Source organism: Tachyglossus aculeatus, chromosome 22, assembly GCF_015852505.1.
Source record: "Tachyglossus aculeatus isolate mTacAcu1 chromosome 22, mTacAcu1.pri, whole genome shotgun sequence".
Lineage (NCBI taxonomy): Eukaryota > Metazoa > Chordata > Mammalia > Monotremata > Tachyglossidae > Tachyglossus > Tachyglossus aculeatus.
In genome coordinates, this window is record NC_052087.1 from 44,013,336 (window position 1) to 44,157,514 (window position 144,179).

General features: G+C 46.3%; 1 protein-coding gene and 1 non-coding gene across 2 annotated transcripts; both read left to right on the forward strand.

The window, feature by feature from the left end:
• The first annotated feature begins 673 nt into the window (after positions 1-673).
• On the forward strand, positions 674-114,675 carry INSC (INSC spindle orientation adaptor protein). The gene is given in 14 exon segments (XM_038764801.1): positions 674-710; positions 713-777; positions 8,067-8,161; positions 46,070-46,418; positions 47,545-47,597; positions 49,310-49,433; positions 53,439-53,552; positions 57,882-58,007; positions 83,004-83,175; positions 84,941-85,119; positions 98,622-98,688; positions 107,279-107,434; positions 110,440-110,516; positions 114,204-114,675. Coding segments are annotated over 14 exon segments (1,743 nt in total). The 3' UTR covers positions 114,333-114,675.
• On the forward strand, positions 98,853-98,990 carry LOC119944196. Its single transcript, XR_005455696.1, has one exon. It is a non-coding gene; the product is annotated as a small nucleolar RNA SNORA7 (small nucleolar RNA).
• Positions 114,676-144,179: the final 29,504 nt, after the last annotated feature.

Below are 144,179 nucleotides of genomic sequence, written 5' to 3' on the forward strand. Positions count from 1 at the left end.
CCTTCTCCAGCCTATTGGTTGAGTCATTAATCTCAAACCGGGGATACTTAGAGTTCTAACGCACAGTGCTCATTATATTCTTGAGTCTCATCTAGAGGGCAAGCCACTTTGCTGCCCTGTGTCTGTTGCATCATCTGTAAAACTGACATTAACTATCTCTTCTCCTATCTTCTTATAGTGTAAGCTCTAAGAAGGACAAGGGCCATGTCTAACTCTAACAACTTATATCTACTGCCGCACTCGGCACATAGTAAGTGCTTAACAAATACCACAGTTGTTATTATTAGGTTATTTACAATGAAAATAATTCTCTGGGGCCAGTTTTGTGGACAGGTAAGGGCCCAGCTGATGTGCCTGGACCCCAGCTGCTATGCCTCAGGCAGGTGGAGATTATCAGTGTTTGTTTCCTGTTTGGCGATCAGATTTCATTCAGCCTCAAAGTCTCCTGCTCTAGGTCTCAGTAAACTCCCCCCAGGGTTAATGGGATTGAAAGTGCCAAACCTCACCCGTTGAGCTCTGAACTAGGAATCAACTCAGTCGTTGGAAACTCCAGGCCCATCTAGGCCAAGAACTCACAGCCGTGATGAATGAGTCTTGGGGTTATCTAGGGAAACTTGTAAAGTGAGTGCGTGGAAATGGCCGGAAAGACCTTCCAGTTCCAGGGTTTCGGGGAATGGAAATGATTAAAACTTAATGCAAGTCAGGAACATCTTCAAAATGGATGAGCTTGGGGGAATATTTCCAAAATGGAAAATTGAAGACTGGGAGTCTTGCAAGGTGAGAAAGGGAAGTGTGTGTGTGTGTTTGTGAATGTGTGAAGTGGGGGCTAGGAGGGAGGAAGAAGGGGGAACTGTATTCAAATGCATTAAGCCTAGGACCCTTCTGGCCAGAGGGTATTCTTGGCCAGTAGAGTTTTTGGTCTGTTTATTGTTATATTATACTCTCCAAGAGCTTGGTACAGTGCTTTGCACACAGTAAGCACTCAATAAATGCAAATGAATGAACGAATCCCAGAAACTGCTGCTTTAGTAGATTGTTGAGGACTCAATTAGTCAATTATATTTATTCAACACTATGTGCTGAGAACTGAATTAAACACTTGGAGAGTACAATAGAATTGGTAGATTTGATTCTTGTCCTCATGAGGCTTACAGTTTAGTGGGGGAGACAGAGATAAACTTCAGGTAGGGGAAGCAGTAGAGCTTAAGGATATGTGCAAAAGTACTAGTGTTGTGGGGGAGAGGGGAACAGGGGGGTGAGTACTCAAGTGATGAGTGGCACTGGGATGAGGAGATGAGAAGTTAGGGGAGGCCCCTTGGAGGAGGTGCAATTTCTGGAAGGCTTTGAAGATGGGAAAAGCAATGACCTGCTGAATACAAAAGAGAAGGAGTTTGAGGTAGGAGGGAGGGTATGAACAAGAGTTTTAAACAGTGGGAAGAAAATGAGGCAGAAGCAACATGGCCTAGTGGAAAGAGCATGGACCTGGGAGTCAGAAGGATTTGGGTTCTAATCCCAGCTCAACTAGTTGTCTACTGTGAGGCCTTGGGAAAGTCACTTCACTTTTCTGTACCTCAGTTATCTCATCTGTAAAATGGGGATTAAGACTGTGAGCCCCATGAGGGACATTGACTGTGTCCATCCTGATTAAGTTGTATCTACCCCAGTGCTTAGTTCAGTCCCTGGCACATATTAAGCAGTTAAGACATATTATAAAAAAAGAAAGAATAGGTTGGCTTGGGGAGGGTGAAAACTGGGGTATAATAGGAGAGGAGTAATAATAATTAATGATAACTGTGGGTTTTGCTAAATGTTTACTATGTGCCAAACACTGCACTAGGTACTGGGATTGGGATAGATACATAACCATCAGTGGTTTATAGTCTAAGTAGGAGGGAGAACAGAAATTGTAAATGAGGGAACTGAGGCTCAGTGAGGTCAAATGACTTGCCCAAGGTCACCCAGTAGGCAAGTGGAGGAGCTGGGCTTCGAACCCAGGTCCTCTGACTCCCAGACCTGTACTAGGCAATGCTACTTCTCTAATATGTAGCAGGGGAAGAGCGAGAACTGATTGAGTACCTTAAAGGCGATGGTGCAGAGTGTCTGCTTGTTGTGGAAAAAAATGGGCAGCACTTCAGGGGTTTGAGGAGTGGGGAAAGACTGGTGGTTTGGTGGCAGTGATGTGCTGGAGTGGCAGTTGAGGGGGTATAACGTGCCTGTTGTGACATAATAATAATGATGGCATTTGTTAAGCACTTACTATGTGCCAAGCACTGTTCTAAGCACTGGATTGGGGGCGGGGGGGGGGGGGGGGGGGGTGTAACAAGGTAATCAGGTTGTCCCAGTCTTAATCCTCATTTTCCAGATGAGGGAATTGAAGCACAGAGAAGTTGTAACTTGCCCAAAGTCACAGCTGACAAGTGGCAGAGCTGGGATTAGAACCCATGACCTCTGAATCCCAAGCCCATGCTCTTTCCACTGAGCCATGCTGCTTATCGGAATAAAACAGACACTTTCCCTGCCTGACATGACTGGGCTTGTCCAGTATCTCTCTCTTCAGGCTTGAAGTCAGGAGGTGATTGGGTAATAATAATGGTATTTGTTAAGCGCTTACTATGTGCCAGGATTGGATTCATTCATTCAATCGTATTTATTGAGTGCTTACTGTGTGCAGAGCACTGTTCTAAGCACTTGGGAAGTACAAGTTGGGAACATTTAGAGATGGTCCCTACCCAACAGTGTGCTCACAGTCTAGAAGGGGGAGACAGAGAACAAAACAAAACATATAACAAAATAAAATAAATAGAATAAACATGTACAAATACAATAAGTAAATAGAGTAATAAATACATTCAAACATATATACAGGTCCTGTTGGGAGGGGAAGGAGGTAAGGCAGGGGGGATGGGGAGGAGGGGAGAGGAAGGAGGGGGCTCAGTCTGGGAAGGCCTCCTGGAGGAGGTGAACTCTCAGTAGGGCCCTTGAAGGGAGGAAGAGAGCTAGCTTGGCAGATGTGCGGAGGGAGGGCATTCCAGGCCAGGGGGATGACGTGGGCCGGGGGTCAATGGCAGGACAGGGGAGAACGAGGTGAGGAGATTAGTGGCAGAGGAGTGGAGGGTGCAGGCTGGGCTGTAGAAGGAGAGAAGGGAGGTGAGGTGTGTGTGTGTGTGGGGGGGGACGAGGTGATGGAGAGCCTTGAAGCCGAGGGTGAGGAGTTTTTGATTGGATGTGTGTGATATCTGGGTTACGATTCAGCTGACTCGCATTCCTTCCCTCTGCCCCCCATCTAGCTGCTGCTTAGTGGGAACCTGGCCCCTTTCCCCTCCACATGGGCCTGGGAGTCAGAAGGTCCTGGGTTTTAATCCCGGCTCCACCACTTATCTGCAGTGTGACCTTGGGCAAGTGACTTTACTTCTCTATGCCTCAGTTACCTCACATATAAAATGAAGATTGAGACCGTGAGCTCCACATGGTACAGGGCCAATATCCAACCCAATTTGCTTGTTTCCACCCAGTGCTTAGTACAGTGCCTGGCACATAGTAAGCACTTACTAAATGCAGTTAATTTAGGGGGTCAAGCAATCAGTCATCTTTAATGAGTGCTTATTGCATGCAGAGCACTGTACTAAGGACTTGGGGGAGCACAATATAACAAAGCTGGTACACACATTTTCTGCTCTCAGTGAGCTTAGGGTCAGGTTCCCTATTGTGTTTTGCACTTACTAAAGAAGAAAACAGGAGAAGAGGAATTCTGGAGTGTGGGTTTTTTTTATGGTATTAAGTACTTACTATGTGCCAAGCACTGTTCTAAGCCCTGGAGTAGATACAAGTAAATCGGGTTGGACACAGCTCCTGTCCCACATGTGGTTCACAGTCTTAAACCCCATTGTCCAGATGAGAGAACTGAGGTACAGAGAAGCAAAGTGACTTGCCCAAGGTCACTCAGCAGACAAGTAGTGGAGCTAGTGGTGAATTACCAACACCTGCCCCCCACTCCCCGCAAAATAAAAAACTTTGTTTTCCTCCTCTCTTTCTTTGAACCAGAAAGAACAGATCTATAATGGTATATCTAGAGCAGTGTGCTTTGGTTGGATTTGAGCGTGGGACTGGGCCTGAAATGAGTCTGTGTTTTTCAGCTTATTTTTTCAAAAAGAATATTGGAATCCCAAGTCTGTCCTCTAACTCTGTAAGATGTCTCCCTTCATTCCCCCAGGCTCTGAGCTCTGCTCCTCGCGACACCAGGACCACTGACTAATAATTAAACTGATCATTTGTTTTGCCTCATGACCTTTAAATTTATCATTGCTCTTTTAATCAGATCAAGGTAATTTATGGTCATTTTACTTCCCACATAATGCCTCTGAGGGTAGTGGCTATCAGTTTTATCGGAAGTTGACTGTAAAGAATGAGAACATTCAAAGTCAGGAGAAGTTAGAGCAGGAATGAATGATTCCTGAAAACCTCTGACCTCTTCCCATACTTTCTCAATCAATCATATTTAGGCAGTGCAAACTGTATGCCACACACTGTACTAAGTGCTTAGGAGAGTACAATAAAACAAAACTGGCAGATACTTTCCCTGCCTGCAGGGAGCTTACAGTCTAGAGGGGGAGACAGATACTAAATTATGGATATGAATGTAAATGCTGTGGGGCTGAGGGTGGGGTGGATACCAACTGCTTAAAGTGTACAGATCCAAGTGCATAGATGATGCTGAAGGGAGAGGGAGTATTTATTGGACATTTACTGAGTGCAGAACACTGTACTAAATGCTTGGGCAGGGTACAACAATAAACAGACATATTCCCTGCCCACCATGAGCAGGGGAAGGCCTCTTGGCTTTTGTCCATTAATGAGAGTTGGGGAAGGAATATCCTCTGAAATTAAAGACCCAGAAAGCAGGTAATCTGAGACAAACTCATTAGTATCCCATGTTCAGAAGGAGGAGAGGCATAAGATCCTAAAATCCTAGAGGAGGAGACACAAGTTAATCTACTCCACCTATACCACCTCCTGCTTCCAGGCAACACTATCCCTAAAACAGTCCATGATGCTGTGGAATTACTTTCAAAACAGCCAGCCAACCTTTGCTTTCCCCTTCTGGATTTCTCTTGTTTACATCTTGTTTTAATACAAAGAGGCCCGGACCAAGCAAGGCCGATTTTCACTTAATCACCAGATTCAGGATCGGTTAAGCCACAAATGCTTTTCCCCATTCCCTTTGTGACTCCATGTCCATCTATTCATCCCTGAATTTTACAGTTCTTTCCAGCAAAAAAAAAAAAAGTTTTATGAGAGGGCCAGTAGCATCCTAGATTGTTGGTTCAAGTCCCTGATCATAATCCTTTTATTTACTCAGACAAGGGAATCCATTAACCCAGGGGCTCAGAGGCCTGGGAGGAATTGACCCTCCTTTACCTAGTGTTGGTGAAGATGAATTCTCCCTTGCAGCCCTATCCCTTTGCTTCCCTCTACGTGCCCCACCACTCCCAACAGCTGAGCTGTGTTTGCTGAGCAGTTTGAGACTGTACTCCTGTTTCCGCCAGGTCAGTCAGTCATTTGTGGTAGCTTCTTTTTCTTCTAGACTGTGAGCCCACTGTTGGGTAGGGACCATCTCTATATATTGCCAACTTGTACTTCCCAAGCACTTAGTATAGTGCTCTGCACACAGTAAGCGCTCAATAAATACGATTGAATGAATCAATTTGTATTTACTGAGTGCTGTGTGCAGAGCACTGTACTAAGCATTTGGGAGAGTGCAATATAGCAGACATTCCCTGCCCATAACAAGCTTTCAGTCTAGAAAAGGTGACAGACATTAATATAAATGAAGAAATGACAGATATGTACCTAAGTGCTGCAGGAGTGGGGGGGATGAATAAAGGTAGTAAATTGAAGCAATGCTAAGATGATTATCTTGTATCTATTGCAGTGCTTGACACATAGTAAACACTTAATAAATACCACAGCTAACAATTACCTCACAGTCTAATGGGGAAGGACAAATGGGTATTTAATCCCCATTTTACCACTGAGGAATCTGAAGCTCAAATAAGTTAAGTGACTTGCCCAGGGCCAGCCAGCAGGCAAGGAGCAGAGCTGGGATTAAAACCCAGGTCTTGTGACTTTGGCTCATTACTGTTCAGCCTTGCTTTGGTTTGGAGATTCTTTCATAACATGAGCAATTTGAGTTTCCTGCTTGAGCTGCTCCTCCAGTGGTTCATTTTAAAAAGTTTATTGTTGAGCTTTTACACTTTGTCATTTGTCTCAGCATGTTGCTATCCATTTTTCCAAGGTGAGGGGTAAAGAATGCCAACTTCCATACCGAGTGGCTTAAGATACGGAGCCCCACTCTCCCCTTAAGGGTTTTGTTTATATAATCAAGTCCTCTGATTCCCAGGCCCTTGCTCTTTCCACTAGAAATAACCCCAACCTGGCACAAAAGTGGACTGCCTAGGGAAGCAGAGTGGAGTAGTGGAAAGAGCACAGAGCCAGGAATCGGGAGACATGGGTTTTAATCCTGTCTTCATCATTTGCCTGCTGTATGGCCTCAGCCTAATCATTTAACTTCTCTGGGTCTCAGTTTCCTCATTGGTGAAATGGGGATGAAATACCTGTTCTCCCTCCTTGTTAGACTGTGGGACAGGGATGGTGTCTGATCCCATTATCTTGTATTTTCCTCAGTGCTGGGCTTATAGAAAACATTTCATAAATTCCAACATTATTAGTAGTAGTAATTCCACATGGTTCTGGAGGAAGGGTGGTGTCTAAATTCAGAACGGGTCCCTAACGTGGCTGATTACCAAGTGCAACCTCAGGGGCTGTGTGGTTGTGAGGAGTTTGGGGTGCCTCTGACTCTGGTTAGAACGTGGGGTCTAGGGAAGGGTTCAGGAGCTCAGAAACTGGGGTTCTAAGTCATCACGGAATCAGCATGAATTGGTCGGGTATTAGTGTTGGGAAAACAGGGGTGTGGGACTGAAGACTGAACCTAAAAGCATGCACCCACTCATTATATTGAATGAAACAATGCCCATCTATTCAATGCAGAAATCCTGGATGACTCAGGGTAGCTCAGGTTTGTAGTTGAGTCTCCTGATCCCAACAATGTTCAGGCAGTTCATCTGCAGGGGTTGACATGAAGGATGCTTCAGCATCAATCAATTAATCCTTTTTAATTGAGCACTTATTGCGTGTCGAGCACTATATTAAGTGCTTGGGAGCATACAGTAGAACAGAGTTGGTAGACACCTTCTCTATCCACAGTGAGTTTACCATCCAGAGAGGGAGGCAGACTTTAATATAAATTATGGATATACACATAAGTGCTGTGGGACTGATGGAGAGGCAAATAAAGGGGTGAGTAAATAATAATGATGGCTGTTATTAAGTGCTTACTATGTGCAAAGCACTGCTCTAAGTGCTGGGGATGTTACAAGGTGATCAGGTTGTCCCTGTGGGGTTCACGGTCTTCATCCCCATTTTACAGATGAGGGAACTGAGGCCTGGAGAAGTGAAGTGGCTTGCCCAAAGTCAACCAGCTGACAAGTGGCAGAGATGGGATTCGAACCCATGACATCTGACTCCAAAGCTCAGGCTCTTGCCACTGAGCCACGTTGCTTCTCTAATAAATAGAGAAGCAGCGTGGCCTAGTGGAAAGAGCACAGGCCTGGGGTTCAGAGGACCTGGATTCTGTGTGACCTTGGGCAAGTTACTTCAATCCTCTATGGCTGAGTTCTTTTGTTCTCCCTCCTATTTAAACTGTGAGCCCCATGTGGGATAGGGCCTGGGTCCAACCTAATTAACTTGTATCTACCCCATCACTTAGAACAACGTTTGACACATAGTAAGGGCTTTACAAATACCATTAAAAAAATAGGGAGGGGGGGAATTGGACCAGATGATCCAGGAATCCTTTTCCAGCCCCATGCCAGCTCCGTTCCTGATGGCTGGGATCAACACAGAGAATGGCTTTAGGAGGTGACTCTGCTGTCCCCTTGATCCCATGGTTCTTTGGTTCTACCTAGCTCTCCCTCAAATTCCCACTAACCATCACTTTTCTTTCCTTTCAGGAGCCAGCCTATGGGCAGGCCACATTCCAGACTGGCATAGTGATGACTTTCCAAGGAAGCAGCCACATGGATTCTCTCTCCCTACCTGTCCAGGGGTATGTTTTGCATCATCCCTCACGAGGCTGGTTACCCCTCTTCTTAGGGGGTCCAACCAGTGTAATTTATTTCTATTAATGTATGTCTCCCTCTATAGCCTTTAAGCTTGTTGTGGGCTGAGAATCTGTTATTTTGTACTATTGTGCTCTCCCAAGCGCTTAGCACAATGATCTACACTTAGTAAGCACTCAATAAATGCTGAAATGTAGTTGGGGCCCTGTTGGCCCCAAGCTCCAGCCAGTCAGAAAGGGTGGGCAGAACCCCTAGGCCACCCAGGTCCAAAATATAATCATGATGACTTTTACTAAGCACTTCCTATGGATCACACAATGTGCTAAGTGCTAGGGTAGATTCAAGATGATCGTATTGGATGCAGTTCCTTCATTCATTCAATTGTATTTATTGAGCACTTACTGTTTGCAGAGCACTGTACTAAGTGCTTGGGAAGTACAAATCAGCAACATATAGAGACGGTCCCTACCCAACAACGGACTCACAGTCTAGAATGGGGAGACAGACAACAAGACAAAACACGTAGACAACTGTCAAAATTGTCAGAACAAATATAATTAAAGCAGGGACTCCCAATGCATGGAATACAAGTTAAATCAATCAATGGCATTTGTAAATTTTTTATGGTATTTTTAATGGTATATTTACGGCTTTTTATGGTATTTATATGGTATGGTATTTTATGGTATTTATTCTCACTATATGCCAGGCACTGTACTAAGCGCTAGGGTAGATACAAGCTAATCAGGTTTGACACAGTCCCTGTCCCATAGGGGGCTCACAGACTTAACCAACATTTTGCAGATAAGGTGACTGAGGTACAGAGAAATAATGTGACGACCACAGTCACACAACAGGTAAATGGCAGAGCCGGGGCAGTGACCTAGGGCAAGTCACTGAACTTGCCTGAGCCTCAGTTCCCTCATCTGTAAAATGGGAATTAATACTATGAGTTTCATGTGGGACATGGACTGTGTCCAAATTGATTTGCTTATATCTACCCCAGTGCTTAGAATGGTGCCTGGCACAAGGTAAGAGCTTAACAAATGCTATTTGAAAAAAAAAATGGGTGGGCTGGTGGTGCAGCTTGGATGGGAGAATGTTGGGGTGTTAAGTCCCTCCCTGAAAAGCCATGGGGCCACACTGAGTCGGTATTGAATGAGGGGTGACTGTTGTGTCTATTAAAAAAAGAAGCAGTGTGGTCTAGTGGAAAGAACATGGGTGTCGGAGAATCTGAGTTCCAATCCGTGTTCCTCCATTTGTCTGCTGTGTGACCTCAGGCAGGTCAATTCACTTCTGACCCTCAGTTCCCTCAGATGCAAAGTAAGGATTCTATATCTGTTCTCCCTCCTCACTGTGGGCAGGGAATGTGTCTGTTATATTGTACCCTCCCAAGTGCTTAGTACAGTGCTCTGTGCATAGTAAGTACTCAATAAATACAGTGATTGATTGCTTCGATTGTGAGCCCTTTGTGGGACCTCAGTGCTTAGTACAGTACTTGGCACATAATAAGCTCTAACAAATGCCACAATTATTATTAATAATGATGGCATTTGTTAAGCACTTACTATGTGCCAAGCACTGTTCTAAGCTCTGGGGGTGGGTGGGCGGGGTTTACAAGGTAATCAGGTTGTCCAGCCTGGGGCTCTCAGTCTTCATCCCCACTTTTCAGATGAGGTAACTGAGGCCCGGAGAAGTGAAGTGATTTGCCCAAAGTCACACAGCAGACAAGTGGCGGAGCCGGGATTAGAATCCATAACCTCTGACTCCCAAGCCTGGGCTCTTTCCACTGAGCCACGCTGCTCCTCTAATTATCATTCAATCAGGTAATGATAATTGTGGTATCTGTTAAGCATTTACTATGTGCTAAGCTCTGTTCTAAGCACTGGGGACAATACAAGGTAGTCAGTTCGGACACAGTCTTTGTCCCACATGGGGCTCACAGTCTTAATCCCATTTTACAGATAAGGGAATTGAGGCCCAGAGAAATGAAATAACTTGCCCAAGGTCACACAGCAGACAAGTGGCAGAGCCGGGACTGGAAACCAGGTCTTCTGCCTCCCAGGCCCATGCTCTAGCCACTGGGCACACGGCTTTTCAGTGTGAGTGGGGTCCAGCCTGGGCCTGAAGGGGTGTAGGCACCGGCTCCACTCCACTGGCCCTCTGTGGAGAAACCATAATTCACCAGGACGGCTTCTTGGTGCCTGCCTCCGGGAGCCGTGCGGTTTTCTGACCAAGTGTCGTCAGAGCCACTGCCCCTAATTGCCATGTGGAAGGCAGAGTGCCTTACCCAGATTATATGGGGTCTGCTCAAAAACCCACATATGCCCCATGGGGAAAGCAGCACTCAGTCTCAGAAATCCTTGCAGCTGAGTGATGCGAGCCGGAAGTTAGAGCGTGACTTTGGTTTTCTGCGTCCTTCCCAGATTGCCTGGGTGGACGACCCGCGGTCCACGCTGAAGAGTGGACGTCCTTGCTTGCCATTCTTTCCCAGATCCGAATTTGACAGGGGATGGCGCCTAGTCACTCTGTTTCTTTTCCCTTGTCCCCAGCTTCTCGCCAAGCTGGCACTTCAGAGGATTGTGTGTTGAGCTGGGAAGGGACTGGCCGGATTGGTTTTGCGAGGTCACAAGGTCACGGGTGCCATCCCTCCAAATGTCCCGTGGCTGTGGTCAAAGATAGCATTCTGGGCCACATAGACCATTGACCTGATCTGATCAGTCAGTCGTATTTATTGAGCACTTACTGTGTGCAGAGCACTATACTAAGTGTTTGGGAGAGCACAGTATAACAGACACATTCCCTGCCCACAACGAGCTTACAATCTAGAGGGAAGAAGTCTATAGTCTGCAGTCCAGGGGTCTGCTCAAAGTACCTGTCTGAGCAGGAGAGGAGATCCCTCCCAGGGTTACAGTCTACATGTACTGAGCACTTACTCTGAGTACAGCACTACCTTAAGAGCTTTGGTAGTATAATAGAGGTAGTAGTAATAATTATGGTGTTTGTTAATCGCTTACTATGTGCCAAGCACTGTAGCCATGATCACTGTCCTCAAAGAGCTTGAAATCTAGTGGGAGAGATGAACACTAAAATTACAGATAAGGAGAAGCGACAGAGTTTCAAGACAGGTACATAGGTCTTATGAGGAACTGGGTGATGGGGAAGACTCAAGTGAATAGATGATGCAGTAGGGGAGGAAATGGGATAGGGTGATGAGAGATTAGTCAGGGAAACCTTCCTCAAAGAGATATGATTTTAGTAAGACTTTGAGGATGAGGAGAGCAGTGGTCTGCTGGGTGTGAAGTGGGAGGGAGTCCCATGCTGGACGGAGGACATGAGTGTTGGGTCAACAGTGAGAGGACCAAGAACAAGGCACAGCGAGTAGGTTGGCATTCGAGGGGCAAAGCGGCAGGCTGGATTGGAGTGGAAGAGGAGTGAGGATAAACATGAGACTAGAAGTTCGTAGTTATGACAAATCTCTGCTTCTAGATGAAGACAGTGCAAAGGGAATCAAGAGAAGAAACAAGAGAAGCAGTGTGGCCTAATGGACAGGGCACAGATCTTCGCCTCAGAAGAACCTGGGTCCTAATCCTGGCTCTGCCAGTCGTCTGTGCCCTTGGGCAAATCACTTAACTTCTTTATGCCTCAGTTCCCTTATCTGTAAAATGGGGATTAAGACTGAGTACCTCAAATGGGATATGGACTGTGTCCAACCTGATTAGTTTGTATCTACCCCAGTACTTAGTACAATGCCTGGCACATAGGAAGTGCTTAATACAAAAAAAATTAAAAAATGTTATTTAGTGAACACTTAGTGGGTGCAGAGAACTGTACTAAAGGCTTGGGAGAGCAACATACAATGGAATTAGTAGGCATGATCCCTTCCCACAAGGAGTTTACAATCCAGATGGAGAGAGAGACATTGAAATAGATTACAGAGAGGGGAAGGGGAAGGGTACTTGGATAAGTACATACATGTGGAGCTCAGAATGGGGTGAATATCAAGTTTGCCATTACAAAGAGAAAGAGGAAGGACAAGAGTCTTGGTGTGTTTTTACTTTTTATGGTCTCTGTTAAATGATTGCTATATGCCAGGCACTGGGGTAGATACAATCAGGTTGGACACAGTCCCTGTCCCCCATAGGGCTCACAGTTTTAATCCCCATTTTACAGATGAGGGGACTGAGGCACAGAGAAGTGAAGCACCTTGCCCAAGGTAACACCGAAGATAAATGTTTAAACCTAAAGGGGAATTTTCTATTCAGACCCTGGGACAGACAACTCTGATTTGACTGAAATATCTAAGTATGGCTCCCAGATGCCTTTGTATGTGGAGGCAGAAATGGGAATGAATTCAAAGTCTTGAAATCAGTCAAGGGTACTGTTGCAAATAGACACTTTCAGGGCAAAATGTTATTGTGCTGACTTACAATAGTGGGAGTTATTGATTATCTGCAGTCCTGGCCCTGAGCTTGTCAATTATTTCTTTGGACCGAGGCAGGGCTGGGGCCAGGATGGTGGAGGGGCAGCAGCAGCAGAAGCAGGTCTCCTCTGTGCTGGAGCAGTGATTTGTGTGCTGACGTGACCAAAGAGCAGGGAGATATGGCAGAGAAGGGAGGGAGGGCAAAGGAGGCACCGTTAATTAATATTATAATAAAGTAAGCTGCACTAATCAAAGGGGAGAGACACACTCTGAGGCAAAAATAAATGGTTTCATTTGCTGCCGTTGGGGTGCCTGGTTAGTGTGAAGATCTCTTCTTGGGGAGTCATATTTGACAATGAGTTTGAGTAAGTAGCGCTTTCTAGTGTACTTATGGGAACAGAGATTTTTGGATGAGTAGCTTTTAATATATTCTCTCTATTTTTTATGGTATTTGTTAAGCATTCACTAGGTTGCCAATAGTGTTGAAGTACTGGGGTAGGTACAAGTTAATTAGGTTGGACACAGTCCCTGTCCTACATGGGGCTCACTAAGTGGCTCTGTGGAAAGAGCACGGGCTTGGGAGTCAGAGGTCATGGGCTCTAATCCCGGCTACGCAGCTTGTCAGCTGTGTGACTTTGGGCAACTCACTTAACTTCTCTGTGCCTCAGTTACCTCATCTGTAAAATGGGGATTAAGACTGTGAGCTCCATGTGGGACAACCTTATCACCTTGTATGCCCCCCGGTGCTTAGAACAGTGCTTTGCACATAGTAAGCGCTTAACAAATGCCATTATTATTATTATTATTATTATTATTATTATTATTAAGTAGGAGGGAGAATAGATATTTAATCTTCATTTTACAGTTGAGGAAACTGAGGCACAGAGAAGTTAAAGAATTTGCCCAAGATCACACGGCCAGCAATTGGCAGAGTGGGGTTTAGAACCCGGGTGCTCTGATTCCCAGGCCTGTACTTTTCCACTCAGTCATGCTACAGCTTTCGTTCAATTGTATTTACTGAGTGCTTACTGTATGCAGGGCACTGTACAAAGTGCTTGGGAGAGTACTAGCTAAAAATGAACACATTCCCTGCCCATAGTGAGATTACAGTCTAGGGACAAGCTTACAGTCTAAAACATCTCTAAAGCCATTTTTCACCCAGCAAGGTGTACAGCTGTGGCAGTTTTGGGGATTACTCTCAAAGGTCATTTTATACCCAGGAAGTTGTAGAGATGTGGCAGTTCTGAGGATCATATATTGCTCCTTTGAGGTGTGTTTCTCATTAAAAAAAGGTAAATGAAGGCTGCCATTCTCGGATTGAGCACGAATTGCGTGACCTAGTTTCTATTCAACAAACCTTCGGGGGCCACTTGGAGACATTTTAACCTCCCCAGGGGCCCAGAGCTAATGGATTGGGCTGGTTCTCCATGCGATGTCTGACATCATTACGTCACATTATGCATGCTGACTTTGTAGCTGTCTCCCCGGTGTCTCCCCGGGTTTAACTGATGAGGGCTTGGCAAGGAGCCTCCCCGATCTGTCGGCTGGCCTGCGCTCCCCCTGGTTCCCAGCCAGGCTGGATCGCTCATCACTCATGTATGCTTCATGGGTGGCTCCTTTCACAATTGCTAATCCACCATCAATTAACCCGGGCTATTAGCTAATGGGGTTATCGGCCTGTTAGAGCCAGGGCAGGGTCTTTCGCTGGACCACAGAAGATATGGCTTCTCTCAGGTCAGCCCCCTTGCTGCCAAGAGTTTTAGGGGCAGGGAAAGGAGAGGAGAGGATGGGTGAAGGGGTGATTTTTCCCCACCCCTGGTTTACTCCGTGCAAGTCTGAGGGCTCTCTGTGCTGCCTTAATGAAGTCAGTTATATTTACTGAGCACTCACTGCGTGCAGAGCACTGTATTAAGCACTTGGGAGAGTACAATATAACAATAGACACATTCCCTGCCCACAATGAGCTTACAGTGTAGAGAATTGTTATAGAGGTTGTTGTCCTTATTAAAAGCACATCTCCAAGAGGTCTTCCCCGACTAAGCCCTCATTTCCTCTCAATAATAATAATAATGACAATAACAATAATAACTGTGGTATTTGTTAACCACTAACTATGTGCCAGTCACCGTTTAAGGGCTGGGGTGGAACAAGCAAATCTGGATGGACACAATCTATGTCCCTCAAGGGACTCACAGCTTTCATCCATTGTACAGATTAGGTAACTAAGGCACAGAGAAGTGAAATCATTTGCCCAAGGTCACGCAGCAGGCACAGTGCGATGGGCTTGGGAGAGTACAAATCAACAAGTTGGTAGACAACACTACCTCCCCTCAATGAGCTCACAATCTATAGAGGAAGACAAACAATATAAATAAATTATGAATACGTACATAAGTGCTATGGGACTGACGGAGGGGTGAATAAAGAGAGCAAATCTGGGCAACGCAGAAGGGATTGGGAAAAGAGGAAATGAGGGCTTAAGCCAGCGAAGGCCTCCTGGAGGCGAAGAGCCTTCAACAAGGCTTTGTACAAAGCTGTAATTTATTTCAGTTAATGTCTGTACCCCCCTTTAGACTGTAAGCTCATTGTAGACAGGAAACATCTACAAACTCTGTTCTATTGTACTCTCCCAAACACTCAGTTCAGTGCCTTGCACACAGTAAGTGCTTAATAAAAATGATTGATTGAAGTTGCCCTGGCAAGCCTCTTGTATGTTGTCCTTATTAAAAGCACATCTCCGAGAGGCCTTCCCCAATTAAGCCCTCATTTCCTCTTGATAATAATAATAACAATAGCTACTGTGGTATATGTTAATCACTTACTATGTGCCAGACACTTTATTAAGGACTGTGGTGTATACAAGCAAATCAGGTTGAACACAGCCCATGTCCCACAAGGGGCTCACAGTTTTCATCCCCATTTTACACATTAGGTAACTGAGGGCAGCAAGCCAGAGCTACAGCGAGGGGATGTGAGCTCTGTCAGGCCATGCTTGGCATAGGTTGGAGCAGCGGCGGAGGCTTACATAATATTAGTAATAATAATGATGATGGTATTTGTTAAGCACTTTACTATGTGTGAAGCACTGTTCTAAGCACTTGGGGGGGATACAAGGTGATCAGATTGTCCCACAAGGGGCTCACAGTCTTAATCCCCATTTTACAGATGAGGGAACCGAGGCACAGGGATAAGTGGCTTTTTTTAATGGATTTATTAAGAGCTTACTATGTGCAAAGCACTGTTCTAAGTGCTGGGGAGGTTACAAGCGCTTGGAACAGTGCTTTGCACATAGTAAGTGTTTAACAAATGCAATTGTTATTATTATTATTATTACAAGGTGATCAGGTTGTCCTACGGGGTGCTCACAGTCTTCACCCCCATTTTACAGATGAGGTAACTGAGGCCCAGAGAAGTTAAGTGACTTGCCCAAAGTCACACAGCTGACAATTGGCGGAGCTGGGATTCGAACCCATGACCTCTGACTCCAAAGCCTGTGCTCTTTCCACTGAGCCACACTGCTTCTCCTTGCCCAAGGTCTCTTTCCACTGAGCCATGCTACATAGCTAGGCATACACTAGCTATGACGTGGTTGGGGGTTCCCTGGGCTGCAGGGGTTCCTTGAGCCCCTGCACTAACCTGACTTTGGAGTCAGGGCGGGCCACCAGCAAGCTTTATGAATAGCAAACAACCACCCGACTACCTACTCCACCTTTCACAGTCATGCATGGAAGAGGAATGGGAGACAAGCCAACCGGACACAGTTCAGCTCTGACCCTCCAGAGACTCACCTTGACATTCCCTCCCACCCGCAAAAGATGCTCCTCCTTGCTGTAGACCCTGGGAGGACAGGAAGTAGAAATTTGGAAGGCAAGAGGATTCTTCCGAAAGACCCGCTCCCATTCCCTTGCCAATTTCCCTTGATTTATGACTCTACCGCTGGGGTCTGTTCTGGTGAGAACTGTTCATGAGCAGGAAAAATATCCTGTCTGGAGCACTGACTTTTTTGGTCCCTGGGGTCATTTTTAGAGTAAATCTAAAAATGGTGTTCAGTAGAGAAGGGAGGTTGTTAGATCGGCTCAACAACTGCATTGTCTTCTGATGACAAGAAATCAGTTCAGTTACAGGTCGATTAGATAGACTAATGATTTCCCAGGTTGGGACCTTTCATTCTTGTTGTGTCTGTCGCCAATGGATCGTGTCTCTGAAGACTCAGGGAATTGCAGGTGGGATGCTGCGCTGGCTGTGGGTTCGCCTTTCCAAATCCCGGGGCCAATGTCCTCCTAGGGCCCCACGGTCTGTTTCTGGCAGCAATGCATTCTGGGATTCGTGAATGTCTCCTCTGCCATCAAGGATTTGGGTGCCAGGTAGCCACTCTCTTCACTCCCGGCCCCGAGCCCTGGATGTCAATATTACACCTGCTCTAGAGAAACTCCCATTAACCAACTGGACTCCCATAGGATGGCTTCTTGTTGGGGTGTCAGCTATGTTTCTGGGAGGCCAATCACAAAACCAAAGAGCGTAATCCAGACAGAAACCATTGCTAAATGGGACAGCCAAGTGGCCAACCTATGAGGGCTCATCCAAGCCAAGCTGAGCCCATAAGAATGGCAAGTTCAAAGGCCAAGATTAATTGTTATGAGGTAATAATCATAATAATAATGATAGCATTTATTAAGTGCTTATTGTGTGCAAAGCACTGTTCTAAGTGCTAGGGAGGTTACAAGGTGATCAGGTTGTCCCATGGGGGGCTCACAGTCTTCATCCCCATTTTACAGAAGAGGTAACTGAGGCCCAGAGAAGTGAAGTGACTTGCCCAAAGTCACACAGCTGACAAGTGGTGGAGCCGGGACTTGAACCCATGACCTCTGACTCCAAAGCCTGGGCTCTTTCCACTGAGCCACGCTGCAAGATCCTGGACTTCCTGCTTCTAGCCTAACTCCCTAGAGCTGTCTACACCCAAGAGCCCTTTGGCTGCATGATTAGGTTCCTGGAGGGCAGGGATCATGTTTACTAATTGTGTAGTAGACAAGGGCTTAGCGCATTGCTCTGCATGTAGTAGGAGCTCAATAAATGCTACTGATTGGGCATGAGGCAGGAGATGGCACCTCGTTAACTTTTGGGCCATTTCAGCTCTGGGGTTGGATAAGAAACAGCAGGAACTCTCTGGATTCTGGGGCTGTGTCCAGGCCATCACCCTGCTGTCAGATGATGCATCACTGTGGGTGGGATTGGGACCACATATGGGTGTTTTCATGGTTGTTTTGATCAGTGATTCTGGGGCTTACGTGGCTGTTGACATGGATGCACATGAGCCGCTCAGTCTGGTGACTGCCTCTGTGCTCATCTAGACACAGTGAGGCTTCAATGTAGCTGCTCTGGGGTCCTGCCATCACCATGGGCTCAGTTCCTCTTCTGTGTTGGGCAATCAGTCATTGGTATTTAGTGAGCATCTTCTCTGTGTGTAGAGCATTATCCTAAGTGCAGCAGCATGGCCTAGTAGATAGAGCATAGGCCTGGGATCTGGGTTCTAATCCTAGTTTCACCACTTGTCCGCTGCACGACCCTGAGCAAATCATTTAACTCCTCTGTGCCTTAGTTACCTCATCTATAAAATGGGGATGAACACTGTGAGCCCAGTGTAGGCCGAGGACTGTGTCCCACCCTATTTGCTTGTATCCACTCCAGCATTTAGTACAGTGCCTGGCACATATTAAGCACTCAACAAATACCACAATTATTATTATTATTATTGCATCCATTCCAATGCTTGGTACATACTGAGCACTTAACAAATATCATTATTATTATTGTTATTACAACAGGCCTGGTAGGCATAATAATTGTGGCATTTGTTATGCACTTAATATGTGCCAGGCACAGTACTAAGCCAGATAATAGGGTCAGACACAGTCCCTGTCCCACACAGAGCTCACAGTTTTTATCTCCATTTTACAGACAAGGTAACTGAGTCACAAAACAGTGAAGTGACTTGCCCAAGGTCACACAAAGGGCAAGTGGCGGATCTGGGATTAGAACCCAGGTCCTCTGACTCTTATTCCGCGCTCTTTCCACTAGGCCTCGCTCCCACATGGGACTCAAAGTCGAAGTAGGAGGGAGAACAGGTATCAAATTCCCATGAGGTTGTTGTGGGCAGGCAATATCTGCTTGTTATTATATTGTACTCTCCTAAGTGCTTAGTACAGTGCTTTGCACACAGTAAATGTTTAATAAATACAATCGAATGAATGAATAATAATAATGATAGTATTTGTGAAGCGCTTACTGTGTGCCAAGTACTGTTCTAAGCACTGGGGCAGAATCAAGGTTGTCTCTTGTGGGGCTCACAGTCTTAATCCCCATTTTCCAGATGACATAACTGAGGCACAGTGAAGTGAGCTGCCCAAGGTCACACAGCAGAGCAGGGATTAGAACCCATGACTTCTGACTCCCAAAACCGGGCTCTTTCCACTAAGCCATGCTGCTTCTCGACTCTTACAACCACTCATTGATATCTGACACCAAGTAGAACTGTGTGTCCTGACTTCACCCACAACATGGATTCTGGCTTCAGCCTCTCCTCTCTAAAGATTGTAAGCTTCTTGTGGGCAGGGAAAGCAGCATGGCCTACTGGAAAGAGCATGGGCCTGGGAGTCAAAAGACCTGGGTTTCAACCTCAGCTCCGCCACTTATCTGTTTTGTGACTCTGGGCAAATTGCTTAATTTCTCTGTGCCTCATGTTCCCCATCTTCAAAATGAGGGAGCTAATGGTGATTAGCTTATTTCTATCCCAGTGCTTAGTAGAGTTCCTGGCACATGGAAAGCACTTAAATACCACAAGAAAAAAAACATGGTCCATGGAAGACCAGAGCAGAAGCCAAGCTTTTCACTGTACCTTATTTTCATCTCTCTCACTGCTACCGTCACCAATCTATCCTTTCCCTGAGCTCCTTCCTGTTTCACAGCCGTCAGACTACCAATTCCCCATTCTTCAAATACCTTCTGATGAAAAGAGAGCAGGTTACCCATCAGGTAATTCCCCCTTCTGAAATCACACCACCTCCAGGAAACCTTCCCCAATCAATTGTTCATCTCCCCAACTTTCATGCCCTCCAGTTTCCATTTCAGCCCTTCTACCTCATCTAAGCATTTAAGGACTCACCCCCTTCACTTCATACATATCTTATGCAGTCTTCTCCCTATCTGCAACTTAAGCGTTCATCTCCCCCACTAGACTGTAAGCTTGCTGAGGGCAGGGTTCGTGTCTCTCTTTGTCTACTGTACATTCACAAGTGCTAGCACAGTGCTCTGCAGAAAAGTAGGTGCTCAGTACATACCATGGGGGGACCGAGCTCCGCTCACATGGTGGAAAACATCTGGTGTTGGAGATGGTGGGAATTAGTTTGCCCTGCCCCCCAAGGGTACCATTGGGGGTACCATTTTTTGGGGAGTGGGGGATCCAGTTCTTATCACCCTCTGCCTGGCAAGGAGTCCCCTTTCTACCATTGGCACAAATGGAATGGGGCCCCCACCAAGGGAACAGCATGTGGGAAGCCTGTCTGCATCTCCGTGCCCACGGGGAATTCATGAGCCTGGAAATGGGGTCAAACTAGCCCTGCCTCAGAGCACACAAACAAAGGCAGCAGCAAGAAACCCATCTGTGAGGAGGCTGCTTTCTCTTCCTCACATGTCTCTCATTACCGGTGCCCTAGGCACCCCCCACCCCCAACCCACCCAACCCCACTTCTGCCACCACTGAGTCCCATACCAAGGGTTGGGGGACCGGGCAATTAAACCAGGAAGTGGGGTGAAGCCAGAGGCCACCTATTGGCCCCACCGCCCCAGGAGACTTGGCTGGGATCCCAGCCCCTAGTTGAAGGTTGTTGAGTTGTTACTGCCCAAGGAGAGCAACTCCCTGTCACGACCTCTCTCACTCCCTGTCTCTTGAAAGGAAGTGAGAGAGACCGTGACTGGCGGCTCTTCAGATGAAAAGAGAGCAGGTTACCCATCAGGTAATTCCCCCTTTTGATGGCCAAAATGGGCCACACCTACTATAGCAAGTTCTGGTCAAAGGCCCTTCTTCGGCTGGTCTGAAGAGACTGTAAACTCGTAGGCAGTGAATGTGTTGCACACTCCCAAGAATTTAGTACAGTGCTCTGCACAGAGTAAGTGCTCAATAAATATGACTGACCAGAGTCTGAACCCAGTAATATTAATAATAATTGTGGTATTTAATAATAATAATGGCATTTATTAAGTGCTTACTACGTGCAAATCACTGTTCTAAGCACTGGGGAGGTTACAGGTGATCGGGTTCTCCACAGTGGGGCTCACAGTCTTAATCCCCATTTTACAGATGAGGTAACTGAAGCACAGAGAAGTTGTGACTTGCCCAAAGTCACACAGCTGGCAATTGGCGGAGCTGGGATTTGAACCCATGATCTCTGACTCCAAAGCCTGTGCTCTTTCCACTATTTCTTAAGTGCTTCCTTTGTGCCAAGCACTGTGCTGAACTCTGAGGTAGATATGAGATGATCAGGTTGGACACAGTCCCTGTCCCACATGGGGCTCCCAGCTAAAGTAGGAGAGAGAACAGGAATCCCTGTATTACAGATGAGGAAACTGTGGCCCAGGAGTCAGAGAACCCTGGTCCTCCAACTCCCAGAACCATGCCTGTTAGGTATTCCAGTGATGTCACCTTGTCTGTCTCCACCCCAACCACCCTGGACTGACTGGGGCTGCAGTCTATAAAGACTGAGGATATGGGGTGGCAGAAACAAAGATGCCTACATGGGAGATGGGCAGACACCAGCTGTTTGCAAAACTCGGCTAGTTAACCCTCACAGAAGTTTGGCAGTTGGGGACTCCCTTGGACAGACCCAGCGGCAGGGCCCTGGCCCTTGGAGGAGTCGGGCGTTGACTTGGCCAGCCTTCCCTGCCTCAGAGTCATGTGGAAAAGAAATTGCACAGAGTTGTTTGTGGCTAATGTAATTGGCAGGAAAGCAAGAATAATCTCAAAGACAGCTCCCTAGAGCACTCTATTGTCATTTGACTCTGAAACCAGGTCCCACCTGGCATGATGGCTGTCAAAAGGGCCTTTGTCTGGTGGAACAGCAGTTTTGGAGTGAAAGGGAGATGAGATTAAAGCGGGGAGAACCCCAGAGGGTATGCTGTTACCTAATTATGGAGGGGTTCTTTATTCTCTCCTGGCTGTACTGTGTTTGGTGACTCTGGAATTGAACAATGTGCAGAGCACGGTAGTAAGAGCTTGGGAAAGTACATAGCAGCATGGACAGAGCACAGGCCTGGGAGTTGGAAGGCCATGGGTTGTAATGCTGACTCTGCCACTTTTCTGCTGTGTGATCTTGTGCAAGTCACTTCTTCTCTGTGCCTCAGTTACCTGATCTGTAAAATGGGGATTGAGACCATGAGCCCCATGTGGGACAGGGACTGTGTCTAACCCGGTTTGCCCCACCCCAGCGCTGGGTACAGTGCCAGCATATAGTAAGTGCTTAACAAATACCATCATTACTTAGTTGTGCTTAACAAATACCATCATCATTATCCTCATCATTACAGTACAACAGTTAGCAGACACAGTACCTGCTTTAGTGAACTTACAATTTAGTGGGGCAGACAGACATAAATATGAAGAAATAAGAAGTTTATAAAATATAATTTATGTACACAGTGCTGTGGGGTTGGGGTGAATATCAAATGTCTAAATAATAATAATAATGATAATAATGGCATTTATTAGGCACTTACTATGTGCTAAGCACTGTTCTAAGCACTGAATAGTAATGGCATTTATTAAGCCCTTACTATGTGCAAAACACTGTTCTAAGCTCTGGGGAGGTTACAAGGTGATCAGGCTGTCCCACGGGGGGCTCACATCTTCATCCTCATTTTACAGATGAGGGAACTGAGGCCCAGACAAGTGAAGTGACCTGCCCAAAGTCACCCAGCTGACAAGTGGCAGAGGCAGGATTTGAACCCACGACCTCTGACTCCAAAGCCCGGGCTCTTTCCACTTTCCACTGAGCCATGCTACTTCTCTATACTAATAATGATGGCATTTGTTAAGCGCTTACTATGTGCCAAGCACTGTTCTAAGCTCTGGGAGGATACAAGTTGATCAGGTTGTCCCATGTGCCCCTTCTTTCCTCTCCCCTCGTCCCCCTCTCCATCCCCCCGTCTTACCTCCTTCCCTTCCCCACAGCACCTGTATATATGTATATATGGTTGTACATATTTATTACTCTATTTATTTATTTATTTATTTATTTTACTTGTACATTTCTATCCTACTTATTTAATTTTGTTGGTATGTTTGGTTCTGTTCTCTGTCTCCCCCTTTTAGACTGTGAGCCCACTGTTGGGTAGGGACTGTCTCTATGTGATGCCAATTTGTACTTCCCAAGCGCTTAGTACAGTGCTCTGCACATAGTAAGCGCTCAATAAATACGATTGATTGATTGATTGATTGATTGATGTGGGGCTCACAGTCTTAATCCGCATTTTACAGATGAGAGAAGTAAGGCTCAGAGAAGTTAAGTGACTTGCCCAAGGTCACACAGCAGACATGTGGCGGAGCCAGGATTAGAACCCATGCCCTCTGAGTCCCAAGCCTGTGCTCTTTCCACTGAGCCACGCTGCTTCTTGTGAACTTCTTCTAAAGTTCACAGAGCCAAATGCAAAGACCATGTAGAAGGGAAAGTGAGTGGGGAGGGAAGAGGGCTTAATCGGAGAAGGCCTCTTGGAGGAGATGTGACCTTAATGACGCTTTGATGGTGGAGAGAGTGATGGCCTGGCTTATATGGAGGGGGAGGGAATTCCATGCTCAGGGGAGGATGTGGAAAAGGGGTCATTGGAGAGATAGACGGAATCGAGTGACAGTCAGTAAGCTGGCGCAAGGAGAACAGAGTGTCTGGGCCGAGTCCTAGTAGGAGATGGGTGAGGTAGGATGGGATGAGCTGATTCATTCAGTTGTATTTATTGAGCACTTACCGTGTGCAGAGCACTGCCCTAGGTGCTTGGGAGAGTACAATACAATAAAAACATTCCCTCCCTACAAAGTGAGCTAATCCTCATTTATTCAATCATATTTGTTGAGTGTATACTGTGTGCAGAGCACTGTACTAAGCACTTGGGACAGTACAATAAAACAATAAACAGACACATACCCTGCCCACGTCATGCTTACATCTGGAGGGGAGTCAGAGGACCTGGGCTCTAAATCTAGCTCCTCCACTGGTCTGCATGACCTTGGTCAAATCATTTCACCTCTTCAGGCCCAAGTCCTATCATCCGGCAAAATGGGGATTCAAACCTGGTCTGCCTCCTACTTAGACTGTGAACTCCAAATGGGGCCTAACTTTCTTGTGTCTACCCCAAGGCTCAGCACCGTTTGGCTGATGATGTTTGTGGTTGATGTTGAGCCCTTGGGAGTCTGAGAAGGGTGGGGATGATGCTTTGGAAACTTCCTACTGTGCTCTCAAAGGCAATGGTGCTTCCCACGGCAGCTAGCAGGCTCATAGCCCTGCTGCCATCCAAACTCTATCTTCCCCTTTTGACTCACTGAAGCAGCCCGCTGCTTTGCCGCAGTCATCGTGTTGCGGCTTGATTGACTTGGGGCGGGGGGGTGGGGTGGGGGAGGGTGTGTGTGTGTGTGTGTGTGTGTGTGTGTGTAGGACAATGTAATCTGAAGCTTTGACCATGTGGAGAAGAGCAGGTAGTATGGGAAGCACCTTTCAGAAGGAGAATATTTGGGCAACTTGGGAGGATTACAAATCCTGGGCACATCTGTAATTTTTTATATCCATAATTTATTTAGATCAATGTCTGTCTCCTCGCTGTGGACCATACACTCACTGGACAGGGAATATGTCTACCAACTTTAATAAAGTGTACTCTCCTGAGAGCTTAGTGCAGTGTTCTACACACGGCAAGTGCTCAAATATGATTGATTAGCGCCTATTTTGCAGGTGGAGGACAAATAAAATATAGACAGGATGTGACCCCTGCTCACAAGGAACTTGAACTCTAACTGGAGGGGTGGTGGGCAGGGGGATGGATGGACCAGGAAAGATGACAATGAAAATGGAAAATCTTCTCCCATCACTGCTCTCCTCCTTTGGGCTTTCTTCAAGCCGTCGGAGATGGCATTGCCACGCCTCTAAAAAGTGGGGAAGTACTGGGGGGAATTCATTGCCAGACTCTAAGGAGATGGGAGTCTGAGCACACTTGAGTAAGTGTGTTCTATTGTCCTGAAGTTCAGCGATGGACTGCACTCTAGAGACAAGCCTCGCTGTTGGGCTCAGGGATGAAAGAGTCTTGGAGAGCAGTGACAGGTTATCCTTTGGACAACAAGGGAGGGAGTGTGGCCCAGTGGAAAGAGCTTTGCTGGGCAGCAGATTCGGAGGCTGGATTTGCATGTGTCTCTGGGCAAGTCACTTAACCTCTCTTGACCTCTGTTTCTCTATTCGTAAGTGGGGAAAATAGCCCCAGTCCTGGCTTCCTCAGAGAGCTAGTAAGAAGTGATAGACATGAAAGAGTTTTGGAAATAAAGTTGTCGGGGAAACAATGCTATAAATATGAATGTGGTGGTTATTGCCCCAAACAGTAGATAATCTTAAAAAAAATTAAAATATTTCCTTAGAAGGTTTACCGCCCAATATTCTGGGTTTGTGTGTAGGGTTAGATCTGTGAAGTGTTTCCCGGGTGATTGGCGTCATGCATTCCCACAGCTAATTTGCTCTTTGGGAAAGAGCATTTCAGAGAACCCTGGAGTGGAAAATAATCACAGGGGCCACTTGGACACTAATTATGTGTGTGTTTTTTTGGGTTGCATAAGGGCGGTCTTCATAGAGAAATAGACTGGCAGTCTCTATGATGTCAGAGAGGTTAATTCATTGAGCTGGGTGATGTATTGTAGGCAAACAATGCTGTCCACTGCATCCTTGCTTGGGTTCTTTGGGGGCGGGGGGAGCCCCCAGTTTCTATTCATGGGTGGTAACACAGGGATGATTGTAGTCAGATAAATAATTTACAAGGGATAATTGACTTCTTTTCGTGTTGTGCCGCTGAATAAAAGTTTTCTATAAAGCAGCATTGTTCCATTAATATGCAAAAAAATGTGGTGCCCGCATACCTGACAGTCATGGTGAGTCACTGGGGACTCTGCCATGAGGATGCAGGGTGGTCTGAGGGTGACCTCTGACCCTTTAAAATGCAGAGGGTTAAATGGTGGCCACATGCATCCTTCCAATGGACGAGTGGCAGTAATGTCCATTGTGATCTCAGATACCTTCTTGGCTCCAATAGAAAACTGAAGGTGGGGGGACTCCACCCTGTAGAAGGAGCACCCCTGGGAGGCAGAAGACCGCTGAGTACTGTGCTCTGCTCACGGTAAGTGCTCAATAAATACCACTAATGGATTGATAGGGGAATACCGGCCCAAAGGAAGATCCCTGTAGGCTGTAATCTCTCTCTAGACTGTAAACTCTTTGTGGGCAGGGGATTTGTCTGTTTATTGTTATATTGTACTCTCCCAAGCACTTAGTACAGTGCTCTGCCCACAGTAAGTGCTCAATAAATACTATTGTCTGACTGACTAAGGAGCTATCAGGGAGCCAAGTTGAAATGATCTAGAAGGAATTGGATCCCCTCTTTCCCAGTTGGTGTGAGAGCCCCATCAGCTGCCTCTCCTCAATCTTTCCACCTCCTGGGGTCGGCAACCTGTGCCTGAGGGAGCCTGCCTGCCCTACCAGTCAAGACCTTCTGACTTCCAGGCCCGTGCTGTATCCACTAGGCCATGGATGAAGTTGGTGTGAATGAGGTATGCATGGGAAAAGTTGCGGGGAGGGCAAGGAAATGCTTTGGACCAATTTGAGGGGTTGCATCTCAATTCGACAGTTCACCCCGTTGCTATTGGACCCTCATTTCTTCTTCTCATTCTCCTCCCTTCTGCATCACCCTTTCACTTAGATTTGCACTCATCACCCCACCCCCCTCCCTCAACCCCACAGCTCTTATGTATATATCCATAATTTATTTATATTAATGTCTGTCTCTCCCTCCAGACTACAAGCTCATTGTGGGCAGAGAATTTGTCTACCAACTCTGTTATATTGTACTTTCCCAAGTGCTTATTACAGTTCTCTGCACATAGTAAGCACTCAATAAATATGATTGTTAGAACACAATTTTTTGCCCTGATTGACTTGAGTCTCCTGTCTAGGCTATCAGCTCATCCTCCAGACTGTAAGATCGTTGTGGGCAGGTAACGTGCTTGCCAAATCTGTTGTATTGTACTCTCCCAAGCGTTTAGTACAGTGCTCTGCACACAGTAAGCACTCAATAAAAATGGCTGATTAAACACGGCTTTTTGCCGTGTGTGACTTGTTACCCTTCTAGGTTGTAAGCTCGGCCTCTAGACTGTAAACTCATTGTGTGTAGGGAACATGACTGCTAACTCTGTTGTATTGTACTCTCTCCAGCGCTTAGTACAGTTCTCTACATTCATTAAGGACTCAATATATATAATTGATTGATTCACTGATTCTTTCAGCCAGAGAAAGAGGATTTTTGTCCCTCTGGCTGAACCAGGCTCCACTGAATTTGCTCTTTCCGCAGAGACTCAGCTGTGTTTCTGCAAAACTTGTGGTTTTCACCTTTTGGTATAGAGCTGATCTGCAAAAGAAAGGGGAAACTGGGTACAGTCATTAACTTCTAGGCTATCTCTGGATGCAGACCACCACCTCACTAGTAGCAGGTCAATTAATTGAACCGACGGGTCTTTTTTAAGAGTGGTGAAATTGCAGCGATCGTTTTCAGCTTCGGGTTGAGGGTCACTGGGAAATAGGATGCTCAGAAACCTTGCTTCTTGAGATTCTATCATGCAGCACCTCTCCTGGCTAGCTGGGTTGGATTAGGCATGCATTTCACTGCGTGTTCGTTTCATTGACCTCCACCTCCTCTCTACTCTCCGCCCCACTGTGGCTATCTGAAAGTCCTGATGGCAGATAGGATCAGACATTGTTAAGTCAGTCATAGTTGCTGAAAACAAAGCTCTTCAAACTTGTCATTATAGAATGAACCTGGGGCAGTTTTAAACCACTGGACGGTTATCTTTATGGGCTCGCTGCATTTTGGAATAATGCACGGCAATGGCTGTTTTTCATGTTGCTGTTTGTGGAGCCTGGTTTTATTGGAGTAAATGGCTCCCTGCTCTGGCAGGTTCGATGACGGCTAATGACAGCATTCCTGCTGGAGGCTGGTTATGTATGCTCCGTTGCTTGCCTGTAAATTTGGAGGTGAGCCCCACAGTGACTTCTTCTCAGCCTGTGTCCACCGGTCATGTCAAATAGAGGGCTGGGGCCCAGCCTGATACCCCCATCTTTGAAGTCTGTTCTGGTTTGGCTCTTCCTTTCTCCTTGTTCTAGCCAAGGTAATTCCTGTTCCTGGGTCCTGAAAGCTGCTTTTGTTCATTCATTCATTCAGTCATATTTGCTGAGTGCTTACTGTGTGCCGAGCACTGTACTAAGCTCTTGGGAGAGTACAATACAACAACCCACAACTCCCTCATCTCTGCCCTTAGCCTTTCTGGTTGTTCCCTCACCTCTGAAGCCTTATTCCCAGCTTCTGAGCCTTATTGAACGCACATCTCTGCCAAGGGGCCTTCCCTGACTAACCCCTCCTTTCCTCTTCTCCCCTCCCTTCTGTGTCTCCCTGATTTGCAAAATTTTTTCATTTCTTGCCCCAGCCCCTCAGCACATATCCATAACTATATTTTTTTTTGTAAATGTTTGTCTCTCCCTCTAGACTGTAAGCTCATTGTGGGCAGGGAATGTGTCTGTTGTAGTGTTACACTGTACTCTCCCAAGAGCTTTAGTACAGTGCTCTGCACATAGTAAGTGCTCAATAAATATGATTAACTGCTGCTTGAGAAGTAGGGGTGGTCTAGTGGAAAGAGCATAGGCCTGGGAGCCAGGGGACCCATGACTTGCTTGTTATATGACTTTGTTCAAGTCACTTTCCTTCTCTAAACCCCAGGCTCCTCATCTGTTAAAATGGCAATTAAGTACCACTCTCCCTCCCCTTTCAACCAGGAGCTCAGTGTAGGACGGGGATGTCTTATCTTAATGTATTGTATCGACCTCCAGTGCTTAGCACAGTGCTTGGCATTTAGCAAGTGCTTAACAAATGCCAAAATTATATTAAAATTAAAATACATAAGAGTTGTTATAATGCAATTGGTTTCCGCTGATGAGACTGTGAGCTTGTTATGGGCAGGGACTTTGTCTGTTGTATTGTACTCTCCTAAGTACTTAGTACAGTGCTTTCCACACAGTAAGTGCTCAATAAATATGATTTAATGAATGAATGGGGTGTGGTGAATTAATCATGGAGGACTTCCTGGAGGAGTTGGGTTTTGAGAGGACAAAGCGTTCTTTATCCCGCCCATGTACTGACCACACAAAGGGCTCCAAATCAGCATGAGGAAACCCACTCCTCTGGGAGTCCAAGCCCAAATCCACTCTCTTTCTGGGTTTTTTTTTGGAAATTCCTGTGGTCAAGTCTGGCCAGGAGATCAGACTCAGTGTCCGGAGCCCTCCCTACCTACCCACTCCTGAGGTCTGACAGCTGCCGGCTGGAAGTTCTACTTGCTGGGCAACCTTAGTCTCTTGAACTTTACTGAAACACATTTCTAGTTGGTTCTGCAAGCGATTGGAGGATGGCTGATCATCACCCTCCCAGGAATAACCCTTGCTTTAACTTTGGGGGTAATAATGATGATTTATTGCTCTATTTATTTTAGTTGTATATATTTACTAATCTATTTATTTTGTTAATGATGTGCATTTAGCTTTGATTCTATTTGTTCTGATGACTTGACACCTGTCCACATGTTTTGTTTTGTTGTCTGTCTCCCCCTTCAAGACTGTGAGCCTGTTGTTGGGTAGGGACCATCTCTATATGTTGCCAACTTGTACTTCCCAAGCACTTAGTACAGTGCTCTGCACACAGTAAGTGCTCAATAAATACAACTGACTGACTGAATGAATGATATTACGCGTTTACTATGTGGCAAGCACTGTTCTAAGCACTGGGTGTGTGGAGGCATGCTGGGAGTCAGGACCTGTGTGACCTTCTATGAGTCACTTAACCTCTCTGTTCCTTGATTTACCTCATCTGTAAATTGAAGATAGACTATCTCTTTCCCTTCCCTTGTGGTCTTTGAGACCCCTGTGGTACAGGTACTGTATTTGATCTCCTTATAGCATATCTACCACAGCTCTCAGCACAGTGCTTGCCACATGGTAAGGCCTGAATAAATGCCATTATTATTTAGCTTTATGTAGAGTAGAAATAAAATACTGACAGTGTTTCTCCTCAGGTTTTTGGGGGGGATTATTGTCATATTGATAAAGTGGAGATATTTGGGGAAAATTGAATTTATTTTGAGTCAGAAATGAGACCAAGACATCCCCTTCTCTGGATGGGAGTTTTTGACTTGCTGATAGCAGAAAAAATCCTTAGGCATTTCATTCCAACCTCAGCACCTTTTACCTGTGTATATTTTAATGGTATATTTATTTGTGTTCTTAGTGTTTTTTTCAGGTAGTTCATCCTGATACATTTGTAACCCTTCTTATTAAATCCTTCTGCTTCTTCCTGCTACTGCTATTTGTAAATAATCTTCGCCTCCCTTCTCCAGTTAGATTGTAAGCTCCTTGAGGACAGGGAATGTACATCTTCTGTTGAACTCTCCTACATGTACAGGGCCTCTGACTCAATAACACTTAATAAATACAATTTCTGAATGTCCAGGAGCTCTGTCCTGAAGCAGACATTGAGTCATTCAATCAGTGTTACTAATCGAGCACTTACTGTGTACAGCGCACTGTACTAAGAACTTGGGAGGGTACAGTCCAATGGAGTTGGTAGGCCTGATCCCTGCCCACAATGAGCTTACAGTCTACAGAGAACCTTGCAGTCTACTCCTTTTGACTCCACTTTGGCCTAGTGGATAGAGCATGGACCTGGGAGTCAGAAGGTCATGAGTTGTAATTACGACTCTGTCACATGTCTGCCCTGTGACCTTGTAATTCTGACTCTGTCACATGTCTGCCCTGTGACCTTGGGCTCTGCACACAGTAAGCACTCAATAAATGCGATTGAATGAAAGTCACTTTGCTTCTCTGGGCCTCAGTTCCCTCATCTGTAAAATGGGGATTAAGACTGTGAGCCCCATGAGGTATAGGAACTGTGTCTAACCTGATTACCTTGCATCTACCCCAGTGCTTCAAACAGTGCCTGGCACATACTATGTGCTTAACAAATACTATTATTATTATTATTATTATTATTGTTATTATTATTATCCAGAATATTCAGGTAACTGTTGGAATTTTGACTTCCAGTCCTTTCAGATACCAGGTGCTATATTGGATTCGTGCCAAATTTGATTGACAGTTCCAGGAGGAAAGGTCTGGTACTTTTTATAAAACCATGATAGTTTGCGAACAATCCGGTTTCATGAGAAGTTCCTGCTCTTCATCTGTAGTTCCCTCTCTCCTCCCCCTCCATCCCACCCTTCTCTTCTCCAAGCTAAATGTAAACCTTCTGCCTCCCTCTACCCCTAGGCTGTGCTGTCCACGTGTCTAAGTACAATTCCCCTGTCTGGTGTACTTGGTAATTAACATGATTCATTGCATGTTGGAGACATCCTTCTCATTACATTGGCTTGAGCCTCTGACACAAAAATGATCCAATAAATTGCCAACGTGGAGCGGATTTAAAGCTACTAGGGCTGCTTGGCTGATACCCAGAGAACTCAGAACATTCTGGGTGATTTAAGTCCCTCTGGTTCCGATGAAATATTTGGGCAGCCTTACTGGATTTTTTTAAAACACGTTATCAAAAAGATGGACTTTTTTTTTAAGAAAAGCAATTTCCTTTAAAACTTCATTTTCCCAATTACTTTTCACTTGAGCGGTTTTGGTTTTAATGCCCAATTTGCACCAATTGCTGAATGGCGATTTTAATTGGCCTTGAAAATGGAATGTGCAGAAGTAACTACTTGGGACCTGATGCAGTGCTGCAGAGGAGAAATAGCCCTAAAATACTAATAATACTTGTGGTGTGTATTGGGTGCTTTCATTCATTCAGTCGTATTTATTGAGCTCTTACTGTGTGCAGAACACTATACTAAGCGCTTGGGAAGTACAAATTGGCAACATATAGAGACAGTCTCTACCCAACATTGGGCTCATACAATGTGCCCCTCACTGTACTAAGCACTGAGGTAGATACAAGATTAGCAGTTTAGACATAGTCCCTATCCTACCTGGGGTTCGCAGTCTGGTTCTCTCTTTTGGGGCTCATTGACTTTCCAAGTGCTTAGTACAGTGCTCTGCACACAGTAATCACTTAATAAATATGATTGAATGAATGAATAGTATGTTACACATGTTGCTGTTGATTAAAAAAAGAACTTTCAGAAGGCAATCAATCAGTTGTATTTATTGATCACTTACTGCATGTAGAGTGCTGTACTAAGCGTTAGGAGCAATCTCGTAGAGAGAAGAGAAGCCTCATGGGCTCTGAGTTGGTCTGGCAGCCCAAACTACTGGTTTCTTAAAGATGAGACCAGTAAACTGGGCCACGCATGCTAGCTTATGTGACTCAAGCAATCAATGCTATTTATTGAGCACTTATTGTGTGCAGAGCACTGAACTAAGTGTTTGGGAGAGTAGAACACAATACAGTTGGTAGACACAGTTCCCTGCCCACAAGGAACTTACAGTCTAGAAGGGAGACAGACATAAATATGATGGGTATGCATGTAAGTGCTGAGGGGGAGGTGAATGCTAAGTGGTCAAAGGGTACAGATCCAAGTGCACAGACTCAGAAAGCAGGGTAGCCTAGTAGATAGAGCATAGGCCTGGGAGTCAGAGGACCTGGGAACTAATCCCAGTTCTGTCACTTGTCTGCTGTGTGACTTTGGGCAAGTCACTTAACTTCTCTGTGCCTCATTTACCTCATCAAAAAACATAAATTAAGATGGGGAGCCCTATGTGGGACAAGGTCTGTGTCCAAACTGATTATCTTGTATCTACTCCAGCAATTAGCACAGGGCCTGACACATAGTAAGTGCTTAAGAACAGTGCTTGGCACATTGTTAGCACTTAACAAATACCGTCTTCATCGTTAACAAGTAGCATTAAAAAACAAATGAACAAAAAGACTCCTGAAAGTACGAAACAGAGCTTCACCTAAGTCCTGGATGGTGCCCGCTCCTTCTATTGGCTAGAAACACCTGGGCCTCAGGCTGGGCTAGCAAGCACCAATCCCTATTCATTGATTTTGATTATTGATTTTGATTATTCTGTCATAAATTATTTTGTGTCTGTATCTCCCACCAGAGTGGAAGCCCCTTGAGGACAGGGAATGTGTCATTTGCTGATTCTGCTCTTGCCAGGCACTGACTACAGTACAGTGACTTGTATTCAGTAAAGGCTTAGAAAATACTATTTCCATCTGTCAGGCCCTGACTGCATTGTTTTCAAAGGACTTTTGAACCTTAAATATTAAAGTCCAGCTAAGAATACAGTTCAGTAAACATTCAAAACAGTGAGCCTGCTGTGGGACTTCTCCAGGAGTGGGCTGGTGAATGCAAAGTCTGGTAAAAGCACAGGCCTGAGAGTCAGAAGGATGTGGGTTCTAATTCCAGCTTCGCCACTTGTCTGATGTGAGCTCTTGGCAAGTCACATCATTTCTCTGTCCCTCAGTTACCTTACCTGGAAAATGGGGATTAAGACTGTGAGCCTCATGTGGGACAAGGACTGTGTTCAACCTGATCACCTTATATCTACTGCAGTGCTTAGAACAGTGCATGGCACATAGTAAGTGCATAACAAATACCATAAAAAACAATAATACTAATAATATTAATGATCGTATTTGTTAAGCACTTACTATATGCCAGGTGCTGTTCTAACCGCTGGGATAGATACAAGGTAATTAGGTCATCCCACATTGGGCTCACAGTCTTAATCTTAAGCATGGATAGAGCATGGGCCTGGGAGTCAGAAGGTCATGAGTTCTAATCCCAGCTCCACCAGTTATTGGTTGTGTGACCTTGAGTAAGGCACTTAACTTCCCTGTGCCTCAGTTACCTTATCTGTAAAATGGGGATTAAAACTGTGAACCCCATGTGGGACAACCTGATTACTCTGTATCTACTCCAGTGTTTAGAACAATACTTGGCACATAGTAAGTGCTTAACAAATACCATCATTATGATTAAACCCTTAATGAATACAATAATTATGATAATTTTAAACTCTACTTCCTCCTACCTGTAATTTATTTTAGTTTCTGTCTCTCCTAGAGGGCAGTGATCAGGTCTACTTTGTCTCTTGTACTCTCCCAAGCGCTTTGCTTATTGATGGGCCCAGAGTAAGTGTTCTGTAAAGACAATTAATGGGTTGGCTAGAGCTCCAATTCTGGGCAGGTTCATTAAAGCCACCGGGGGGCCCCCAAGGGTGGGGGGAGTAGCCCTGTCAATTAAGAGTCAGCCTTCCTTAGACTTCTTCTGGAAGTCAATGAGCAAATCTAATAAAGGACAGAGTGGCTACAGGAAGTAATGAGGATAATGAAGATGGAGTTAGGCCTGCCATACAATTACACGGTATTCAAAGAAGAATACAATCAAGACCTAAGTAGATGCAGTCCCTGGACTCTGAAATTAAAATCAGCAGCTTATTATATGGCGACAGGGGGACCGCTGTTCTGGAATTAACCCCCGATTTATTTAGCTGATTCTTCTAGGATTTACCTGCTTCTTGACCTGGGAGGCCAAGGGGTCGCTGCAAAGGCTGAGAGCTAAACCCATCGAGCAAGAGTCCCAAGATTGGTTTTCCTGTCTCTGTTGTCCCCTTCTTCTCTGCTGGAGGCAAAAAAAATTCCAGTGGGGAAGACCGAAGTCTTCATGAGAAACAGCGTAGCACAGTAGAAAGAGCCGGGGCTTGGGAGTCAGAGGATCTGGGTGCTAATCCTGGCTCTGCCATACACCTGCTGCCTGACCATGGGCAAGTCCCTTCACTTCTCTGGGCCTCAGTATCTCATTTGCAAAATAAGGATTCAATATCTGTTCTCCCTCCTACTTAAACTGTGAGTTCCATGTGGGACCCGATTATCTTGTATCTACTCCAGGGCTTTGTACAGTGCTTGGCCCATAGTAAGGGCTTAGCCGATATTATTATCATTATTATTATTATATGTGGTAGAGATGCTCCAGGTGAGGGGCGTGGGGGTGAGGAGATGTGGTTGGGACTGATGTCGAGTTGCAGACTTCCTCATGAGTCCTGGAAACCCTTTATGGTGACCCCGCCTTCAGAAACATCCCTAGTTTGGCTCTGCTCTCTCTTTTTCTTTTTAAAACATCCACATGGTTGCGGCAGAAGTACAATGAAGAAATCGAGCTAACTCACCCTCCAAAATTGCCGCCTTTTAATAAAATATTCTGGGTAAAGAAAATGCAGGACTGTGGGAAGAAATAGCCTGGACTAAACAAATGGCAAACAGGTTACGTGTTTCAGATTTTAGCAGCTCTGTTGTGGATAGGCAGGAGGGAATCTGGAATAGCACTCGGGGGAAGTCCATAAGTATATTTACGGCTTTTGTAGTGTAGAGAATCTTTTTTTTTATGGAGGTACTTTAGAAGGGTTCCCAGCACCTCTGTCCTCTGCGTAGTAAGTACCTTGTGGATAGGGATCATGTCTACCAACTTGATTGTACTGTGCTCTTTCAAGGGCTTAATACAGTACTCTGCACATGGTTAGTGCTCAATAAATACTATTGATTGATTGTCAATGCGAGGGTGCTATGGACAACAAAACATTCATCAGCAAAGGGCAGAGTGGAGTAAGGCAAACACCCGCTCCGATGTTCATTTAATTATATTTATTGAGCACTTACAGTGTGTAGAGCACTGTACTAGGTGCTTGGAAAGTACAATTCAGCAACAGATAGAGACAATCCCTATTCAACAACAGACTCACAGTCTAGAAATAATAATAATATGGATATTTGTTAAGCACTTAATATGTGCCAAGCACTGTAATAAGCATTAGATTGGATACAAGATCATCGCATCAGACACAGTCCCTGTCCCATATTCTGTCAGAAGGATAAAAAGTATCGAATCTGTTTTACACATGAGGAAACTGAGGCACACGGAAGTTAAGTAGCTTGCCTAAGGTTGCACAACAGGCAAGTGGTGGAGCCAAGATTAGAACCAGGTCCTTTGGCTCCCAGGCCTGTTCTTCTAAGAAAGACTCATCTCCCAGACAAATGCTATTTAGGGATTTTGCTGTCATTGGCCCCCACCCCCCCCACAGGTATTTATATTTATCTCAGCCAATCTTAATAGTACTAATTGTGGAATTTTAACATTTACTAGGTGCTAAGCTCTGTAGCAAGGACTGGGTAACATACAGAATAATCACTGGACACTGTCCCAGTCCCATACAAGGATCATTGTAGTGGAAGGAGGAGGGAGAAAGGATTCAATCCCCATTTTCCAGATGTGGAAACACTGGCACTGTGAAGCTAAGTGACCTGCCTAAGGACTCACAGTAGGCAAATGGCGGAGTCTTGATTAGAGCCATCATCTCCTGATTTCCGGGTCTGTGATCTTTCCAGTAGGCCATGCTGTTTCTCTCTTGTCTTAAAAAGGGGAAGTCAGTATTCTGATTTTATGTAGAAAAAAATCCTCTTTCTTCCTTTCACTTTCCCTCTTTTTCTTTCTTTCTTTTGGTCTTGTATATATGTTTGGAGGGATTGTTGCTGCAAAAAGAAAAGCAGTTTGCTAAGATTAAGAAAAATGGCAAGCAGCATTTTCTTTGTAGTAGCTGAAGACAGAAGGCTGAGCTGACACATCCTAAAGTGTTTGGGTTACAGTCACTCCTGGGCTTGCTATCGGGTACATGGGCTGACTTGTTGGGTGGGAAACAGCCCCCAGAAGCCAGGGTCAATCTCCTGGGACTTTTCTGAAAGGAAAATAACCCAGAAAAATTAGTTAACCTTTTTCCATAGGTCTGGAGGCTTTTTTTTTAACGGTATTTGTTAAGTGCTTACTATGTGTCAGGCACTGGGGTAAATAAAAGCTCAGGATTGCTCCAGAAGAGTTTCCAGTACTCTACAAGTCTCAGCAAAGGGAGGGAGATTCAAGCAGAGGCAAACCCATTCCATTCTTAGCTTGGGCAGTGGCTAGTAAGTGGAAGGCAATCTGCTACAATCAATCAATCAATCGGATTTATTGAGCGCTTACTGTGTGCAGAGCACTGTACTAAGCGCTTGGGATGTACAAGTTGGAAATATATAGAGACAGTCCCTACCCAACAGTGGGCTCACAGTCTAGAATGGGCTCACAGTCTAGAAAGTCCAAACTCAACTGTGCTGGGCAGCAGAGGCATGGAAGAGAGTCGAGGGTGGAGACTCAAGTTTACTGTGCAGAAGGAGGCAATGGTAAACCACTTTTATATTTTTACCAAGAAAGCTCCGTGGATACACTGCCAGAATAATTGCAGATGGAGGTGGGGCATTCTGGGAGAGATGGAGTCGCTAAGGGTTGGAGATGATGTATCAGTTTTGGACAAGATACAAGCTAATCAGGTTGGGCACAGTCCATGTTCCACGTGGGGTTTACAGTTTTAATCCCCATGTTACAGATGAGAGAACTGAGACACAGAGAAGTTGTGACATGCCCAAGGTCACACAACAGAAGCAGAGGAGCAATGATTAGAACCTAGGTCCTTTTGATTGCAAGGTTCTTGCTCGACTTGGCCATGTTGCTTCCCACACTGGTTCAGTTAAGAACAGCATCCCAAGGCTTGGATGTTTACTCAAACCTTATTTGAACTTTTATTCGTGCAATAAAACAGGGCTGGAGTTATTGGCTCCCTCATTAAAATTCTGACCTCCAGAAGACTTGAAATAATCCTTTGATGCATGGATATTGTGAAATTTCTCTCAGTCTTTCTCTTCCAGGCCATCTCTTTCCTTCTGTGCTTTGCCCTCCTGCTTCTGCCTGTAACCAGGAGGCAGGTGATTAGAGGCTGAGTCACTGGTCACTCAATAATATTCATTCATTCATTCAATCAATCATATTTATTGAGCCCTTACTGTGTGCAGAGCACTGTACGAAGCTCTTGCGAAGTACAAGTTGGCAACATATAGAGACGGTCCCTACCCAACAACAGGCTTACAGTCTAGAAGGGGGAGACAGGCAACAAACATGTGGACAGGTGTCAAGTCATCAGAATAAATAGAAATAAAGCTAGATGCACATCATTAAAAAAATAAATAGAATAGTAAATATGTACAAGTAAAATAGAGTAATAAATCTGTACAAGCACATATACAGGTGCTGTGGGGAGGACAAGGAGGTAGGGCGGGGGGATGGGGTCTTACCTCTCCGGTCGTTCTTTCTCAGTCTCTTTTGCAGGCTCCTCCTCCCCCTCCCATTCTCTCACTGTGGGGGTTCCCCAAGGTTCAGTGCTTGGTCCCCTTCTGTTCTCGATCTACACGCACTCCCTTGGTGACATCATTCGCTTCCACGGCTTCAACTATCATCTCTACGCTGATGACACCCAGATCTACATCTCTGCCCCTGCTCTCTCCCCTTCTCTCCAGGCTCGTATCTCCTCCTGCCTTCAGGACATCTCCATTTGGATGTCTGCCCGCCACCTAAAGCTCAACATGTCGAAGACTGAACTCCTTGTCTTCCCTCCCAAACCTTGCCCTCTCCCTGACTTTCCCATCTCTGTTGACGGCACTACCATCCTTCCCGTCTCACAAGCCCGCAACCTTGGTGTCATCCTCGACTCCGCTCTCTCATTCACCCCTCACATCCAAGCTGTGACCAAAACCTGCCGGTCTCAGCTCCACAACATTGTCAAGATCCGCCCTTTCCTCTCCATCCCAACCGCTACCCTGCTCATTCAAGCTCTCATCCTATCCCGTCTGGACTACTGCATCAGCCTTCTCTCTGATCTCCCATCCTCGTGTCTCTCTCCACTTCAATCCATACTTCATGCTGCTGCCCGGGTTATCTTTGTCCAGAAACGCTCTGGGCATATCACTCCCCTCCTCAAAAATCTCCAGTGGCTACCAATCAATCTGCGCATCAGGCAGAAACTCCTCACCCTGGGCTTCAAGGCTGTCCATCACCTCGCCCCCTCCTACCTCACCTCGCTTCTCTCCTTCTACAGCCCAGTCCGCACCCTCCACTCCTCCACTGCTGATCTCCTCACCGTACCTCGCTCTCGCCTGTCCCGCCATCGACCCCCGGCCCACGTCATCCCCCGGGCCTGGAATGCCCTCCCTCTGCCCACCCGCCAAGCTAGCTCTCTTCCTCCCTTCAAGGCCCTACTGAGAGCTCACCTCCTCCAGGAGGCCTTCCCAGACTGAGTCCCTTCCTTCCTCTCCCCCTCGTCCCCCCTCCATCTCCCCATCTTACCTCCCTCCCTTCCCCACAGCACCTGTATATATGTATATATGTTTGTACATATTTTTTTACTCTATTTATTTATTTATTTAATTTATTTGTACATATCTATTCTATTTATTTTATTTTGTTAGTATGTTTGGTTTTGTTCTCTGTCTCCCCCTTTTAGACTGTGAGCCCACTGTTGGGTAGGGACTGTCTCTATATGTTGCCAATTTGTACTTCCCAAGCGCTTAGTACAGTGCTCTGCACATAGTAAGCGCTCAATAAATACGATTGATGATGATGATGATGATGATGGGGAGGAGGAGAGGAAAAAGGGCTCAATCTGGGAAGGCATCCTGGAGGAGGTGAGCTCTCAGTAGGGCTTTGAAGGGAGGAAGAGAGCTAGCTTGGCGGATGTGTGGAGGGAGGGCATTCCAGGCCAGGGGGAGGACATAGGCCAGGGGAGGACATGGGCTGGGGGAGCACTTACTCCATGTAGAGCACTGTATTAAGTGTTTTGGAGGATTTGGTAGAGTCTAGGAGGCACGATTCCTGCCCTCTAAAATTTTACAATCTAGCAAGGGAGACAGATGCTAAAATAAATTACGGAAAGGGGGAAGCAAGAGTTTAAAGGTATATTCAATTGTATTTATTGAGCACTTACTGTGTGCAGAGCACTGTACTAAGCACTTGATCAATAAGGAGGGTAAGTGTGTCAGTCACTCTGTCATTTGTAACTTTTGAGTGCTTACTATGTGCAGAGCTCTGTGCTAAGCACTGGAGAGAGTACAGTACAACAAAATAAGACACAGTCTTAATTTCCATTTTATAGAAGAGGTAACTGAGGCCCAGAGAAGTGAAGTAACTTGCCCAAGGTCACACAGCAGACATGTGGCAGAGCCGGGATTAGAACCCACATCCTCTGACTCCCAAGCCCATGCTCTTGCCACTAGGTGCTTACTTGTCTTGCTGCTTCTTAATCTTAATAAATGTAAATATAATATAAATATAAATAAAGTCCCTAAGTGTTTAAGGAGCAAGAACTCAAGTGCAAAGGTGACACAGAAATGAGAGACTAGTCAGAGAAGGCTATCTAGAGAGGATGTGATTTTAGAGGGGCTTTGAATCATCATCATCAATGGTATTTATCGAGTGCTTACTGCAGACCACCATACTAAATGCTTGGGAAAGTACAATACAATGGAGTTGGTGAGCACATTCCCTAGATTGGAGGGAGAGTGTGAATAAGAATGAGGCCCAATGAGGAGGCTTGATTGAGAGGAGTGAAATGTATGAGCTGGAATGGGGTGGGAGAAGAGTGGGGATAAATCGGGGGAGAGACACTTGATTGGGTGCCTTAAAGCCAAAAGTGAAGAGTTTCTGTTTCATGTGGAGGTGGATGGGTGACCACTGAACGTTTCTGAGGAATGGGGGAATGTGGACTGATCACTTTTTTTTTTTTAATGATCTGGGCAACAGAGTGAAATTCAGATTGGAGAGGGGAGAGACAGGAGGCAGGGAAGTCAGCGAGGAGGCAGATACAGTAATTTAAGTGGGATGTGACGGAATGGGATTAGTCTTTAGATTCAAATGGGAGCTGTTTGGAGAATAATGGGTGGATTCCAGAGAGGTTGTGAAGGGAGGAAGTTAGGATGGGCAAGTATGAGGTAGGAGGGAGTCTGGGAGAGAAGATGAGGAGGGGAATCTAATCAGAGCCCTTCATGATCTGCACTTGGGTTTGCTCCCTCGATTCACTCTTCCTTCAGCCCCACAGCACTTATGTCCATATCTGTCATTTATTCATTTATACCATCTGTTTCCCCTTCTAGGCTGTAAGCTCGTTGTGGGCAGGGAACGGGTCTACCAACTCTATCATTCTGTACTCAACCAAGCGCTAGATACAGTACTCCGCACACAGTAAGCTCTCAATAAATACAGTTGATTGATTCATCTTCCTTTTGTGCTTGATTACCTTTGGGAATCTGCCTCCACCCCATTTTTACATCACTGGATTTTTCCTTTCCTAGTGGAACTGTTGTCTTACCAGGGATGCTCTCCCCTTCACCTCCAGGGGGGTATCCAGTTGGGGATGATCTGTCAGTGACTTTTCTTCCCGGGCGGATTGGCAGGACTGCCACTGAAGCATCACTTTTACTCCTCCCAAACAACAGAAATCTTGTAGTGTGCCCCACTGCAGAGTTTCCAGGCAGTGACGAGGACCCTCTGCTATCACGCTGCCACTTCCGTCAATGACGGATGACCTCGGTGCCTTGCATTGTGCTCGAGAGTGATGATTGTCTAATTTTCCTCTTTACACTGAATTACCCAAGGAATCTAGAATCAGGCACTCTCCTCTGTATTTCAGTATGACTCCATTAATGAAGGACATCCTCTTCAGCTCACTTTCTCTTTTCCAACTCACATTTTCCTGCTTCAAGTCATGCTTAGGAGGCTCCCAGGCAGAGGATTTCACAGACAATTTGGTGGGAAGAAGAATGATGGATCCTGCCAGGCCTCACAATCCTTAAACCTCCAGTCCCTCTGCCTTCCCATCCCTTGCCCCTAATGATGTGGTCACCTACTTTATTGAAAAAAATGAAACTATCAGTAGTCATCTCCCTAAAATCTCCTCTGTTCCTCTTCAGTCACTCCCTCTTCCTGCCCCTTCTTCAACGCTCCTTTCCTTCCCAGTAGTGTCTCAAGAGAACTCCTTGCCTTCTCTCAAAATCTACCCCTTCTACCTGTGCAGCTGGTCCTATCCCTTCACACCTTATCAAAATACTTGCTCTCTCTCTTCCTCCTTCAGTGACTGTCATCTTCAACTGTTCGCTCTTCAATATCTTCTTCCTCACTGCTTTCAAACATGCTCATGTCTCCCCAATCCTGAAAAAAACCCCTCCATTGACCCCATGGCTCCCTCCAGTTATTGGCCCATCTTCTTCCTACCATTCCTCTCCAAATGCCTTGAGTGAGTTGTCTACGCCCACTGTCTCAGGTTCCTTTCCTCCAATTCTCCCCTTGACCCCTTCCAGTATGGCTTCCATCCTCTTCATTCCACAGAAACTGGCATTTCAAATATCACCAATGAACTCTTTTTTGCCCAGCCCAATGGCCTCTACTTCATCGTAATCCTTTTTAACATCTCAGCAGCAATTTGACACTGTTGACCACCCACTTCTCCTGGAAATATTATCCAACCTTGGCTTCACTGACACTGTCCTCTCTTGGTTCTCCTCCTATCACTCTGAACTCTCATTCTCAGTCTCTTTCGTGGGCTCCTCCTCTGCCTCCCACCCACTAACTAGCGGGTGGGGGGGTTCCCTCAAGGTTCAGTTCTGTATCCCTTTCTATTCTCCATCTACACCCACTCCCTTGGAGAACTCATGTGCTCACATTGCTTCAACTACCAGCTTTGTGCAGATGATTCCCAAATCTACTTCTTCTAGCCCTGATCTCTTTCCCTCTTTGCAGTCTTTCTTTTTCTCCTGCCTTCAAGGCATCTCTACTTGGCTGCCCTCCCTACACCTCCAGTGTAACATGTCCATAGCAGAACGCCTTATCTCTCCATCCTAGCTCTTTCCTCCCCATAACTTTCCCATCACTATAGACAACACCACCAACCTTCCTGTCTCATAAGCCCATAACCTTGGCATTCACCTCGACTGGTCTCTCTTACTCATCCCACATAATGAGAAGCAGTGTGACTCAGTGGAAGGAGCACGGGCTTGGGAATTAGAGGTCATGAGTTCAAATCCTGGCTCTGCCACTTCTCAGCTGTTTGATTTTGGGAAAGTCACTTAACTTCTCTGAGCCTCAGTTTCCTCATCTGTAAAATGGGGATTAAGACTGTGAGCCCCATGTGGGACAACCTGATCACCTTGTATCCTCCCCAGTGCTTAGAACAGTGCTTTGCACATAGTAAGCGCTTGACGAATGCCATCATCATTATTATTATTATTATTATTATAATCAATCTGTCACTAAATCCTGTAGGTTCAACCTTCATACCATTGCTAAAATCTGTCCATTCCTTTTCATCTACACTGTTACTATGTTAATAATCACTCATCCTATCCCACCTTGGTTATTGTATCAGTCTCCTTTCTGACTTCCCTGCCTCCTGTCTCCTCCCCTCTCCAGTACATACTGCACTCTGTTGCCCGGATCATTTTTCTACAAAAATGTTCAGTCCAGGTTCCCCAGTCCTTAGAACCTCCAGTGGCTGCCCATCCACGTCCACTTCAAACAGAAACTCCTTACCATTGGCTTTAAAGAAGTCCTCCTCCTACCTTGCCTCCTCCTACCTCACCCTGTTAGTCTTCTATTACCTCCCAGACTGCACACTTTACTCCTCTAATGCCAACCTACTCACTGTACCTCTGTCTCACTGCCAAGCTCTTGCCCATGTCCTGCCTCTGGCCTGGAACACCCTTTTTCTTAATGTCCAACAGGCCATCTCTCCTCACTTTCAAAGCCTTATTCAAGGCAGTCAGTCAGTCAGTTGTATTCATTGAGCGCTTACTGTGTGCAGAGCACTGCAGTAAGTGCTTGGGAGAGTACAATATAACCTTTAACAGACACATTCCCTGCCCACAGTGAAATGTGATTGGTTGATTGATCAGGCAGGAAATTGATTCTGGGTTTAGATAATGTTCACTTAGAAGGCCAAAAATGAAGCCGAATGAGCAAATTGGTTCTAGGGAAACTTGCTGGTTCCTCGGACACCAGAGGACTGAAGCTGATTGGGTAAGGCAGGGCAAAGAGAAGCCGTGCAGCCTAGTTGAAGGAGCAAGGGGCTGAGTTCCAATCCCGGTTCTGCCTTTCCTTGCTGTGTGACCTTGGGCATGTCACAACCTCTCTGAGCCTCAATTTCGTCAACTGTAAAATGGGGACTCAATACCTCCTATTTAGACTGTGAATCCTAAGTGGGACAGGGACTCTGACCTAATTACCCTGTATCTACCTCAGCACTTAGAACAGTATTTTACACATAGTAAGTGCTTCACAAATACCATTTATAAAAGGAACTAAAGAAACAGTGCCTTGGAAGCAAACACCAGAGAGAGTGAGCAAGTATGAACCAAGTGGGCAGTGGAAAGCCATTGACAGAAGATGCTGTTGATTGGCCTAGTTCAGAGGGCATAAGAGGGCCCAAGTTTGTTGGCTAGGAGAGAGTAGCTGAGGGAAGGAGATGATGGAAGACAAAGCATAAGTTCTGTGGATAAGGTCTGTTCTCTCCTGATTTCCTGCCCGTCCTCAGGGGGGTGGAGAATGATGGTATCCACTGTTGGACTCTAATTGCTTCAGAGAAATACACTCCTGTGAGGGATTAGATGAAATATGTGTGTTTCTGGAATGGTTAGATTTCCCCTCATTGGGATGTCAATTTGGAGTCTTAAAAAATGTGTTTACCGAATTGATTCAATTTGCTATGGTGTCCAGTTTATGTCCCTGGGCTCTTCCATTAGAGGATTTAAGAGTATTTGAGCCTCTAGCTGCTCCCAGGTTGATGGTGGGGGGAGGAGGGGCAGCTCTGGGGGCATAAACTGGTGGCCCCACATTCCTCATTCAAACACCCAGCTCAGTGCTCTACACTTAGTACAGTACAGAAATCAATCGATTAATAGTATTGATCGATTGATTCCTCTTGTCAGAGCTGGTTGGGCAGAAGCCCAACCCTTGGGAAACAGCATGACTGAGTGGCTAGAGCACAGGCCCGGGAGTCAGAAGGATTTTGGTTCTAATTCGACTCTGCCACTTGTCAGCTGTGTGACCTTGTGCAAGTCACTTCACTTCTCTGGACTTCAGTTTTCTCATCTTTAAAGTGTGGATTTGATCTGTTCTCCCTCCCACTTAGACTGTGAGCCCCAAGTGGGACAGGGACCATAGCCATTCATTCAATCATATTTATTGAGCGCTTACTGAGTGCAGAGCACTGTACTAAGCGCTTGGGAAAGTAAAGTACAACAATAAGCAGACACATTCCCTGCCCACAGCGAGCTTACAAGTCTAGAATGGGGAGACAGACATCAATGCAAATAAATAAATTACGGATATATGACCTGATTATCTTGAATCCATACTAACAATAATAATGGTATTTGTTGAGCACTTACTATGTGCCAAGCACTGTTCTAAGCACTGGGGTATAAACAAGGGAATCAGGTTGTCCTATGTGGGGCTCACAGTCTTATCTCCATTTTACAGATGAGGGAACTGAGGCACAGAGAAGTGTAGTGAGTTGCCCAAGATCACACTGAAGACAAGTGGCCAAGCTGGGATTAGAACCCACAACCTCTGACTCTCAAACCCGTGCTCTTTCCTTAAGCCACTAGCACTTAGTGCAGTGCATGGCACATAGTAAGTGCTTAACAAATGATATTATCTGTATCCTATCTGATTGTACTGACTCCAGTGCTTAGCCTGGTGCTTGGCACAGTAAGTACTTAACAAATACCCCAGAAGGATTTATTAGTTAATGAAACATCTGTTTTGGGGTTTTTTAAATGTGTGTGTGTGTGTGTGTGTGTGTATAGACTATTTCTCCACTCTCAGGATCACCCCTGCACACCAGAACTGCTCAATAAATGATTGATTGACTGGCAGAAACGATCCCTCCTCTCAAGAAGTCCACAGTCTAGTCTGAGAAGCAGTGTGGTCTAGTGGATAGAGCATGGGCCTGGGAGACCAAAGGACCTGAGTTCTAATCCTTGCTCTGCCACTTGTCTGCTGTGTGACCTTTGTCAAGTCACTTCATTTCTCTGGGCCTTAGTTACCTCACCTGTAAAGGGGGAGTGGGGATTTAGACTGTGGGCCTTATGTGGGATGGGATTGTTGTCCAACCTGATTACCTTGTATCCGTCCCAATGCTCAGTACTGTACCTGGCAGATAGTAAGCCCCTAGCAAATACTACAACTGGTTATTGACTTCAGCAAGTGTTTGATGCCCCACTGCCGGTTGTGTTCCAGCATGCGCTTGCTCCAGGTGGATTCGGTCCAGCGTTGGATGCAGGACTTGAAGCTGATGACGGAGTGTGAGTGCATGTGTGTCCTGCAGTCCAAGTCCATCAGCCCCGAGGATGAGGCCTCCAGCGAGCTGGCCCCGCCGTCCCGGCCTGGCCCCCGTGACCCACTGAGGGCCCTCCTGGAGCACGCCTGGCTGGTCAGCACTGAGCTGGCCCGCCTCGGCCACAAGCTGGACCGGAACCGCTGGGCGCGGGTCCACGGCCTGAGCGTGCGGCTCGGCTGCCACGTGCGCTCTGTGCTCCACAAGTACCATGCCCTTGCCGGTGCTGACTCTGCCGAGGATGTAGACCAGGTACAGGGTGCAAGGGCACAATGCCCAGACAATTTCTCGTCCTCAAGGGGCTGCTTTCCAAGGCTTGGGGTTCCCTCTCTGGCCCTCTTGTCCCCCTCATTCCCCTTTTCCCTCCCTCCTCTCTCTCTCTCTCTTCTACCCCTTACCCCTCTTTCTCACTCTTTCCCCTTCTTTCTCTCTCTTTGCCCCCTTTCTCTCTACCCTCTCTTCCTTGTCTTTCTCCTTTCCTCCCCTTCCCCCTCTTTCCCCTTCCCTCCCCATTCCCCCATTCCCCCTTTCTCTCCCCTCCTTCCTCTGTCTTCCCCCACCTTCCCCCTCTTTTCCCCCTCTTTCACCCCTTTTCCCCCTCTTTTCCCTCCCTTTCCCCCCGTTTCCTCCTCTTTCCTCTTTTCCCCTTTTTCCCCTCTTTTGCCCCTTTCACCCCTTTTCTCCCTCTTTCCCCCTTTCCCCCTCTCTTTTCCCTTCACCCTTTCTTTCTTCCCACTCTCCTTCCCTCCTTTCCCCTTCCTTCTCCCCTTTTTCTCACCCTTCCCCTCCTGTCCCCACCTTTACCCCCCTTCTTTCCCCTTCAGTGCAATGGCAGGAAGACCAAGTCATTTGGTTATACACAGTGTGGCTTCAAAACACAAACTCAGGGCCGACCATCTTCCTGTTTGGGGTCCTGCTGGCTGGGGTGGTGAAAGAGTAGAACCTGGACTCTCCATGGTCCCAGAGGCCTCAGATCCAGTTTTGGGATTTCTCTTTCCACCTCTATTTGGCCACGCTTTCTGGACTGTGGGCCTGTGAGTGTTACAGCCCACTGCTCTTTGCAAGCTGGGCTCAGCCTCACTGTGCACAGGATGGCTCTTCCCAGGACCTGGGGCCAAGGGGGCAGGGAGTGGGCATCTTCTGGGGGTAGCTGTCTTCCCTCAATCATTTCAAGGGCCAAAGCAGGAATCAGGAACTGCCCCCTCGGGGGTCCAGCCGACAGGCGACAGCCAGCATCCTCCATCTCTAAAGGGAAGGCTCGTCTGAGAGGCTACTCATCTGCCAACTTGAATTGTCATCCAGATGTTAACTTTTCTCTTAGTCAAAATGCCTTATCTGGTGAATAATTAAAAAGCAGATTTTTTTCCTTTTCCTGCAGTTTGAGAAACTCTTAATGGAGAAATGTTCTGAGCTCACAGCAATTACTGAAAGGTAATTTGTCTTTCCCCGAAGTGAATTCAGTTGCCTGCTTAGCCATCTCCCTGGGCTGACCACATGACATTTGTTTTTGAAGGAGGAAGCCCAGCTGATGGCTTAGGAGACAGCCTTTTTGTTGTGAGTAAATAACCCCAGGGCTGGAGACAAGCAGGGGCTGGGGCAGGGATGAGAAGATTTCAATCTATCGATCCATCTATCTATCAGTGATATTTAATAATAATGTTGGTATTTGTTAAGCGCTTACTGTGTGCAAAGCACTGTTCTAAGTGCTGGGGTAGATACAATGTAATCAGATTGTCCCAAGTGGGGCTCGCAGTCTTCATCCCCATTTTACAGATGAGGGAACCGAGGCCCAGCGAAGTTGTGACTTGCCTAAAGACACAGCTGATAAGCGGCGGAGTCGGGATTCAAACCCATGACCTCTGACTCCTAAACCCATGCTCTTGCCACTAAGCCATGCTGCTTCCCTAATTTTTTTATTTATTGAACACTTACTGTGTGCAGAGCACTGTACTAAATTCTTGGGAGAGTAAAATGCAGCAGAGTTTTTAGACACTTTCTCTGCCCAAAATGAGTTTATGGTGTAACCAAACCCTTTCCCACTTCACCAGACACTCCCCAACCCCCTCCAAAGTCCTTCTACTGCTCTCCAATAGTAGTAGTAGTACCATTAATAATGATAATGATAATAATAATAATTATGGTATTTATTCAGTGCTTACTATATGCTAAGCACTGTTCTAAGCACTGGGGTAAATCAGGTTATCCCTCGTGGGGCTCACAGTCCAATCCCATTTTACAGATGAGGTAAGTGAGGCCCAGAGAAATTGAGTGACTTGCCCAAGGTCACACAGCAGACAAGTGGTGGAGCCAGGATTAGAACCCAGCCACACTGCTTCTCTAATAATAATAATAGTAGTAGTGGTAGTAGAGTATTTATTGAGTGCCCACTGGGTCCAATGCACTGTACTAAGCACAGATCGACGGGCTTAGAAAACACAAGTATCTGCCCTCAGAATGTTCCCCAAGTGATCGCCTACTGTGTTCAGAGCAACAGACTAATAACTGTGGAATTTATTAAGTGCTCACTATGCGGCAGGCACTGTTCTAAGCTCTGTGAAAGATGTAAGCAAATCAAATTGGACACAGTACCTGTCCCACATGGGGCTCACAGTCTCAACCCCCATTTTACAGATGAGATAACTGAGGCCCAGAGAATTGAAGTGACTTGACCAAGGTCACACAGCAGACACATGGCAGAGACAGGATTAGAACCCAGGTCCTTCTGACTCCCAGACCCATGGTCTATCCATTAGGCCATGACATACATGCTCCCTGCTCTCAAGGAGATTCCCTCCCTAAAACCCTCTGCTCCTGAAACACATGAAAACCAAACCAAAAGGGGAGTTGAGGAGAGGCAGAAGTTATCTCCTTTTCTATTCAGAACTACTGACCGAATTCCATTGCATCTGCGGCCTGAGTTTTGGTTTATGTAGGAACCGAGAACATGGGCTAAGGCTAATTTTCATGGTTAGCTAACACTGGCGTACCATTTTTCCAGACTGAAGGAGCCTAGGAGGAATGATCCCATGGCCAAGCCCTCTCAGAAGCATCTTTGCATTGGTCTTCTCTCAGGAGCTGGGAGAGAGACAGAGCCAGGCTCCTCCAGAGGGCCAAAGGACTGTGTCTGGTATTTGTTTCCCTAGGTGTCTACAGATTGAAAATGAACAGATTCTGAAGTCAATGAAGTCGTGTGTTAACGAAACCCTCACTGGCATTGGGCGGCAATTTGGCCAGTTGATAGAACTGGCTCTGACCCAGGAGATCCAGGTTAGTGTGCCCAGGACCCAAATGGGAACTAGGCATATTCATTCGTTCATTTATTCAATCGTATTTATTGAGCGCTTACTGTGTGCAGAGTACTATACTAAGCACTTGGAAAGTACAGTTTATGGGTGCTTGGAAAGTTTATGGGTGCTTGGACTTGACCCAGCTGTAACAATTCTGGACCATCAGTATAATTTTCTAAAACTGCTTGGACTAGCTTCGGAAATCCAAGGTTGTCTCTGCTAAACTGGGATGACTGGTCAGCCTATCAATTGCATTTTTTTGAGTACTAATCACTTGCAAACTTAGAAGAGTTCAAAAGTTAGAATCATTCAATCAGTTGCATAATTGAGCCCTTACTGTGTGCAGAAAACTGTACTATGCATTTGGGGGAGTTTAACGTAACAGATTTGGTAGACACGGTCCCTTCCCAGAATCAATCAATCGATTGATTGAGCAGTTATTATGTGCAGAGCACTGTAATAAGTGCTTGAAGAGTACCATGTAATAGATTTGGTAGACCTGTTTCCTGCCCACAAAGCACTTACAGTCTAGAGGGGGAGGCAGACATTAATATAAAAAAATTGCAGAATTATTCATAATTTCTGTGGGGCTGAGGGAGGGGTGGCAGAATCCCTGCCCTCAAGGAATTTATCATTTGACTGGGGAGAAAGATGAAACATAGCCTTTTTTAAAAAAATATATATATATTTGTTATGCACTTACAGGTCAGGCACTGTACTAAGCACTGGGGTGGATACAAGCAAATCACGTTGGGCACAGTCCTTGTCCTATGTGGGGCTCACAGTGCCAATCCCCATTTCACAGATGAAGTAATGGAGGCAAAGAGAAGTAATAATAATAATAATTACAGTATTTGTTAAGCACTTATTCTGGGAGTGGCACTGTACTAAGCCCTGGAGGTGATACAAGCAAATTGGGTTGGACACAGCTGATTATTTCTGCTTTCTGAGGTTTCTTTTTCATTTTGCTTTTTGTTCAAATCATCCAACCTACCCATGTTTTTTCTTTACTTAATGCAGGAAATCAGGAGCACTTCATGTATAAAGCTCCGGTTAGATTTTTAAATCCCATGAGGACAAGGATTGTGTCTACTTACTGTATTGTACTCTTCTACGTGCTTAGTACAAATCTTCTTCTCAAAGTGCTTAGTAATAATAATAATAATAATGGCATTTATTAAGCACTCACTATGTGCAAAGCACTGTTCTAAGCGCTGGCACTGTTCTAAGTGCTAAGTACCACTGATTATCTCTGGAGAAGAAGGGCCATGTTAATAGACGAAATCAAGAGAGAGAGAATAATAGTAATAATAATGATGATGATAGTGGCAAGTATTAAACACTATGTTCCAAACACTGTGCTAAATGCTAAGGTAGACAGAAGCTCTGGAGAAGGGACATGTTAATAGAAGAAATCAAGAGAGAGAGAATAATGGTAAAAATAATGATGATGATATTGGCAAGTATCACTATGATCCAAACATTGTGCTAAATATTGGGGTAGATAGAAGCTAATCAGATTAGACACAATCTCTGTCCCAGATGGGAGCATTATGTCTGTGGAGAAGGGAGAGCTGGTATTTAATTCTGGTTTTACAGAAGAGGAAACTGAGGTACAGCGAGGTTAAGTGACTTGCTCAGCAGGCAAGTGGCGAGCCGGGAATAAAACCCAGGTCTCCTGGTTCTCAGACCCGTCTCTTTCCACTGGGCCAAGCTGAGAAAAGAATTTCATCAATGGGACGGTGAGTGGATTGAAGCCGGCAGGGTGGTATGGAGGAAAGGGGACTGCCGTGGCCTGATCCCTCTGGGAGCTGGGACAGAATCACTTGGATGGGTCCTGTGTACTGGATACCTTCTCTTTAAAGAGCCTGAGAGAGAGAAATTCATTCACATGTGCTAACCCACTCCAGGAAAGTCATTTCCATCGTTAGCCGCATGTCTGGGATGAAGGCAGTGCACCAGGTTTCAGGACTGTCCTCTGGTGGCCACTCCAGTAACTACTGAGCACCCATCCCTTTATCCATCCATTCAGTCATATTAATTAATTAATTTTTGGTATTTGTTAAGCGTTTACTGTGTGCAAAGCACTGTTCTAAACGCTGGGGAGGTTACAAGGTGATCAGGTTGTCCCATGTGGGGCTCACAGTCTTAATCCCCATTTTACAGATGGGGGAACTGAGGCACAGAGAAATGAAGTGACTTGCCCAAAGTCACACAGCTGCCAATTGGCAGAGCCAAGATTTGAACCCATGACCTCTGACTCCTAAGCCCGGCCTCTTTCCACTGAGCCACACTGCTTCTCTATTGAGCGCTTACTGTGCGCAGAGCACTGGAATAAGAGCTGGAAAAGTACAGTTTGGCAACAATTTGGCCTCATGTTCGGTCCGTCCCTCAGCCTGCTTAGGTTGGGTCCGGACAGGGGGATGGGGTGGATGGAAGAAAGGAGTGAGGGTTAGGCCGGTTGTCGAAGTTAAGTAATCTGGGGTTAATTAATTAATTAATTTTTGGTATTTGTTAAGCGCTTACTGTGTGCAAAGCTCTGTCCTGAGCTCTTGGGAGAGTACAGTATAACAACAAACAGACACATTCCTGCCCACAACGAGCTCACAGTCTAGAGGATGAGCTTTCCTTCCCTGGGTATGTCCAGGCAAGAGATTTATGAGAGCTCCTCCAGCAGCTCCGTGCTAATAATAATAATGATGATGATAATGATAATGTTTTTTATTAACTGCTCACTATGCGCCAAGCGCTGTATGAAACACTGGGGTAGGTAAAAGATAATCAGGTCAGGCACAGTCCCTGTCCCTCATGGCGCTCACAGTCTTAGTGGGAGGTTAAACAGGCATTAAATCTCTTGTTTTACAAATGAGAAAACTGAGGCACAGAGAAGTGAAGAGACTAGTCCAAGGTCAAACAGCTGGCAAGTGGTGAGGCTGAGACTAGAATCCTGATTCTATGGCTCCCAGACCTGTGATTTTTCCACCAGGCAACACGGCTTCTCCTGTGCTCTCTGCCTTTGGCCTCCTTTATATAAGCATGGTGGTTTTCGCTGGAAGGCATTGTTTGCAGGGCATTTATACAGTCATATTTATTGAGCGCTTAGGGAAAGTACAGTACAACAATAAGCAGTGTCATTCCCTACCCATAAAAAGCTTACAGTTTAGAGGGTGAGCTTACCTGGGTATGTCCAGGCAACAGATTTATGAGAGCCACTCACACACCACCAGCTGATCTGAAACCTGTCCATTATTCTGGCTGGGGGGAGATACCTTCCTCATGAGAGAGGGCAATGGACCTTTTTTTTTTTTAATGGCATTTGTTTAACACTTACTATGTGCCAGGCCCTGTACTAAAAGGGTACCAAGTTTAACAAGTTGGACATAGTCCTAGTCCCACGTGGGGCTGGCTCACCGTCTCAATCCCCTTTTTACAGATGAGGTAACTGAGGCCCAGAGAAGTGAAATGACTTGTCCTGGGTCACAAAGCAGATGAGAGGAGGAGCTGGGCTTAAAACCCTAGTCTTTCCATGGCTCTTTCCACTAAGCCATGAAGGTCCCTAGTGCTTAGTACAGTACCCTGCATACAATAAGTGCTTAGTAAAAATGATTGATTCACTGACCACCTTGGCCAAAAGCTGGGCTCAGATTTGAGTCAGGGCTTCAGGTGGTTCCTGGCCACGGCTGACTGGATCAACTGAGACAGATTTCTATCCCAGAGTTCATTTCCTGAACTTCCGGAGGTCTGAGTTACCTTGCTGTCAGTTAATTCGGACAGTCCTCCAAAGTCCCTGAGGTGTATCTTGTTCTGCCTCTGTGATCACAGGAAGCGTGTCTGGCCATAGACACACGAGCTTGCAATGGCTAAATTGGCAAGTGAAGTGGGGAGGCACTCCAGCTGTTCAAAGTTGGGCCCCGGGTGGGATTTGTGCTGTTTCCCAAGACCCGAGAAACCAGTTCCGCTTCTGACATCTCTTTCCGGCCCCCAGCGCCTGGTGAGAAAAATCGATGCTTCCGATAATCTCTGTATCATGGAAAACATGATGGGTCACCTCTTCAGCCTTGCCCAGGAAGGGGCTCCCTTGTGCCGGATCATTGCCAAGGTCAGGAGGAAGAGTCGGGGGGTGCTGGGCAGAAGGGGGTGGGTGGGGGAAGGGGGCTTGTGGGCATGTGGTCTTGGGGTTCCCAGCTAGGGTGGCCACTGCTCAGTTATGTGGATATTGGGCTAGGAGATGGACTCAGGATGGGGGAGCATAACACAGTGATGTCACATGGACCCCTTCAACTTGGTGGAAGAGCGTGGCTTGGCCGATGGAGCACAGTCTTGGGAGATAGAAGGATCCTGGCTCTGCCACATGACTTCTGTGTGACCTTGAGCAAGTCGCTGCACTTCTCTGGACCTGTATCTGTAAAATAGGGATAAAGAGTGTGAGCCCCATGTAGTTCAGGGACTATGTCCAATCTGATTAACTTGTACCTACCTCAGTACTTAGAAAGGTGCTTGATCAATAGTAAGTGCTTAACAAGAACCAATATTATTATTATTATTATCATGGGTGCCCAGGGACATCCATACTCTAATCAAATGCCTCTGATGCCAATTGCACCCCTGTAGCTTGCCTGGGTAAATCACTTCAATCTATCAATCAATAGTATTTATTGAGCACCTCCTATGTGTAGAGCATTGAACTGAGTGCTTGGGTGAGAACATATGACAGAATTGATGCTTAACTTCCTTGTCCCTTAGTTTCTCCATTTGTAAAATAGGGATTAAATTCCTGTTCTCCCTCCCCTTTAGACTGAGAGCCCCATGTGAGACAGGGACTGTGTCTACCTTGATTATCTTGTATAGACCTCAGCATTTAGTACAGTACTTGACACATAGTAAGCCCTTAACATGTGCCGTAGTTATCTTTGTTAAATTGGGGAACTCTGTGGCAGAAGGGAGACTGGACTCTGGAAAAAGAAATTCTGGAGATGTGTCTGGTGCCAAACTTGTACTGAATACCATGCTGATCTGTCCACAGTAACTCTGGAGAAGCAGTGTGACCTAGTGGATGGAGCAAGAGCCTGGGAGTCAGAAGGACCTGGGTTCTAATTCCAGCTCTGCCACTTGTTTGCTGTGTGATCTTGGACAAATCACTTCAATTCTCTGTGCCTTGGTTACCTCATCCATATCAAGGGCATAAGACCCATGTGGGAGAGGGACTGTGTCGAACCTGAATAGCTTGTATCTACCCCAGCGCTTAGTACAGTGCCTGCCACATAACAAATACCATAATAAACAAAATGAAACAAAAAACCCCCCCGACTTACAGTTTTCAGCTGGGATGCAGTGACACAGGCCTAGACATTCCAGAAGAGAAATAAGCTTTAGGACAAACTCTTAAAGTGTGTCGGTGCAAGCAGCTTGGAGAGAGGTATTTTTAGTCCAAATAGAGGCATGAGGCTTTGGCAGCTTGAAACATGCCTGGAATTTAGGGTCAGAGTTTAATTTCTTGTGTTACTCGATGTCTGATGTACTTAAAGCTGCTGTTGGCTGTTCCCACTCAGAAAACAGATGCTTGTCCCATCGAGAAAAGCATGTGCGGATCAGGGCTGAGTGAATTCATGTGGAAAAGGCAGCAGCAGAACAGGACTAATCCTTCGCTCAGAAATCCTCAGAGAAGGCTGGTGGGAGGATTCTGAGGAGCATCCTCAGTTTGTTGGGAAGTTTCTGTTCTCCAGTTCACATGTCATACCTGATCTGGAATTGACCATGAATACCTGGAGTGGGAAGTGTCCAATAGTTGGGAAGCAGTATAGCCTAGGAGAAAGAGCTCTGGACTGGGAGTCAGGAGACACGGATTCTAACCTCAGTTCTGCCACTTGCCTGCTGTGTGACCTCAGGCAAATCAGTCAGCTTCTCTGGGCCTCGGTTTCTTCAACTGTAAAATAGGGATTAAATACCTGTTCTCTCTCCTCTAGACTCTGAGTCCCATGAGGAACAGGGTCAAGGTCTGATCTGATTATCTTTTATCTATCCCAGTGCTTAGCACATTGCTTGGCACATAAGTGCTGAGCAACCAGTGCTTAGCACATTTCTTGGCACATAAATACTGAACAAATACCACAATTATTATTAATTATTAAGGATTGGTTTCTGCCCTGAGCATGCTTTGCTTAGCTAGGGTGGACCTTATGACAATACTAGGTGAGTGAGGTCCATGAGATGCTAAACGGCAATGATAATAATAATAATTAATAATGATAGTCATGGTGGTGGTATTTAAGCCACCTACTATGTCCCAAGCACTGGGATAGATACAAGATAAACAGATCACATCCTGCTCCTGTCCCACATGACAGTCATAGACTAGGAGGGTGCGTGGGGCCGGGGGGAGAGAAAAAGACTTTAATCCCCATTTTAAAGATGAGGAAATGGAGGAACATAGAAGTGAAGTGATATGCCCAAAGTCGCAAAGCAGGCAGGCGGGCAGATTTGGGATTTGAACTCAAATCTTTTGACTCCAGATCCTGTGCTTTTTCCACTAGGCCAGGCTGCTTCTCTGCTGCACAGTGTGAGGGCTAATGGGGTGTTCATTACAGGGTCCAGCCCCCTGCCTGTTGTGTGACTTGGGGCAAGCCATTTTACTTCAAGTTCTTTACCCCCAAGTCAAATGGGGATACAATACCTGCTCTCCCTCTGCTATGGACTTGGGAACCCCAGGTAGGGCAGGGAACTGTGTCCTACCCGATTATTGTGAATGTGCCCCAATGCCTAGCACAAAGCAAGAGTTTAACAAGTGCCACAATCATTAGTACACTGAGTGCCACTGGAGGGAATGGATTGAGAGAGCCTGGCAAAGTGGAAAGAGCAAAGACCTGGGAGTCAGAAGACCTGGGTTATAATCCCAGCTGTGCCAAATGCTTACTGTGTGACCTTGGGGAAGTCACTTACCTTCCCTGTCAGTCACCTCATCCATAAATTGGAGATTAAATCCTCTTCCCTTCAGTTTAGACTGTGAGCCCCATGTGAGACAGGGATTGTGTCTAACCTGATAAACTAGTATCTACCCCTGCACTTAGAACAGTGCTTGACACACCATAGAAAGCACTTAATAATAATTAGTAATAATTATGGTATTTGTTAAGCACTTACTATGTGCCAAGCACTGTTCTAAACACTGGGGTAGATGCAGGGTAATCAAGTTGTCCCATGTGGGGCTCACAGTCTTAATCCCCATTTTACAGATGAGGTAACTGAGGCACAGAGAAGTTAAGGGACTTGCCCAAGGTCACACAGCAGTCCAGTAATGGAGCAGGATTAGAACCCACGACCTCTTACTCCTAAGCCCTTGCTCTTTCCACTAAGCCATGCTGCTTCTCACTAACAAATACCATTAAAAAAGAAATCCCTGTTCTCCCTCCTACTTAGACTGTGAGCCCCACGTGGGAAACACACTGAGTCCAAGCTGATTACATTGTCTCTATCCCAGTGCTTAGCACAGTACTTGACTCTTAGTGAGTGCTTAACAAAGACCACTATTGGAAAAGATGATCCCTCTCTTTCACAGAGAAGCCCAATTTAATCAGGATGGCATTTAGAAATGCTAAAAGTGAATGGTTTAGGCACCCATGTCCTGTCCTGCTTGCCTCCTCCCTTCATGCATTCATGCATTCAATTGTATTCATTGAGTGCTTATTGTGTGCAGAGCACTGTACTAAGCTCTTGGGAGAGTACAATATAAAAATAGACAGACACATCATTCCCTGCCTACAACTAGCATACAGACTAGAGGGGGAGACAGAATCATAAGTAGAAAAAAATAAATTGCACATATACACATAAGTAATGTGGGTCTGGGAGAGGGGATGAATAAAATGAATAAAGGGGGTAAGTCAGGGTGACGCAGAAGGGAGCCAGAGAAGAGGAAAGGAGGGCTTAGTCGGGGAAGGCCTCTTGGAGATGTGCCTTCAATAAGTGTAAGCCCATTGTTGGGTAGGGACCACCTCTATATGTTGCCAACTTGTACAGTGCTCTGCACACAGTAAGCGCTCAATAAATGCGATTGAATGAATGAATGAATGAATAAGTCTTTGAAATGGGGGAGAGTAAATATTTAGCTGTCAGATTTTAGGAGGGAGGGTATTTCAGGCCAGAGGCAGGATGTGGGCAAGGGGCAGTATCAAGATAGACCCCTCCCCGCCCCCCACCCATGCACTTCCTTGCCCCCATGGACATGAGCACTAATTGAGCAGTTCCTCCAGGTGCCTTTGCTCATCTTCCTGGGGTTGGTAGAACCACTAATTGAGAGAAAGTAATTAGAGGGTATTCATTGCTCCTGATTGCATGTTCCTTGAATAGATTAAATGCAGAGCAAACTTTAGGGGCCTAGAAAACTGAATTTCTCACACCCCCTACCACCCCTACCTTCTTTCCCTGCCCGCAGGAAGGAGGAGTCCTTGCCCTGTTCAAGATCTGCCGCCAGGACTGCTTTCGGCGCCTGTACCCACAGACCCTCAGGACACTGGCGTCCATCTGCTGTGTGGAGGAGGGCATCCGGCAGCTGGACAAGGTAGGGGGTCAAGGCGGGTGGCAGATCTACCACTCACCCAGGGGATCATGGGAGGATGGGCAATGACCTGGTGAGGCTGGGGCAGGTTTCTCCTACTGCATCTCGAAGCAGTGCGGTCTAGTGGATAGAGCACAGGCCTGGAGCCAGAGGACTCAAGTTCTAATCCTGGTTCTCCTCTTATCTCTCCGGTCGTTCATTCTCAGTCTCTTTTGCAGGCTCCTCCTCCCCCTCTCATCCCCTTACTGTGGGGGTTCCCCAAGGTTCAGTGCTTGGTCCCCTTCTGTTCTCGATCTACACACACTCCCTTGGTGACCTCATTCACCCCCACGGCTTCAACTATCATCTCTACGCTGATGACACCCAGATCTACATCTCTGCCCCTGCTCTCTCCCCCTCTCTCCAGGCTCGCATCTCCTCCTGCCTTCAGGACATCTCCATCTGGATGTCTGCCCGTCACCTAAAACTCAACATGTCCAAGACTGAACTCCTTGTCTTTCCTCCCGAACCCTGCCCTCTCCCTGACTTTCCCATCTCTGTTGACGGCACTACCATCCTTCCCGTCTCACAAGCCCACAACCTTGGTGTCATCCTCGACTCCGCTCTCTCGTTCACCCCTCACATCCAAGCCGTCACCAAAACCTGCCGGTCTCAGCTCCGCAACATTACCAAGATCTGCCCTTTCCTCTCCATCCATACCGCTACCCTGCTCATTCAAGCTCTCATCCTATCCCGTCTGGACTACTGCATCAGCCTTCTCTCTGATCTCCCATCCTCGTGTCTCTCCCCACTTCAATCCATACTTCATGCTGCTGCCCGGATTGTCTTTGTCCAGAAATGCTCTGGGCATGTTACTCCCCTCCTCAAAAATCTCCAGTGGCTACTAATCAATCTGCGCATCAGGCAGAAACTCCTCACCCTGGGCTTCAAGGCTCTCCATCACCTCGCCCCCTCCTACCTCACCTCCCTTCTCTCCTTCTACAGCCCATCCCGCAACCTCCGCTCCTCCGCCACTAATCTCCTCACCGTACCTTGTTCTCACCTGTCCCGCCATCAACCCCCGGCCCACATCATCCCCCGGGCCTGGAATGCCCTCCCTCTGCCCATCCGCCAAGCTAGTTCTCTTCCTCCCTTCAAGGCTCTAATGAGAGCTCACCTCCTCCAGGCGGCCTTCCCAGACTGAGCCCCTTCCTTCCTCTCCCCCTCACCCCCCTCTCCATCCCCCCCATCTTACCTCCTTCCCTTCCCCACAGCACCTGTATATATGTATATATGTTTGTACATATTTGTTGCTCTATTTATTTATTTATTTATTTTACTTGTACATATCTATTCTATTTATTTTGTTTTGTTATTACGTTTGGTTTTGTTCTCTGTCTCCCCCTTTTAGACTGTGAGCCCACTGTTGGTTAGGGACTGTCTCTATATGTTGCCAACTTGTACTTCCCAAGTGCTTTGTACAGTGCTCTGCACACAGTAAGCGCTCAATAAATACGATTGATGATGATGATGATGATAATTCCTACTCAGAAACTTGCCTGCTGTGTGACCTTGGGCGAGTCATTTAATTTCTCTGTGCCTCAGTTTCTTCAACTGCAAACTGGGAATTCAATATCTGTTCTCTCTCTTACATAGACTGTGAGGACCATGTGGGACATGGACTGTATCAAGCCTGATTGTATCTACCCCATTGATTAGAACAGTGCTTGACACAAAGTAAGCACTTAACAACTACCAGAAAAAACCCTCCTATCAGCTATGTTATGATATTTATGGCAATTACTAAACACTTCCAAGGTGCTAGTCCCTGGGCTACCCACTAGGTAATCATATTTATTGAGCACTCACTCTGTGTAAAGCACTTTAATAAGCCCTTGGGAGAGTACAATATAGCAATATATAATATTGGGCTTAATCAGGGAAGGCCGCTTGGAGGAGATGTGCCTTCAATAAGGCTTTTGAACAGAGGAAGAGAAATTGTCGAATTTCCTCTCCCCCCCACTTTGCTAAATACCATATAACAATAATTATGCATCAGTAAGTAGTAAGCTCCTTGAGGGTAGGGATTGTGTCTACCCACTGCATTGTTGCACCCTCCGAAGCTCTCAGTACAGTGCTCTCGTTGCCCTCTCCTCCCCTCCCTTTTTCTTCCTGCGCCTGGGTGTTCAAAAGGGCTCAAAGAGATTCTGTCATTTTTGGGGGTTATTTGCCCCACGCACCCCAGGTTTCATTTAATCCATCCATCAATCAATGGTATTTATTGAGGATTTATTATGTGCAGAGCAGTTAATCATATCGATTGAGTGCTTACTATATGCAGTGCTGTCTTGGGGAGTACCATACTACAAGTTTGGGAGAGTACAACAGAACTGTTCCAGAGTTGGGCCTGCTACGGGGCAGGGGAGTGTGTTTGACCTAATTAACTTGTACCTACCCCAGTGCTTAAAACAGTGTTTGACACATAGTGAGCCCTTAACAAATACCAAAAAGGAAAAGGGCAGTGTTGGTTCATCTAGACAGGCTTGATCTAACTTCTGTGTCTCTCTTTTAGAGATAGAGAGGCAGGTGGTGCTTAGCCCCTACAGACAACTCTCCTTCTGCAACTTGGGGTAAGATGGATGGGAGCATTTAGAGTAAAGGAAATCCCTAGAGAGTCCCTCATTCTCCCCTATCCCCCTAAAAAAAACCCCACCTCACGCTGACCAAGGCCAACCTGCTCCCCACAGGGAGCCACCTGGAGAGATTCCAGCTCCTGACTCCACAGGAGGTTGGGGCAAGCAAGGAAGTAGCCAAAGGTGGCCCAGGAGGGAGGTGAAGCAAAGCATTTTGTGTAATCGGAGGCCTGCGTCCGCCTTGGAATGACCCGGAGCTCGCTGTGTGCGAGAGGATTGCCGAGAGCAGCCCACTTCCTCGGGCTTACAGCTGAGACTCTGGGCAGCAGTGGCATTGGCTGGTAGTGATTTTCCTCTTTCACCTTTCAGAGGCTGTCAAAGAGCCAGAATGCATTAGCATTGCTCACCGTGCCAGACTGTTTTGCCTAGCTCCACAAATTAGATCCTTCAAGACAGAGTGGGGCCTGATGAATGTGCATGTTGTTTCCTAGCCAGAGGAAGGTCCCTCACATGGGGCACATCTCCTCTCACCATTTTTCTTCCCTTCTGCTGCCAGCAGTTGCTGTTCCAGGGTCTGTGTTTCCCAGCAGCACTGGGACTAGGTGGATGTTGAACTCCACAGGTCCCCCTGATGCCTCCCACTCCTGTTCTTTCTTAAAACCCCCAAGGAGAAACTCTTTGGAAAGCTCTACAGGCCCTGGACTTTAGTTCCCCACCATCAGATGCTACTAAATCAGTCTGCAGCTGTCAGCATTGAGTCTGAAGGGTGAGAGGGCACGGTGAATAATTAAGTGATCGAAGCCACAGAGTGGTTGTGAGAAGACAAGCCCGGGATCCCCAAGGTGTGTGGGTCCCTCCGCCGGCATTGAGGGAGAGCTGGGTTCGCTGCCCAATTTTATAATGTAAAGTTCCAAATCTGATTTACGGTCCCTGGCATCTGGGGAAGGTGGTTTTAATTAATTGGCAGTGAAAAATGTGCTGGATTTGGGAAGTTCTTTTCTCGTCAGAACCTCCAACTAGGTTTCATGGAATCAGGGTTCTGAGGGTGGGGGGGACATCCCTCACACCGGGCCGAGGTAATCCCAGTCAGAGACGGCCAGGTCCCCCTAAGGCTTCCAGCAGGGCTGTCGGAGTGGAGTGACCGACACTCCAGATCCCTATCTCCTTAACTGCTGTAAATCAGAAAAATCCCTGGCAAGGAGGGGGTTTGTTTTAAGGGAGCAGCATTGTGCCATGGGCTTCTGGGTAATCAGGTAGCTCTGGGCAAGTCGCTTAAACTCTCTGGACCTCAGTCTCCTCATCTGTAAAATGCGTATAAGGTAGGTGGCAAGCTCTGCTTGTGATAGGAACTGTCTGATCTCGTGTCCTGGTTTATGCCTTAGGGCCTAGTACATAATAAGTGCTTCATGAACTTCACCATGGTTATTTTCTGGTGTTTGGGAGCGTGGTTTCATGGAGTTGGTGGGTGGCAAATAAATTAGAGAGAGTTGTACTCTCTTTCCCTGGGTACCCTGATCATATCTGGAGGGCTGAGGTGACAGGTCACCCCTGAGCCAGGTCAATCATACAATTATAAACTGACACGTTCTCTGCCTACAATGGGTTTACAGTCTAGATGGGGAAACTTCTTCCACATAACCAGCGATGCTGGGGTAGGGGCTTGTGGCTCCCATACACAGGTGGTCAAGGGGTCTGCTGGGGGGCGGTCATAGTAATAATGGTGGGGTGATGGCATGTACTCGATGTTCTCTGACTGCAAGGTTCTGTTTGAGGCCTTCTGGGACGATGGAAGCTTGGAGCTCTGGGGGTTCCCAACACCCAACTTCTTTCTCATGACAGGGATCTAGGCCTGGGAGGTCCGGAGAGGCAGATGACTGCAGTTGGGAATGGAGACACCCCCGCAGTCTTGCCTCACTTAATGATAATAATCGTGGTATGTGTTAAACACTTCCTATGAGCCAGGCATTTTTCTAAGCGCTGCAGTAGGTACAAGAAAATCAGGTTAGACACAGTCCTTGCCCCACATAGGACTCACAGTCTTAATCCCCATTGGAAGGATGGGGGAACTGGGGCTCAGGGAAGTGAAGTGACTTACCCACACAGCAGACAAGTGGAAGAGCCAGGATTAGAACCCAGGTCCTTCTGGCTCCCAGGCCCATGCTGTAATCCTCTAATCATTAGGCTATGCTGCTTCTCTGCTTCATGTCTTCAGTTGCTCCCCTGTCTGTGGGTTCCCACAGGCTCCCCAGTAAGGATCCCCAAGCTCCAGGCAGGTTGTAATAATAATAATAATATTTGTTATGCACTTATTTTGTGCCAAGCACTATTCTAAGAGCTGGGGTAGAAAAACGGTAATTAGGTTGTCTCACATGGGGCTCACGGTCTTAATTCCCATTTTCCAGATGAGGTAACTGAGGCACAGAGAAGTTAAGTGGCTTGCCCAAGATCACAGAGCAGACAAATGGCAGAGTGGGGATTAGAACACAGATCCTCTGACTCCTAAATCCATGCTCTTTCCACTGTGCCTCGCTGCTGTGGGGGTCCATGTCTCTTGTGTCAGAAACTTGCAAAGGTGCCAGAGCAAATCTGTGAGGAGTGAGTCTGGAGCCTTTGGAAGGAAAGGTGTCCAGTAAGCAGGGATTGTGGCTGGAAGCACGGTGAAAACCTACCTGGCAAATACACCCTTCCTTCTCTTTCTGCACAGCCAAGCTCTCTCTCTCTGCGTATATGCCATGGGGAGAGTTTAATGAAAATCGATGGAGAAATTAAAAAAAGTGTACAGGGGGAAGCGGGGGTGGGGAAGGGAACGGTGGAATTAGAGTAGGAGGCATGAGGGAAGAGGGAGAGGACAGGACAGGAAGCCAATGTTTGCTGGCACCTCTCGACTTTCCCTTGGGCTCCTCCACCTTATCCCCAACCAGAAGTACTTCCCAGTATCTGTGTCAGGGTTGTCGGCCTCCCTGTGGCAAGGAGATGGATGGGGGATGGATTGGCACAGACACATGTATGCTTCCAAAGCCCAGATGTTCAACACGGGAGGCTCTGGTCCGAAGCAACAAGCCTTCTGCCCTCAGCCGATGGGCACTGGGTGGGGAAATAGGGGAGAGGGCTGGAGCAGAAGCAGCTGTTGAGATATTTTGGGCACAGACTTGGGGAGCCCCTTTTGGCCTCTGAGACAGAGATGGAGGCCCAGCCGGAGGCGACAACACCCCGCCACCCTGGGTTTCACAGAGTTCCTCCAGATTTGGGCATATTTGAGGTCTGGTTTCAGGGAATGATTGCCCTGAGGTAAATGCTAATGTCAGAGTATATATATGTGTCTACAATTATCCTTCATACTGGAAGAAGATGCTGTTGACAGGGAAGATCATTGTACTCTCCCAAGCATTCAGTACAGTGCTGTAAATGCTCCGTAAGTACGATTGACTGACTCCAGTGTTGGGCGGCCTCTAGGCTGAAGCTAGGCTGGTTTCCGCACCCTCCTCTCCACTTTCCTAACCCCCCCTCCACCTAGATGTGACAGCAACTGCTTCTGTTGCTTTCCTAGGGAGCCAACCCACCAGACCTCTTTATTTTTTATTAATGGTATTTGTTAAGTATTTACTCTGTGCAAACACTGTTCTAAGCACTGTATGTAACTACATACAAGCTAATCAGGTTGGACACAGTCCTTGTCCCACATGGGGCTCTCAATATCAATCCCCATTTTACAGATGAGCTAACTGAGGAACAGAGAAGTGAAGTGATTTACCCAGCAGACAAGTGAACGAGGTGGGATGACAACCCAGGTCCTTCTGACTCCCAGGCCCGTTCTCAATCCGCTAGACCACACTGCTGCTGGGCCCTGATGATGATGATGTTGATGAGGGTATTTGTTAGGCACTTACTGTGTGCCAAGCACTGTTCTAAGCACTGGAGTAACTACAAGGTAAACAAGTTACCCCACATGGGGCGTCCAGTCTTAACCCCCATTTTACAGATGAGGTAACTGAGGGACAAGGAAGTTAAGTGACTTGCCCAAAGTCACACAGGGGACAAGTACAGTGCTCTGCACACAGTAAGTGCTCAATGAATACCATTGAGTGAATTGAATGAATGAACAAGTGGCGGAGCTGGAATTAGAACCCATGTCCTCTGACTCCCAAGCCCGTGCTCTTGCCACTGTCACCCTGCTTCTCAAATAATAATAATAATAGTAATTATGATATTTGCTAAGCGCTTACTATGTGCTGAGCACTGTTCTAAGCGCTGGGGAGGTTACAGGGTGATCAGGTTGTCCTATGTGGGGCTGAATAGTCTTAATCCCCATTTTACAGATGAGGTAACTGAGGTACAGAGAAGTTAAGTGGCTTGCCCAAGGTCACACAGCAGACAAGTGGCAGAGGCGGGATTAGAACACATGACCTCTGACTCCTAAGCCCGGGCTCTTGCCACTGATCCACGCTGCTTCTCAGTGGAAAGGAGAGGAAGAGGCTGCATTACGGAGTGCTTGCGTGGCCAAGCTCTCCTGTTCTGGAGCAGAGCAGTGGCTTGTGTGTATATACATATATATCTATATATCTATCTATATATATATATATACACCTCTCTCTCTCTCTCTCTCTCTCTCTCTCTCTCTCTCTCTCTCTCTCTCTCTCGTGCCCGTGCCACCCCAACGGAGCTTATGCACTGTGCAATAGCGCCACCCAGGGGCCAACAGAGCCCTCCCAGCTGGGTGAATTTGCTCCTCTTCATCTCCAGGATATCTATCTATCTATCTATCTATCTATCTATCTATCTATCTATCTATCTATCTATCCATCTATCTATCTATCATCTATCTATTTATCTATCATCTATCTATCTTTCTTTCTCTCTCTCTTTCTCTCTCTCTCTTCCTTTCTCTCTCTCTTCCTTTCTCTCTCTCTTCCTTTCTCTCTCTCTTCCTTTCTCTCCCTCTTCCTTTCTCTCTTTCTCTCTTTCTCTCTCTCACTCTCTCTCTCCCTCTCCCTCTCCCTCTCTCCCTCTCTTTGTCTCTTTCTCTCTCTCTTTCTCTCCTTCTCTCCCTCTCTCTCTTTCTCTCTCTCTCCGCCTCTCTCTCCTTCTCTCCCTCTCTCCCTCTCTCTCTTTCTCTCTCTCTCTCTCCCTCCCTCCCTTCCTCCCTCCCTTCCCCTTCCTCCCTCCCTGCCTCCCTCCCTTCCTCCCTTCCTTTCCTCCCTTTCCTCCCTTACCTCCCTTCCCTCCCTCCCCTCCCTCCCTTCCCTCCCTTCCCTCCCCTATCTGTAATTTTATTTATTTGAAATTGCTGTGTCTCCACCCCGCACCCCTCCTGCCAGTCTGAAAGCTCGTTGTGGTCAGAGAATGTCACTGTTTTTTGTTGTGTTGTACTCTTCCAAGTCCTCAGTACAGAGCTCTGCACACAGTAAACACTCAATAAATACGACTGAATAAATGAATGAATTCAATCACATTTATTGAGCGCTTACTGTGTGAAAAGCACTGTACTAAGCACTTGGGAGCTTGTCGTGGGCAGGAAATGTCTCTGTTTATTGTTGTATGGAACTCTTCCAAGTGCTTAGTACAATGCTGTGCGCACAGTAAGCACTAAATAAATACAAAAGAATGAATGAATTCAATCGCATTTATTGAGTGTTTATTGTGTGCAGAGCACTGTACTTAGTGCTTGGGAGCTTGCTGTGGGCAGGGAATTTGTCTGTTTATTGTTGTATTGTACACTCTGAAGCCCTTAGTACAGTGGTCTGCACACAGTAAGTGCTCAATAAATACGACTGAATGAATGTAATATAGCATTAAATAGACACAGTCCCTGTCCTCAGGGAGCTTATAGTCTAGATGGTGGTTACTATTTGCCAGCTACTGTATTAAGCACTGGGGTAGATGAAATGTTGTCAGGTCAGACACAGTCTCTATTCCTCATGGGGCTTACACCCCTAATCTTAATTTTACAGATGAGGTAACTGAGGCACAGAGGAGTGAAGTGAATTGCCCAAGGTCACACTACAGACAACCATCAGAGTCAGGTTGAGAACCCTGGTCCTTCTGACTCCCAGGCCCGTGCTTTATCCACTAGGCCATGCTGCTTCTTATTCATGGCCAGGGTAATCCTGCTGTGGCAGCCTTTTAATTCAGTCATTCAGTCATATTTATTGAGCCCTTAGTGTGTGCAGAGCACTGTACTGAGAGCTTGGGAGAGTACAGTACAACAGTGAACAAACACATTTGATGCCTCTGAGGAGGTCAAAGGGGAGAGCCCTGTACAGAGAGCAGGCCCAGGCAGGAGAACAAACTCCAATCCAAGAATCAAGGAGCTGGTGGAGAGGTCAGTTGTATTTATTGAGTGCTCGTTGTGTTCAGAGCACTGTACTAAGCTCTTGGGAGAGTACAATGCAACAACATACACATTCCTTGCCCACAACAAGCTTACAGTCTAGAGCAGGAAGGGACCCCCTAACCAAACTATAATGGTTTTTCTGGAAAACCCAGTGCCCGCTCATGGAAAATGCCAAGGCTGAGAGTGGAGGGAAGAGGGAGGGAGGAAGTGTGGCTCCCTCTTCTAGGGGCAGGATGAACAGGAAACAGGCATGATCATGATGTGCCGGTATTGACGGAATCAGGAACTGCTGTTTGAAGGAGAGAATAATGGCCCCAGCCCGAGAATAAATGAAAACCACATGAAACGTGGATTTTAATTCTCAGCTCCAGCCAAGTGTTAGAAGTGGGATGAAAAGGGGACTGAGGAAATCTTTCAGGTAAAGAAAGAAAACCAAAGCATCTGCTGAATCTATTTCTGCAGGGAAAATGAACCAAGATGGAGCAAAGGGAGTCAGACTGGTAATATAGTAATGATGGAATTTAAGCGCTTACTATGTACCAAGCATTGTCCTAAATGCTGGATAGACACCTTTGTTTCAGGCAATCCTAAAAACGATAAGGAATAAGCAAAATTGTTTGTCATAAAAACATTGTCAAGGAAGAAACTAAGGGGATGAAAATTAAGAGGGACAGACCAACTTGATCTGATCCTTGCCGGTTGCCCATTTTTGGTGATGGAAGCCCAGGGCCTCTTCAGCTCTGGTTGCCAACTGGAGAACAAACAAGTCCTGCATTGCTGCTATCTTGAGCCCTGGGACACAACTGGTGGGTGGGGAGGAAGGTCTTGGAGGGAGGTTTGACTCCATGATGTATATATGGAGAGGTCCCCTTTCTCAGAATGGACGGGGCTTCCAACTGAGATCCCGGGATGCCTTTCCTTGTCCTAGCAGAGGCAGAAAGCAGCAGGGGCAGCTGATCCTAGAAGCAATGTGGCTTAGTGGATAGAACATGGGCCTGAGAGTCAGAAGGGTATGGGTTCTAATCCTGCTCTGCCACGTCTAATGTGTGACCTTGGGCAAATCACTTAATGGTTTTTATTGAGCACTTGCTATGTGCAAAGCACTGTACTAAGTGCTTAGCACTGTACTTAACTTCCCTCGGCCTCATTTATCTCATCTGTAAAATTGGGATTAAGAGTGTGAGCCCCTATGGGAACAGGGACTGTATCCAACCTGATTCATTTGTATCTACCCCAGCACTTAGAACAGTACTTGGCACACCCTTCTCCCCTCCTAAACTTCCATCTTCAACCGCTCACTCTCCACTGGTTCCTTCCCCTCTGCCTTCAAACATGCCCATGTCTCTCCCATCCTAAAAAAACCCTCTCTTGACCCCACCTCACCTTCTAGTTATCGCCCCATATCCCTCCTACCATTCCTTTCCAAACTCCTTGACCGAGTTGTCTACATGCGCTGCCTCGAATTCCTCAACAACAACACTTTCCTCGACCCCCTCCAGTCTGGCTTCCGTCCCCTACATTCCACGGAAACTGCCCTCTCAAAGGTCACCAATGACCTCCTGCTTGCAAAATCCAATGGCTCATACTCTATACTAATCCTCCTTTTAGACTGTGAGCCCACTATCGGGTAGGGACTGTCTCTATGTGATGCCAATTTGTACTTCCCAAGCGCTTAGTACAGTGCTCTGCACATAGTAAGCGCTCAATAAATACGATTGATTGATTGATTGATTGATTGACCTCTCAGCTGCCTTCGATACTGTGGACAACCCCCTTCTCCTCAACAAGCTATCTGACCTTGGCTTCACAGACTCCGTCCTCTCCTGGTTCTCCTCTTATCTCTCTGGTCATTCATTCTCAGTCTCTTTTGCAGGCTCCTCCTCCCCCTCCCATCCCCTTACTGTGGGGGTTCCCCAAGGTTCAGTGCTTGGTCCCTTTCTGTTCTCGATCTACGCACACTCCCTTGGTGACTTCATTCACTCCCACGGCTTCAACTATCATCTCTACGCTGATGACACCCAGATCTACATCTCTGCCCCTGCTCTCTCCCCTTCTCTCCAGGCTCGCATCTCCTCCTGCCTTCAGGACATCTCCATCTGGATGTCTGCCCGTCACCTAAAACTCAACATGTCCAAGACTGAACTCCTTGTCTTCCCTCCCAAACTCTGCCCTCTCCCTGACTTTCCCATCTCTGTTGACGGCACTACCATCCTTCCCGTCTCACAAGCCCGCAACCTTGGTGTCATCCTCGACTCCGCTCTCTCGTTCACCCCTCACATCCAAGCCGTCACCAAAACCGGTCTCAGCTCCGCAACATTGCCAAGATCTGCCCTTTCCTCTCCATCCACACCGCTACCCTTCTCATTCAAGCTCTCATCCTATCCCGTCTGGACTACTGCATCAGTCTTCTCTCTGATCTCCCATCCTCGTGTCTCTCCCCACTTCAATCCATACTTCATGCTGCTGCCCGGATTGTCTTTGTCCAGAAACGCTCTGGGCATGTTACTCCCCTCCTCAAAAATCTCCAGTGGCTACCAATCAATCTGCACATCAGGCAGAAACTCCTCACCCTGGGCTTCAAGGCTCTCCATCACCTCGCCCCCTCCTACCTCACCTCCCTTCTCTCCTTCTACAGCACACCCCGCAACCTCCGCTCCTCCGCCACTAATCTCCTCACCATACCTCGTTCTCGCCTGTCCCGCCATCGACTCCCGACCCACGTCTTCCCCCGGGCCTGGAATGCCCTCCCTCTGCCCATCCGCCAAGCTAGCTCTCTTCCTCCCTTCAAGGCCCTACTGAGAGCTCACCTCCTCCAGGCGGCCTTCCCAGACTGAGCCCCTTCCTTCCTCTCCCCCTCGTCCCCCTCTCCATCCCCCCCATCTTACCTCCTTCCCTTCCCCACAGCACCTGTATATGTGTATATATGTTTGTACATATTTGTTACTCTATTTATTTTACTTGTACATATCTATTCCATTGATTTTATTTTGTTAGTATGTTTGGTTTGTTCTCTGTCTCCCCCTTTTAGACTGTGAGCCCACTGTTGGTTAGGGACTGTCTCTATATGTTGCCAACTTGTACTTCCCAAGCGCTTAGTACAGTGCTCTGCACACAGTAAGCGCTCAATAAATACGAATGATGATGATGATGCTTAACAAATAATAATATTATTATTATTGTTAGTTGCTTTTGAGACAACGTGGCCTGACTCATCCCTACCTTACAAACCGGGATCACGAGAGGGTGTTTATGTTGGGGTGACTATGTTATGTTGGCCTGAAGGATTTTAGGGGGCTGGGGTGGCCCCCTTTTTCTCCCAAACTGTTTGGGAATGGCAGTTGAGGAAAAGTTGGTAGGCCAGAGAGAGCTGGTCGCTGAAAGGGACCCTACTGTCGCTTCCGTAGAGAACTGGGGAGTCACATGCCAGGTCTTCACTAGGCCCAGGGAACTTTATGCCTCACTTTCCTGCTCCTTGCTAATGAATCCTGAAACCTGAAGAATCATATGGAAAGAGGGCAGAAATAAACTTTCTGGACGCTTAGGGTGATAACATTCATTCAATCATATTTATTGAATGCTTACTGTGTGCAGAGCATATACTGAGCACTTGGAAAGTATAATTTGGCAACAAATAGAGACAATCCCTACCCAACAATGGGCTCACAGTCTAAAAGGGGAGTGGGAGCATGTGGACGGTCCGTCTTTGGTCCATCCTAGTTGGTTTCGGCTTTCATTTGTCTGGAGGCAGGGTGTTGGATGGGATGACATTTTGAAGTCCTTCCTAGCTCTAGGATCCCATTATGAAAACCAAAAGACTGTCACTAAAGTGGGTCTCAGTCTGGCAGTGGCAACCGGATACTTGAAAGGTCAGAAATTAATGTTTAGGGAGAAACTGAACTAACACCCATAATTTTCCCTCCACATCCCCTAGAAGCCCAACTTAGCCCTCTCATCCATGAATTTATCCTAAACATTTTAGGCTCTGTGGATAGTTCTGACTGTCCAGCTTGCTGTGGTAGCTGAGTCTGTAAGCCTGTGTGGGCTCGGTTTTCTGAAGGATGTTTTGAAGATAACCAGAGAGGAGGTCATTCATTCATTCATTCAGTCAGTCAGTTACAATTATTGAGTGCTTACAATGTGCAGAGCACTGTACTAAGCACTTGAGAGAGTGCAATATAACAATAAACACACACATTCCATGCCAACAGGCAGTCCCACAGGATCTTTGGGCAGAGTCAGCTGGGAATTTGAGTTTCCCATTATCTTTACTGACTTCCCGTGAGAGGGTGAGTACCAGGTGAGGGTCTGGATGGTCTCTGTTGGGTCTCGGTCTCTGGGAAATTCCCCCAGCACATGCCGAGGCCCCCAGTGGGCAGTCCAGCAGCCTGCCAGCCTTTTCTCTCATGGCTTTGCCCCCCAGATGACAGGCCGTGTGCAATGGGTAATGGTTCGTGGCACATGGTGGTTTGAAAAAGACGAGGTGGCCTCAGTGTCCCAGTCCTTCTTAATGCACAAAATGGCAACCTTGGGTCCAGCTTGATTCTGTTGAAGTAGAGAAAGATGCAAGTCTGAGAGTCCTCACAATCCCATGCTCCTCTCCTCTCCCCATCCCCTCAGCCTTTTCAAGCCCTTCCATGGTCTATCAGTTAGCCCCTCCTCCCCAGTTGGTCAGTCAGTCTCCCTGCACCTTTTGGTCGATCTCCCCATCCTGGTCCGTTAGCTTGTCTCCCCACCCCGGTTGGTCTGTCAGTTGTTCTCCCTGCCCTCGTCAGTTGGTCAGTTAGTCTCCCCACCAAGGTCTGTTATTCAGTTTCTTTGCCCCGGTCAATTGGTCAGTTGGTCTTCCTGCCCTGGTCAGTCAGTTGGTCATTTGGTCTCTCCACACTGTCAGTCTCCCTGCTGGAACTCTGGTGCTGTGGGCTCAAGTTGAGCTGGCTGGACCCAGTGCGGGGGAGGCCAATGGGAAAGAGAGTGTATGAGACAATTTCTTCCCATTAACTCCCAATTCCCAGAACCCAGAAGTGTGGTTTCTCTCGTCTCCCCAGATCCCTTACCTCCAGGCCTGTAACTGGCCTATGTGTTCCTTCCTGTTGACTAGCCCTGAAACATCACTCTTCAATTTGGCTGTACTTTGGTGTGAGGCATGTCCATTATAAGGACGCTTTAGCTCCCTGTTGTCCTGCTCCCAGGTCGCAGGGGCTGATCATTCATTCATTCATTCAGTCGTATTTATTGAGCACTTACTGTGTGCAGAGCACTGATCACTGAGGAAGCCTCAGGGGAGGAAGGAGTCCTCTAATTGTGAATAACTCCGTTCCTTTGATCCTGCTTCTCAGACTTCCTCAGACTTGGCTGAGCATGTGGGAATTTTCTCCCACTCCGCCCAACCGTAATGCTCTGGAGCCTGAGGTCCAGTAAATGGAGGGGAAGCAATGAATGATGGGATTTGTTAAGCGCTTACTGTGTTGTAAACAGAGAAGGTAAATACAAGATATCCTGATCAGGAAGAGTCATGGGCCATCTGGGATTCACGGTCTGAGGGAGAGCAGGGGGGGGTCTCACCATCGCTAATATCCACCCCTTCCTCTTTATCCAAACTGCTACCACATTAAAGCATGCATTAGAGAAGCAGCATGGCTCAGTGGAAAGAGCACGGGCTTTCAAGTCAGAGGTCATGGATACAAATCCTGGCTCTGCCAATTGTCAGCTGTGTTACTTTGGGCAAGGCACTTAACTTCTCTGTGGATCAGTTACCTCATCTAGAAAATGGAGATTACGACTGTGAGCCCCCCATGGGACAACCTGATCACCATGTAACCTCCCAGCACTTAGTGCTTTGCACATACTAAGCGCTTAATAAATGCCATTATTATTATTATTATTTATCCTCTCCCACCTTGATTATTGTATCAGCCTCCTTCCTGACCTCCCTGCCCCTTGACTCTCCCACTACAGTTCATACTCTAAATTATTTTCCTTCAAAAACGTTCAGACCATGTTTCCCCACTCCTCAAGAAACTCCTGTGGTTGCCCATCCATCTCTGCATCATATAGAAACTCCTCACCATTGTCTTTAGACTGTGACTGTGAGCCCACTGTTGGGTAGGGACTGTCTCTATATGTTGCCAACTTGTACTTCCCAAGCACTTAGTACAGTGCTCTGCACACAGTAAGCGCTCAATAAATATGATTGACTGATTGATTGATTTAAGCACTCAGTTACCTTGCCCCCTCCTTCCTCACCTCGCTACTCTTCTACTACAACCCAGGCCACACTCTTCAGTCCTCTAATGCTAACCTTTTCATTGAACCTCAATCTCAACGCCGACCTCCCACCCACATTCTACCTCTGGCCTGGAATGCCCTCCCTCCTCATATCAGACAGACAATTTCTCTCCTCTACTTCAAAGCCTTATTGAGGGCATATCTCCTCTAAGAAGTCTTCCCTAAGCCCTCCTCTCCTCTTCTCCCACTCCCTTCTGCATCGCCCTGTCTTGCTATCTCCATTCACCCTCCCTTCCATCCCCACAGCACATATGTTTGTATCTGTAATTTATTTATTTATGTATATTAATGTCTGTTTCCTCCTCTGGACTATGAGCTCTCTGTGGGCAAAGAACGAGTCTGTCTGTTGTTGTGCTCTCCCAACTGCTTTGCACAGTGCTTTTCATACAGTAAGTGCTCAATAAATATGATTGAATAAATGAATGAATCCTCATTTCACAGATGAGGAAATTGGGCAAAGAGATGATAATAATAATAATAATAATGGTTTTTATTAAATTCTTACTCTGTACCAAGCACTGTTCTAAGTGCTGGGGTAGATACAAGGTAATCTGGTTGTCCCACCTGGGGCTCACAGTCTTAATCCCCATTTTACAGATGAGGTAACTGAGGCACAGAGAAGTTAAATGATTTGCCCAAGGTCACACAGCAGACAAGCGATGGAGCCGGGTTTAGAACCCGTGTCCTCTGCCTCCCAAGCCCATGCTCTTTCCACTAAGCCACGATCTGATTCTCCTCAGGCCATTCACCAGGCTGGTGGTGGAGTTGGGACTAGAACCCATGTTTTCTGATTCTCGGACCCTTGCTCTTTCTTCTAAGCTTCACTGCTTCCCAATTCCTCTTCCTCCCTGATTCTCCTGAGAGCATCTCCCTCCCCAGGTTGCCTCCCCCATCCGTGTTTCTCCTTATCCTTTCCCAGCCTTCCCTCCAGGTCGGGTCCTGTTCCCCACCAGAAGTGCGGAACTGTGACTCACCAGGGTCGACTCATGGCCACATGATAGTCTGGAGCACAAGGGCTCCAACCCAAATTGGGGCCAATGCAAATTTCTCTGTCCCCCCCAGCCAAACTCCAGGAACACTTTTGGTCATGAAGTCCTCCACCCTCAGTGATCAGTCAGTGGTATTCATTGAACACATTCTGTGCAGAGCACTCTACTAAGAGGTCAGAAGAGTACAATGCCTCTCCCTCATAACCCATCCTAAATGGCCTGTGGCCACCCTCTATACCCCCGGAGGCCCCCTCCCCCAACTCTGGGACTCAGGGTGGTGTCCCCATGACATGCCTTAACTTTGATGCGGAGAGACAGACAAGCTTCCCTGAAGGATCCCCAGAAACAAAGGCTGTGTAAGTACCATCAGAATTTAACAAGCACTTCCTGGGTGCAAGAGCACTGTGTTAGATGCCTCTCCCAAGTGCTTCGTAGAGTGCCATGATTGTTCGATTGATTGATATAGAGGTGAAGTCAAAGATGCAGCTGCTGCCCTCAAGGAGCTTACAGTAGACACTTGTGGCTGGACACAACCTGGTTAGGAGGGAGGGATTCGTTAGAGATATCAGACCCAATAAATTCATAAATAAGAAATCACCCAGTGGATTCCTGAGCATGGAGGTGGCTGGATGGTAGGGGCTGCCCTTTTTCCCAGAAGCATCCAGGATCTTTGTAAACCCATACTCCATGACTTTCATCAGGGAAGCAGCATAGCGTAGTACACAGAGTACCGGCCTGGGAATCAGAAGGTCCTGGGATTCTAGTCCTGGCTCTGCCACTTGTCTGCTGTGTGATCTTGTGCAAATCACTTTACTTCTCTGGGCCTCAGTTAGTTTATCTGTAAAACGGGGATTAAGACTGCGAGCCCCATGTGGGACAGAGACTGTGTCCAACCCAATTTGCTTGTGTCCACCCCAGAGTTTAGTACAGTGCTTGGCACATAGTAAGAACTTTACAAATACCATTATTATTATTATTATTATTATTATTATTATTATTCTCAACTCCCCAATTCTAAAAGGGGCACACATAATGAGCCACCAACAGGAGCAATTGCAACAGTTGGAATTCAACTGCCCTTCCATCCTCCTTCTCTGCCTCCACTTCCTCCTCCTCCTTCAGCTCCTCCACCTCTACTTCCTCCTCCTCTACCTCCACTTTCTCCTCCTTGCCACTCCAACCCCAACTATTAAGTAGTCGACCAGCTCCAGTGAATTATGATGAGCTTTCATAAACAAGCCCACACTCCTGGGTATTTGCCTAAAAGCAGGGGCTGATGCTTTTTCAATAATCAATGCGAGGTTGTCGCTCATAAATCTGATAAAGCGTTCAGCAAACTGCTTAAAACCCCAACCCGGTTCACCTCCCTTTCACCCCTGCCTGCCCCCGACCACCTTCCCCACACAGAGCCCGTGCCCTCCACAAGATCCCTGGGTCCCACCTGGCCTTGCGGCTCTCGTGGCCAGAGTGGCGCTCAGGCCCGGCATTTCCCTGATTACTTTCCCTAGGATTAAGCAGAAAGCAGGGCAGCAGGCCAAAGCTCCTCTCAGTGTAAAAGCTAATTATATAAGTGCTTCACGCAGCAATTTCTTTGGTGATGTTAAAGTGCTTTTATTAGATTGTCCTCCTGTCATCTTGAAATTTATTATTGGGGTCTTGGAGACTGGGGCTGCCAGCTGCCAGCTTCGTTCCTGGGGTCCCAGCCAGGTCCCGGTACAAAGGTTGCTGCGGTCTGGCTTGGTGCGTCAGCACAGGCAGAGGGCGGAGATGCTGACGAACCCTGCTACGTGGAGAGCCCCCCTCCCCCTTCAACCTCCCACTGGCCACTCTGCCCCTTCTCCCCCTTCTCCCCCTATTGGCTGGTGTTTCTGCCCCGCCTAGTTAGTAGTAGATCTATGGAGCATCTGCTGGGTACATTACACTGTGCTAAGTGCTTGGGGAAGTCAGTGCTTGGCATATAGTAAGTGCTTAGAGAAGCAGCGTGGCTCAATGGAAAGAGCATGGGCAAGTCAGAGGTCATGGGTTCAAATCCTGGCTCCTCTACTGTCAGCTGTGTGACTTTGGGCAAGTCACTTAACTTCTCTGGGCCTCAGTTACCTCATCTATAAAATGGGGATGAAGACTGTGAGCCCCACGTGGGACAACCTGATCACCTTGTAACCTCCCCAGTGCTTAGAACAGTGCTTTGCACATAGTAAGCACTTAACAAATGCCATTATTATTATTATTAATAACAAATACAATCATCATTATTATTATTAAACAGAGAAGTGACATGTTTCCCTGCCCTTGAGGGGCTTCTAGTCTATATCTCCTGCTCCAAAGGATGTGGCTCTGGCTGCGGAGGTGAGGGCATTTCTGAGAGAGATACGAGCAGCAGTCAGTAGTATTTATAGAACGTTTTATGTGCGCAGAGCACTGGACTAAATGCTTGGGAGAGTATGGAACAATAGAGTTGGTAGACACAGCCCCTGTTGACAAGGTGCTTACAGTCTAGGGATTTGTTAGACCCTTTTCATGGTATTTATTAAGTGCTGACTATGTGGTCAGGCACTGCACTAAGTGCTAAGGTAGATACATGATAATTGGGTTCGACATAGTCCCTGTCCCACATGGGGAGCACAGCCTTAAATCTCCATTTTACAGAGGAGGCCCAGAGAAGTGAAGTGACCTGCTCGAGGTCACACAGCAGACAAGTGGAGCTGGGATAAGAACCCAGGCCTTTTGACTAATATGTTAATATGCTTGGTTATGTTCTCTATCTCCCCCTTCTAGACTGTGAGCCCACTGTTGGGTAGGGACTGTCTCTATATGTTGCCAACTTGTACTTCCCAAGCGCTTAGTACAGTGCTCTGCACATAGTAAGTGCTCAATAAATACGATTGATTGATTGATTGACTACTGTGCTCTCTCAACTAGGCCTTGCTGATTCTCACTTGCTCTCAGTTTTGTTGCCTCTCAGTGGCCAAGGACCTGGCTTTTCTATCCCCCTCCCGGGGGCCATAGATGGCATCTCTGTCTCCTCTGATGTTGGCCCTCACTCTCTGATAGGATAGAGAAGCAGTTGCGGGGCAGTGTGACCTGCTGGCCGGAGCATTAGAGCAGGAGTCAGGAGACCCACGTTCTAGATCCAGCTCTGTCACTTCCCTCCTATGTAACCATGGGCAACTTATTTCTGTGCTTCAGTTTCCTCATCTGGAAAGTGGGGATGGGACTGGGTTCCCCTCTTCCTTAGACTTTGAGCCCCATGTTGAGTGAGGACTGTGTCTAACCTGATTAACCTGTGTCACCCCCAGAAGTTAGTAAGTGCTTGACACATAGAAAATGCTTACCAAATTCCACAGTGATTATTACTAAGCAGGACTCCCCAGTCACAGAGGGTATGGAAATCCCGAGGACATACAGTTTCATCAAGGTACACTTTAAAAGAAAACAGAAAAGTTGGGGAAATGTTGGGTTTAGTAACAATTTTGTCAGGGGGCTGGATTAGATGAGGTCTTGACCAACCTGATGATTCTGTGACATTTGATTCTCTTTGCAGGAGTAGCTGCAGCACACTGGAAGCAGTGTGGCCTAGTGGAAAGAGCATGGGCTAGGAGTCAGAGGACCTGGGTTCTAATCCCAGCTCTGCCACTTATCTGCTGGTAGTGGGTATAACGGTATCTTGGAGTTGACCTTCTTGGGTGTCACTCTCGGCTTCAAGGCTGTCCATCCCCTTGCCCCCTCCTCCCTCCCCTCCCTTTTGTCTTTCTCCAGCCCAGCCCGCACCCTCCGCTCCTCTGCCGCAGCTCACCTCCTCACTGTACCTCGTTCTCACCTGTCCTGCTGTTGACCCCTGGCCCACATCCTCCCCCTGGCCTGGATTGCCCTCCCTCTGCACATCCGCCAAGCTAGCTCTCTTCCTCCCTTCAAAGCCCTACTGAGAGCTCACCTCCTCCAGGAGGCCTTCCCAGGCTGAGCCCCCTCCTTCCTCTCCCCCTCCTCACCCACTCCATCCCCCTGCCTTACCTCCTTCCCCTCCCCACAACACCTATATATATATGTATATATGTTTGCACATATCTATTACTCTATTTTACTTGTACATATTTATTCTATTTATTTTATTTTGTTAATATGTTTTGTTTTGTTGTTTGTCTCCCCCTTCTAGACTGTGAACCCGCTGTTGGGTAGGGACTGTCTCTATATGTTGCCAACTTGTACTTCGCAAGTGCTTATTACAGTGCTCTGCACACAGTAAGCGCTCAATAAATACGATTGCATGAATGAATGAATGAATGCTGTGATAAATGCAAGAAAATGCAAGAAAAGCAGGCTTTTTGCAGTCCCTGTCCCACAGTCTAAAGGGGAGGGAGAATGGGAAATGAATCCCCATTGTATAGAAGCAGCATGATTTAATGGAATGAGCCTGGGCTTGGGAGTCAGAGGTTGTGGGTTCTAATCCCGGCTCTGCCACCTGTCCGCTGTGTGACCTTGGGCAAGTCACTTAACTTCTCTGTGCTTCAGTTACCTCATCTGTAAAATGGGGATGAAGACTGTAAGCCCCACATGGAACAACCTGATTACCTTGTACCTACCTCAGTGCTTAGAACTGTGCTTGGCACAAAGTAAGTGCTTAACAAATACCAACATTATTGTTATTATTTATAGATGAGGATACTGAGGCATAGAGAAGGTAAGTGATTTGCCCAGGGTCACGCAGCATGTAAGTGGTGGAGCTGGGTTTAGAATCCACGTATGCTTGATAAGCTGTCCCATGCTTTATTTATTCATTCATTCAATTCATTCATTCAATCATATTTATTGAGCACTTACTGTGTGCAGAGCACTATACTAACCTCTTGGAAAGTACAATTCAGCAACAGAGACAGTCCCTACCAACAATGGGTTCACAGTCTAGAAGGGGGAGGCAGACAACAAAAAAAAACCCGAAGTACACAGACATCAATAACATCAATATAAATAAATAGAATTACAGATATAATACATATCATTAATAAAGTAAATAGAACAATAAATATGTGCATATATACACAAGTGCTGTGATGGGGGAGGGGATAAAGCAGAGGAAGGGTGTTGGGGCGATGGGAAGGGGAGGAGGAGCAGAGGAAAAGGGGGCTCAGAGGGCCCAGCTTCCGGAGTCTGCCCAGGTTAAGAGCGAATGAAAAATTGAAGGCCTGTAGAGGTTGAAAGCTCGTCAAAGTTGGCCATGTTGGAAAAGGATCCATTTGCTTGTCATTTTGTATAGAGCAGTCACTCACCACCCAGCTTGTGACATCAAGCAGAGTGCGGGTAACCATTCATTAGGGGAATAGTACTTTTGAGATCATTCTGATTCTTGAGCGAGCTGGTTGTCCACTTCCATTACATTTTAGAAATGCGTCCAAATGATTCCTCTCGGAGATGGCAACTTCTGTTCCTATGAATCTCACAAGTCCATCTTGTAAGATACGGCAATTGTCCAAAACTTAACCAAACAACTTTATTTATGTTCAACCTGGGACATTTAATTAAGATAACTCAGGATTATATATTAATAAATAACCAAAAGGGAAATGGGAGCTTTTAAAGAATGATTTCCAGATGAGGGACAGGAAATGAAGTCTGTGGAGACTAAGGAATGTTTGGAGAGAAGGCTTGCCTGATGTGGGCTGGTGCCATAGTCTGTCTTACCCAGAATCCAGTGCAGGCAACTGAGGACCCTCAAAGGAGCCTGAAATGACCATTTTCCAGGAACACCCCCAACTGGAAGGACTAGCTTTTCGTTTTGAATGTGGGGTCAAAATGGGAGGGTTTTAGCTGTGGGGTAGAGACCAGAAGATGGTGGACATGGAAGAGCGAATTGGCCAAAAGTCATGGGAGGTGGAGGGCAGTCTCTTTCCGGCCCTGACTGGATGCAGAATGGCCAAATGCATAAACGTGGCCTAGGGAGTCTGAGAACCTGGTTTCTAACCCTGGCTCTGCTGCAAGCCTGCTGTGCAACCTTGGGCTTAACTTCTCTATGCCTCATTTTCCTCATCTTTGAAATGAGGATTAGATGCCTGTTCTCCTCCCTCCTTAGACTGTGAGCCTAGTGAAGGACAGGGACTACATCTAACCTGATTATCTTGTATCTACTCTAGCTTTTAGGAGAAGCAACAGGGCATAGTGGCTACAACACAGGCCTGAGAGAAAGTCATGGGTTCTAATATAATTCCTCCACTTGTCTGCTGTGTGACCTTGGGCAAGTCACTTAACTTCTCTGTGCCTCAGTTGTCTCATCTGTAAAATGGGGATTGAGAAGGTGAGCCCCACGTGGGACAGGGGACTGTCCAACCCGATTTGCTTGTATTCATCCTAGCAAATACCATAATTATTATTATTATTACATCCACCCCAGCACTCAGAACAGTGCCTGTTACATAGTAAGTGCTTAACAAATACCATTTTTAAAAAAGAAGGGTTTGAGGAAGGAGGGTATTCCAGGCCAGAAACAGGACTTGGGTGAGGGATCAGTGGTGAGATAGATGAGAGTGAGGCACTGTGAAAAGGTTAGCATTAGAAGAGTGAAGTGTACAGGCTGTGTTGCAGTAGGAGAGTAGTGAGGTGAAGTAGGAGGGGCAAAGTGATGGAGTACTTTAAAGCCAATGGTGAGGAGTTTTTGTTTGATGTGAAGGAAGATGGGCAACCACTGGAGTTTCTTGAGGACGGGGGAAACATATCCTAAGCATTTCTGTAGAAAAATGGTCTAGGCAGCAGAGTGAATTATGGACTGTTGTCGGGAGAGACAGCAGGCTGGGAGGTCAGCAAGAAGGCTGATGCAGTAATCCAGAGGGATAGAGTGAGTGATTGTAGTAACATTGTAGCAGTTTGGATGGAGAGGAAAGGGTGGATTTTAGCGATCTTGTGAAGGTGGGACCGACAGGTTTTAGTGATGGGTTGAATGTGTGTATTGAAAGAGAGAGAGTGGTCTAGGATAACTCCAAGGTTATGGGCTTTTGACACAGGCAGAATGGTAGTGCCATCTACAGTCATTGGAAAGTCACAGGAAGGACAGGATTTGTGTGGGAAGAAAGTAGCTCTGTTTTGGACATGCTAGGTTCTGCACATAGTGCTAAATCATCATCATCATCAATTGTATTTATTGAGCGCTTACTATGTGCAGAGCACTGTACTAAGCGCTTGGGAAGTACAAATTGGCAACATATAGAGACAGTCCCTACCCAACAGTGGGCTCACAGTCTAAAAGGGGGAGACAGAGAACAAAACCAAACATACTAACAAAATAAAATAAATAGGATAGATATGTACAAGTAAAATAAATAAATACCATTGATTGATTGATCTGGGTACTAATCCCGGCTCTGCCATCTGCCTGCTGTGTGACTTTGGGCAAGTCACCTTACCTGTCTGTGCCTCAGTTACCTCATCTGAAAAATTGTAATTAAGACTGTGAGCCCCATGTGGGACAGGGACTGTGTCCCAACTAATTAGTTTGTATCTACTCCAGTGCTTAGTACTGTGCCTGGCATACAGTAGGCGTTTGACAAATACTACTAAAAAAATCGTCCTCTCTGACTTAAACTGTGAGCTTCATATGGCACATGGACTATGTCCAGCCTGATTATCTTGTATCTATCCTAGCACTTAATAGAGTGACCAGCATATAGTAAGCTCTTAAAAATACCATAAAAAAAACACCCCTGCAGAGAGAAGCAGCGTGGCTCAGTGGAAAGAGCACAGGCTTTGGAGTCAGAGGTTATGGGTTCAAATCCTGGCTCCACCACTTGTCTACTGTGTGACTTTGGGCAAGTCACTTAACTTCTCTGGGCCTCAGTTACCTCATCTGTAAAATGGGGATTAAGACTGTGAGCCCCCTGTGGGACAACCTGATCACCTTGTAACCTCCCCAGTGCTTAGAACAGTGCTTTGCATGTAGTAAATGCTTAATAAATGCCATTATTATTATTATTTATCAAGGAAGCATCCTGCTCTCTGCAGAGAGGATCCATCTCTCTGGGTTTGACACCTCTTCCCTCCTCTTTCCCCACTTTTCCTCTCAATCAACGAATCAGTGGTATTTATTGAGCACTTTGTGCAGGCCACTGGGCTAAGTGCTTAGGAGAGTGTATATAACAGAGTTGGTAGAAATGTTTCCTGCCTACAAGGAGTTCACAGATTAGACACTCCCCTATTTACCCTCTACCACCCATTTCTTCCCCTTTCATTCCCTCCTCTGCCCTCAGTAGAGACTGCCTTCTTTCCCACAATAACTCCTTGAAGGCAGGGACTGTCTTTAGTAGGTTTTTTACATACATATCCATAATTTATTTATATTAATGACCATCTTCCCCTCTAGACTATAAGCTCCTTGTGAGCAGGGAATGTGTCTTATATTGTTGAAATCTCCCAAGTACAGTGCTCTGCATGGTGTAGTGGATAGAGCATAGGCATGGGAGTCAGAAGGTCTTGGGTTCTAATCCTGACTTTGCCACTTGTCTGCTCTGTGGCCTTGGGCAGGTCACTTCACTTCTCTGGACCTCAGTTGCCTCTTCTGTAAAATGGAGATTGAGACTGTGAGCCCCACATGGAACAGGGACTGTATCCAACCCAATTTGCTTGTATGCACCCCAGGGCTTAGAACAGTGCCTGGCACATAGTAAGTGCTTAGCAGATACCATTATTATTAGTTGGTGCTCAATAAATATGACCTGATTAATTGATTGATTTTCGGCCACTCACCCTCCCATCTCAGAATCCAGGCAGAGTCATGGGAGGGCTGACCCTGATGTGTCCCCCCCAGGTGGATGGCATCCTCTGCCTGGTGGACATCTTGACCGACGACAGCCACTCAGAAGCCACGCGGGCCGAGGCGGCGGCTGTGGTGGCCCAGATCACCTCTCCTCACCTCACGTTCACCCAACATCTCAGCAGCTTCCTGGAGAACATGGAGGAAATAGTGACAGCTCTCATCAGTGAGTCTCCCAAGGGCCCTTGGTGGGCAGGCGGGCGGGAAGACTGGGACTGGGTCAGTAATGACCACTGGCCAGTGAAGAGAGCTCTGTCCACCTCGGAAAGGTCTGTCACACTGAGGGGTAAAGCCTGCCAGCAGAGATCAGCTTTGCTGGCATTCCTTTCTGAGGATCAGTATCCAGGGGTCTGGGTCTACACTCATTTATTCATTCAGTCATATTTATTGAGCACTTACTGTGTGCAGAGCACTGTACGAAGGCCTAGGGAGAGTATAATATAACAATAAACAAACACATTCCCTTGCCCACCTCCTTATCGCTGAAATCTCTGGGTCCCTTCTCTCTCCCCTTCCCCCCACCTCCATGAACCTCACAGCCAGACCCAGGGCCTTAATCCATCTGCTATTCAACTGCTGTGGCTTGGGGAATGGAGAAATCAGCACTGAACTCTAGACCTGGGAAGGGAGCTTTGATCTTTGGAAAACTACGAGAAGCAGCATGGCCTAGTGGAAAGGGAATGGGCCTGGGAGCCAGAGGACCTCAGATCTGCTACTTGTCCTCTGTGTGACCATGGGGAAGTCACTTAACTTCCCTGTGTGTCAATTCCCTCATCCCTCAAAATGGGGATTCAGTACCTGTACTCCCTCCTTCTTAGACTGTGAGCCCCATGTAGGACCCCATCATCTTGTTTCTCCCTCAGTGCTTAGTACAGTTCTTGGCACATAGCAAGCGCTTAACAAATGCTATTATTATTATTATTCATAACAATACAACTTTCTGGGGAGAAAGGAGAAAACGTGAAGTCCATCCTGACCTATTGCATCCACTAGAGGGCAGTGGCACCAGCTGACAAAAGCCAGACTTTGCCCAAGTAATTGAGAATCATTCCAAGTGGTTCTCAGTTGGCAGAAGGGGTTTCTGTTTGTTCACCCACGCCTCGTTCCTCATGCAGGATGACCGCTGACCCAAACATCAGACTGGTGGCCTTGTGGAGGCCGCAGGGGTGGGCAGGGAATGAGTCTCTTATGGTTATATCGTACTCTCCCAAGTGTTTAGTACAGTGCTCCACGCACCGTATGCGCTCAATAAATGCAATTGAATAAATGAAAGGATAGGGAGGAAGATCTGCAGTGTGTGAGAAGGAAAGGCTGGGCCCAAGCTGAACTCTGGGGAATCCATTCCACTCCACTCCAATCCTTTCCTGGGGAAAGGGAGAAGTGAGGAATGGGCTCCTGCCTCCCCTCTGTTGAAGCATTTTAACACATGCTGAAATCGGATTTCTGGGTAAACTTGCACAGGAATTTGAAGGTGTGAGGGTGGTCTCTTCACCGTTAGCCATCTCGGTAGATCCGGAGAAATCTGGGTGAGTATGAGCCTGGGTTAGAAAGAGGGGGTTATTAAAAGGATGGAATCCACTGCTCAATTCTCCCCAGGACTCTAGAACCCCTTTGGTGTAGTCTTCAGATGACTGACTGATTGATTGGGTGACGTCTAGAGTAGTCTGCAGAGAAGCGAGCTGGATGACTAAGAGGGATCACTGGGAGGACCTTGGTCCTCGTCCATTTTCCTGGAGAGATCAGAGCCCTCCCTGGGAATGGACCCTGGGGTCAGAGGTCACCTGCCCAGCTCAACCACCACCATCACCCACTGGGCAAAGAGGAATGGAAGGGACACTTCTAGCAGTTGATTAGAGGTGTCCAACCTGGAGGCTGGAGTTCTTTTGTTTCATCTTGGCTCCTCTCCCTACCCCTCCCTGCCTACCATCCAGAACTGTGCCAAGAAGCCTCGTCCGGGGAAGTGTTCCTGCTCGCCTCCGCTGCCCTCGCTAACATCACATTCTTCGACAGCATCTCCTGCGAGATGCTCCTCCAGCTGAGTGCCATGAAGGTGCTCCTGGAGGCCTGTTCAGACAAAAAGAGAGTGGACACTCCCTACACCCGAGACCAGGTGAGAAGGCCCGGGGAGGCGCAGAGTGGAGCGGGGAATTATTCATTTGCTCAATCATTCAATAGTATTTATTGAGCACTTACTATGTGCAGAGCGCAGTACTAAGCACTTGGGAGAGTACAATACAACAATAAACAGACACATTCCCTGCCCACAATGAGCTTACAATCTAGAGAGGGGGGAGACAGACATCAACATTAAAGTATTTGTTAAGCACTTAATGTGTGCCAAGCACTGCACTAAGTGCTGGGTAGATACAATCAGGCTTCCTGCTCTAAGCCCCCCTTTTCCTCAGTTCCCCCTCCCCTCCCACCTTGCCCCAATTCACTCCCTTTGCTCTAACCCCGCTCCCCACCCCACAGCACTTGTGTATATATGTACATATCTATAATTCAATTTATATTAATGCCTCTTTTACCTCTTCTGATGTGTATGTATATATCTAATTCTATTTATTTATGTTGAAGCTATTGATACCTGTTACTTGTTTTGATGTCTGTCTCTCCCTTCTGGACTGTGAGCCTGCTGTGGGCAGGGATTGTCTCTCTTTGTTACTGAATTGTACTTTCCAAGCACTTAGTACAGTGCTCTGCACCCAGTAAGTGCTCAAATACGATTGAAGGAATGAATGAATGGTTCACAGTCTAAGTAGGAGGGAGAGCAGGTATTGAATCCTCATTTTGCACATGAGGAAACTGAGCCACAGAGAAGGTAAGCGATTTGCCCAGGATGACACAGCAGACAAGTGGCAGAAGTGGAATTAGAACCCAGGTCCTCAGACTCCCAGGCCCGGGCTCTTTCCACTAAGCCAAGCGGCTTCTCTGGGCCAGACAGTTGGGACCGGAGATGGGGAAACACCTCAAACACTAATGGTCCCTGACAGATCCCACTCCTGGCAATGATATTTGGCCCAGGGGGTTGACCATCCCTTCTTGGTCAATCCCACCGACTTAAAAGTTAAATACTTAGGACAGTGCTTTGCAACATAGTGTTCACTAAATACCACTGATTGAGATCATAAATAATTACTACTGTAGTATTTGTTAAGCCCTTATGTGTGCCAAGCACTATGCTAAATGCTGGGGTAGATACAAGATAATTCATTCATTCAATCATATTATTGAGCGCTTACTGTGTGCAGAGCACTATACTAAGTGATAATCAGGTTGGACACAGTCCTTGACCTACAGAGATTTCACATTTTAAGTAGGAGGGAGAACAAGAATTGAATCCCTATTTTACAGATGAGTCAGAGGCACAGTGAGTTAAAGTGATGTATATATGTTGTACGTATTTATTGCTCTATTTATTTATTTATTTTACTTGTACATATTTATTCTATTTATTTTATTTTGTTAATATGTTTTGTTTCGTTGTCTGTTTCCCCCTTCTAGACTGTGAGCTCGCTGTTGGGTAGGGACCGTCTCTGTATGTTGCCGACTTGTACTTCCCAAGAGCTTAGTACATTGCTCTGCACACAGTAAGCGCTCAATAAATACGATTGAATGAATGAATGAATAATGTAACTGGAACCTTTGAGGGGGACAGCTGGATGCCATGGAAGCCCATGGGCTCAAGCCACAACCCAGCTGAGGAAACAGCTTCTGAAAAGTTCATCCCTTTGAAGTTTTCAAAAGTGTGAGTCTCCAACAGAGAGAGGGTACAACTGGAATGGAGTCCTTTTTAAATGGACACAGCCAAACAGATTTTTTTTAAACTTATCCTTTGTCCTCATTTTACTGTTAAGTTGAATTTGCATCCTAATATGATCAATTTCAACACATAGTTTGGTGGGTAGGAGCCATTTGGTGCATGTCTTTAGGACATGCAGATTTCTGGGATTTACACAGCATATAGTTAAAACTATATCAAGGGACCAAGAAATGAATGGGGCTACTGATAAATGGTGCCCAGTGAAAGAGAATAAGCATGCTATAGCTTGCATTGTGGAGGCAATCCTCACCATGCCTCGTTCTCGCCTGTCCCGCCATCGACCCCCAGCCCACATCATCCTCCTGGCCTGGAATGCCCTTCCTCCGCACATCCGCCAAGCTAGCTCTCTTCCTCCCTTCAAGGCCCTACTGAGAGCTCACCTCCTCCAGGAGGCCTTCCCAGACTGAGCCCCCTCCTTCCTCTCCCCCTCCTCCCCCTCCCTATCCCCCCTGCCTTACCTCCTTCCCCTTCCCACAGCACCTGTATATATGTATATATGTTTGTATGTATTTATTACTCTATTTTTTTTGTACATGTTTATTCTATTTATTTTATTTTGTTAATATGTTTTGTTTTGTTGTCTGTCTCCCCCTTCTAGACTGTGAGCCCACTGTTGGGTAGGGACCGTCTCTATATGTTGCCAACTTGTACTTCCCAAGTGCTTAGTACAGTGCTCTGCACACAGTAAGTGCTCAATAAATACGATAGAATGAATGAATGAATAGGATCATCATCATAATAATAATTGTATTTGTTAAACGTTTACTATGTCCCAGGCACTGTACTAAGCACTGGGGTAGATACAAGATAATCAGATTGGGCACAGTCCCTGTCCCACATGGGCTCCCAGTCTCAATTCCCATTTTACAGATGAGGTAACTGAGTCACAGAGACGTTAAGTGACTTACCTGAGGTCACACAACAGAGAAGTGGTAGAGCTGGAATTAGGACCCAGCTCTTTCTGTCTCCCAGACCTATAGTCTAACCATTAGGCCACAATCATGTATGCTCTAATAATAATGCTGATGTTCTAAATGGTGATATGATCAGTTAATCAAACAGTGATATTTACTGAGTGCTTACTGTGTGCAGACTGCTATCCTAAATTCTTAGGAGAGTATAGTACATCAGATTTAGTAGACACATTCCCTGCCCTCAAAAAGCTTACACTCCAGAGGGGGAGGCAGACATTAATATAAATGAGCTCACCTCCTCCAGGACGTTGCAGATGCCCAACCTCAGGCTCTTCACGACCCTCTCCTCCTCAGTGCTTAACAAATACCACCATCATCATCATCATACCTCGCTTAAGGCTTTAGCCATCTGGGTGGCCACTACTCGCAGACTTAGAACCCCCCAATATTGAGACTCCAAAACAGCAGCAAGAAGCAGTGTGGTCTAGTGGAAAGAGCCTGGGCTTGGGAATCAGAAGGACCTGGGTTCTAATCCTGGCTTCGTCGCTTGCCTACTGTGTGATCTTGGGCAAATCACTTAACGTCTCTGTGCTTCAATCCTCTCATCTGCAATATGGGGATTTACCTATTCTCCCTCATTTACCTATTCTCCTTTTATTTCCAGTGGTGGTATTTAAGTTCTTACTATTTGCCAAATACTGTTCTAAGCACTGAGTTAATTATTTGGACACAGTCCATGACCTGCAAAGGACTCACAGTCTAAGTAGGAGGGAGAATAGGTATGGGATTCGATTATATTGTATCTACCCCAGCACTTAGTACAGTGCTTGACACTCAGTAAGCGCTTAACAAACGCCACAGTAATTATTACCATTATTATTTATTATTAATAAGCAGCACCCAAAGCCATCCAATGGGGGATGGGCAGGGCCTCCCATAGTTCCCGGGCTTCCTGTTGACCCACTGACAAGGCCTGCCACAATTTGGGGAGCCTGGCACCCTTTGGAGAGAATGCTTCTGCCCTCCATGAAACTCCTATGAAGTGAGCCGTTTCTCTGGGAGAAACCTGTTGAGGGTTTCTCATTGAGTCAGGAACCAGATGCTTCTCTACCTGATCCCTCACTCCCTACATTCCCCATCAGAATTGCAAGTGTGGTTTCCGTTAGCGGAATATAATATCCTAAATACCCTGGCACCGAGCTGCTACTTAAACTAGTGACCGGGCACCCATTAAGGAAACAAATGCAGATTCATTACCGCATAGTAAGTAGTAAGGTAATCACTGGTGTCTATTAAGCAAGACAGAGAAAATGAATGGCCCATTTCAGGTTACTCTCTCTAGCCCCCAAATACTTAGGAAATTAAACACCCGGCATGGCTTCCAGTAATGAATATAAAAACGAGGACAAACCACAAGCATTAGAGATGTCAATACTTGATGTGTACTTTTTCAGCCCACATTTCATTGCTGGTCCATGGAGCAGGCCCCAAGGATCAATGGGATGGTCTGGTTGCTTTATGCCATCATATTATGCCTGGGGGTATTACTCAGGGCTTAGTAATAATGATGGCATGTATTAAGCACTTACTATGTGCAAAGCATTGCAAGGTGATCAGGTTGTCCCACGGGGGGCTCACAGTCTTAATTGCCATTTTACAGATGAGGTAACTGAGGCACAGAGAAGTAAAGTGACTTGCCCAAAGTCACACAGCTGACAATTGGTGGAGCTGTGATTTGAACCCATGACCTCTGACTCCAAAGCCTGTGCTATTTCCACTGAGCCACACTGCTTCTCTAGTATGGTGCCTAGCACATAGTTAGTGCATAACAAATGCCATCATTATTATTATGCCAGGGAGAAACTGCATAGCCTAGTGGAAAGAGACCGGGCCTGAGAGTCAGAGGACCTGGGTTCTAATCCTGGCTCTGCTACTTGCCTGCTGTGTGACCTTGGACAAGTCTATACCTCAGTTTTCTCATTCGTAAAATGGGGATTCAATATCTGTTCTCCCTCCTTCTTCGACTGGGTGCCCCATGAGGGTCAGGACTGTGTCTGATTATTTTGTATCTATCGCTATGCTTAGTAGTCATTCATTGATTCAATAAATCATTCATTCAGTCATATTGATTGAGGGGTTACTGTGTGCACAGCACTGTACTAAGTGCTTGGAAAAGTATAGTACAACAATAAACAGATCCATTCCCTGCTCACAAATGAGTTTACAGTCTAGATGGGGGAGACAGACATCAAGACAAATATATTACAGTGAGTGGCAAGTTCTAAGTGCTTAAAATATATTGCAGTTCTTTTTTCTTTGTCTTCTCATCAACAGTGGATATTTGCTGAGTGCCCAAAGGGGGAACATGGCACCTGGTGTGACTGGGGGGAAGGGGAGCAGCTGTTTGCTATCAAGAAAGGGAGAATAAGAAACTGCAGCAAGAGGGATGCAGGCTAGAAGTAAGGAGGAAGGTGTAAGTCTCAGGTTTATTGAGTGGGTGGTATGTAAAACCCACTTTCTTTTAGGTAGTACAGTTTATAGGAAGTGCTCTGGGCCCTTTCCCAGTACTCCTGAATCATGGGATAGCCAGTCTTCTCTTCTTGGCTTCGCAGGGTCTCTGGCCCACCTTGGCCCCTTTTTTTTGATATTTGTTAAGTGCTTACTATGTGCCAGGCACAGTACTAAGCTCTGGGTGGATACAAGCTCATTCCGATTTTACAGATAAGGTACCTGAGGCACAGAGAAATGAAGTGACTTGTCCAAGGTCACACAGCAGACGTGGTGCAGAGCTGGGATTAGAACCCAGGTCCTTCTGACTTCCAGGTCCATGCTCTTTCCACTAGGCTATGCTGCTTCACCCCTTTCTCAGGCTTTCCTTCCTTCTGGAGCAAACTAACCGTGCGTCCTGCTTAGGACCCGGCCAACTTTCCCAGCAAAAATATTTCATTGCTTCAGAGAACTGATGGGGTATGGGTATCCTCCAGAACTCAATCAAATCATTCAGTGGCATTTACTGAGTGCTTACAGTGTGCAGGGCACTGTACTAAGCACTTGGGAGAGGACAATCTTTTCCCTCCAGAAAGTACTGGTGGTGTGTGTGAGGGGGGAAGCCCAGTAAGCCTGGCCCACCTCTTGTTCTGACTCTGTGTTGGAAAAATCCTGAAAGAGTTCTGAAAGAGAAAAATAAAAACAGATATTTGATAAGATTCAAGGCAACAAAATAATTGGCATTTATTCAAATTGCGGTTAATTGAATTCTTTTTCATCTCTGCCTTAGCCACATGGGGTCCAGATTCTGTAAAGAGGAAGTAATTTTCATTAACAGGATATAATTTAGAATGACAAAAATACATACACCAGGCTTGAAACACTGTTGATAATTAACATGGAGGGGATGCCGCGATGTACAACGAGTTTCCATTTTTCAAGGATCTGTCACTATTTACAGTCCTGTCATCTCATTTGCATAGCAAGTGAGAGTATTTATTCAGAAAAACCACACCATCTCACCACCTCCCGTGCCTGGGAGACCTTTATTCAACAGTATCAAAGAAATGAGTCACCTATGTTACTCTAATAGCTGAGTGAGATACAAATGAATGGTAATTGGATCCCGGCTGGCACCCAGCTATAAATAAGGACTGTTTGCTTCAGAAGGCCCATGCTTTGGCTCAGAGCTATGTTTGCCAAATATGTGCTGTGCCCTCCTCATTATTTCCCAAATGGGCTGAACACTCTAGAGAAGAATCAACAAAGAAGTCCCTCTAGGATGTAAACATAGTGCATACATGTGTCATAATGAGGCTCCGGTAATGATGATGATGATAATAATAAAAATGATTGTGTGTTAAGAGCTTACTAGGTGTAAGCACTGTACTAGATGCTGGAGATAGATACGAAATGATTAAGCTGATAGTCTCTGTCCCACATGGGGCTCCCATTCTAAGTAGGAGGGAGACAGGCATTTAATCTCCATTTTGCAGATGAGGCAACCAAGGCACAGGGAAGTTAAATGCCTTGTCCAAAGTCACACAGCAGGTAGGTGGTATACAGTGCTCTGCACACAGTAAGCGCTCAATAAATACGATTGAATGAATGAATGAACTGGGAATGCTTAGAACAGTTCTTGGCATATAGCAATTGCTTAACAAATACCATCATTATTATTAAAGTCCTCGTGCTCAGGGAATGTATCTATTGTTATAATGTACTCTCCTAAGCACTTAGTACAGTACATTACAGTACAGTATTTAAGAGAAGCAGCGTAGCTCAATGGAAACAGCACGGGCTTTGGAGTCAATGGTCATGGGTTCAAATCCTGGCTCCGCCAATTGCCAGCTGTGTGATTTTGGGCAAGTCACTTAACTTTTCTGTGCCTCAGTGACCTCATCTGTAAAATGAGGATTGACTGTGAGCCCCCCGTGGGGCAACCTGATCACCTTGTATCCCCTCAGCCCTTAGAACAGTGCTTTGCACAGAGTAAGGGCTTAATAAATGCCATTATTATGATTATTATTACTTTGCACACAGTAAGTGCTCAGTAAATATCATTGAATGAATGAATCAATGAAAGAAGGTTTTCTAATTCCCAGGTCTGTGCTCTTTCCACTAGGCTTTCCTGCTTCTCTTTAATCTCTTATTCTTTTGTAATCACTATAATAATAATAATAATGATAACAGTAATTATGGTATTTGTTAAGTGCTTACTATATGCCAAGCAGTGTTCTAAACGTTGGGGTAGATACAAGGTAATCAGGTTCACCCACGTGGGGCTCACACCTTTAATCCCCATTTTGCAGATGAGGTTACTGAGGCACAGAGAAGTTAAGTGACTTGCCCAAGGTCACACAGCAGACAAGTGGCAGAGCCAGGATTAGAACCCATGTCCTCTGATTCCCAAACCCGGGCTCTTTCTACTAAGCCAAGCTGCTTCCACTAACCCTTGGTAGGCGGAAGATAATCGGATTGGAAATCATCCCTGCCATCTAACCTGTTCTCTACTGCACCCCAGGTCCCACCTCCAACTTCTGTAACCACTTTTATCCCTTTCTCACATTCCTTCTCTCTTTCTCCACGCCCACAGTTGATCCTTGGGGACATCACTATCTACATAGATGTTCCTGATGACCCTTCTGCTGCCTGTCTTCTATCTTTTGAGAAGCATCATGATTTAGCAGATAGAGCATGGACTTGAGAGTCAGAAGGTCATAATAATAATAATAATGGCATTTATTAAGCGCTTACTATGTGCAAAGCCCTGTACTAAGCCCTGGAGAGATTACAAGGAGATCAGGTTGTCCCACGGGGGGCTCACAGTCTTAATCTCCATTTTACAGATGAGGGAACTGAGGCCCAGAGAAGTGAAGTGACTTGCCCAAAGTCACCCAGCTGACAAGTGGCAGAGCCGGAATTCAAACCCATGACCCCTGACTCCAAAGACCGGGCTCATTCCACTGAGCCACGCTGCTTCTTGAGTTTCTTGAAGTTTCTTCTTGAGTTTCTCTGCTTCTTGAGTTTCACGAGTTTTAATCCCACTCTGCCACTTATCTGCTGTGTGACCTTAGGCAAGTCACTTCACTTCTCTGTACCTCAGTTACCTCATCTGTAAAATGGCGATTGAAACTGTGATCCCCACATGGTACAGGAACTGTGTCCAACCCAATTTGCTTGTGTCCTTCCCAGCGCTTAGCGCAATGCCTCACACATAGTAGCGCTAAATAAATACCATAATAATAATAATTGTTATTATTATTATTATCACTTCTCAACTCCGCTGACCTCCTGCTCCACCCCAATTCGCCCACTCCCCAACTTGGACGCACACTGAATCTCATCACTCTCTAACTACTGTGCTTCTCTACCCTCAATAACTCTGAAATCCTAGTCTCTGACCACAACCTCCCAACTTGCCTCCTCTTCCACAAACCCCCTCCCCATAAATCTCTATACACTTTCCCCACAGAAACCTTTGATCTTTGGACTCATCCAATCTTCTCAACTCATCATGCCCCACTTAGCCTCCTTACACAAACTACCCTTCCTTGATGACCAAACAGATGCTTTCAACACCACTGAACTGAACTGAACTCAACCTACTCCTCCTCTAACCCTTCGTTGATCTTGTACTCCTAACCCAAAGCCCTGGATCACCTGCACGGTCCATTTCCTTCGCTCTCATGCTCGAGCTGCATAGCACTGCTGATGGAAATCTAAATATCTGGCAGACTTTATCCACTTTAAATTTTTTTCTTGCGTGCTTTAACTCTGCCCTGTCCTCTGACTGGCAAAACTATTTCTCCACCCTTATTGACACCCATGCCCCATGTCCTTGCGAGTCGTTCCAGACATTTAACTCCCTCCTCAGGCCCCTTGTTCCCCCCCATCCCTTGCCCCCAGTGACCTGGACACCTACTTTATTAAGAATATTGGCACCATCAGGTGTGAGATCCCTAAAATCGCCCTGCCCCTCCTCAGTCCCTCTACCTTCTGGCCCCCTTTTCAACTCTCCCATCTTTCCCAGAAGTATCTCTAGAAGAGATTTCCTGCCTCCTCTCAAAAGCCACCCCCTCCATCTGCACCTCTAACCCCACTCTTTCCTAACTAAACAAAACTCTCTCCCTTCTTCCCTCCCTAACAGCTATTTAAACCATTTGCTTTCTAATGACTTCTTCCCCACTGCCTTCAAACATGCCCAAATATGACAGACATTTACTCTTACCCCCATTCAAGGCACATCTTATTGAAGGCACATCTCCTCCAAGAAGTCTTTCCAGACTAAGATCACCTCTCCCCTCCATCGCCCACTCCATTGTGCATCACCCCTGTCTCCCAACCCCACAGCACTTATGTACATAGCTGTAATTTATGTATTTGTAGTGATGTCTATCTCCCCTTCTCTAATAATAATGATGATGGTATTTGTTAAGCAGTTACTATGTGTTAAGCACTCACTGTGTATTAAGCACTCTTTTAAGCACTGGGGTAGATAAAAGGTAATAAGCTTGTCCCATGTGGGGCTCACAGTCTTCATCCCCATTTTTCAAATGAGATAACTGAGGCCCAGAGAAGTGAAGTGGCTTTCCCAAGGTCACACAGCAGACAAGTGGCAGAGCCGGGATTAGAGCTCAGGTTCTCTGACTCCCAAGCCCATGCTCTTTCCACTAAGTCACACTGCTTCTCTAGACTGTAAGCTCATTGTGGGCAGGGATTGTGTCTACTTGTCGCATTGTACTCTCCCAAGCACTTAGTACAGTGCTGTGCACACAGTAAGTGCTCAGTAAATATGATTGAATGCCACACATGGGACTGATAGCTCAAGAGGGAGGGCAACTGGGTTTTGAGTCCCCATTTTATAGATGAGAAAACTGAGGCACATAGAAGGTAAGTAACTTGTCCAACGTATGCTGCAGGCAAGTTACAGGGCCAGGAATAGAACCCAGATCCTGACCTTGTCCCTGTCCCAGACCCTGGCTCTTTCCATTAACTTTCACATCTTGGACTTCAGTTTCCTCACCTGTAAAATGGGATTAAAGTACCCGTTCCTCCTCACCCATAGCCTACAAACCCCATGTGGGGCAGGACCTGTTTAATAATGATGATAGTAATAGTAACAATGATTGTGGTATTTGTTAAGCACTGTATAATGTGCCAGGCACCGTATGAAACGCTGGGGTAAATACAAGGTGATCAGGTTGGTTACAGTCCCTGTTCCACGTGGGGTTCGGTACCCTAATTCCCATTTTACAGATGAGGTACCTGAGGCACAGAGAAGTGCAGTGACTTATCCAAGGTCACACAGCAGTCAAGTGGCAGAGCCAGGATTAGAACTCAGGTCCTGCTGACTCCCAGGCCATCTCAAATCCAGTGCTTACTTCAGCATATGGCACATAGTCAATGCTTAACAAATACCACCACTGTCATTGTTATCATTGAGCCATGCTGCCTCCACTTCCTACAGTGGATGTCTGAATTCCCACATGTATGGCTTGGCCCTGGCTTGTGGATGGAGAATTTCGTCCTGTTTGTTTGCTTTACTGATATTTGAATTTAAAGTTTAAAATTTCCATATCAAATATACATAGGATGTATGTAGGTTTTGTGTGGACTGGCATTTTCTTTTCATCACCTATAATCCCACCATCTCCTTCTCTCCTTTCTTCATCCATCACTCTTTATATCTTTCTCGCCCAGCCAAGCTCTTGGACCATGTTTTTTTTTTTTATGCCTGTTTCTGCCAGATATTCAAAAATTGCAGACTTCTCACTGTCTGCTCTAATGCCACTTCTCTCCCTCACCTTCTTCCTCTTCCAGACTACCTTTGATCCACTGAGACTCCTTGGCCTCTGAACCCTCTCCATCAATCCCAGATCTTCTGTACCTTTCCTGGATCCCCTAACAAATCCCTCCAATTTAGACTGTGAGCTCCCTGGAGGACAGGGACTTTGCCCAACCTAAGAATCCACCCCAGTGCTTAGAACAGTGTTGGATATATATTGAGTGCTTAACAAATACCATAAAAAACTCTCACTTCTATCCTCATGCTCTACCTTGCCTTCTCCATTTAACTCAATTCTGTTTCCCTGTAGTGGATCTGTCGCTTCTGCTCAGCATGGACATTTTCAGTCCTCTGGTCCTTTGGTGGCTAAGCATTCCTGGGAGAAATACCAGTACCAAGTCATCATCAACCATCCCTTATCTACTCTCTGTGTCCTTTCTTCTGTCCAACAACACTTAATAATAATAATAATAATAATAATAATAATGGTATTTGTTAAGCACTTACTATGTGCCAAACACTGTTCTAAATGCTGGGTTAGATACAAGGTAATCAGGTTGTCCCACGTGGGGCTCACAGTCTTAATCCTCATTTTACAGATGAGGGAACTGAGGCACAGAGAAGTTAAGTTACTTGCCCAAAGTCACATAGCTGACAAGGCAGAGCTGGGATTAGAACCCACGACCACTGGCTCCCAAGCCCATGTTCTTTCCACTAAGGCACGCTGCTTCTCCAGTAATAATTGTGGTATTTGTTAAGCACTTACTATGTGCCAGGCACTGTACTAAGAGCAGAGGTAGATGCAAATTTATCAGATTGTACTCATATGGAGCTCACAGTCTCAATTCACCCTTTACAGATGAGGTAACTGAGGCACAGATAAGTAAAGTGACTTGCTCAAGGTCACATGGCAGACAGATGGTGGAGCCAGGATTAGAATCCCTGACCTTCTGATTTCCCCGGTCTGTGTTTTATCCATTACACCATGCTGCTTCTGGGCGTCCCTCAGGGAGTCCTATTCCTATCACCTCCATGACTGTTCCAACCCTTGTACCTCTTCCTTAAGAACCAGTCAGTCAGTCAGTCAGTCAATTGATTTATTGAGCACTTACTACTTGCAGAGCACTGTACTAGGTGGTTGGAAGAGTACAATACAACAAACAGACACATTCCCTGCCACAAGACTTTTACAGTTCAGAGTGGGAGACAGACATTAATATAAATAAATATAAATACTTATATAAAAATAAATTGCAAATATAATACAGTGCCTCCACCTAGTTCCTCTCTCACACCTGCTTATCTGCTGACCTCATTACTGTGAGCTGGGAAGACTGACACCATCAGATAGAAACTTCCCAAACAGCCGAGACCTTCCCCTCTTCCATATTTCCCGTCAACATTTTCCTCCTGATTCAGTTGTCCCATGTGAGCTCCCAGACTGTGATGGTGGCCATTTGGATGGAGAAAGGCGGTGGGGTGGGGGGGGTGGGGGTGTCGATCCAGGTAATGTTGTGGAGGAAAGATCTGTAGATTTTAGCCACAGTTGAATGTCAAGTGTAGAAGGATAACAAACTGTCTAGGATGAAACCAAGGTCGCAGTGTTGTTTGCAGCAAGGTCTATTGGAAAGAGGATTGGGTTGGGAGTCGGAAGACCTGTGTTCTTATCCTGGTTCTACCACTGGTCTTCTGGGTGACTTGGGAAGTCACTTAACTTCTGTGTGCCTCAGTTTCCTCATCTGTAAAATGGGAATTTGCTAGCTGTTCTCCCTCTCTGTTAGGTTGTGAGCCTTATGTGTGTCAGGGACCGGATCCAATCTGGTTCTCTTGGATCTATCCCAGCACTTAGTACTGTGCTCTGCAATAGCAAGTGCTAAACAAAGACCGTTAACATCATAATCCTCCTTGACCTCGGTTGTTTTTGATTCTGTTGACCAACATTGAGCACTTACTGTGTGCAGAGCACTGAACAAAGCACTTGAAAGAGTCCAGTACAAAAGAGTTGGTAGACACGATCCCAGTCCTAAAGGATCTTGTGGGGGAGACAGACATTAATTAAATTATAGATAGGGATATGTACATAAGTGCTGTGTTATACTGTACTCTCCCAATCACTTAGTACAGTACTATGCACACAGTAAGTGCTCAATAAATATGATTGAATGAATGAATGAAAGTATACATCAATGGCAGTTATCACACAGGGCTTTGTCCTGGAACTGAACTCTTCTCTCTTTACCCTCATTCTCTTGAGAAATGTCTTCCACCAACATAATTTTGAACCACTCCACAGCCTGCCGTTCCAAGCTTGACCTCTCCTTATTTGCAAATAGTCAGTCAATGGTATTTAGTGAGCACTTACTGTGTGTGAGCACTGTATTAAGCATTTGGGAGAATACAATACAATCTCACTTCTCTTACCAGCACTTTAAATTTAGTATGTCCAAAACAGAATTATTCATCTTGCCTCCTAAACCTTCTCAACCCTACAATCTCCCAACCTTGGCTCCAGTGTTCCCTCTAGGCCAGCTAATTCAGGAAAACTTTCTGACACCCAACACTGGTAACGGTGACACTTTCTTCTATATTATCATTTTCAGATAGTGACCATATTGGCAAACATGTCCATCCTAGACCAGTGCACTTTGGAAATTATCCAGGAAAATGGTATGTAGTGGAATGCCTTTTATTGTGGGTGGGGCTGGGCCCTTTGTGGATGCTCAAGACCAATCAATCAGTCAATGGAATTTATTGAGCACCTACTGTGTGCAGAGCATGGTACTAAGCGCTTGAGAGAGTACAGTATAATGGAGTCAGTAGACATATATTAACCCCTCTCAAGGTCGTACCTGGAGAGTTTCCAGTGCTCTACCAGTCTCGGCTACAGGAGGGAGAGTCAAGCAGAGGCCAACCCATTCCATTCCTAGCTTGGCCAGCGGCTAGCGAGTGGAAGGCAATCTGCTACAAGTTAAAACTCACTTGTTCTGGGCAGCTGAGGCATGGGAGAGAATCAAGGGCAGAGACTCGAGTTTAATGCATGGAAGACAGCAATGGTAAACCACTTCCGTATTTTTACGAAGAAAACTCTATGGATACACTACCAGAATGATTGTAGATGGAGAGCAGGGTGTTCTGGGAGAGATGTGTCTGTGGTGTTGCTATGAGTTGGAAACCACTCGACGGCATAAGACAAGACAAGACATGTTCTAAAGGCTTGGGAGAGTACAATATAACAACAGAGTTGGTAGATTTGTTCCCTGCCCATGTTGAGCTTATACTCTAGAGGGATGGTGGCTTGGGGCAATCCCTGTTACTTGCAGGATTTAAACAGGAAATTACTTTGATTAGATGCTATTTCCTTCCAAACTCCAGGTCCCCTTATGTGGACAGTGGTGCCATTCTATTAGGATTGGGGGAACAGGAGGGAATTTCTCCAGGAGCTTGCCTACCTATGGTGAGTGGAGGGAAAAGGGACATGCACACATGCAGCTTGGAGAGAGATCACCAATCTGGGGGGTCCCACCAGCCTACTAGTTGCCTAGTATGGTCACACCTCAGAATGACTCTGGTCGGCATTGGCTGTACAGCGGAGGGGTTGAGGGGGCAGTTTGGTGATGCTCGACCCTCATCCTCTTCAGGCTCTGAATCATTTCCTCAGCATCCATGCTGAGATGCAGCCTTTGCAGCCTAAAGTTCACACTGATGAAACAGGGGCAGGGGTAGGGAGGAAGGAGAGGAAAAGTGACGTGGGTCAAGGGGGATAAACCTGACAGAGGAAATAGGGGTTCAAGAGGATCGGCTCCCTGTCCTGCAATGGGCTCCAAAACAACTTCAAAGAATTAGAAGTCAAGACTCCCAGTGCTGGGACTGGTCATTGCTCCTTAACAATAATAATAATAATAATAATAATAATAATAATAATAAGGGTAATAAGGATAATGACAATGGTATTTATTAAGTGCTTACTCTGTGTATCATCTTTGTGCAGAAACGCTCTGGGCATGTTACTCCCCTCCCCAAAAATCTCCAGTGGCTACCAGTCAACCTACACATCAGGCAAAAACTCCTCACTCTCGGCTTCAAGGCTCTCCACCCCCTCACCCCCTCCTACCTCACCTCCCTTCTTTCCTTCTACAGCCCAGCCCACAACCTCCGCTCCTCTGCCATTTACCTCCTCTCTGTGCCTCGTTCTCGCCTGTCCCGCCATCGACCCCCGGCTCACGTCCTCCCCCGGCCTGGAATGCCCTCCCTCCGCACATCTGCCACACTAGCTCCCTCCCTCCCTTCAAGGCCCTACTGAGAGCTCACCTCCTCCAGGAGGCCTTCCCAGACTGAGCCCCCTCCTTCCTCTCCCCCTCGCCATCCCCCCGGCCCTACCTCCTTCCCCTCCCCACAGCACCTGTATGTATGTTTGTACAGATTTATTGGTCTATGTATTTTACTTGTACATATTTACTATTATATTTATTTTATTTTGTTAATGATATGCACCTAGCTTTACTTCTATTTATTCTGATGACTTGACACCTGTCCACATTTTTTTTGTTGTTGTTGTCTGTCTCCCCCTTTTAGACTGTGAGCCCGTTGTTGGGTAGGGACCATCTCTATATGTTGCCAACTTGTACTTCCCAAGCGCAGTGCTTAGTACAGTGCTCTGCAAACAGTGAGCACTCAATAAATATGATTGAATGAATGAATGAAAATGCCAAGCACTGTATTAAGCGCTGGAGTAAATAGAAGATAATCAGGTTGGACACAGTTCCTGTCCACATGAGACTCACGGTCTAAGTAAAGAGGGAATAGGATTTATTCCCCATTTTACAGTGAGGAAACCAAGGCACAGAGAAGTTAAGCCATTTGCACAAGGTCACGCAGCAGACAAATGGCGGAGGGGGGATTAAAACTCAGGTCCTCGAACTCCCAAGCCCGTGCTATTTTCACTGGGCCAGGCTGCTGTTGCTGCTGCTGCTAGCTTCTCCCAGAAACAGCTGCCTCCGGGCAGTGAGCAGAAACACTCAGTTCCTGTGGAATGATTTCCTCAGTCGGGATAATGTGGTAACAATTAGCTACTGGTTAGAAACCAGAGATACTAATGAGGTGCAGAGAGGAAAAGGGAGAGCTTGGGTGGGCTGCTTCCATGATTTGTGTGTGAACATCTCTCTCTCTCTCTCTCTCTCTCTCTCTCTCTCTCTCTCTCTCTCTCTCTCTCTTTCTCTCTCTCTCTCTCTCTCTCCCCCTCTCTCCCTCTCTCCCTCTCCCCTTATTTGCTGCCAAGACACTGTTACTAATTGGGAGAGATTATTATTTTGTGTTAATTATGTAAATGACCTAATAATTGAAACCTTTCTGTGCCACCTGAGGTAACAAGGCAGAGAATGCTATTTGTAGTTGATTGGATTAGACATCGTAGTATTGTACTCTTTGCTGAAAATGATCAGTCAGGATTCTTCAGTGCCTTTTTTTGTTTTTGTTTTTCTTTTTCAGTGGCATATGTTAAGCGCTCATGGTGTGCCATAACTGTGCTATAGGATAATCGGGGTGGACACATTCCCTGTCCTATATAGCATTCATGGTTTTAATCCCCATTTTACAGATGAAGTGACTGAGGCACAGTGAAATGAAGTGACTTCATTCGTAAAGTAGAAGCATGGCGTAGTGGATAGAGCATGGGCCTGGGAGTCAGCAGGTCATGAGTTCTTCTCCTGGCTCTGCTGCAAGATCTTGGGCAAGTCACTTTACTTCTCTGTGCCTCAGTTACCTCATTTGTAAACTGGGGATTGAGACTGTGAGCCCCACATGGGACAAGGTCTGTGTCCAACCCACTTTGCTTATGGCCAACCTGTTGATTTGTACAGTGCTTGGTACATACTAATCACTTAATGAATACTACAATTATTATTAAAACACTGTATTAAGCACTTTATAGAGTACAATACAACAATAAGCGGACACATTCCCTGCCCACAATGAGCGTACAGAATCACAAGGAACCCAGGACTCCCAGGCCTTTGCTTTTTCCACTAGGCCAAGCTGTTACCTAGAAAGTTTATCCATTCTGGAATTGAGAATCTGTTGGATTTGACCACAGCTGGCCAAACAGGAGGCAGGAAGATCTACGTACCCATCTGTTCCCGTAAGAGCAGGTTGGGGATGTGTGATGATGGATGGCCAGGCTTGATTTCCCTCCATATAATCAGGGATTTATGGGCCTCCGCCCTGTGACAGTGCAGACAATAAAAGAGATTTACATTCAGACTGGTGTCCCATGGAGACAGGCTGCTGATGGCTTGGGAAATACTCGGGTATTTGAAGAGGCCTAGTTCATGGGTTGCCCTTCTCAGTGGAGATCTCTTGGAAGGAGACTTGGGGAACCAGGGCAGAGGTGTGGTCAATCAATCAATGATATTTATTGAGTACTTACTGTATTGTACCAAGTATTGTACCAAGCACTTAGGAGAGTACACTACAACAGTTAGTAGATATGTTTCCTGTCCACAAGGACCTGGGTTCTAATCCTGGCTCTGTTAGTTGCCTGCTGTGTGACCTTGAGCAAGTCACCTAACTCTTCTGTCCCTCAGTTTCCCTAACTGTAAAATGGGGATCAGATACCTGTTAATGATGGCATTAACATTAACATGAGTGCTTACTATGTGCAAAGCAGGCTCAGTGGAAAGAGCACAGGCTTGGCAGTCATAGGTCATGGGTTCTAATCCCTGCTCCCCCACATGTCTGCTGTGTAATCTTGGGCAAGTCACTTAAATTCTCTGAGCCTCAGTTGCCTCATCTGTAAAATGGGGATTAAGACTGTGAGCCCCATGTGGGACAACATGATCACCTTATCCTCCCCAGCACTTAGAACAGTGCTTTGCACATAGTAAGTGCTTAACAAATGCCAGCATTATTATTGTTATACCTGTTGTCCCTCCTACTTAGACTGTGAGCCCCATGTGGGTCAGAGACTTTATCTTGCCTAATTACCTTGTACCTGCCCCAGTGCTTAGAACAGTGTTCGACACATAGTAAGCACTTAATAAATACCATAAAAAATGGAGCTCACAGTCTAGAGGCTAATCTGGCCAGAAACCCCAAAAGCCAAGCATCTCTTTTTCCCAGGCTTAAGCTGACTGGGTAGCCAGAAAAATTCCCCAATTATGTTTGCTATTCTCAGCTAAACCATCCAGGAAGGTTTGGAAGGTGTGGTTGATCTAAACTTTGTCTCAGAGCTCAGCATCCAGATTCAGGGTCAGTCTACTCTGTTAACACAGCATGGATATTGGTTGGTTCATTGGTTGTTGGATGTTCCAGATTTGGGGCAAGAATTTGAGATCATTCATTCATTCATTCAATCGTATTTATTGAGCGCTAAATGTGTGCAGAGCACTGGACTAAGCCCTTGGAAAATACAATTTGGCAACTGATAGACAATCCCTACCCAACAATGGGCTCACAGTCTAGAAGGGGGAGACAGACAACAAAACAAAACAAGTAGATAGATCCATCAGAACCCTTCTGCTCCTAGGCAAGGAACTGGTTGCAGTCTTCTTTCCTGAGGCTGTGGACAAGGCATTCTCTTTTTTCTGATATTTGTTTAGCTCTTACTATGTGCCAGGCACTGTACTAAGGGCTTGGGTGGAAACTGGCAAATTGGCTCGGACACAGTTCCTGTCCCAGTTGGAGCTCACAGTCTCATTTTCCATTTTGCAGATGAGGTAACCGAGACCCATAGATAATAATTATGGTATTTGTTAAGCACGTACAATGTGCCAAGCATTGGTCTAAGCACTGGGGTAAATACAAGGTAATCAGATTATCCCACTTGGGGTTCACAGTCTCAATCCCCATTTTACAGATGAGGTAACTGAGGCACAGAGATATGAAGTGACTTGCCCAAGGCCACATAGATGATAAGTGGCGGAGCCAGGTTTAGAACCCATGACCTTCTGACTCCCAGGTCAGTGCTCTGTACACCGTGTCATTCCTTCCTCCCTTGGATATTATTGACATCCAAACAGATGAATCCAGACCAGAACGTCATTATTGATTGTTCCTTTAATCAAGACAAATGTGTGGCTCTCTCTCTGGCCTCCTCCCCTATCAATGCTCCCGGAGTTCTCATCCCTCCTCTCCCACTCTCTCTCTAGAGAATCAGTGTGGCTTAGTGGAAAGAGCCCAGGCTTGGGATCAGAGGTCATGGGTTCTATTCCTGGCTTCACCACTTATCAACTGCGTGACTTTGGGCAAGTTACTTAACTTCTCCGTGCCTGAGTTACCTCATCTGTAAAATGGGGATTAAGACTGTGAGCCCCACATGGGACAACCTGATTATCTTGTATCTACTTCAGTGCTTAGAACAGTGCTTGGCACATAGTTAGTGCTTAACAAATACCATCCTCATCATCATCATCTCCCTTCTAGCATGGGTTGTGCCCTTTCTCTGATGGGCAGCACCTGTCTCTCCCTGACAGCCTTTTTTGTCCCACCACTGCCCACCCTCTCCAGCTATCTCCCTGCCACCCCAGTCTTGCAACATCATTTGAAGAGGCCACACATTAGCCTTGAATAAAGGAATAAATACTACAGTGGGACATGACAACGTGGTCTGGATTCATCTGTTTGGAAGCTTGTCGATACTATCCGAGGCTGGATGGAGTGGTGTAGTGGCTAGAGCATGGTCCTGGGAGTCAGAAGGTCACAGGTTCTAATCCTGGCTCCCCCACTTGTCTGTTGTGTGACCTTGGGCAAGTCACTTCACTTCCCTGGGCCTCAGTTACTTCATGTGTAAAATGGAAAACGAGACTGTGAGCCCCACCTGGGACAGGAACTGTGTCCAAGCAGATTTGTTCATCTCCACCTCAGTGCTTAGTACAGTGCCTGGCACCTAGTAAGTGCTGAACAAATATCAGAAAAAAGAGAATGCCTCATCTGAGATTCATTATTATTATTGGAGATGCAGTGTGGCTCAGTGGAAGGATCACGGGCTTAGGAGTTGGAGGTCGTGGGTTCTAATCCCGACCCTGCCACTGGTCAGCTAGGTGACTTTGGGCAAGTCACTTCACTTCTTTGTGCTTCGGTTCCCTCATCAGTCAAATGGGGGTGAAGACTGTGAGCCCCCCATGGGGCAACCTGATCAGCTTGTATCTCCCCAGTGCTTAGAACAGTGCTTGGCACATAGTAAGTGCTTTAAAAATACCATTATTATTATTCTGAATGAAGTTTAGGTTACTACGATAAGATCTGATCGCTTTTCTAAAAAAAATCTTCAGTCCATGTTTCCCCACTTCTGAGGAACCTCCAGTGGTTGTCCAGTTACCGCTGTATCAAACAGAAACTCCTTGGCTTTAAAGCATTCAATCACTTTACCCCTTTCTATCTTACCTCACTGCTCTCCTACTGCAACCTAACCTGCACACTTTGCTCCACTAATGCCAACCTACTCTCGTATCTCAATCTCATCTATCTCGCCTCTGACCTCTCACACACGTCCTGCCTCTGGCCTAGAATGCCCTCCTCCATATATCTGACAATTGGTCTCCCCCTCGTTCAAAGCCCTATTGAAGGCACATCTCCTCCAAGAGGACTTTCCTGTCTAAATCCTCATTTCCTCTACTCCAACTCCCTTTTGCATCACCCTTGAACTTGGATTGGCTCCCTTTATTCATCTCTCCCTCAGCCTCACAGCACTTATGTACGTATCCTTAGTTTATTTACTAATATTATTAATCAAAATAATGATGATGGTATTTAAGTGCTTACTATTTGCCAAATTCTGTTCTAAGAGCTGAGGTAGGTACAAGGTAATCAGGTTGTCCCACATGGGACTCACAGTCTTAATCCCCAGTTTGCAGATGAGGTAACTGAGGCACAGAGATATGAAGTGACTTGCCCAAGGTCACACAGCAGACAAGTGGTGGAGCTGGGATTAGAACCCATATCCTCTGACTCTCAAGCCTGGGCTGCTTCATTATATTAATCTCCATAAGCTAATTTGGGCAGGGAATGTGTCTGCTAATTCTGTTCCATGTGCTCTCCCAAGTGCTTAGTACAGTGCTCACTCCTCACCCTGGGCTTCAAGGCTCTCCATCACCTCGCCCCCTCCTACCTCACCTCCCTTCTCTCCTTCTACAGCCCAGCCCGCACCCTCCGCTCCTCCGCCGCTAATCTCCTCACCGTACCTCGTTCTCGCCTGTCCCGCCATCGACCCCCGGCCCACGTCATCCCCCCGGGCCTGGAATGCCCTCCCTCTGCTCATCCGCCAAGCTAGCTCTCTTCCTCCCTTCAAGGCCCTGCTGAGAGCTCACCTCCTCCAGGAGGCCTTCCCAGACTGAGCCCCTTCCTTCCTCTCCCCCTCGTCCCTCTCTCCATCCCCCCATCTTACCTCATTCCCTTCCCCACAGCACCTGTATATATGTATATATGTTTGTACATATTTATTACTCTATTTATTTATTTTATTTGTACATATCTATTCTATTTATTTTATTTTGTTAGTATGTTTGGTGTGTTCTCTGTCTCCCCCTTTTAGACTGTGAGCCCACTGTTGGGTAGGGACTGTCTCTATATGTTGCCAATTTGTACTTCCCAAGCGCTTAGTACAGTGCTCTGCACATAGTAAGCGCTCAATAAATACGATTGATGATGATGATGATGATGCTCTGCACATAGTATGAACTCAATAAATACCATTGATTAATTTATTGATTTATAGGGGCAAATTCATCTATAAACTGCTAATTGTAATTCAAGTAATTTATGGCAAGTGGGAAGAAGACTTATAGCACATTAGCACCAAAGTTGTCCAATGTTTCCTACCTTTCTTTCAGGATATTCTGGAGCCAAAACTGATTATAGAACCAGGAATGACTCAGCCAGCCTTGTGTCTTCATATTAGTTTGAAGTTAACAGGATTGAATGCAGTTCTGAGTGGATTCAGACCATCATATTCTGATGAGAGCTAGAAAGATCCAAATAGATAAAATAAAATAACCCAACATGGTTTGTCCCCTACTCCCAGGGCCCTTCTTTGAGGATGTGATCTGGAACTGAAGGGGTCTGGATCAAAATGGCAGGAGAGAGGGAGCAGCTGACCCCATGTTTTGTCGTTGTAAGCTTATTATGGGCAGGGGATGTATCTGCTAATTTTGTTGCACTGTGCTCTCCTAAGAACTTAGAGTAGTGCTTTGCACAGTTTTTTTTTTTTTTTTTTTGTGTGTGTGTGTGTGTTTTTCTGGACTTGCAACAATATTTGCTTCCGGCCAAGGTGTCCAGATCCTGGTGCAAATGCTGTCTGAGAAGTCCCCCTCTGGGAGCCCAGTGGAAATTGCTGCCTGTGAACGTGTCCAACAGAAAGCCGCCGTAACCCTCGCCCGCCTCAGCCGTGACCCTGACGTGGCCTGGGAGGCCATCAGGCTCCGCTGTAAGAGAGACCGCAGCTCTGAGTTGGTCGCCAGGGTGACTGGGGAATGAAGTCAATGGTGCTCTTTGGGGTGGTCCCCGAGGGGGAGGCAGGAATCGCTGATGGGAGCAGAGAGAGTCCAAGGAGAGCAGTCATAACCCTTGTCTGTCCTGATGATCTTATAGCCACCCTCGTTCATAGCCCATGGTCAGTGCTCAATATACAGTCAATAATGCCCAATAATGGGATTATGCTAGGCCTTGGTGACTTCCAGCAACAGATAGTCCAGGCTGGAAAGGGCAAAATTCAGAGGCAGCTCCATCTCAAAAAGATTTCTTTTCCTGCCCTTATCTCTTCCAGGCAGAGTGGGTGGGCTTCCCTTTCACTGAAGGGAAACAAGGTGGAAATGGTTGGGTCTATGTCTCCCACCTAGTCTTTCCCTCTGCATTATTATTATTATCATCATCATCATCACCATCATTGCATTTGTTAACCATTCATTCATTTAATCATATTCATTGAGTGCTTACTGTGTACAGAGCACTGTACTAAGTGCTTGGGAAGTACAAATCGGCAACGTATAGCTATGGTCCCTACCCAACAATGGGCTCACAGTCTAGAAGGAGGAGACAGACAACAAAACAAAACAAGTAGATAGGTGTCAATATCATCAGAATAAATAGAATTATAGCTATTTATACATCATTATTAGAATAAATATAGTAAATATGTACAAATAAAATAGAGTAATAAATTTGTACAAATATATACAAGTGCCGTGGGGAGGGGAAGGAGGTAGGGTCAGGGGGCAATGGGGAGGGGAGGAGGAGAAGAGGAAAAAGGGGGGCTCAGTCTGGGAAGGCCTTCTGGAGGAGGTGAGCTCTCGATAGGGCTTTGAAGGGAGGAAGAGAGGTGGTTTGGTGGATGTGTGGAGGGAGGGCATTCCAGGCCAGGGGAAGGACGTGGGCCAGGGGTTGACAATGGAACAGGCGAAAATGAGGCACAGTGAGGAGGTTAGCGGCAGAGGAGTGCAGTGTACGGGCTGGGCTGTAGAAGGAGAGAAGGGAGGTGAGGTAGGAAGGGGTGAGGTGATGGAGAGCCTTGAAGCCGAGGGTGAGGAGTTTTTGTTTGATTCGAAGGTTGGCAGGCAACCACTGGAGATTTTTGAGGAGGGGAGTAGCATGCCCAGAGTGTTTCTGTACAGAGATAATCTGGGCAGCAGAGTGAAGTATAGACTGAAGTGGGGAGAGACAGGAGGATGGGAGATCAGAAAGGAGGTTGATGCAGTAATCGAGTCAGGATAGGATGAGAGACTGAACCAGCAAGGTAGCGGTTTGGATGCAGAGGAAAGGGCAGATCTTGGTAATGTTGTGGAAGTGAGACTGGCAGCTTTTAGTGATGGATTGGATATGCGGGGTGAATGAGAGAGCAGAGTCAAGGATAATAATAATAATAATAGTAATGATAATGACATTTATTAAGCATTTACTATGTGCAAGGCACTGTTCTAAGTGCTGGGAAGGTTACAAGGGGATCAGGTTGTCCCATGTGGGGCTCACAGTCTCAATGCTCATTTTATAGATGAGGTAACTGAGGCACAGAAGTTAAGTGACTTGCCCAAAGTCACACAGCTGGCAAGTGGCAGAGCCGGGATTTGAACCCATGACCTCTGACTCCAAAGCCCGTGTTCTTTCCACTGAGCCATGCTGCTTCTGGATGACACCAAGGTTGTGGGCTTGTGAGATGGGAAGGATGGTAGTGCCATCCACAGTGATGGGAAAGTCAGGGAGAGGACAGGCAATTACCATGTGCTCAAACACTTTTCTAAGTACTGGGGTAGATGCAAGTTAATCATAGAGGTCACAGTCTCTGTCCCACAAGGGGCTCATAGTCTAAGAAGGAGGGAGAACAGGCATTGAATCCCCATTTACAGATGAGGAAACTGCAGCCAAGAGAAGTGAAGTGACATGCCCAAGGTCAAACAGCAGGCAAGTGGCTGAGCCCGGGATTAGAACCCAGGTTATTCCAGGAATAATACTTGTGGGGAAATGTCTGTTTTCTTGAGTCACCCAGGGTGCCATTCCCTCCTTCTGCCTGAGCAGATTTATGTAAAGTGAATGAATATGAAAGTCAAATGTAGTCAAATGTGCAGCCTGTATCTCTCACACTGTAATTTAAGCCAATTTCTAGCTGGTCGAGTACCCCCTTGTCCACCTATTCCATGCCCCTATCTGCCACAGGAAGGCTGCAGAAGGCAAACCAAGAAGCAGCAGTGCATGCCTCACAAACACAGACCAGAGGAAATGGAGGTGAAATCCATCTCCCCCTTAGCTAAAAAATCCTGATGCAAATCTGCCTCACTGAAGAAAGGCAATTTTCTGAAATAATTGGGTCTGAGACTAGTTCAGAGAACCGAGCAAAATTAGGTTTGAATATATCACGGGTGTTCTCCTCTAATTTTGCTAGGTCATTCAGGCTTTTTAAGAAGTTTTCCAAACTGAGGTGCTTTTCCAAGTAGTTGGTCACGTTGGAATTGCTTCTTTTCCATTGACTTGATGCTTGTAGGCTCCTTGAAGAAAGGGATTCAGTTTCATTTTTCTGGCACGTGGCTTGCAAGCTGGGGGGAGTGGGAGAAAAGAGTGGATAGGTAGGAGGGAGGGCAGAGTAAGTGACTTTAAAACAAATGTTGGGAGTTTCTGCTTGATGCAGAGAGGGATGAACAACCACTGGCACTTTGGGGGAAGTGGGGAGACACGTGCAGACTTTTTACTTTTGAAAAATGATCCAGGCAGTATCCTGAACTATGAACTGGAGAGGGGAAAGGTCTGAGGCAGGGCGGTCTGCGAGGAGGTCAAGGATTTCTATGGTGAAGGCTGAGAAGGAGCCATTATCCTGGGAGAACTGGCATTTGGTGCTATAGAGGGAAACCTTGGGTGTGGAAGAGGCTGAGCCAAGTAACTGGTCGGGATCCTTCCTACGGGATCTCTCCGATAAGGGAGATAAGTGTTTGTGCTGTGTTATCCTAGGTCTGCCTCGTCTCACAGAGCTGTGTCGATCACCCTCAGAGAGGAACAGCAGTGATTCCGTGCTCGTGGCCTGTCTGGTGAGTGTCTTCACCCCATCTTCATTGTCACCTCTGTCTTCCTCCTTTCACCTCCTCTTCCTCATTTGCCTCCTCCTTCTCCATCACCTCCTCCTCCACCATCTCCTCTTTCCTTGAGCTCTTCCTCCTCTTCCTTATTATCCCCCTCTTTTTCTTCCTCCTCTTCCTTATTATCCCCCTCTTTTTCTTCCTCCTCTACTTCTTCCTCCTATTTTTTTGGTCGCATTTGTTAAGCACTTGCTATGTGCCAGGCACTGTACTAAGCACTGGGCAGATACAAGGTAGGTTGGACACAGTCCCTGTCCCACATGGGGCTCACAGTCTTAGTCCCCATTTTAGAGTTAAGGAAACTGAGGCACAGAGAAGTTAAGCACCTTGTCCAAAGTCACATAGACAAGCGGAAGAGATAGTGTCAAAACTCAGGTCCTTGTGACTCCCAGGCTCAGGCTCTATCCACTAGGCCATGATGTTTCTCTATAACTGTACTAATAATAAATAATTTTTATGATATTTTTTAGGTACTTACTCTGTGCCAGGCACTGTACTAAATGCTGGGGTAGATAAAAACCAACCAGGTTGGACACAGTCTTAATTCTCATTTTACAGATGAAGTAACTGAGGCACAGAATACCAAATAATTATGGAATTTGTTAAGCACTTACTATGTGCCAAGCACTTTACTACACATGGGGATTAGTTACAAGATAATCAGGTTGGATACAGTTCCTGTGCCACACAGGGCTCACAGTCTAGAAGAGAGGGAGAATAAGTATTGAATCCCCATTTTGCAGATGAACAATAATAATAATAATAATAATAATGGCATTTATTTAGCACTTACTATGTGCAAAGCACTGTTCTAAGCGCTGGGGAAGTTACAAGGTGATCAGGTTGTCCCACTGGGGGCTCACAGTCTTAATCCCCATTTTACAGATGAGGGAACTGAGGCACAGGGAAGTTAAGTGACTTGCCCAAAGTCACACAGATGACAAGTGGCGGAGCTGGGATATGAACCCCTGACCTCTGACTCCAAAGCCTGTGCTCTTTCCACTGAGCCACGCTGCTTCCCTAATAAATGAATAAACTGTGGAACCAAGAAGTTGTCACTCTTCTTTCTCCTTCTCTTTCTCGTCCTCCTTTTTCTCCTCTTCCTCTTTTTCCTCTTCCTTCTCCTTCTAGTCTTCCACTGCTTCTCCTCCTTCCCATTCCCCTTGTGATCCAAAAGGGCCCATTTGTGGCCAGTGTTTGACTGACAAGGCAATGAATTGACCCATTTCTTGCCCACCAGGGGCTTCCAACCTAAAACAGGCAACCCAAACTCAGACTGACATTTAGATCAGCCCTCTCCACTTGTGGGAAAACTTCCTTCTAGTTTCTGGCACTCTCTCACTCAGTCAATCAGAGACATTTACTGAGTGCTAACCATGAGAACAGCAGTGTTCTAAGCTCTTGGGAGGGTACTTTACAACAGAGGTAGGAGGCAAGTTCCCTGCTCACGAGTTCAGTCTCCTTGAGAGCCTAGTGATTTTTCAGTCTGAAATGACCCTTGAGCCTGCTACATTCTTGGCTCCCGAGGCCACTGCTTTTGGGAAAAGGCTGTTCTGTCAGGTCTGGGAAGAAGCCCAAGCAGCCCAGAGATCTGGATATTCTGAGGGAAGGAGTTTATCTTGGCTTTATAGGAAGTCACCTTTGTGTTTTCCCTCTTTGCCTTCCCTAGCAACCTCACACTGCACAAGAGGCCTATTTCTAAGGCCTCCGTGGACCAGAACCCGATTTGGGGAAGCAGTACTCCCTAGTGTAAGAAGCAGTGTGGCCTACCGGAAAGTGTACGGATCTGAGTGTTAGAGGACCTGCGTTTCTAATCCCTACTCCACCCTTTGTCTGGTCTGTGACCTTGGGCAAGTCTCTTCACTTCTCTTTGCCTCAGTTCCCTCATCTGTGAAATGGGGAGTCAATGCCGGTGTTGGAATCCAGGTCCTCTGGCTCAGTGGCCCGGGCTCTTTCCACTAGGCCGCCCTGCTTCTCATAGACCCCAACTCACACTCTTCCCATTCCTCTCAGATCAGCACACTCATTGTGCTTAATTCTCTCCCTGCTCCGACCTCTTGCTGACGTTCTCCCTTTTGCCCCATGCACTCTCTCCCTTATGACAGACCACAAATCTCCTACTACTACTCCTACTCTCCTACTACAGCTTACCCAGCACACTTAATAGTAATAATAATGATGACATTTATTAAGTGCTTACTACGTGCAAAGCACTGTTCTAGGCGCTGGGGAGGATACCAGATGATCAGGTTGTCTCACAGATGAGGTAACTGAGGCCCAGAGAAATGAAGTGGCTTGCCCAAAGTCACACAGCTGGCAATTGAACCCATGACCTCTGACTCCAAATCCTGGGCTCTTTCCACTGAGACATGCTGCTTGGCTCCTATAATGCCAGCCTTCTCACCGTACCTTAATCTCGCCTATTTCACCCACGACCTGCCTCTGGCCTGGAACACCCTCCCTCCTCAGATCTGACAGACAGTGTCTCTCCCCTCATTCAAAGCCTTATTGAGGGTACATCTCTTCCAAGAGGCCTTCTCTGATTAAGTCCTCTTTTGCTCTTCTCTCTCTCCCTTCCGTTGTCCTGTGACTTGCTCCCTTTATTCATCCCGCCTTCCCAGTCCTACAGCATTTGTTTGCATATCTGTAATTTATTTATCCTCATGTGTCTCCCCATCTAGACTGTAAGCTCATTCTGGGCAGGGAATGTGTCTGTTTGTCATTATATTGTACTCTCCCCAGTGCTTAGTACATTGCTCGACACACAGTAAGCGCTCAATAAATATGACTGACTGACTGACTGACTTTCTCCCTCCTACTTATGCTGTGAGCCCCATGTGGGACCTGATTATCTTGCGCTAATCCAGCGCTTGATATAGTGGCTAACACATAGTAAGTGCCTAACAAATACTACAGTTAGTAGTAGGAAGAGTACAAGGAGGAGGAGGAGGAGGAAGAGGAAGTACACAGCTCTGGGAATTAGGGAACCTGGGTTCTAATCCTGGCTCAATTCCCAGCAAGTTGCTCAACATATCTGGATTCCAGTTCATCCTTCTGTAAAAGTTCTGGGATTAGAACACCTGCCCCTCTCTAGCTCATGTGAATGCCATGATCAATCAATCAGTCACATTTATTGAGTATTTACTGCATGCAGAGCACTGTACTAAGTGTTTGGGAAAGTACAACACAACAGACACATCCCTGCCCACAATGAGCTGGGGGCCATGAGGGCAAAATCACTTCATCAATCAGTCAATTAATGTATTGAGTGTTTACTGTGTGCAGAGAACTGTCCTAAGTGCTTGGGAGAGTACAGTATAGCAGAGTTGTATTGACCCGAGCAGTATAAAAGATGAGACAAGCGGTATACACAAAAGAGATGAGTAGTATAAAAAAGAGAATCGGGAACAAGATAGCACATCAGGAAGTCCAGGTATTTTCTTGATCGTAACTCCAGCACTCCTTAACCATCAGAGGTATTTACTGAGTACCTACTGCATACAAAGGACTGTACTATGTGCTTGTGAGAACACAATGCAACAGTTGATTGATGGGATCCCTGCCCTCAAGGAGTTGACAAGGAGCTGTCCATAGTGAGGGAGACAGACATTAAAGTAAATGACTTATCTTCTTTTGCAGGCAGCCTTGAGAAGGCTTGCTGTCATCTGTCCTGCAGACCTGGATGATTCTGATTTCCAGCAGCTAGTCAAACCCAGGCTTGTAGATTCCTTCTTACTATGCTCCAACATGGAAGAGAGCTTCGTATGAGTTGGAAGAGAAGAGTCACTGCCATCTGATCCACCTCTCCCCAAAACAAACCTTGAGACACCAGATTTCTTCTCCTGCCCTCTTTATTTATACTTAATTTATTTTACAGCTATAGGAACAGAGAGCAAAATATGGAGAGACAGAATGGCATCTCCATTTGTTCTCAGGAGTGATTATGTTTTACTTTCCTTGCTTTTCTGCTGAACAGGTTGGAATGTCTAAATGGACAAAGTACCCCGATGATTTGCCTTAATCTTTCTTTTTAGCTACTTACGCTGTTATCTCTCCACTCTTGTCACATTTTAGACCTCTGATATATAAACTGCCTCATGGTTTTTTTTCAGTTGGATTCACTGTTTCTCCAAGGTTGGTCTTAAAAATTAATTAAATAGGAAAGGACAGTGAGTTCTGGGGAGAAGAAAAATTCATAAGTGGAATTATGGAAATTTCTGGCTTAGATTTTCTGATTATGTGTGATATCTTCAATTTCAGTCATCCGTGACTAAAATTTTGTATCATGCACAGTTATACCATGCAAACCCTTTTCGGATTCTCAAACACTGAATATCATGTTCAGGTACCTGTAAATACACAAACACTTGGGGAAACCCACTTGACAAGAAAGATCCAGAAATTCCCAGATGATTTCTGAAGCCACACAACAACAAACAAAAAAAATCAGTTTTACTTGCCTTCTCCCACCATGGGCAAACTGCCCAGTGGAAAACCCAGATGAGTTTTTCTTAGTAGTAATAGCCTTTATTGAGCAGTCCACTGTACTAAGCACCTGGGAAAGTACAAAACCATCAAATAAACCATTCTCTGTCCAAAAGGAGTTTTCACACTAATGGTTGAGCTTGCATTCTATGAATGCTATTGCTGTTAGAAATCCCAAATGGGTTTTATGTACTCAGTTCTCAGTTTGCATCAGTGAAGGAACAAAGGACAGATCTCCATTGACATGGCAGATGGCTGGAGCTTTTCTCCTTCCTGTCCTTGTCCACAGAAATGTTTCTTGTTTGCTGAGCTACCTGATGATGCTGATTCTCAACAATAACATTTTGTTTTCTGGTTCTCCAGTGTGAATTCTGCACTCAGCAGTGGGGTGGGTGAGGTATTGTTTCTTTGGGTCCTTGTTGATCTGGCCTGATCGGAAATCAGTAATCTGGAATCCAACCCTCCATCCGCCTCTCAGAGGCAGGGAAGATCCCTGTGAAAATCCCTCCCCAAAAGGTGGGACCACCCTGAACAACTTTGTTTGGTTTGGAGCAGAACAGGCTGCTGGAGAAGCCATGTGGCCTAGTGGCTAGAGCATAGTCCTGGGAGTCAGAAGGACCTGGGTTCTAATCCTGGCTCTGTCACTTGTCTGCTGTGTCACTTCATTTCTCTGTGTCCCAGTTAACTCATCTGTAAAATGGGGATTATCATTATGATATAATAATGATAATTGTGGTATTTGTAAAGTGCTTACTATGTGCCAGGCACTGTGCAAAGCATGGGGGTAGATACAAGCAAATAGTTCTTGTCCCAAGTGGGTGTCCTAGTCTTAATCCCCATTTTGTTCATTCATTCATTCAATCATATTTATTGAGCATTTACTGTGTGCAGAACACTGTACTAAGCGCTTGGAAAGTACAATTCAGCAATAAATAGAGACAATCCCTCCCCACACTGGACTTATAGTCTAGGTAACTGAGGCACAGAGAAATTCAAGTGACTTGCCCAAGGTTACACAACAGGTAAGTGGCAGAGCTGAGATTAGTACTCAGTTTTGAGCCCCATGTGGGATATGGACTATGTTCAACCTGATTAACCTTTATCTACTCCAGTTCTTAGTACAGTGCCTGGCAAATAGTGAGTATTTAACAAATACTCTAGGAAGAAAAAAAAGGTGATACCCAAAGGCCTTCTGTTTCTCCCATGAAACACTGGGGTTGAAACTACACCATCATTGTCACCGTCCTCTGCATCATGACCTGACAACTCATCGATTGGTATCACAGAGTCCTGGGGCTGGCACATAGGCCATCAACTGCCATCATACTCTGTGTCACGACCCGGTTCCTTGTCCACTGGCATCACAGAGCCTCGTGGCTGGAAGAAGTCCTGAAGATAACAGTCGATTGTGTTTTTGTCCTCAGCCCAGGGTGCCAAAGGGTTAAAATGGCTTCTCAGCAAGAATTGGCTCCAGGGTCCCTGCTGCTAATGACAGTCATTTTTTAAAAATTTTAATTACAATGTCATTACAACAACACCCAGCAGGCCTAGGGAAGGTCCCATTTAGTAAGTTACTCCCAAGCATCTTGAGAGGAATTTCTGTGGGCCCTTAATATAGCCGCTGACAGGATATGACCAGATCCACTAGGTCCCCATACTCGTTGACGGGTATTTGTTTGTGATGGAGAATTTGAAATTTTGTGACGTGGCGCGGAGACAGAAGTAGGAGAATTGGAGTGATCCTCACAGCACGTATGTCCATCTCATTATACTCTACTATTTCCCCTCTCTGTAATTTATTTTAACATCTGGCTCCCCCTGTAGACCATAAACGACTTGTGGGCAGGGATCATGTCTACCAATTCTATTGTACTGTACTTTCCCAAGGGCTTAGTACAGTGTTCTGTGCAAAGTAAGTGCTCAATAAATATCATTGATATTAATGATATTTAATGATATTTAATCAATTAATTAATTAATTGATATTAGCAGTGGCATTTATTGAGTGCTCACTGGTTGCTGTGCATGCCATTAAGTGCCTGGAAAGTATGATAGAAGCACATGCCCTGCCCACAAAGAGATTACGTTCTAATGGAGTAGTTTATGATGGCTACACTATAAATAATTGTGGTATTTATTAAGTGCTTACTATGTGCCAGGCCCTATACTAAACATTGGGGTGAATACCAGCAAATCGAGTTGGACACAGTCCCTGTCCCATGTGGAGCTCACAGTCTCAATCCCCATTTAACAGATGAGGTAACTGAGGCACAGAGAAATGAAGTAACATGCCCAAGGTCAAAGAGTAGACAGTATTTATTAGGTGCTTACTGTGTGTAGAGCACTGTACTTAGTTTTTTTAAATAGTGTTGAGTGCTTACTGTATGTCAAGTACTGTTCTAAGTGCTAGGATAGATAAAAGATAATCAGGTTGTACACAGTCCCTGTCTCTCACAGTCTTAATCCCCATTTCACAGATGAGGTAACTGAGGCATAGAGTATTTAAGTGACTAGCCCAAGGTCACACAGCAGACAAGTGGTGAAGACAGGAATAGAACCCAAGTCCTTCTGACTCCCAGGCCCATGCTCTATCCACTAGGCCATGCTGTTTCCCTGCCGCTTAGTGCTGGGAAAGAGTTTTACAGGTGGGAAAGAATTAGACACAGGCCCTGTCCCTCTTTGTACTGAGATTTCTTCCCCACCCCCGGGACTTCAGGACCTTCAATTTTGCAAATCCAGGGAACAAAATGGAAGAAACAGGAAACCGCAATGGGGAAAGCTAAGCTGTTGGTTTTTTTGGCCTCAGCCCGTGGAATCGTGGGCAGGGCTGGCTGTCATGTGTGATGGGCCCTCTTGGCCAGCTTTCTAATTTAAAGTTGGAAAGTTTATGATGCGGTGGAGAACAGAAGGGGAAGATCTAAGCTGGAAAGAAAAGAGCAACCATTCAGAGGAGTTGGAGCAAAAATGACACCCTCCATGCTCTCACTGCAAGACATCCTTTTCACAAATGAGGGGAAAGCTAGGGGGGCCTCGTCTTCTGCTATAGTAAACCTCCCTATAATTACCACTGCCTTAACAATGCCCCTTTGTGGCACTCAAAATCTGTGGCACGAAGAGGTGGTGTTATAGAGACAGGAAGCTACATTAACAAGCAAGGGAAAAAAGGAAATTGAACACATGATAGAAAACTCAAACTAAGGACATGAAGCCTTTTTTTTTAAAGGAGGTTTTTCTGAATAGAGGGACTTTTGAAAGACCAACTTAGAAAGAGGCATGAGAAGGTGACATAGACCTGTCTGAACATTTCATTCCTTCCACTCTTTCTTAAGTGAATTGCTAAATCAAACATGAAAAGGAAGGATACCCAGTTCTCCTCCCCCAAACCCTGAAGTTTTTTGAGGAGAGGCGTGATCTCCATTTCAATGGAGTTGGTAAATTCAGAAGAACACCAAAACCCCACAGCTTTTAAGGTAACTTTAAAAGCCCCAAACTGAACCTCAGGTTTGTTTCTGTGAGATGAGCTGGCAGCTGCAAATAACATGAATATAAAGCAGAAAATCAAGTCACTTTGGGCACAGGTTCATCGTTTTACTTGACACGCAGGGAGGTGAAAGAATGGAGGGATCCAGAGAATTGAAATTGGCAAACTCTCTGCAAATGAGTAACAACTTTTAAAAGCTGGTTCCCTGGAATAAGGTGGCCAATTGATCACTGTACCGCTACAAGAAGGAAAATGCAGAATGATTTCTTCATTCTATGAGGAAATATAAAAATGAATAAATACCAGGCTTGAAATTTAGCCATGGCTTAAAAGGAGGAAGATAAGAGATGGTTATATTGGATATCACTAAACCAGTTACATTCTGGATTTTTACCTGATAACTTTAATCATAACTAGCAAAGAAGAAATGAATCAAATGCCTTTTAAGACTTAGAAAATCAAATCCCTGACAAAATCCTCAGTTGTGGACAGAGCTCTTTAATTTTGAATACTATACCGATCCTTGACGTGGAAAAAGATGGATTTCAATGTGGGACCTAGGGGAAAGAGCACAGAACTGGGAACCAGGGGACTCAGGTTCAAATTCTGACTGCCACTTGACTGCTGTGCCACCTTGGGCAAGTCACTTCACTTCTTTTGCCTCAGTTTCTTCATATGTGGGTTGTGATTCCCGGTTGGGACAGGGTTTACAACCCTGTATCTATTCCAGTGCTTAGCACATCAAGCAATGAAAAGCATTTATGGAACAGTTAACTCTGTGTAGAGCACTGTAGTAAGTGCTGAGGAAATTCAACACTTTGTAGACATGATCCCTACCTTCAATGGGGAGCCTAGCCTAGAGGAAAGAGCACATGGGCCTGGGTTCTAATCCAAATTCTGCCACTTGTTTGCTGTGTCTCTCAGGCAAATCACTTCACTGCTCGGTGCCTTAGATACGTCATCTGTAGTAATGGGGGCTAACAAAATCATACATTGGGAACAGCCACATGAGACTCAAAATCTAAGAGGTAAGGTGACGAGGGATCTTACCCTTATTGTACAGATGATGAAATGAAGGCACAGGAAGGTTAAGTGACTTAACCTTAACCTGTGCCCAAAGTCACACAGCAGGTCAGTGGCAGAGCTGGTGTATAACTAAAGTCTCTGGACTTCCAATCCCAGGATCCTTTCAGGAAGCCACTCTGCTGACATCAATTTGACATCAATCTGCTGGGACAAGGCCATGCTTCTAGTGGTTAATGCGGTTGGAAAAATGTTAAGAATAAAGAAATCACAGTCAAAATGACTTTTCATGTCCCACTTAACTTCTCTGTGTCTGTTACCTCATCTGTAAAATGAGGATTAAGACTGTGAGCTTCATGTGGGACAACCTGAGTACCTTGTATCTCCCCCAGTGCTTAGAACAGTACTTGGCATATAGTAAGCACTTAGCAAATACCATGATTATTATTAATTATTATTATATCCAGTCCACATGTTCTCTGCTTTGCCATGTCCTGAACTGACCCTTCCCAGTTCTCCTCAGAAAGACTCTTCCCTACCCTCCTGATTTTGGGTATATCATTTCCCACCAAGAGTGTTAATCAATCAACCAATGCAATTTACTGAGCACTTACTGTGTGCAGAGTTATGTACCAAGCACTTAGCACTATACTAAGTGTTTAGCAATAATAATCATAATGATAATCATTATCATCATCATCAATCGTATTTATTGAGCGCTTACTATGTGCAGAGCACTGTACTAAGCGCTTGGGAAGTACAAATTGGCAACATATAGAGACAGTCCCTACCCAACAGTGGGCTCACAGTCTAAAAGGGGGAGACAGAGAACAAAACCAAACATACTAACAAAATAAAATAAATAGAATAGATATGTACAAATAAAATAAATAAATAAATAGAGTAATAAATATGTACAAACATATATACATATATACAGGTGCTGTGGGGAAGGGAAGGAGGTAAGATGGGGGGATGGAGAGGGGGACGAGGGGGAGAGGAAGGAAGGGGCTCAGTCTGGGAAGGCCTCCTGGAGAAGGTGAGCTCTCAGCAGGGCCTTGAAGGGAGGAAGAGAGCTAGCTTGGCGGATGGGCAGAGGGAGGGCATTCCAGGCCCAGGGGATGACGTGGGCCGGGGGTCGATGGCGGGACAGGGAAGAGCGAGGTACGATGAGGAGATTAGCGGCAGAGGAGCGGAGGGTGTGGGCTGGGCTGTAGAAGGAGAGAAGGGAGGTGAGGTAGGAGGGGGCGAGGTGATGGAGAGCCTTGAAGCCCAGGGTGAGGAGTTTCTGCCTGATGCGCAGATTGATTGGTAGCCACTGGAGATTTTTGAGGAGGGGAGTGATATGCCCAGAGCGTTTCTGGACAAAGATAATCCGGGCAGCAACATGAAGTATGGATTGAAGTGGAGAGAGACAAGAGGATGGGAGATCAGAGAGAAGGCTGATGCAGTAGTCCAGACGGGATAGGATGAGAGCTTGAATGAGCAGGGTAGCGGTTGGGATGGAGAGGAAAGGGCAGATCTTGGCAATGTTGTGGAGCTGAGACCGGCAGGTTTTGGTGACGGCTTGGATATGAGGGGTGAATGAGAGAGCGGAGTCGAGGATGACACCAAGGTTGCGGGCTTGTGAGACGGGAAGGATGGTAGTGCCGTTAACAGAGATGGGAAAGTCAGGGAGAGGGCAAGGTTTGGGAGGGAAGACAAGGAGTTCAGTCTTCGACTTGTTGAGCTTTAGGTGGCGGGCAGACATCCAGATGGAGATGTCCTGAAGGCTGGAGGAGATGCGAGCCTGGAGAGAGGGGGAGAGAGCAGGGGCAGAGATGTAGATCTGGGTGTCATCAGCGTAGAGATGATAGTTGAAGCCGTGGGAGCGAATGAGGTCACCAAGGGAGTGCATGTAGATCGAGAACAGAAGGGGACCAAGCACTGAACCTTGGGGAACCCCCACAGTAAGAGGATGGGAGGGGGAGGAAGAGCCTGTAAAAGAGACTGAAAATGAACGACCGGAGAGGTAAGAGGAGAACCAGGAGAGGACGGAGTCTGTGAAGCCAAGGTCAGATAGCGTGTTGAGAAGAAGGGGGTGGTCCACAGTATCGAAGGCAGCTGAGAGGTTGAGGAGGATTAGGACAGAGTATGAGCTGTTGGATTTGGCAAGCAGGAGGTCATTGGTGACCTTTGAGAGGGCAGTTTCTGTGGACTGTAGGGGACGGAAGCCAGACTGGAGGGGGTCGTGGAGAGAGTTGTTGTTGAGGAATTCTAGGCAGCGAGTGTAGACATTATGGTATTTGTTAAACACATATTCTGTATGTTGCCAACTTGTACTTCCCAAGCACTTAGTACAGTGCTCTGCACACAGTAAGTGCTCAATAAATACGATTGATTGATTGGTTGATTGATTTAAGAGCTGGGGGAGATACAAGTTCAGCAACTCAGATGCAGCCCCTTATCCCAGGTACTAAAACCCCATTTTACAGATGAGGGAACTGAAGCACAGATAAGTTAATTGAGTTGCTCAAGCTCACACAGCAGATAAGTGGTAGAGCTTCGATTAGATTGCAGATTCTTTGACTTCCAGGCCTGTATTCATTCCTCTAGGCCATGCTGCTTTCTCAATCAATGAATTGTATTTATTGAGGGCTTACTGTGTGCAGACCACTGTACTAAGCACTTGGGAGGGTACAGTATAACAGAGTTGGCAGACATGTTCCCTGCCTTCAAGGATTAAGACTGTGAGCCATATGTGGGACAAGGACTTTGCCCAACCTGAACACTTTGTTTCTACCCCAGTGCTTAGAACAGATAGAAAGCACTTAAAAATACCATAAAAACAAGTTCACAGTCTAGAGAGCGAGACAAGCATTAATATAAATAAATTACAGTTATGTATATAAGTGCTATGGGGCTGAAGCTGGGGGTGAATAAAGTGTGCAAATGCAAGTGAAAGGGTAGTGCAGAAGGGAGTGGTAGAAGAGAAAATGAGGGTTTAGTCAGGGAAGAACTCTTCCTTTAGTGAGGCTCAGAGTTCTGCCTCCTTTTCCCCTGTGTATCCCCCTGGTTCTGCCTCCTTTTCCCTTGTGTATCCCCCTGCCTTGCTCCTTCCTCGATGGTCATTAGAAAATCTTCAGATGGATGGAGACCATTGTCTCTGGCCTCCTACTGGCCCAGTCCACTTGAACCTCTAGGGCCCAAATCTGCTGGCTTTGGCTTTAACGGGACTTTCCTTTCTTCTACTTTTTTCTTGAAATTCGTTCAGAATCCAGTCTGTGCCACTGATCTTTGCCAAACGGGAAGGGAAACGAGGTTTAAAAATTCACCCGAGGACTAGATTTCAGTGGGAAAATATGTCTCTGAAACCAAGTCTGAACTCCACCCCACCACTTTACCTTAAGATTTCTACGGTTTGAATCTTTCTTTTGGGGAGACTGGAGAACTTGTGCTGACATCTACTGGACACTTCGAACATCTACGGGTATATTTCACGGCGTCCCAGAGCTCCAAGTCACAGCCGATTTCCAGGGGTCATCGGGTCCAGGCCCCTGCTTCCAGGCAGGTTTGTTTCCTAGGTGTTTCCCTAGCTGTAATTCCTAGGGCTGTCTGGGCTGTACTGGCTCACCAGGGAATGAAGTGGGGATTGTTGTTGTATGGAGGAGACGTCCTTCAAGGACATGAAGGAGGATAATTTTCTTAAGCCATTATGACTAATTCCAGGAATGTCTCAGAATTTAGAATTCCCCTGCCATGGACTGGGAGTGATTTTAAGCCGTTCTATGCCTTTCAGATTTGATCATCTGCATAGGCCAGTGGAAAGAACGTGGGCCTGAGAATCAGAAGGACCTGGGTTCTAGTCATGGCACTGCCACTTGCCTGCTGAATAACCTTGGGCAAATCATTTAACTTCTTTGTGCCTCAGTTTCCTCATCTGTATGTTGGAAACTCAATACCTGTTTTCCCCTCCCCTTCTGTTTGCAAGCCCCATGTGGGTCAGGAACTGTATCTGACCTGATTATCTTGTATCTACCCCAGCTCTTGGCAGTGTAGTAAGCTCTTAACAAATGCCACCATTTTATTATTATTATTATTGTTATCATTATAATCCCTGTCCACCCTCAGGTGGAGTTTCAGGATCCTTGTTGGCCAATTCAGTGTTGGGTCATACTGCCTTGCGTCTAAATATTGCCCTCTAAATATTACTTACTCTTATTGGTGCCCATGTTGGGCATTAATCTAGTTTCACACTGGACAGTCCAGATTTCTGCTGCCATGGATGCAACATCGAATGTTTTTTATATCTGGAATTTAAATTGTAAACTCCAGAGTTCCCTCCATTTTTGCTCATATGGCACCTGTGTTCCACTAGACTGTAGGCTCCTTGTGGGAAGGAAGCATGTCTACCAACTCTGTTTTGCATTGTACTCTCCCAAATGTTGAGCACAGTGCTCTGCACACAGTAAGTGCACAATAAAAACCATCGATTGAGCAATCAATTGTTTCACAGGAATGCAGCAGCTCTGAGTGATGGAGTGCTCCACATGGAGAAATACTCCACTTCCAGTGTCGTCTTCATCATCTCCATAATCTTCAATGGTATTTACTGAGTGCTTACTATGTGCAGAGTACTGCACTAAGCCCTTGGGAGTGTACAATAGAATTGGCAGCCACGATCCCTGCCCATGTTGAGTCTAGACTGACTGTGGCAAAGTACTTGGTTTGACATTTCATGTGACACAGCATTTTCGGGATAATAATAATAATTATGGTATTTGTTAAGTGCTTACTATGTGGCAAATACTGTTCTAAGCACTGGGTAATCAGGTAATCAAGTTGTCCCATGTGAGGCTCTCAGTCTTAATCCCCATTTTACAGATGAGGTAATTGAGGCACAGAGAAGTTAAGTGACTTTTTCAACACAACAGACAAGTGGTGGAGGTGGGATTAGAACCCATGTCCTCTGACTCCGAAGCCCATGCTCTTTCAGTTAAGCCATGCTGATAACACCTTTGACAACACATGCATCCCAGTATCTGCTCTTCTCAAGTGCTGTCAGTGTCTGCCCACGCTAATGAACCTGCCCTGATGGGATGGGATTTCCAGAAAGGGAACTTTGCTGCTGCTAAGCAGCTTCTGATCCATTGCGGGGTGAAATGAGGAGGCAGTGTGGCTTCAAAGATGGTGGCACGGGAATGGCTTTAATCAAAATGTCATTTTCCAAACCATTCTGGCTGATATTGAGGAGAAAATGCCTTTGGAAGTTTCATTCAGATACTTCTAGCTTTTCTGCATTGTAGGATTCCATTCCAACTCTCCATTTCATTCAAATCTTCCTACTTTATTGCAATTAAATGCTCCCAGCTAATTTCTTTCAAATGATAATGATAATAATAATTGTGACATTTGTTCAAACACTCATAGTAGTAATAACTATGATATTTCTTAAGGATAATTCTATTTATTCTGATGGTTTTGACACCTGTCTACATGTTTTGTTTTGGTGTCTATCTCCCCCTTCTAGACTGTGAGCCCGTTGTTGGGTACGGATCGTCTCTATATGTTGCTGACCTGTACTTCCCAAGGGCTTAGTACAGTGCTGTGCACACAGTAAGCGCTCAATAAATACGATTGAATGAATGAATTCACTATGTGCCAAATGCTGGGATAGATAATCGGGTCGAACCCAATCCCTGTCCTACATGTTGCTCAAGGAATAACGGGGAGGAAAAACAGTTGTCAAATCCCCAGTTTAGAGATGAGGAAATGGAGGCACAGCTAAGTGAAGTGACATGTTCCTTGTCACACAGCGGGCAAGTGGTGGGCCAGGATTAAAACCCAGGTCTCAGTCAATCAATCAGTCATATTTATTGAGCATTTACTGTGGGCAGAGCACTTTTCGAAGCGCTTGGGAAAGTTCAGCACAATGATATAACAAACATATTCACTGCCCACAATGACCTTACAGTCTACAGTTTCCTCACTCCCAGGTTCGTGCTCTCTCCACTGGGCCATGCCTCTCCCCCAGTTTATAATTCAGGACTCTTGATGCAAGAAGTCTCCCTGATAGTAGGGGAGAGAAAAGTCAGAAAATAAATGCTACTGAAGCAATGTGGTCTAATGGAAAGAGCACAGGAGTGGTAGTCAAGGGACCTGGATTCTTATCTTAGCTCTGCCACTTGCCTGTTGTGCGAACTTGGGCAAGTAATTTAACTTCTTGGTGACTCAGTTTCACCATCTATAAAATAGGGATTAACTACCCATTCTTCCTCCTCCTGAGATCATGAGCCCCATGTGGGACAGGGACCGTGACTGACGTGATTATCTTATGTCTATCCCAATTCTTGAAACAGTGCCTGTCATAGAGTAAGTGTTGAATACATCACAATTATTATTATTATTATTAATCCCAGTCCTCCATTTGTCTGCAGTGTGATCTTGGACAAGTCACTTCTCCGATCCTCAGTTGCCTCATCCATAAAATGAGGATAAGAGATCTGTTCTCCCTCCCACTACAACTGAATATTGAGAAGCAGCATGGCTTAGTAGATAGAGCATGGGCCTGGGATTCAGAAGGATCTGGATTCTAATCCTGACTCCACCAAGTGTCTGCTGTGTGACCCTGGGAAAGTCACTTCACTGGGCCTCAGTGACCTCAGCTGTATAATGGGAATAAAGACTGTGAGCCCTATATGGGACAGGGACTGTGTCCAACCTGGTTTGCTTGTGTACAGTGCCCGGCACATAGTAAGCACTTAGCAAATACTACAATTATTATCATTACTATTATTGAGTAAACACCTAACAAAAGCCACGTCAACAATTGCCACATCAACAATCACAAATGGCTTGTGATCCCCCTAGTCTGCTCCTGGTGGAGGGGAGTTTGTTATCGCCCTAATGAGCTCACTGTGGGCAGCAGCGTGTCTACCAACTCTGTTGTAGTAATAATAATAATGATGATGATGGCATTTGTTAAGCGCTTACTATGTGCCAAGCACTGTTCTAAGTGCTGGGGTAGTTACAAGGTAATCAGGTTGTCCCACGTGGGGCTCACAGACTTCATCCCCATTTTACAGATGAGATAACTGAGGCACAGAAAAATTAAGTGACTTGCCCAGAGTCACGCAGCTGACAAGTGGCAGAGGTGGGATTACAACCCATGACCTCTGACTCCCAAGCCCATGCTCTTTACACTAAGCCATGCTGCTTCTCAAAGTTGTACTTTAAGTTGTATTATACTTTCTACCATACTGTACTGTACTAAGCAGTCAATAAATACCACTGGTGATGCTGATAATAATGAACTATTAAAATGAGGTAATGGTGGGAGCCAGAGCCTTGAGGGGTGTGACGGATGTAGGATTGGTAGTACAAAGGCGGGAATTCTCCACAAGGGGTAAAGAGAATCCTGAAACATCTATAGGAAATGGTCCAGTGCTGGGGAGAGATTCCCAGCACTTAGAATATAGTGCTCGGCACATAGGAAGCGCTTAACATGTACCATAATAATAATTTTTATTATGATTAATAAATACTGTCGATTAATTGATTGATTGCTTTCAGGGACAACCCCATGAGCCAACCGCTCCTGTCTCTTTTGGTGGAATGAGGGCCGGGAGCTCTGATTCCAGAAGAAACGTTGATGCCTCTCTTAAAAGGAAGGCACCGTTCTGGATGATGGCAGGCGAAACAGATTGCAGATGTGCTGGTCCAAGTCATATTAGGAATCGAAAATGCGTGGCTGTCAATCAGCATTAGAGTGAGGAGCTGTGACATGACAGTCGTCTGACTTGTGTTAATATGTTTTAATCTTGCAAACTAATTTTATTACCCCATTTTGACATCCTTGCATTGTGTTTGTTGTCAGCCCGACTGACAGCGTTCTCTCAATCCATCAATCATCCTTAGTTGACCAGCTCCTTCCTGATACCCTCAATTAAGCACGATGCCAAAAGTGCCTTGTTTCTGCCTGGGTGTCTGTTGGTGCTTCCTCTCCCTCTCCAGACCCTCTTGACTCTGGCTTTGAAACAAACTTGCGCATCCTTAACTTGTGTGGATTCGACAATGTGTCCATTGTCACAGAATGGGTTTCAGAGATGAATATTCAACAAAGAATTAGCCTGCTGAGTTAGCCTGTTGGGGGTGAGCTAGGGGATTTCTCCAGGAAATTGCGTGGTCCAGAGCTAATTATTTTTGTGAGCAAATAGCTCATGGTTTGTGTGTAGCTGTTAGGGAGGTAACAAGATGAACCAGAATCCAGGCTCCAGAGCAGAATTGGGAGTGTATTCCTGGCAGAACTGGGAAGGCAGCGTGGCACAGTGGAAAGAGTCTGGGCCTGGGAGTCAGAGGACCTGGGTTCTAATCCCTGATTTGCCAATTTAGCCAATCAATTGATGGTATTTATTGAGTGCATACTCTGTGCAGAGCCCTTTACCAAGCACTTGGTAAAGTTGGTGGACTCGATCTCTGCCCACAAGGTTGTCCTTGGGCAAGTCACTTAACTTCTCTGAGTCTCAGTTTCCTCATTAAAAAATGGGGATTCAATATCTGTTCTCCTTCCTGCTCATAAGAAAGAGCTCCACATGGGACAGGGACTGTGTACAACGTGATTATGTTGTATCTAAACTGTAAACATGTTGTGGGCAGGGACTGTGTCTATTGCTATATTGTACTCTCCCAAGCCCATAGTACAGTGCTCTGCACATAGTAAGCACTCAATAAATATGTTTGACTGATTTACCCCGGCATTTAGTACAGTGCTTAAAACATAGTAAGTGCTTAACAAATAACCACCATTATTATTGTTATTATTATTCCCTTACCAGTCCCAATGAGTTTGAAATGGGGAAGAACAAATAAATAAAATTACAGATTTGTACATAAGTGCTTTGGGGCTGGGAAGGGGGAAGAGCAAAGGATAAATAAAATGACAGATATGTGCATAAGTGCTTTGGGGCTGGAATGGGGAAAGAACAAGGAGAGCGAGTCAGAGTGATGCAGAAGGGAGAGAGAGATGAGGAAAAGTGGGGCTTAGTTTGGGAAGCCCTCTTGGAGGAGATGTGCCTTCAGTAAGGTTTTGAAGTGGGGAAGAGTGGTTGTGTGTCAGATTCAAGGAGAGAGGGTGTTCTGATTAGAAGAGGGGTGGCGTTCCATTGTCCACTCAATCAGTCAATCATTACTCGAGTCAGAAATCTCAGCTGGAGCTGGCTGTCATATCTCACTCCACCAGGCTCACCTGTGGAGGAGTTGAAAGTCTGAGAGTACTCATGGTCTCTGTCCTCCATGCTTTGGTCCTGGTAGGCTGTTCTCTCACTCTGTCAGCACCTTGGTTCATTCACTCATATTTATTGAGTGCTTACTGTGTTCAAAGCACTGTGGTTGCAGGCTCTTTCTCCTCCTTCCAGTCCACTTGAGTCTAAAATAAAAGGTCATTCCTATGCAGGAAGGGGTCCAGCATGCAAAATGGGAATCTCTACCATGGATTCCCTGAATTCATGAGCTTTCATGGTATATGGGTTTACCCCTGCAATCATTCAATGGGATTTTTGAGAAGCAGCATGGTTTAGTGGATAGATCACAGGCCTGGGAGTCAGAGGATCCTGAGTTCTAATCCCCGCTCTGCCACATGTCTCCTGTTGGACCTTGGGCAAATTGCTTCACTTCCCTGGGCCTCAGTTACCTCATCTGTAAAGTGGGGATTAAGACAGTGAACCCCACGTGGGACAGGGACTGTGTCCAACCTGAATAGCTTGTATCTACCCCAGCACTTAAGACAGTGTTTAGCAAATAGTAAGTGCAAGTAACAATTATTAATCTTTCTCTTCTTCTTCTTATTATTATTGAGTGCTTACTATGTGCAGAACACTGTACTGAGTGCTGAGGTAGACAATAATCAGGTTGCACGTAGTCCCTATCCCCCATGGGATTCCCAATCTAAATAGGACATAGCTTTACATTCTGTGCTTCCCCCTACAGGTAATTTATTTGAGAGTGTCTCCCCGCTTAAATTGTCAACTTCTTATGGACAGGGATTGAGCCTACTGCTAAATCATATTCTCCCAAACGCTTAGTGCAGTGCTTTTGCCAGAATAAGTGCTCAATAAATACTAACGGATTTCTCTCCCTGTTATTTAGATTGTGAACCCCATGAGGGACAGGGATTGTCTGACCTAATAAACTTGTACCTACCCCAGTGCTTAGAAAAGTGTTTGACACATAGTAAGTGATTCATAAATGTCATAAAAACAAAAACAAAAAACACCACCAGCAACAAAATAACAATCCAATGGTATTGATTTATGGATTGATTGATTTGAACAGGAGGTTCTGGGGGACTGTGGTCTCACTCAGAGGGTTAGGAATCACTGCACCCAAAACAAAATGTCCTTCCTAATGTTCCCCCAAATCAGCCCACATCCACCAGGGGAGAGGTCGCTGCCTTGTGTGTGGGCAACCTGGGCACTTACGGCCGCTGGGGCTGGTGGATGTCCCAGGTGATCCATTAATAACATTGATAATAATAATAATTATAATAATAATGGTATTTATTAAGTGTCTGCTTTATGCCAGGCACTGTAATAAACGCTGCAGTAGATACAAGACTATCAGGATGGACACAGTCCCTGCTCCCAGCCTCAATTCTCATTTTACAGATGAGGTAACTGAGGCACTGAGAAGTGAAGTGATCTGCCCAAGATCACACAGCAGGCAAGTTTGGCTGGGAGCCCCATGTGGAACAGGGCCTGTATCCTACTTGATTAGCTTCTATCTACCCCAGCACTTAGCTCAGTGCTTGGCACACAGCATGCACTTAACCAATACCTCAGTTGTTATCAGATTCTGTCCTGGCTTTGCTCTGAACCTAAACAAGGAAGAAGGGCCACGAGGGTGAATGAGAGGGTCAATTGCATTTATTGAGCACTGTACTAAGCACTTGGAAGAGTAGAATATAACAGAGTTGCTAGACACGTTCCCTGCCCACAATGAGCTTACCATGTAGAGAAGAATAACCTCCAGAAATTTAGTTTTGGGTTTAGCCTAGCATCAGCGCTACAGGGAGAGAGGGGAAGAGATAGGTTGGCACAATCTGGAACTCTTCTAAGCAACTATTGCCTCTTCTGCCAGTCAGGCAATCGTATTTATTGAGCACTTACTGTGTGCAGACCACTGCACTAAGTGCTTGGGAGTGTGGTTTAGTGGATAAAGCCTGGGCCTGGGAATCAGAAGGTTCTAATCCTAGCTCTGTCACATGTCTGCTGTGTGACCTTAGGCAAGTCACTTCAATTTTCTGGGCCTCAGTTCCCTCATCTGTAAAACAGGGATTATGACTGTGAGCAACTTGTGGTACAGGGACTGTGTCCAAGCCGCTTAACTTGTACCTACCCCAGTGCTTTGCTTTGCACATACTAAGTGCTTAACAAGTATTATTATTATTATTATTATTATTATTATTATTATTATTATCAACAGGATAATGGACACATTCTCTGCCCACAGTGAGCTCAGGATGAAGGAGGGCAAGAAACTCCTTGAGGTGAAAGAGAGCCTAGGTAATGGGTTCTCCTGGGTTCACCAGCCCCCCAAAAGACAGACCCAGGAAGTCTTGCAGTTGGGGCTCCCCAGAGCCAACGGTGCGGGTGAAATGCCTCCTCTTTGCCCGAAGCTGCTGTGATTCTGTAACGAACCACAAGGTGGGGGAGGAACCGCATGGATGGGAAACCTTGCCTGGGCCGAGAAATGCTGAGGGGTGAATTCTGCCTTCCATCTCTTTCTGCCCTTACCACTGTTTCAAGAAGTTTACTGGCTCAGCCGATGCCCAGCTCCCAGGTTTGGCGTTGCAGTGGTTTTTTTTAAATGGTATTTGTTAAGCCCTTGCTATGTGCTAGAAACTATACTGAGGGCTGAGGTAGATTCAAACTAATAAACTGGACACAGTACCTGTCCCACATGGGGCTCACGGTCATAATCCCCATTTGACAGATGAGGTAACTGAGGCACAGAGACGTGAAGTGACTTGTCCAAGGTCACAAAACAGACAAGTGGCAGTGCCGGCTCGTTGTGGTCAGGGGACGAGTCTACTGACTCTGTTGTATTGTACTCTTCCAAGTGCCTAGTACAGTGCTCTGCAGGCAGTAAGGGCTCAATAAATTAATTGATTGAGGGTCTGACTTCTGTCTGGAATGGCTCAGTGGGGAGAGGCCACTGCAATGAGCAGCCTCCAGGCCTCAGCTCAGCTCTCAATCAATCAATCAGTCATATTTATTGAGTGCTGACTGTGTGCAGAGCACTGTACTAAGTGCTTGGGAAGTACAAGTTGGCAACATGTAGAGACAGTCCCTACCCAACAGTGGGCTCACAGTCTAGAAGGGGGAGACAGAGAACAAAACCAAACATATTAACAAAATAAAATAAATAGAATAGATAAGATATTTACAAGTAAAATAAATAAATAAATAAATAGAGTAATAAATATGTACAAACATATATACATATATACAGGTGCTGTGGGGAAGGGAAGGAGGTAAAACAGGGGGAAGGAGGGGGGCGAGGAGGAGAGGAAGGAGGGGGCTCAGTCTGGGAAGGCCTCCTGGAAGAGGTGAGCTCTCAATGGGGCCTTGAAGGGAGGAAGAAAGCTAGCTTGGCGGATGTGCGGAGGGAGGGCATTCCAGGCCAGGAGGATGACGTGGGCCGAGGGTCGACGGCGGGACAGGTGAGAACGAGGCACGGTGAGAAGATTAGCGGCAGAGAAGCGGAGGGTGCGGGCTGGGCTGTAGAAGGAGAGAAGGGAGGTGAGGTAGGAGGGGGCGAGATGATGGAGAGCCTTGAAGCTAAGGGTGAGGAGTTTCCGCCTGATGCGCAGATTGATTGGTAGCCACTGGAGATTTTTGAGGAGGGGAGTAACATGCCCAGAGCGTTTCTGGACAAAGACAATGCGGGCAGCAGCATGAAGTATGGATTGAAGTGGGGAGAGACACGAGGATGGGAGATCAGAGAGAAGGCTGATGCAGTAGTCCAGACGGGATAGGATGAGAGCTTGAACGAGCAGGGTAGCGGTTTGGATGGAGAGGAAAGGGCGGATCTTGGCAGTGTTGCGGAGCTGAGACCGGCAGGTTTTGGTGACGGCTTGGATATGAGGGGTGAATGAGAGAGCGGAGTCGAAGATGACACCAAGTTTGCGGGCTTGTGAGATGGGAAGAATGGTAGTGCCGCTTTCGCACTATCCCTCCTCCCCCTTCCCTTTCCTTCCCTTCCTTTGAAGCCCACATTATTCGCCTCTACCACCCCCTCCAGATTCTTGTAGCAGTCATCTACCGCCCTCCGGGCCCCACTTCCAACTTCTTTAACGACTTTGACCCCTTCCTCACATTCCTTCTCTCCTTCTCCATGCCCACTCTGATCCTCGGAGACTTCAATATCCACATGGATATCCCTAACGACTCCTCTGCCGCCCGCCTTCTATCTCTCCTTGACGCTGCCAACCTCTTCCTCCACCCCACCTCACCCACTCACCAACTTGGTCATACCCTCGACCTCATCATCTCCTACCGCTGCACTGTGTCCACCCTCACCAACTCTGTGATCCCTCTCTCTGATCATAATCTTCTCACCTGCCTCCTCACTCACACTCCTTTCCCCTGTAAATCCATATTACTCCCTCACAGAGATCTCCGCTCTCTGGACCCCACCCATCTTTCGGAGCGCCTCACACCCCACCTCGCCGCCCTCTCCTCTCTACCCAGTCTTGATGATCAGATTACTGCTCTCAACTCTACCCTTTCTACTCAGCTAGACTCGCTCGCTCCCCTTTCCCTTCGCCGCTCTCGCACCACTAACCCACAGCCCTGGATCACTGCCACTGTCCGCCTCCTTCGCTCTTATGCTCGAGCTGCTGAACGCTGCTGGCGAAAGTCTAAACACCATGCCAACCTCGTTCACTTCAAGTTTATCCTTTCCTGCCTTAACTCAGCCCTATCTTCTGCCAGACAAAACTATTTCTCCTCCCTTATTGACACCCATGCCCATCACCCCCGCCAGCTCTTCCGTACATTCAACTCCCTTCTCAGGCCCCCGGTTCCTCCCCCTCCTCCTTACCTCACCCCCAACGATCTGGCCTCCTACTTCATTAACAAAATTAAATCCATCAGGTCCGACCTCCCCAAAGTCTCTTCCCCCCTTTCTCCAACCCCCCGGCTCTCAACACTCTCTGCTACTCTCCCATCCTTCCCAGCGGTATCCTCAGAGGAACTCTCCTCCCTCCTCTCAAGTGCTACTCCGGCCACCTGTGCTTCTGACCCCATTCCCTCTCATCTTATGAAATCTCTCGCTCCATCCCTTCTCCCCTCCTTAACTTCCATCTTCAACCGCTCACTCTCCACTGGTTCCTTCCCCTCTGCCTTCAAACATGCCCATGTCTCTCCCATCCTAAAAAAAACCCTCTCTTGACCCCACCTCACCTTCTAGTTATCGTCCCATATCTCTCCTACCATTCCTTTCCAAACTCCTTGAACGAGTTGTCTACACGCGCTGCCTAGAATTCCTCAACAACAACTCTCTCCTCGACCCCCCTCCAGTCTGGCTTCCGTCCCCTTCATTCCACGGAAACTGCGCTCTCAAAGGTCACCAATGACCTCCTGCTTGCCAAATCCAACGGCTCATACTCTGTCCTAATCCTCCTCGACCTCTCAGCTGCCTTTGACACTGTGGACCACCCCCTTCTCCTCCACACGTTATCTGACCTTGGCTTCACAGACTCCGTCCTCTCCTGGTTCTCCTCTTATCTCTCCGGTCGTTCTTTCTCAGTCTCTTTTGCAGGCTCCTCCTCCCCCTCCCATCCTCTTACGGTGGGGGTTCCCCAAGGTTCAGTGCTTGGTCCCCTTCTGTTCTCAATCTACACTCACTCCCTTGGTGACCTCATTCGCTCCCACGGCTTCAACTATCATCTCTACGCTGATGACACCCAGATCTACATCTCTGCCCCTGCTCTCTCCCCCTCCCTCCAGGCTCGCATCTCCTCCTGCCTTCAGGACATCTCCATCTGGATGTCCGCCCGCCACCTAAAGCTCAACATGTCGAAGACTGAGCTCCTTGTCTTCCCTCCCAAACCTTGTCCTCTCCCTGACTTTCCCATCTCTGTTGACGGCACTACCATCCTTCCCGTCTCACAAGCCCGCAACCTTGGTGTCATCCTCGACTCTGCTCTCTCATTCACCCCTCACATCCAAGCCGTCACCAAAACCTGCCGGTCTCAGCTCCACAACATTGCCAAGATCCGCCCTTTCCTCTCCATCCAAACTGCTACCCTGCTCATTCAAGCTCTCATCCTATCCCGTCTGGACTACTGCACTAGCCTTCTCTCTGATCTCCCATCCTCGTGTCTCTCTCCACTTCAATCCATACTTCATGCTGCTGCCCGGATTATCTTTGTCCAGAAACGCTCTGGACATATTACTCCCCTCCTCAAAAACCTCCAATGGCTACCGATCAATCTGCGCATCAGGCAGAAACTCCTCACCCTGGGCTTCAAGGCTGTCCATCACCTCGCCCCCCTCCTACCTCACCTCCCTTCTCTCCTTCTACTGCCCACCCCGCACCCTCCGCTCCTCCACCACTAATCTCCTCACTGTACCTCGCTCTCGCCTGTCCCGCCATCGACCCCCGGCCCACGTCATCCCCCGGGCCTGGAATGCCCTCCCTCTGCCCATCCGCCAAGCTAGCTCTCTTCCTCCCTTCAAGGCCCTGCTGAGAGCTCACCTCCTCCAGGAGGCCTTCCCAGACTGAGCCCCTTCTTTCCTCTCCCCCTCGTCCCCCTCTCCATCCCCCCGTCTTACCTCCTTCCCTTCCCCACAGCACCTGTATATATGTATATATGGTTGTACATATTTATTACTCTATTTATTTATTTATTTATTTATTTATTTATTTTACTTGTACATTTCTATCCTACTTATTTTATTTTGTTGGTATGTTTGGTTCTGTTCTCTGTCTCCCCCTTTTAGACTGTGAGCCCACTGTTGGGTAGGGACTGTCTCTATGTGATGCCAATTTGTACTTCCCAAGCACTTAGTACAGTGCTCTGCACATAGTAAGCGCTCAATAAATACGATTGATTGATTGATTGATTGATTAGTGCCGTCAACAGTGATGGGAAAGTCAGGGAGAGGGCAGGGTTTGGGAGGGAAGACAATGTGTTCAGTCTTGGACATGTTGAGTTTTAGGTGGCGGGCCGACATCCAGATGGAGATGTCCTGAAGGCAGGAGGAGATGCGAGCCTGGAGGGAGGGGGAGAGAGCAGGGGCAGAGATGTAGATCTGGGTGTCATCAGCGTAGAGATGATAGTTGAAGCCATGGGAGCGAATGAGGTCACCAAGGGAGTGAGTGTAGATCGAGAACAGAAGGGGACCAAGAACTGAACCTTGGGGAACCCCCACAGTAAGGGGATGGGAGGGGGAGGAGGAGCCTGCAAAAGAGACTGAGAATTAACGACCGGAGAGATAAGAGGAGAACCAGGAGAGGACAGAGTCTGTGAAGCCAAGGTTGGATAGCGTGTTGAGGAGAAGCGGGTGGTCCACAGTATCGAAGGCAGCTGAGTGGTCGAGGAGGATTAGGATAGAGTATGAGCCATTGGATTTGGCAAGCAGGAGGTCATCGGTGACCTTTGAGAGGGCAGTTTCCGTGGAATGTAGGGGACGGAAGCCAGACTGGAGGGGGTCGAGGAGAGAGTTGGTGTTGAGGAATTTGAGGCAGCGCGTGTAGACAACTCGTTCAAGGAGTTTGGAAAGGAATGGTAGGAGGGATATGGGGCGATAACTAGAAGGTGAGGTGGGGTCAAAAAAGGGTTTTTTTAGGATGGGAGAGACATGGGCATGTTTGAAGGCAGAGGGGAAGGAACCAGTGGAGAGTGAGCGGTTGAAGATGGAAGTTAAGGAGGGGAGAAGGGATGGAGCGAGAGATTAGCAGAGAGTGTTGAGAGCCGGGGGGTTGGAGAAGGGGGGGGGAGTGACTTTGGGGAGGTTGGACCTGATGGATTTAATTTTGTTAATGAAGTAGGAGGCCAGATCGTTGGGGGTGAGGGAAGGAGGAGGGGGAGGAAATGGGGGCCTGAGAAGGGAGTTGAATATACGGAAGAGCTGATGGGGATGATGGGCATGGGTGTCAATAAGGGAGGAGAAATAGTTTTGTCTGGCAGAGGAGAGGGCTGAGTTAAGGCAGGAAAGGATAAACTTGAAGTGAGCGAGGTTGGCATGGTGTTTAGACTTTCACCAGCAGCGTTCGGCAGCTCGAGCATAGGAGCGAAGGAGTCGGACAGTGGCAGTGAACCAGGGCTGTGGGTTAGTGATATGAGAGTGGCGAAGGGAAAGGGGAACGAGTGAGTCTAGCTGAGTAGAAAGGGTAGAGTTGAGAGCAGTAATCTGATCATCAAAACTGGGTAGAGAGGAGAGGGAGGCGAGTTGGGGTGTGAGGTGCTCAGAAAGATGGATGGGGTCAAGAGAGCGGAGATCTCTGTGAGGGATTAATATGGATTTACAGGGGAAAGGAGTGTGAGTGAGGAGGCAGGTGAGAAGATTATGATCAGAGAGAGGGATTTCAGAGTTGGTGAGGGTGGACACAGTGCAGCAGTAGGAGATGATGAGGTCGAGGGTATGACCAAGTTGGTGAGTGGGTGAGGTGGGGTAGAGCAAGAGGTTGGCAGCGTCAAGGAGAGATAGAAGGCAGGTGGCAGAGGAGTCATCAGGGATATCCATGTGGATGTTGACGTCTCCGAGGATCAGAGTGGGCATGGAAAAGGAGAGAAGGAAGGTGAGGAAGGGGTCAAAATCATTAAAGAAGTTGGAGGTGGGGCCTGGGGGCAGACGGTAGATGACGGCTACGAGAATCTGGAGGGGGTGGTAGAGGTGAATAATGTGGGCTTCTCTCCTTCCCCTCCCCCATTCCCTGCCATCCTATTTTACTTTTGCAGCGGGGTCTCTACCTTCCATCAATTTCCGTTGTGGGGACTTTATTTATTCTTTAATTTTTTTATGGTATTTGTTAAGCCCTTACTGTGTGCCAAGCACTGTTCTAAGATCTGGGGTTGATACAGGGTGATGAGGTTGGACACAGTCCATGTCCCACAAAGGGCTCACAATAATAATACTAATAATAATGATGGTACTTGTTAAGCTCTTACTATGTGCCAAGCGCTGTTTTAAGCACTGGGGTAGATACAAGGAAATCAGGTTGTCCCACGTGTGCCTCACAGACTTAATCCACATTTTACAGATGAAGAAACTGAGGCACAGAGAAGTTAAGTGATTTGCCCAAAGTCACACAGCTGACAAGTGGCAGAGCCGGGATTAGAAGCCACGATGACTCCCAAACCCGTGCTCTTTCCACAATCTTAATCCCCATTTTACAGATGAGATAACTGAAGCCCAGAGAAGTGAACTGACTTGCCCTAGTTCACACAGCAAACAAGTGGTGGAGCTGGAATTAGAACCCAGGTTCTCCTATTACCTGGCCCCTGCTCTAACCATTAGACCATGCTGTTTCTCAGAGGCCATGTTGCTTCTCAGCAGTATGTGACTATTGTTCATCCCTTGAGTTTGCAGGAAAAGAAGTCTCCAACTCCCTGTTCTTGTGCCCACTCCTGTCCAGATCCCCTGATAACTCTCAGGATGCTGGTGGCAACTTCTGCCCCAGGAGTCGAAAACAGAAGAGGAAGCCAGCGAGAGAGAGGACTGTGGAAATGCTCTTCTATGGACCGTTTTCACCCTTTGGCAGAGGACAGTTATCTTGCTGGAACTCTCTGTCAGGTTCCTGTTTGTTCTCCCCAAGTGATCATGAGGGCCTGGGGGTGGACCTGGGATCCAGAACTTAGCTGGGGTACCAGGATTGAGATGCTCATGTCGCTTAAAGGAAGAGGGGAGTGAAAATAAATGAAAACACAGGCTAGATATGGCAGGTTTAGATTTCCAAGTATTAACAATAATATGCATTTTAAAAAGAACTTGCTGACACCAAGATTCGCCCTAACCCCTCCCCTTCTCTCATCAACTCAACAACCCAGAAACCCAATAACTCTAGAAACCCAATAACCCAAAAAACCAGAAACCCAATAACCCAACAACCCAGCCACGCAACGACACAACAGCACCACAATGCTCTAACCCCACAAACTGGCAACCTAACAACCCAGTAACCTAACATCACAGAAAACCCATAATCTTGTAACCCCACAAGCCCGCAAACTAATAACCAAATAACCAAACAAAAATAACCTAATAACCAAACAACCAGACTAGCCAAGCTAGCTCCTCCGCCAAGCTAGCTCCTCCACCAAGCTAGCTCTCTTCCTCCCTTTAAGGCCCTGCTGAGAGCTCACCTCCTCCAGGAGGCCTTCCCAGACTGAGCCCCTTCCTCTCCCCCTCGTCCCCCTCTCAATCCCCCCATCTTACCTCCTTCCCTTCCCCACAGCACCTGTATATATGTATATATGGTTGTACATATTTATTACTATATTTATTTATTTATCTTACTTGTACATTTCTATCCTATTTATTTTATTTTGTTGGTATGTTTGGTTCTGTTCTCTGTCTCCCCCTTTTAGACTGTGAGCCCACTGTTGGGTAGGGACTGTCTCTATGTGTTGCCAATTTGTACTTCCCAAGCGCTTAGTACAGTGCTCTGCACATAGTAAGCGCTCAATAAATACGATTGATGATGATGATGATAAACAGAACTCTCTCCCTGCTAGACTGAGAGCCCGCTGTTGGGCAGAGACCGTCTCTATATGTTGCCAACTTGTACTTCCCAAGCGCTTAGTACAGTGCCCTGCACACAGTAAGCACTCAATAAATATGATTGAATGAATGAATTAGCATTTACAGAGCTAGAATCTCCCTTATTGCTCTGAAGACTCTTGGCCCTTCCGAATTTTATTTTTAGAATTTTTAGGGACCATGGAAATCAGATTCCTTGAGCTGGAAGGGTGTGAATTCATCTGGTCTATTCCCCCGTTTCTCTGCAGAACTGCAAGGAAGGCTTTCCACTCGTGATGGCAAAGCTCCAGGTGGAGGAGAGAGATGAAATTTGGACAGAAGTGTGAATATGTACGATATATATGGGAGTATCTCAAGATGTCTATGGATATGTATGTGTATCCCAGGATACAACAGGATACATCCCTCAAAAATGTTTTAAAATTATGAATGGCTGCGTTCTGGCATTCATTGTTCCTTGGCCTTAACATACATTTAGTTGGAAACTGCCTCAGAATCAGCCTTCTATTCATAGTAATTCAATGAATTCTATTCATTGCCAAGATCCGCCCTTTCCTCTCCATCCAAACTGCTACCCTGCTCATTCAAGCTCTCATCCTATCTCGTCTGGACTACTGCACCAGCCTTCTCTCTGATCTCCCATCCTCGTGTCTCTCTCCACTTCAATCCATACTTCATGCTGGTCTCCGGATTATCTTTGTCCAGAAACGCTCTGGGCATATTACTCCCCTCCTCAAAAACCTCCAATGGCTACCAATCAATCTGCGCATCAGGCAGAAACTCCTCACCCTGGGCTTCAAGGCTGTCCATCACCTCGCCCCCTCCTACCTCACCTCCCTTCTCTCCTTCTACTGCCCAGCTCGCACCCTCTGCTCCTCCGCCGCTAATCTCCTCACCGTACCTCGTTCTCGCCTGTCCCGCCATCAACCCCCAGCCCACGTCATCCCCCGGGCCTGGAATGCCCTCCCTCTGCCCATCCGCCAAGCTAGCTCTCTTCCTCCCTTCAAGGCCCTGCTGAGAGCTCACCTCCTCCAGGAGGCCTTCCCAGACTGAGCCCTTTCCTTCCTCTCCCCCTCTTCCCCCTCTCCATCCCCCCATCCTACCTCCTTCCCTTCCCCACAGCACCTGTATATATGTATATATGGTTGTACATATTTATTAATCTATTTATTTATTTATTTTACTTGTACATATCTATCCTATTTATTTTATTTTGTTGGTATGTTTGGTTTTGTTCTCTGTCTCCCCCTTTTAGACTGTGAGCCCACTGTTGGGTAGGGACTGTCTCTATATGTTGCCAATTTGTACTTCCCAAGTGCTTAGTACAGTGCTCTGCACATAGTAAGCGCTCAATAAATACGATTGATGATGATGATAGTAAAGTACCCCCCCTCCTCCTGAACTCCACCCCCTCCTTAGTTTATCCCATTCCCAGTGGTTTTCCAGGCACTTTCTTGCTCTTTGCCTCATAAGTGCTCAATAAATGTGATTGAATGAATGCATGAATAATCTCTTCCTCCCGTCTCCCTAGTCCCTTCCCACGCTTCCTTGAGACAGTTCTTGGCCAATCCATCAGCCCTAGGGCCTTCTCAACCACCCAGTGGTATTTATTGAGCACCTACAGTGTCCAGAGCACTGTATTAAGTGTTTGGGGGAGTGCGGTATAATAGAGCTGGAAGACACAATTCCTGTCCTCAAGGACTGTACAATCTATTGGGGGAAACAGACTCTAAAATAATTTACAACTAGGAGGATAAAGGAAAATAGAAAGATGGATAAGGGGAAGAGTAAATATTTCAAAAATAGAGTACGTGTGTCCATAAGCACGGTGCCATTTTGGGCTTCCCTGAAGTCGGTCAGTGTGTCAATCATGCTTATTGAACATTTACTGTGTACAGAGCACTGTACTAAGTGATGGGGAGAGTACAGTACAACAATAAACAGACACATTTCCTGCCCACAATGAGCTTACAGTCTAGAGAGACAGTGAAGGGGACTCTCACCTATTTATAGGAGCAGAGGATGGAGGAAGAGAGGCAGCTTGTAGTACAGTATGCTGCAACTAGAAAATGCCAATACTATAACTTGTAGGTGAAACTCCAATGGGAAAATGTGGATTGAACAAGTCCTATTAGCTTGAGAGCCTCGCCTGTCCCAGTGGAAGAGGCCTAGGGGGCAACACAAAGCGTCTTTCCTCTTTAATTAATTAATTAATTTATTAAGTGCTTACTACGTACGAGGCACTGAACTAAACACTGGGGTGGATACAAGCAAATCATTGGACATAGTCCCTGTCCCACGTGGGGCTCACAGTCTCAATCTCCATTTTACAGATGAGGGAATTGAGGCCCAGAGAAGTGAAGTGACTTGCCCAAAGTCACACAGCAGACAAGCGACTGAGCTGGAATTAGAACTCATGACCTTCTGACTCCCGGGCCCTAGCTCTATCCACTACACCATCTGCTTCTCTTTCTCTTCGTAACAGCTAATAGGCTGGTGATATTTCTGCTGAAAGGAACAACTGCAGCATAATCAAACTCTGTTTACTAATGATACAAAAATAGCACAACTAATCAAATCAAAATGGTGCTATCAAAGGAATTCCCATCAATTTTCCCAACCATTTACTGTAGAACTCTATAATTTGATTGAAAATTGAGTTTTCTTTTTTATGAGTAATTGATCTTTGTAAATTTTCTGCATGTACCCAAGGTTAAGTGTTTTAGCATATAATTATTCCACATTGTGTGTCGAAACCTTCCACAAGCTGCTTTCCATTCTTTGCAGACAATTTAATTCTTAGGTTTGTTTACTTGTGATTATTAATATACTTAAATGCAACCACAGAGTACTGGTGAATAATTCTAAGTTGATATTAAAACATTTGTAAGAAGACATTAATATAATAGAGGAAATATATTCATACTTTACAGAAACTTTATAATAAAAATGTAGAAATCAGGATGTTTTAAAAAATTATGGTAAGGGGTTTCTGTTGATTCAGAGATGGAGGGCAGCAGTTCGAAGCTTTTGGGGAGTGGGTGAATCTATTAATCAGTCTATCAGTAGTATTTATTTAGGGCTCATTGTGGGCAGAGAACTGTTCCAAGGGCTTGGGAGAGTACAATATGACAATATAAGAGTTGGTAGACACATTCCATGCCCACAATGAGCTTACATTCTAGTGGCAGAGAGAGATATTAGTAGAGGTAAATAAATTATGGATTATTAAGTGATGTTGGGCTGAGGAAGAGATTGATGAATGGAGCAAATCAGAGTGATGCAGAAGGAGGTGGGAGAAAAGGAAATGAGGACTTAGTCAGGGAAGGCCTCCTGGAGGCGATGTGCTTTGAAGGTGGGGAGAGTATTTTCTGTAGGTTATGAAGAGGAAGGCCATTCCAGGCCAGAGACAGGACATGGGCGAGAGGTCAGTGGTGATATAGACAAGACTGAGGTACAGTGAGTAGGTTGGCATTAGAGGAGTGAAGTATGTGGGCTGGGTTGTAGTAAGAAAGCAGTGGCGTGAGGTGGGAGGGGGTAAGGTGATTGAGTGCTTTAAAGCTGTTGGTGAGGAGTTTCTTTTTGATATGAAGAAGCAGCATGGCTCAATAGAACGAGCACATGCTTGGGAGTCAGAGGTCATGGGTTCTAATCCTGCCTCTACCACATGTCTGCTGTGTGACCTTGGGCAAGTCATTTAAATTCTCTGAGCCTCAGTTACCTCATCTGTAAAATGGGGATTGAGACTGTGAGCCCCACGTGGGACAACCTGATCACCTTGCACCCCCCCAGCGCTTAGAACAGTGCATCACACATAGTAAGCCCTTAATAAATGCCATTATTATTATTATTATTATATGGAGGTGGATGGGCAACCACTGGAGTTCTTGAGGAGTGGGGAAACCTGGATTGAACAGTTTTGGAGAAAAATGATCTGGGCAGCAGAGTGAAGTATGGGCTGGACTGGGGAGAGACAGAAGGCAGGGAGGTCAGCATCTATGAGCAATGATGTTTTAAAAATATTTACTGGTCAGCAAAGTGAAATATGAACTGAAGTCTTGGAGAAGCAGGGAGGTCATTGAGGAGGCTGATGCAGTACTTGAGGCAGGTATGACAATCAATAAATCATTTATATTTATTGAGCACTTATTGTGTGCAGAGCACTGTATTAAGCACTTGGGAGAGTTCAATATAACAGACTTGACACACATATTTTCTGTCCACAATAAGTTTACAGTTTAGAAGGAGAGGTAGACATTAATGTAAGTAAATAAATTATGGATAAGAATATAACTGCTGTGGGGCTGAGGGAGGGGTGAATAAAGGGCATAATTCCAAGTGCAAGGGTGACACAGAAGGGAGTGGGAGAAGAGAAAATAAAGGCCTAGGTGGGGAAGGCCTCTTGGAGGAGATGTGCCTTCAATAAGACTTTGAAGTTGGGGAGTGTGATCATCTGCCAGATATGAAGAGAGAGGGTGTTCCAGCTCAGAGGCAGAATGTGGGCAAGATGTCGGCAGTCAGATAGGTGAGATCAAAGTACAGGGAGAAGATTAGCATTAAAAAAGTGAAGTGTGTGGGCTAGAGTGTACTAGGAGAGCAGTGAGGTGAGGTAGGAGGGGACAAGGTGATTGAGTGCTTTATAGCCGATGGTTAGGACAAGTGTTTGGATTAGTGTGAGAGCAGTTTGGGTGGAGAGGAAAGAGAGGATTCTAAAGATGTTGTGATGGTAGAACTGGCAGGATTTGAAGGCCCCGGGAAAGTTACCTACACATGAAGGAAGAGAGGCTCTTGTGGTCTTTTTTTCCAGGAGCTGAATGTGCAAACTTGCAACTGCACGGATGGATTCTGAGCAAAGTATACGGCAGTCCCAGTCGTACGGAG